The sequence below is a fragment of the Amblyomma maculatum genome, chromosome 1, assembly GCF_055883805.1.
Source record: "Amblyomma maculatum isolate TAMU_Amacu chromosome 1, ASM5588380v1, whole genome shotgun sequence".
In the NCBI taxonomy this organism is placed as follows: domain Eukaryota; kingdom Metazoa; phylum Arthropoda; class Arachnida; order Ixodida; family Ixodidae; genus Amblyomma; species Amblyomma maculatum.
The window spans coordinates 361,713,266-361,836,312 of NC_139344.1; the positions used below are offsets into that span (position 1 = coordinate 361,713,266).

Here is a 123,047-nt window from a genome sequence, read left to right on the forward strand (position 1 = left end):
GCCGGTACCTGTACAGCGCACGACCGGTACACCGAGCGCCACAGAAATGTCAGCCACGACTCTATCCCACGTGCACCATGGACCGCGGTTTTTCGGTAACCGTGCGACGTCTGGCTTCACTCAGACAGCAACTGAAGCAGCATCCGCAACAGATGAGGCTGCTGCTGAAACTAGGGAATTTTCATCGGATAATGAAAAAATTGTGGTATGTATAGCTTTTTCTGGCGGTAGTTAAGAGACGGTACTAATAATTGGCGGTGCAAAGTTTCATTCCCTAGTTGCACATTGGCGCAGGTCGTATAAATTCTATCCGAGAAAAACGCAAATGAGCACCTCTATTGCCTTAATGTCGTCGCTGCAATCTCACAGGATTCGGAAAATTCCAGGCTATCAAGAACGTTCTGAGAGTAAAAGCTTTTACGCGCCGTTTTCCCTGCTTACGTGGTTGAGAATAATGCGTATCCGTGGATGAAGGAAGGGCAGTTACCATGGGAACCGCCCGGAAGATGGTTAGAAAGAGGAAGATAACCGCTGAAGGAATAGGGCATGACGAAAGGTTAGGAATGTGTGACCACAGGGTGACTACCATAAGAACCACCAAGAGGGGTACATTTGGTGCGGAAGAAGCGGCTGCGGCTATGGCGTATTCATGTGCGACTGGAGGCCGGTTACCCCGGTAACCACCTGGAGGTTGGTTACCCTGCAAAGTGGTTATCATGCAAGGTGAGTATGGCGACAGCAGGAAAATGCACTACTGAAGGGAAGTTGCCGTGGAAAAAAAAAATTCAAGGCGGTTACCGTGGAAGGACAGCAATACCAGAGTGAATCAAAATGGCAATTCTTCCATGTAAGATCGCTGCTGTATTTTGCTTCGACTTCGGATCGGAACAATAGAGGTGCTGATGTGCACTTGGAAGAACGAGTTTGGGACGAATGCTGGTAGAAGTATCAGCGTATGCGGAGAAACAAGAAGAATGTTGTAGAGTATATGCATATATTTATGACACTGTCAAAGCATTCACCTTGGTGTATTATAAAATAAAGGTAGCTGCTTAGCTTTAGTTCAATGTCCCGTTGCATAGCGTTAAATATGATGTTTTTGTAATTTAGTGTAAACATGTAAACATGATAACCCTTAGTAAATAAATGGGCAACCTAGAAGAATGGTAGTCGAATGGCTAGAAAATGAAGAAAATGTGGCATTAATAAAACCCTTCGTATATATATAAAAAATGCACTGCCTTTCCAACGCTACCAGATTCGAAAATTCTGCAAGTCGCCCCTTTTAAAAAATTGTAAGCTGAATAAGAGGACTGTTAGGATGAAATTATATATTGGAATAATGACTCGTGTTCCTTGAGGAAACCACAAATGAACAATTTGATAAGTTTAAGGCCAATGACGTCTTCTTTAACTCCCCTATTTATGCATCATTTTGCTTTCTGGATTGCGATATTATTTCCAAGGCAGAAATGTTTCATAGGTACAATTTCAAGTATTACGAAAATGGCATATTTTGTCCTGGCTCTGCAAGGTTCTTTACCGAATTCGAAAATGCAGCAGCAGTTGCAATATTCCAAGTTGCTCGTAAATGTTTTTGCAGCTTGATTCAAGACCTTCCAGGAAAGATTTTTTCTGTTTTTTGTTTTTATGCAGACAACACCTCTTCAGTTTTACAACTGCACGTCGCACTCACTCGCCAGCACTTTCAAACTTTTTTAATGGGTGGAATTTAATCGATCGATATTTATTAGCGTTTTACACAATGGAGAAAATTGATGTATGCACAGCACTAAGCAGTTTATGATGAAACTCAGCCACCCCAAAATCTCTATCAAGTACACAGTGGCAGCATCCCAAAAAATTTCACTGTAAAGTGACATTTAAACATTGCAAGTGGACATTCGAAAATGTATAACAAGATATATGTATAACAAATGCAGGGTGTTCACACTCCAGATGTTCAACTGTCTCTTCACAGCCACAGTTTTCACAGGCAGCGCTGTCGGCTGTTCCAATCGAGAAAACATATTTGTTTTTGAATTTTTGAAAACAACATCGAGCAGTCATCTTCATAGCAATGCTGTTTATCGACACGCTGTCTTACGGGGAAGGTGCAGGCGCAGTCCAGGGTCCAGTGGCCTGAGTCGGCGATTGCAAAACTTCCCCGTGTTTCACACTGAAGCTGTGATCTGCGGTGCCAAAGAGCAAAGCGCGCACGCTGCGTCAACCCTAAATATGGGAATTCTTACTGGAACTCTGTCGCTGTGGGTAGAACGGGCAGTCTCGTCCGGCTGGGTTCCATTGATACCGCAGTGTCCTAGCAGCCACTTAAAAATAATAATGAGACCTTTAGGTATGACACCGTGGTACTCTTGGCAGACATCTCTAACGAGTTGTTCATGTGACCTGCGGTGTAGGGCAGCTTGCAGGCCTTGAGCTGCTGTTTGGAATCTGTGAACAGCCATGTGGATGTTCTTGGCAAATGAATTCAACTGAAGCACGTAGGGCATTTTTAAGACTAGGCGATGACATTCCGGCTTTATGCGTAATTACAGGAAAATGAATTTGTATCCGGTGCTCACATTGACTCCTTACGGGTGAGCATAGTCTTGCGGCAGGGATGAACTGCGAAGGGAGGTGCGATGAGTTGCTACAGCTTTGGCGAATGTCAAAAACTTATAAGCAAAGGAAAACAATTGCCCAAAATTAGATTAAAGGAGAGAGAAAAAGAATTTTTACCGGATATTCACCGTTGTACAACTTGAGGTTCGGTGGCCGTAGCGGGCGCATTATTTTTTTCACAATATGTCGAGGTAATGAATTTGAGAGAATCCTGCATTTATGTGTAACTTTCGTGAGTTTTTTGTCTGGTGTCTTACTAAAATATTATTGCTAGGACGATGCACAAGAACAAACGCTTAACAGCTGTTGCGATGTGACATGAGTATTACTGCCCTCCGAATACCATTTCCTCCTTGTGCGCTATATGTCCTTCAGTGGGCATGAGCCTTCTCCTCCTTTCACAGTTGCAGCCCTCTGGACAGTTTCTTTGGCGGTCATTCTCTGGTTACGCTGACTGGTGCTACGGCCCCCACTAATAATACAGTACAAGTAAACTGAGGCGAAGCCTAATAACGAACATCGAACAGCAGTCACTGCAGAGAATTCCTTTAAAATGCGACGGGAACCGGCGTCAGTGGGCCTTCAATACACGCTGGCAGAACGGTGCACTTCTGAGCGCCTACGCGAGGAACCGAGTGACGTCAGAGCTGCGCAGCTGGTGCACAGCGCCGACCGCGGAGCAGACGCCGCTCCAGAGACGCCAAGATGCAGAGCGCAATAATAATAATAATAATAATAATAATAATAATAATAATAATAATAATAATAATAATAATAATAATAATAATAATAATAATAATAATAATAATAATAATAATAATAATAATAATAATAATAATAATAATAATAATAATAATAATAATAATAATAATAATAATAAAGTGGTTCACAAGAAAATAAAGGTGCAGTATCTGCTAAACTTTCTCTGTGGACACCTGACCCGTGCTGTAAGGGAAGGGGGGAAGGTGGGAGAGAAAGTGGAAGGAGAGAAACAGGAGCCGTAGTGGAGAACTGCGGAGTACTTTCGACCGCCTGTTGATCTTTATCGGGCACTGACAATCCAGAAAGCTGCAGCAGAATCTCCCGAGTGGCTCTCGAGGCTAGAACCTTTGTTGTGTATGCGTGAATTTTAGTCTGTCATATGTAAATAGCGTATGTAAATAGCATTTGACTGATTTTTGTTGATTTTGTTCTCGTGGAAAACAATGCGTCAAGACCAGGCAATAAAGAAAAAAAAAAAGACATCGCGCACCACTCGGACGCCTCTCCGTTTTGCCTCCATCTAAACACACCGTCGGCAGAGTGTAAAAAGCGGCGAATAACAGCAGCAAACAGAGATTGACAGTAAGAAGGCTAAGAGAGCAACGGAGGCGTCGGAACAGAGAGAAGAACGGCTTACTAAACGGTTATACCAGGCGCAACCACTGTTCGTGGACGCCTTTCGGAATTAAGCAACGTATGCTTACTCGCGGCATGCTGAACGTCATCCCTGATTGTCTTGAGATTTAAATACAAGAGGCCGTCAGCACGTTGTTTCTTCGCAGGGACGTAAACAGGATGCGTGCGCCGTGGCGGTACACGTGTACTGCGTGAAGGTGCGCGACGAATTCTACTACCAGCCCTCGATGAACACGTGTGTCATGACGGCCACCGACAGGACTGTCGTGTGCAACCACAGCCGCAACAAGTACCTGTCGCATGAACACTGCAGGAAGAGCTGCGTCGAGGGTGCGGTGCCCTCCGAGAAGTGCTTCCAGACCGCCACGTTCTCCATGTGCACCAGGTGCGATTTCGTCGTTTCATTTGTGCCTTTGGTGCAACTTCATGAGCTCTTGTCAGCGTTCGAGTGCGATAACATTTGTGCAGAAGAGCTGCAAGTGAAACTTGTGGGCGAGGAAAATCCCATGTTCTGGTCTTGCCGCCTTTGGGATTTTATTGTTAAGTTCGTTTTCACCAAGCGCGGTAAGAATGTGCCAACTAATTCTGTAGCATATGCTTTGCTAATGCAGTTTAGATTTCATCGACGACATTTTGGGGATGTAGAAATAATGCATAACTTCATACTGTGCCCATACAGACCTGACTCATGCAAAACGAGACCGGAGAGGATCATCGCCTTCCTTTCTAGTTCCTACATTAAGATATAGTTAATACAAACTAACCTAAATAGCACCCTGAATAAACCAGGTGACATTTTGACATTTTGAAACCGTTTAGCGCTTTCCTCCGTTGATCTAAAAGCTTCAATTCGAGATGCACTTTCTTTTTGAGTGATTCTGTGCGCTTCACGGGATCTGCGGGAAGTCCGAACGGAGGTGTTTACAGTTGCGGGTTCCTTGGTTCAGTAAAAGTGCAGCGCTTCTAGCGAGGATAACGAAATAGAGGAGGAGGCATCAACATTTATTGTGCCCGAAATAATTCGGTGGTGCATGCTTGTACCAAATGGGGTGGTTCCCTAGTTGCGGGACCCATATGTTCCCAGCAGCTCCCGGCCCCTGTCCGTCAGTGCCAGCTGGATGGATAGGGCGGGGCTGGATAACAAGGTTTCCCATCGCTGAAGGGGCTGGGGATTGGGGGTATTGGCGGGAAGGGGAGGAGGGGGGGTCTTGAGGTTTTTGCATTCTGCCAAAATGTGCGGCACAGTGCCTTTTTCTTTTTTGCAAAAAGGACAGAGCATATCGTGTCCCGTAGGGTACATACGGTTCATCAGTACGGAATAAATGCAAGGACGCACGTAAAGACAACATTTTAAATTTTACTGTAGAGCCAAGCTCTAATACTGAGTGTGCAACTTCGTATTTCGCATCTTTGACATCAAATGACCTTAAACTGCTTGGCAAGGTTAAAGCGGCATTTTCATTCATACAGCCGGCGCATCAGTAGGGAAAGAAGTGCAGCAGAGGACTAATTGATGACGACAATAACAGTCAGATGTACGAAGAGAGCGTGTGTTTGCTGCTAGCAAAGCGGTCTCGTTGTGTCCGTTCGCACGGCATACTCGAAATTCTTAGCGAGCAACCGAGGGAATGCGGCAGAAGCGAGCCGAGGATGAGGAATGCCGGCAACGAGAAGTGGAGACAATGCACCAGAAGGAAGGAGGATGGGAAGTATTGTCACAATGGCGGACTTTGGAAATGAAAAACTATGTGGAAAATTTAAGCTCCGCCTTTGAAGGTATGACACAATAGCGAGCTCACATATAAAGCCCCGCTTCAACCAAGCCCAATGAACCTGCCGGCGTGGTCTAGGGGTAACGGGAATGCAACGGCCCATCAGGCTGATTCTGATATCACCCTGCTATACGAAATGAGAGGCTCGAGTTATCAGCTCCTGCTTAACGCAATGTCAGGCAACCTTGCGTCCAGTTAGTGCTCGGCCATATGATCTGCCAGCTACTCCCTGCTGGCGCCGTGTTCATGATTTTTCGCTCACAACGGCAGCCTGGGCAAACGGCCGTCGACGCCGACACCGAATTCCCGGCAAACGGTCCCTTTAACGCTATCGCGACAAAAAATAATAATCGACATGCTTAGTATAACACTAATTGCTCAGAATTCTCTGAAGGGCAGATATTTTGTTAAGAAAACTGTACCCTCGTCTATGGACTGCAATCTGCACTAAGTTTTCGTGCTAGACATGTAAGTTTTATCTGTAGCCTATGGTTCAGACTGGGTGGTCGATGAAACTCTCATTCAAAATATATCCTTCACGTCAGAGGTTATTTTAAAACTTATTCTTTAAGTGGGCTAGTTTCATCGCTGTCAATAAAAAGTTGCAAATGGTAGCTATGTTTATCTCCTGGTCTTTTGTTTTATTGTGCTTTGTTTTCTAATTGAGAAGGCAGTGTGTTGATGAGTACCGGTATTGATTTACTGGTATTTGCCTCCACTATGTGCTTAAGGTTTGGTACGTTCACAACCTGTAGCGTGCTTGCTCCTAGTTCACTACCCTCTGTCACACATATCGCTTAAGTAGGTAAACTACGACCTCGCAGTAATAAGGAACTTATGGGGGCACTTAAGCAACATTAGGAGAGGAATGCGATATATATGGAAGGAATGTTGCTTTCATAAGTGTGCTCCGAATTGTTATGGTCGTTTTTAATGTTTTGATTTTTTCTTGTAACACGCATCGGAGGCTGTGCGTTCAGCCCACTACCATAGCTCTGGGCACCTGCAAACTTCTCCACACGACCTCGTCTCAATCTGCAAAGTCAGTGCCTACTAACCTTCAGATACAGTCAGTATCTAGAAGACATTTGGCAATCCACACTGAACCCTGGCCAATCCCCCTTCATGCGTACGTGCCATTTATCAAAGTAGAAGTGCCTACGGATCTGTTAACGTGAACTTGTTGTTTGACCGTCGATCTCTGGATGAAGTTACATGGATGCGAACACTCTCAACTGTTCGATGACTTATTTAAACCGAACGCAATCAGTCCGGTGCGGCAAGAGCGCTATTGTTCTATGGATATAAAATATCATGCAATCATTTCGTCTGTCGCGGTGCACGTCAAGTGGAGCAATATGTACAACGAAGTTCTCTTAGATTATGGAAAGGGAAGAAGGCAGTTGTAATTGTATCAATGTGAAAGGTTGAATTAATGGAGCTGTAGTGAAAGCAACTTAGAGTTCCAGTTGGGCACTCAAATTTAACCTTGATCTAAGATCTAACGGAGTGTGAATATTTGTAGGCATCTTTGTAGTTTCTACTGCATTATATCTCCACGGCGCCTACTTTCCGCAGGCGCGACGTCCGCCACAAATGGTGGTTCTTCAACGGCTCCCATTGCCAGCCGTGGGACTTCCCTATGGGAGCCTGTCCATCTCATACCGACGCCGATGGTGGTGACGCATTCGAAAGCTACAGCGAGTGCGCCCAGACTTGCGTGCAAGGCCACCAGCCTCGGCTGCGACGCTGCCAGCGGCCTATCAACGAGCCCTGCACCGCACACCAGCTCAGGTTGGTAGCAGAAAAGAAAATTAAACTCTGCGTTAGGATTCTGCGACACAAAAAAAACATACTTCTTAGCCCATTTTTTGATACGTAGTATGAACGCATGAATGATTCTCACAAGCCGATACTGCCAGAAAATTCTTCGGGAGTAGGTGCTTGGGGCACCCGTCAAGCGATAGTTCCTTGCTTTAGAAAAGTTGCTGTCGGTTGTAATGTCCTAAAGAAGGAAGGTCAAAACCAAGTGGATTGGTGAGAGTCAATGTGCGTCGAAAAAAAAAAACGCATAAAAGGGAGAACAGGCCAAAATATGTTGAGGGAGGAAAGGTCTTGTCTAGGTGTGTGAAAAGGAACGGCGAAATGAGAAGGGCGGTGAGAGGGCGAAAGCACTCGGAAGGAGAAGAAGAAGGTGACCAAGAGGAGGTAAATGTAGACGTTTGTAAGGAGCAACGGTTATCTGCAGAATGCAAAATGTGTGTCACCTTGTTCAAACGCTTTAATGAGACAGGGTAATTGAAGAGCAATTTTTCAGTTTTTGATCTCCGTGATTCTGGGTGCTATAGCTTTCAATGACAGCGCCGTTTCGTTTATATGTCAACTGGTGGTAGAGTAATCCTAATGCACCCCTACATCCCCTCCTTCCCTACTGTTTTGAAGAAATGAGAACCCTTTAGGAATTGTCGTGAGCGTATCTCCGGAGACTTCTTGCAGCACTGATTTGACAGTCTCTTCTTTTATATGCTTCCTGCTCCACTGTCGTGTGCCCTGAAGCAATAAACAAATGTATAAAAAAGTCACGATCCCATAGAATGCGCTGCTGACGGTGCACGCTTGGAGTTCTGAGCGAAAGTGACTTTTGGTCAGTTCAAAATATTTGGAACAGATGCTCGGACTTCTTTTACCGACATGTAAGGCGTCGACACGCATTTATTCCTTGTGCTCTGCTTGTCTGAAAGGCCCAAACAGCGAAAGCCAACCTGTTATCTTGAAACGCTTGCCTCCTAAACGATAACTTTACTCTGAGCCATCAACGTGCGCATTCCGGTTAAGGAGCATGTGTCAGATCATAGTTCTAGATCATAGGTTGTTTTTGTTTAGCCCTGTCTGTCTTTTCTCTTTTGTGCACACCTTGGGCAGGTTTCCTTACTTCGCCGTCGGAGTGCCGACGGCAGGCAGCGGGGTATTCCGCTGCGTCAAGGCCTCGGGAGCCGTCCTCGCTCACCACCGCTGCGCGACAGGCGAGAACCGCTTCCATACGCGCGATGCCTGTGCCAGGCGGTGCTACCACGAGGAATGAGATGGTCCTTGTTTTTTCAAGGAAAACGTGTGACATCGGCATTGCTTTTGCTTCTAGTAAAAAAAAAAAAAAAGCGAGAACGCCACTATGAACAATAGCAATAAATATTCAGGCGACACCTGAGTACTGTATGTTCTACTGCATGAGCGAATGCCTTTTAGAGAGATCTCCAAAGAAGTAAAGGGGTATTTTTCAGATAGTGAGAAATGCGCTATGAAAAAAGGGATACCTTTCCAATTACACATCCGAATAATTATATCGGTTGTTATTAGAACAGTTGATAGACCATCCTGTAGACAAGGTTCCACGAGGGTGGAAATTGCGGGCGCACGTGCGGACGCAAGGCAACGTAAGTGATGGTCAGCGAAGGTAGCCAGGACGAGGCAGGAAGCTCTTCGTATTAAACTAGAAAGTTTGCGATTGCATTGCTGGCGCCGCCCTCTCCCCCCCCCCCCCCCCCCCCCCACCCTTCCCGCCGCCCGGCAAACACTACCTCTTGAAATTGCCGGCTCGTGGTCCTGCGTTCCACGCTTTTGCGATTGTGCAGTGTATCAAGTTTTGGATCTCTTGCTTTGGCTCCTCTGGAAACATTTTGGAGAGCGCGTTTTGCTACAAAATGCATAGAACACAAAGTAAAAGGTAACGCACATCTGAACAGAACTGTTGCATTACTCGAGTGCCGAATAACTGCTGTCTTATGGTGCTTTAAAAAAAAAAGGCGGATTTGCTTTCCAGTTTCTGCTTCGCACATTTCTTAGTAGCTCGGAATGAGCACTGAATGCACACCCCCTGCAGGAGATGATAATTTTCGCTTTTGTTTATTGTTTGTTAAATAAAAAGACAAGTAAAATCGACAGCCAGCGGGTTCGAACGGCCTTTTGCCATACTCTGGAGTACAACGCTATATTTCACTGCGGAGAAGAAGCAAAGGAAACATGTGATGTTAATTATTTCTTCCCGGATGTTATAAAAATATTCTCATAAGTCAAAATATCTCTTGCCGGCGAAAATTCTACCCTTTTCTCTATATGGGCGCACTTTGGCTGATGATGATAAAGAAGCATATGATGCTTTTATGGTATTCGTATGTTTATTGCTTTTATTCATGTAAACTCGCACTTAATTGCGCTGCGAACGCTCATATATAAATTTCTTGGCTCAGTGTGGCCGAACATTCTCCTATCCGCTAAAAATCTGCACGCATTCGAGAATTTGCATGTGGAGTAAAATATATCAACCACATATCAGCGCAGAAGTTCGTAGGTGCCTTTTTTTTTTGCTATATCAGGATGAAATTAAAAAATGCCCTGCTAAAGCACAATACGTTACCTCTAATTCTGCTTAATTTCGCAGCAAGCACATAGATCTGTCCAGATGACATCTGATATCGCAAAGTGTACTGAGTGCTGGCTTCACCAGATATCTTCGTACTCAAGCGCTCTGGTCAAACCCGCTGTCAGGTATTTGGCGGCTACCCTGACGACGTAGATATGCTGGACCTGTCCACATGACATCTGATATCGCAAAGTGTACTGAGTGCTGGCTTCACCAGATATCTTCGTACTCAAGCGCTCTGGTCAAACCCGCTGTCAGGTATTTGGCGGCTACCCTGACGACGTAGATATGCTGGACCTGTCCACGTCCTACACTCTAGCCACACTATCTACAACCCTGGTCCTTACCAACCCATCTACTCTGTTCCTATAAACCAATTGGGCTGCCCTTCCTGCTGAACTCCGTAATATACTCTGGCCGCAGTGCGATACCCGTATCGCCCACGTGTCGGACACATAGGCTCCGCCTCATCGACTTCATAGTACGACCCAGAGCAGGGTCAAGAAATAAACTTTGTTGTGAAGAATGGCTGCCTGTACAAAGATGTGTTGCACTGCAATGGTAACACGCGGTAGAATTAATTCGCTACTTAGCTTTTATTTTATGAAGAGAGAGTTACTTGTCTAGAAGTTTTCAGGTGACAGTCGAAAAAAAAAAACTACAGAACTATGTCAAAAATACGACAAAATATCCTGTAGTTCGGTCGTAACCATCAAATTTTTCTGTAGTTCTGTAGTACTTTTCTGTAGTTGTGTAGTTTTTCTGTAGTATATTTCTGATGTCTGTAGTTCTGTAGCACTTTTCTGTTGTAACTACAGAAATTTTTGATGTTACTACAGAATTTTCTGTTGTCACAACAAGTTTCCCGTCAAAAACTGCACAGAAATTCTGTCGTAACATCAGAAATTTTACTGTAGTTTTTTCCTACTGGGACATGTCTATTCACGGGCATCGCACTACGATTGGTGAAGAACCGCCAGTCAAAGTGGAAAAAACATTTACATCTTCGCATCTCTTGAGGTGTCAAGATCGAGGGGAGACCTAAAATTTTGGCGGCCTATTAACTTTTGGTCAAGAACACCTATTTCCTAAACAAAGCTTTTATGAAGCGTGTTTTATAGCGAACTATCCGATATAAAGCATTAAAAAATATATAGTTATTATATTGAAATGAAAAAAAAATGCTAACATGAGCATACGGGTAGTGAGAAAAAGAGCAACGCAGTCGATCGCAATTTACACGTAAAGATAAAAGAGGGTGCTCAATCTTTCAACTCTGCTTAACCGAATGCCGGGCGTTACCTCAAATCATCGGAGTGTAGGAATCATGCGACCATTCATCGGGTTGAAATCATACTGAAAATACAGGCCGTCGCCAACTTGGCCTACGTATGCTAATGGCTTGCCTGAAAAGTTCTGATGGATGTGGACGCTGGTGGTCTTGCTTACGCCGATTTTGCCGATGTTGGCTTCCGAGATTCCATCCGGCTAAACCTAGTTTGTAGAGCATAAGCTCGATTAAGCATTGTCCGACATGGTTTAGCGGGGTTTGACTCTTCCATGGCTATCTGAGAAGAGCAAGGATACCCCATACAGGTATAGAGGACACGAACGCGTCGAAGACGTTTAAAGAGGAAGGTACCAAGAGGCGAGGCAGATGGACAGCGGTGGATGTGGAGGGAAAGGGAATTGGAAGGGTGTGCGGCATGTGTCAGGCAATGCTCTATATTTGCGGAGACATATACCGTTACAAATAAAGTTTTCCAGGTGTGGGAAGAAGCATCAGCAGCAGCAGGTATACGAAGCAGAAGTCAAGCAGAAGAAGTAGAAGTGAGTGCTGCTGACGTCGCGAGCAGCACGTGCGAAGAAGCCAGCGGCGCTGGCTTCTTGCGCCGCACTTTCAGGCATCAGATTACCTTCACTAAGGGAAACAGCACAGCTGACGCTCTGAATAGATTCTGATTATGGGGAGCCGCTCAATATGATGTATATTCACAGACTTAAAGACTGCATTGCAAATTTAGAAAAATTTCTCACGCCACATCGCCTTCCAGTCTCTGGCGCTCAATAGCATGGAGCACCTTACATCATCTGTCCGACTGCAACGCCATGGGATAATGTTTCAATGGACACCTGCCCGCGAGAGCGGATACCGCGTGTCGTCTTACGAACTGTGTGAAGAATGCTACGGCAGCTTACTGGGCCCAGCCATACGCCTGACACATCAATTTAAGAAGACTCGATCGAACACTGGCATTTTATGTTCCGCGTGATATTCCGCGCCAGCATGCATGCTTGCTACATAAACTTCGCTTAAACGTGGATTTTACGCGACGGTATATACATCTAATTGTACAGGCGGACTTCACGGAATGTTCAACATGTGGCATCACAGATACTGGGGACAATATATTGTTGGTGCGCCAAGCGGCTTTCTTGAAGTGTTTGGTCGAGCTGGATTTGCTGCTGGGTGCTTGGCAAGACAAGGGTAAAAGTTTCCAGGCAGTGCGGGCTCTTTGCCGTTTTTTGTGCGACATCAGACTTGACTTGCGCTTGTTACGCATGTTGCCGTGCCTGTATATATTTTTATGTGCCTTCTTCAACATCTTCACCCATAATGATCCTCTTCCTTCACCCCTTTCTGTTCACCAGTGCAGAGCAGCAGGCCAGATTTTAATCATTCCGACCAATATCTCTGCCTTTTTTATCAATAAATCCATGTATCTATCTGACGCTCTGAAACACTTTTTGTGAGAATAGAAAGAAGCGGCTGAACAACTCATTTGTAAGAAAATATTTAAGGAGCACATACAATGCGTATTCGACAACAAAAAACGAGCACAAGCATTAGGTATCCCACGAGCCTTCTCCACAAGGCAAAACAAGGTGGCACAGACATGATTCTGCTCCTTTTTACTTTCAGCTGAGAGACGCCTAAGAGTCCCTTCAAAGTGTCCATTGAGTAGGCTCCCCTGGCAAGCCTCGATGGCAGTAGCATCCACCAAAGCACTGCCATTCGGCTACAAAGGAAAGCTTTATGGGTTCCAAAGAGACTTAGTAATTGAAGAAAAATTAGTTTAGCGCGGGATTTCAAAATGAGCTGCATCTTCGGCCCAGCCGCTGCCCCAACTGAGTAAACTAGGGAGGCTAGTGTATCATATAGCAGGGCGCCAGCGAATTTATCAACCGTGAGATCGTAGTCCGAAGCGTACCGGTCCAATGTTTTAGGGGAGCCTTCGAAGGTAGGTATAAATGTCCTCCATCTTAGGCGGCAGCCCTAAACATTGGACTGACTCCCATCCTGTTGACACTCTCCAGCTTGTCTTAAACAAAAGTAACCTATGTATGAATCGGAAATAGCACCTTCAAAAAGCGCACTTTGTAGCGAAAACATATTTAGCAACAAGACAGTTTTTTAGGTAAATGTATGCTTCCTGTGGAAAATAACGGCTTCAACTAACACTGTCGGATGCCTCGTTGGGGCGCTTAGAATATGAGGATTTGTCGGCCGTCGTGGCCGATATCGCTGAGCGCAGGCTTGCACACTTCGCTGAGGAAGCTTGGCGGCCCGCAGCAAAGCACCATCGTACTGAAGTCCGGCGGGGGCAGTAGCGCTTTCAGGATCTCCTTCTTCAGGCGGCCCTGGATGAAGTTAGATGGAACTCCAGCGTCGGGAAGCTTGCTGAGCACGTGCCAAATGCTGCGCCGCGAAATAATCGAGCGCACTGAGCGTCTGGCAAAGGTTTATGCACATCATTACCGCCATTGTCAATATTATAATCCTTAACAGCATCACACAGTTGCATTAACAGCAAAAGAAAGGCTTCTCCAACTTGTTGCGTATTAGTATTTTTCATTTAATAATGTGCCCACATGACTCTATTCCGCCCTTTATTTATATTAACCTCATATAGGTCCAATTCGTCACCCTACTAGTGAGTCCACGACACCGATTACTGGCCGGGGAGGCCGCCATTCTAATAAGGTGCATGGAGAAATAGCTCTTATTTTGTGTGTTCTAAAGCTTCACAAAATAAAAGACAGCCGGTGACAGTGAGGCGGGGAAAATCAATTCAGAGCCACCCAATACGACGTCTATCAATATCTATATCAGCGTACGGATATTAAACGCACCAATATGATTAGAGCATATACCTTACGGTGCCATAACATGCTATATCATGGCGTACCGTGCCGTACATACTATAGGAAACCATTAATTCCATACAATAATAACCACACTATACCATATTCAACCATGTCATGAAATTTCGTGCACTTCTTGAAATATTTGCTGTTGCTTGCTGGTTACATAGAAAGCAATCCAAGCCCTAATATGCAAGTGGCTATGGATGAATTTCGCAAAATAGCGGCTGACATCAGTGCAATAAGAGAGCAAAACAAAAATACAAATGCCTCTATAGGAGCCATTCATGTTAAACTGGGCTCTTTGGCAAATATCAAGAGCCGAGTAGCAAATGTCGTGGAAAGAACTGAACAAATTGAGAGTAGTATAACTTATCTCCGACGATAGGTTGACGACCTTGAAAACCTCAGCAGACGATCAAGTATTATTATTTATGGTATGAAGGAAGAGGACGGTAAAAATAATCAAACACTTGAACATAAACGCAACAGAGGATATACTTAAAGACAAACTTGGAGTATCGATTTCAGAAATAGAAAGAATGCATCGACTTGGGGCTAAGAAAGGCAATAAATCTTGTCCAATTATATTAAAGCTTCTCGATTGAAGAGATAAAATAATATACTGAAGAACTGCTCGAAGCTTATGGGATAACATATATCAGTAGGTGAAGAACTTGCACTGATAGCACGCAACATTCGAAAGAATCTTTGGGATAGCTGCAACACAAACAGGGATAACAAAGAACAGTTTCGGCTCATATACGACAAGGTAAAAATAGAAGATAAGATGTTCATCTGGGATGATGAAAAAGGTGAAAAAGTTGCCATTCCAAAAACCAACACCCCCGAATACGACAGACAGCGCTATCAAGGAAGCCTAAGCGTTAAGTGATTATTAATGTAAATGGCAGCAGCGTGACGAACACAGTTGCTGAGCTAGAGGGATTAATTTTTTAGCACATTCCTGATGTAATCAAGTTCATAGAAACATGGCATTCTTCTCAGACGAAGAGCGACCATTTCTTTCCATTGGGCTATATGGTCTTCCGTAAAGGGGGGTGTGGGCCTGGCGATGGCGTCGCATATTTGTTAAACATGATATACGGATTGCTCCTTGGCCTGATGTCGTTGGCGTAGAAGAATTATGCTGCAGGTTATCAACTGATAATCCTTCTATTTATGCCGGCATCCTTCTATTTATATTTTTGATAGCGGAGTAGCCGATAGAGCTAGTTCGGAAGAACTATTGGATATGACCCTAACTTTATTTTAAAACGGATCTTAGAACCAACACGCATCACGTATTCAGCACGTAGTACTCTGGACCTGACTTTCATAAGCGACGACATTCCTGTTAGCTGCTCTTCTTTGGAAGTGATAGATGATATATCTGACAACTGGGCTCCATATTGCTCCATATTGCCATTCGAAATGCCACAACCAGGAAAATCAATTACCCCCATGTATAACTTGTCTTGGGAGGATGATGTAAGCATTCTTGAATATTTTGATAGCGTCTTTGAATTCTTCTCTCAACGCTCCCTGATTGGACAGTGTCAATCAATGAACTGGGGTTGTCATTCAAAGCTATTGCCCAGCACTGCCTATCAGCTTTTGTACCTACTCAAGTAAAAGTGGTATGGAAGATAGTTGGGTTAGTTTGTGGGGTTTAACGTCCTAAAGCGACTCAAGCTATGTGTTCCCGCCGTAGTGAAGTACCTGTGGTTCTTTAACGTGCCCTGACATCGCACAGCTCACGGGCGCCTTGCTTTTCGCCCCCATCGAAAAGCGGCCGCGGAGGTCGGGGTTCGACCCAGCATCCTCGGGAACTGTAGTCGAGTGCCGTAACCACAGCGCCACCCCGGCGGGGTTGGTATGGAATAATATTCCTTGAATTTATTATTCACTAGCTAATCAATTAAATCAATTAATAATTTCTAATTACTGCCCGTTGCGTAGCAGAATGCGGCCATCAGGCGTTCGCCTATCACCGCTTTAGTCGCTGAAGTCCCTCGTAATTATTTTGGTTAGCATTCATTTTTGAAAAGTTGTTCTAATGCGATCCGGCGACAATCCGGCTTTAGCATTGTGAGTGAAAACTCACGACCATAGCGCTGGCAAGAGGTTGGTGGCAACTGATGTGGCCGCACACAGATCGAACGCACGGACCTCAACTAGCTGCATCTACGTACCTGAGCCTTCCAAACATCTAGGCCAGCTTACCCAACTTTCTGTCACCTACTGCCACACTTTCTTTACTTGAGAATCACATTTGGTACCCTTAGCAACATCGGATGTCTTCTCCTTGCATCCCGTGTCCTGCCCATGCCTATTTATTGTTCTTGGCGTCGACTTGAACGTCATTAACTCAACTTTGTGCTCTAACGCACTTTGCGCGCTTTATGTCTCTTAACGTTACTTCTATCATTTTTTGTTCCATTATTTGTTCCCCAGCTTTCTGCGTTGTCCTGTATTAAATTAGAAACATATTCGCTGGGTTCACATTTCTGCCCTATAGAAGAACAACGGTACGGAGCCGCAGTTTTATACTTTACTTTTGAAGGATAATGGTAAGCTGCTATTCATGATTTGCGAGTACTTGCGAAACAAGCTCCATCCCAGTCTAAGTTTGCTAGGCATTTTCCTTTGGTGGCCCGGATCTGCCGCTACAGAAAAGTAGCATGCCCCACCGCAGTAGCTGAGTGGCTAGGGTGCTCTACTGCTCAATACAAGATCGCGGGATCGAATACCGACTGCAGCGGCCGCTTTTCGATAAAGATTAAAAGAAAGGGGCCCGTGTGCTCTATGATGTCAGTAGACGTTAAACGACATCAGGTGGACGAAAGTTCCAAAGCTCTCCACTACTGCATCTCACAAAGCCTAAGTCGGTTTGGGAGGTAAACCCACTAAAAGCAACTAACACTGCTGCTTCGCTCTACCATTCATTTGTAAAGCGCCCTTTCTTTCTGAGGCTGTTGAACATTTCTTCAGCCTTCTGGACATTAATCTTATGCTCACCATTTCATTTGCCTGCCTAAAATGGTTTAGATCAATATTAATTCTTCGCGGTCCGTCTTCTTATTTACTTAGCTAGGCAATGTCGTCAGCGAAGTGCAGGTTACGGAAGTATTCTTCATCAGCACTTATCCCTAGCTGTTTTATTCGAGGCCTCTGAACACTCCTTCAAGCAAGAGATGACTAGTACTGGCGAGATAAGAGCCTAATTGCCTAAAACATTACCTCATATGAAATATGTTACTTTCTTTAACACGAACTGTGGTTGCTGTACAGCGACTATAGATGTCTTGAAGTAACTTCACATGTGGCTCCTACGTTTTGTACCTACAACATTGTAATTTTTGTGACAGGCGCCTGACTGCCTTTTTCTTACGTTCCCGTGAGGTTTACGTCGGGCCGAATGAAATCGATGGATTCTTGCACAATACGAACTTAGGGCTAGTTAAAGCAATTGGTAACGACTCCATGGGCCGGATGCTATTAACAACTAATGAGTATAGCTGATCGGGCGAACACCACAGTGCCGCCAAAATGTATCAATGGAGGGCTTGGCTTCCGTGCTCACCTAAATTTCTCGGCGAACCGGCGGGCGTAGTCGTCGAGTTCCTCCCGTGCGATGTATCTTTCTCGCTGGAGTTGACGTTCACCAGCACGATGCGAGTCTGGTCGCGGGCGTCCGCCACCACGTGGCGCAGCAGTTGCAGCATCGGTGTGATGCCGCTGCCTGCCGCTATCATTCCCATCCGAGTGGCAAGCGGGAGGTGGTAACCGTCACGAAACACGAACTGGCCTCGGCCCGCGTAGAAGAATCGTCCCTTGGGACCCTGTACCTGTATGGAAATTCGCAATACTTAAGGTAACGGTGCTCTATGATCGTTTCCGCCAAACCTATGGTCCTTTTCGTCGGATGGTGTTTTACTAAGGGGGGAGCCATTTGAACAGGCGTGCGGCTACCAAAGCGCAATCTTTTGTATCAGCCAGTAGTTACAGGCCATCATAGGAATGTGAAAACCTGACTTGAGTTCTTTACATTCTGCTCGAAAACACTGTGCATTTAGTTCGGTGTCTGCAGAGGCACGTTATAAAATTTTTGGCCCCGATAGTGCCTAGAAGCGCATGCAGAGCCCTCGACAAAAAAAGGACTAATCGGCACCATTCTCACTTTGTGTCATTGATCAATTCGTTCTCGCCCTACCATCTCATCTACTGACTTTCCTGGTTAGCTCATTTGGTCGAGCGACTGCCCCAGACAGGCGGTGGTCCCGCGTTCGGTCCACCAATCAGGACGAATTTTTCTTTAACTAAAAAATTTATGCGAATGCTGCATAGTTTTCTTTTGCAGCCGTTGGCTGCGCTTGGGGGGGATGTCAGTGAGTAAATACTCCCTTTATTATAAAGCAACAAATCTTTACAGTTGCTTGTATAACTTTTGTTACAAGAGGCATGCCGATGGTAATATGACAACTTTACGCTATGAGCACAGTGTGCATCGAACTTGTGCTTAGTGTCAAGAAGTGGCAAGCAGGCTTGAAAAATTTAAGACATGAAAAATTGATTTCGAGTTATGTTACTCGTGCATGCCTAGTTTGAAAGAGTGTGAAGTTCAAACTCCGCTCTAAATTTACCTCACCAGCAAAGACCGCTTTGTATTGCTGTCCCCTTTCTGTAAGTCAGTACTAGTGCCAGCGCTAATTATTAGACTTAGTATACTGTGCCAGTGAGGTGTAAAGAAATTATTCAGTGAATTCCTGCAATCGTGAAAGCAGTGCGCCTATACCTCTGAATATCGTTATACGAACTTTGAAATACAGTCTACTACTGGCCCTAGGATGAAGCCTGTGTACACAACATCGCTATTCACTCTTACGAGCGAAATGATTGCGAAGGAGGCTGTAATTTTCTGATTCGCAAAGCACCGAGATCGTTATTTTTGAAGGTGATACAGTTAATGCGACAACCAATAAGCCTCCTTTTGTATTGTGACAAAATAAATGTGCCTTTCCACGTTTTCAAGGTTTACCTCGACGCTCTGCCATGGGACTAAAGAATGGAGGTACTGCGACATCACTCCGCCGTCGGGGAAAAGTGTGGAGCACCCTGCTCTGTACACCTTGACAACCAGGTCGAAGCACCCGCGCTGGTCGCCGAGACTCACGGGAGTGTAGGGTCGCACCACCAAGCGGTTGTCGATGTAAGCACTTAGCAACACGTGCTGACCAGGCTTGATACCGAGCTTCTGCTCAAGAAAGACGGATGAATATATAGTAAGCCAAAGGGGAAGAGGGTGGACTGCTACCTTGACTAGTTCTGGCAAGGGGTAAAGAAATCTAGCTTTAACCCTTTCAAAGATTCTTACTTTTTTTTTTTCAAAAAGAGGAAAATACATTTAAATGAAGGTGAATTGAATTGTTCTGCAGTCCCGGGAAGCGATGTTGACCTACAGGCATTTTATCTCGGATGCAGGATCTAAGAATGAGAGTAATGTCCGCGATGTACGTGTAAGCGATTAAGGCTTCGTTCCTGTTACAGCGGTTGCAAAAAGCATTTGAGGCGTCTGTAAAATAAATAATTGTTCTGCCATTCTTTCAAATTGTTTTTTCCTTTCTTGGCGGAATCTTGTATATTTTCGTAGTTGTTGAGGTCATTGCTATGATCCTCTCATTTGCTCACGTAGCTTGTTTCTCTGTTCAAGTGATATGCCGGTAAAGGGGCCACCATCCCCTTTTAAGTCGAAAGCCTTTAATGTCACCTACTGTCCGCAAATGGATCCGCGTTTCTGGCGCATGCCTTATATGGGCATTTGCCAATCACCATTGAATCGATACTTAATCAATAGCAATCGGTTGACATCGGAACATGATTTAAGGCAATTTCAAGATAATTTTATGATAATATACGACTAATAATAAAATAGGTAAGCTGATGCTCATAGGAAACCATGCATTTGAGGGTCATTGTAACTGTCACTAAGCATCACTTACTAGGAGTACTCAGAAAGTGCATGTCATGGTTAATTATCACTAACCAATAGTAATAGATGTGTTGAGACGTCTATGGCCGTCACGTGATGATGCCCTGACCGGATGTGACGTCATCGTGACGTCACATCTGGTCATGACGTCATAACTGGGGATGACGTCACCAGTAGATTCACGCATATACGAAGTTGACCCTGCCGGGCGCTCCATCCCGGCGTCCGTGCAGCGCCTTTTATTTGGCGCTTCCTCGAACGCCGCACCAAAGAGCATATATATAAATAGACGTAGTACAGCAGGCATCAGCGCGTTTAAAACTGGTTGACAGCAAAGAAAAGGCGCATTATTTGTCACAATTCTAGTAAGTCACAATCGGTCTCGTATTCAATGCCTAAGCAGCGTGGCGGGGAAGGCTACCGCCTTGAAGCACTTTCGTGGGCCAAAAGTGCCCTTGATTTTCTTTAGAATTAGATGTCCCGAGCAAAATTTTCCGTTCTGATATAGACGATATGATCAACTTTTGCAGAACGATGATTGGGAAATGACGCGCGGGAAAATATAGGAGAAAACGGGTTCACTAGTCCTTTTATATTAACAGGTCGCTGGCGTAGTAAAAAACAAGTATGGTGGCACAAGTCTCAGGATCGCGGCCGGACTCTGGCCTAATAAGACAGACTGAGGTACGTCGCTAAGTGCTTTAGCTCAAACCATATTGTGCAGAAATGAACAGTAGAGAAACTTTTTCTGTATGCCAGAAAGGCAGCAGTATTCAAACTGTCTACTCGGTTGAAATTTGGTTAAAGAGCCTTGGTACAATAATATAATGCAACGCTTGAAGTTTTATTGCTAAACAAAAACAAATACCATCACACACGCACAATAGTGATAACACCCATTCTGTCACCTTTTGCAGAGGAACCCCAACCCTTCTGTACTCCCGGACAACTTTCTGGGGATCTGCGGCAAATGCTGCGAAGAAAACGGAATGAGACGCGCCTTCGTCCGTCTGTCATGAACGTAGGCTGTTCGCTTGAAGGATACGGAGGGGTGATCGGTGAAAGGTTAAGTAGAAAATACATCGCAGAAAGCTATTGCTGTCCGCTCGACATGGCGATGAACGGCCGTCTCGTTCCTTCTCCAGCTCAGCCTTGGCTGCACAGCTGCAGAAAGCTTTTCAAGAGCATAGCAGAACAGAAGTGGTGTGTGAAATAAGGAATCAAATTGTCTATCAAACTATGAGCTGAAAGAAGCACAGTGGGGCAAAGTGAATGTGGCCCGTGGCAAAAGTGTACCTATCGCGTTGTGATACAAATAATTCTTCGTCACAAGAGAAACTTTTTATCATAGGTAGGACGGAATAATAATAAATATAGCTGCCAGCATCATCAAACAGTTTTGCGGTGTAACTCATACATCAAGGACACTTTTTTTTTTGCCTGAACTACGCAGGCTTCCTTGCACTAACTTTCACTTGAAAAAACTGTAACCAGTCCTTTTTCGTATCACTATATGGTCCTATTTTGGACTGGCTGACGGGAAAGTTTTAGATTTGGCTTTCTCAGCAATAAATAGGGGAATCCTACTGGACAAACGTCGGCTAGCTGGAATGAGCTAAGGAACAAATAATTATTCAGAACAGTTACATTGTGTTGCCCGCATTGTTCATTGAGCCAATTCTTTTTTTTTTTTATTGTGTCCAGATTGGTTGTGACAGAAAAAGTGCGTCTGTTGATGCCGCATCCGTAAAATATCGACACAGTACTGGAGGCGAAAAAGCTGCTTATAGGACAACGCTGGAAAATTATTTTTTTTAATTTTATTTAAGAAATACTGCAGGCATATTACATGCCCAAGCAGGAGAGGTCGTTTATATCAGATGTCATGTAGTTCGAAAACAATAAAACAAAGAATTTTACACAGCGATGAACTGATAACACAAAGAATACAATGTACAGTAGAACATATGACACTTCAATTGGGAGGCAATAAAAACGACAAGTCAGTCGGTAGGGCATTTCAGTCTGCGATTGTTCGTGGAAAAAACGAGAATTTGTACATATTAGTTCGAGCAAATATACGTGATAAGACAAGGCAGTGCTTATGGCGAGAGGGTCTGGAGGAATTTTTTTCACGTAGGTTTCAGGTTTAACGCCAAGTGTGGAAAAGTATAACAATTGAAGGAAGGCTAGACGGGCTTTCTTTCTCCTTTCATTAAGTGGATCAAGGCCGGCAAGAAGAATCACAGATGAAGGTGAGTCATGGCGTCTGTATCGATTAAAAATAAAACGGGCTGCTGAGCGTTGAATATTCTCAACTTTTTGGGTGTCATCTGATGTATAAGGGTCCCATGCCACACAGGCATATTCAAGTGTGGGTCTGATATATGCTTTGTATGCCTTGAGTTTTAATTGGCTTGGGCAATCACTCATGCGATGTTTTAAAAAACCCAGCTTTTTACGTGCTGTAGAGCATATACTGTCAATGGGCTTTGTCCATTTTAGTCTGGAAGTAATTGTTTCGCCTAAGTATTTATATTCACTTATCTGCCTGACTAGGTTTCTGTTTATGGTATACTGAAATTAAAGTGTATTAATTTTATTTCCAATGCTATGTGGAACAGGTTTCTCAAAGTTAATGGCCATGCAGTTAATGGTTTGCAAACGGTAGATTGTAATGATATAGGACGGCAATTATTAACGTCTAATCTACAACCCTTTTTAAATACAGGAACGACCCTTGAAACTTTCCAGTCATCGGGTACGGTGGCAGTTTCTATGGATTGTTCATATAGTATTACTAAATATGGTGCTAAAAATTCACCCTACGTCTTGAGAAATGCTGTTGAAATGTCATCCGGTTCTGATGATTTCTGAGGAACAAGACGCATAAGTAAGTTTAAAACACCTTCTCTGGTTACATTGAAATTAACTTTAGTTGGACTACCTTGAGCGGCATTGCTTATCTCATCGTTTTTGGAGAATACGCTTTGGAAATAGCGATTGAAAGCATTTGCTATCTCATTTTTATCAGTGACAGTGCGGTTATCCAGAACTATTTTGTCGAGCTTTGAAATATCTTTACGGGAAAGAAACGGCCAGAACTTTGTTGTATTTTCTGTTAAGAAACTTCTAAGTGTTTCCATAAAGTAACGGTTCCTACTTTCGCGCAGTTTAGTGGCTAGGGTTGACTTACGGTGCACAATAAATGCGCAGCTGTCAGATTTATTTTGACGACACCGTCTAAATTTACGTTTTAAATAGATTATTTCTCTGGAAATCCAAGGATTATTCCTGGCAACCCTCTTTCGCTTGTTAGCGATGAAGTTTCGCATACAGTAATGGCAAATGGACCAGAAATTTCTACAGAGTGTGTTAATGTCAGTGGAGTGAAATGTGTACAAAGGATCTTCTAAGTAATGGGCAATGCTAACATGGTCAGCCAAAGCGAAGGTTTTTACAGTGACGTATTTTTCTGTGGCAGCTTTTGAAAATCTTGGAAGAAGGCAACTGAAAGATACCAGCTTATGGTCCGATATTTCTTCATGTATATCTGTATTATAGTTGTGTATGCTATTGGAAAAAAAAAAAAACTAAATCTAGAATAGACTCCCCAGTTGGAATTACACGTGTAGGTGAATTGACTGTCTGGGTTAGGTCAAACACGAGGAGCATGCCAAACAGAGACTCGGTGCTTTTAACATCACTGGTTCCTGTAGCCATTGCATCCCAGTTAACGTGCGGAAGATTGAAATCTCCGTAGATTACAAAACTACGTTTTTTGAAAGTATTTAGGTGATAATGCAGACAGCGCACAAAATCAGGGTGTGCGCCGGGTTTTCCACATACAGCAGTAACAATGACAGGGTTTCCAAAGAAATCGACCTTACAAATGACACTTTCGTGATCATCACCAATATCAGGCATCACGCGTGAAGAAATGTTACCATCTCTTTATACCAAGGAATACTATCTCTTTTACTAGCCAAAGTACAATTGGCCCCGTTTGAAATTCGCGCACTATGACGTCACGACCATTTCGAACAATTGAATATCGCGTCATTTTCTGTCGACTACTCCTGCTTAAAACAATGAGGAATTAAAGGCTTCCTACTTAAAAGGGGCTATCGCAGTCAACTAGCGACTATCCTTTGCTCTGCATAACAATCTGGTTGCAGTCAAGCTTGAAAATGTTTTAACCAAAATTTTCTGCGCCTACTGGTCACGACTAGTAAGCTTCTTCGAGCGGATATTCATGTCTCGCATGCCTGCTTGTTTACATAGAGTGAGCTGCTCACATGAGTGAATCAAGTCTTCTGTGTTTAGACACGCAAAAACGGCAGAGCGTAATTTATCCAGTCGCACTTACTAAAGTTACTTTCTTTGGGATATGCACCATTATCAGCAGCCAGTGATAAAGCATAATAAGCACACAAACACTGAAGGAAAGTGAGGAGAGGAAGGTGCCGCATACTTGTCTCCTGCTTTTGAGGGCGAATCGCAAGAGGAGGACGTTGTGCGTGAGGGACAGCCTCTGCTGAAGCACCACTTTGTACTGGGCCTTTCGGTCAGAGAGCAGCACGCTGGCCGCCAGCATGAGCTTGAGTCGCCTTTTCAGGAGCACAATCAGGGAAAACGCACTGCACGCTGCTACAACGCTGGCCAGCGCGAACAGGAGAGGACGCCGGGGGACCTGCAACTGTAAGACGTCCATGGTTTAAGGCAAAGAGCTTCTGCTTCGTCTTCTTCTCGCCTCTGTGTATGTGGCATATGCCCACAGTCTGGGTTTGGCCATAGTTAAGTGCATGTGTAAGAATTGAATATATCTTTCCGACTTATACTGTATGATGTATAACTCATTAATAATAGATTAGTGTTGCTAAAGTATTTTGGGAAAAAATCTCGCCTCTGCTTCTTTGTGATCCTTTGCTTCTTTTTTGTGTTGTTTTCATAAATGCACAGCGAATTCTTTCTCAAAACGATGCAGAACTGCCACTTTCATTTATGCCTGTCTGCTTATATCGCACTTTTCTAATCTGTGATGCTCTTTTGAGGTATGAGGCAACTTTTCAGAAAAGAAATTTTGGAGCACAAGCTTCACTCCGCCATATTTTGTCATGATCATCGCGTATGACTATTCGGCCCCAGATGCGGCGCGTTGAGACGGCGTTGTTAGCTGTTTATTCGCATGTGATGCGCGTGAAGCCGGCGGCATTCGCTTCTTTTTCTTCTTCTTATTTAAAACAAAATCAGAAAAAGGCAATACTTACAGGATTTGAACAGATATTTTATCGGCTGAGCGCTCAGGTAAGTACTGTCAGTCCATTGCGCCACTGAAGCAACGACCACGGAAGGCTTTAAACGCGCTCTTATTCATTTTTACAATATTCTGTCGCCAGGTGACGCTACTCAGAAGGCCATCAGATACTCGGAGATACCTATATATAAGAAGCGTTGACTCACAATGGAGGACCAGAACTAGGAAATTAACAAGTAAGTATGCTGGTCGCAAGGACAAAGAAATAAAAAGCGTTAATCAACAGCTGAAAAACAAGGAAGGTAAAAATTGAATATATTCTATGGGAAAGAAACAGAGTGAGGAGTTATACCGAATGTAGAAAAGACATATCAGGAAGGAAGCTTTCTTTGATAACTCAAGAGGTAGTGCCCTACTTTTTGAAGCTAGATCAGGGTATCTTAGAACACGCCACTAAAAAAAGAAATTTAACCATGAAGGTGAGAAATGTGCAGTATGTGGTAAATTCACAGAAACAATTAACCATCTTATACTCGAATATAATGGTATCCACCCGGAAGTCGATGCAGGCGCAGTTACTCTCCCTGAGGCCCTGGGGTTTAGAGATACCAGTGGCCGGGTGAATGAACCTACGGTGGAAGCTAGCAAAAAAAGGATTGGAAGATTGGTGGCTTAAGAGCAGAAGAGTAACATAATGTTAGTCATGCAGGAACAAAAATTCAATAAATAGAATGATGGTATAGTTAACTGATCTAAAACAATAATTAGGATGTAGTAAAAAAAAAACAAACAAGCATAATGCAACTACTACCACCCCGTTTCAAAGGGGACGCTCCTATATTCCATGCACCCATTTCATACATCTATCCAACCGGTGAGAGAACGTAATCACGCTTTCCTGACACACAGCCTACTAGTCTCCTGCCTATCACTTTCCCTCCCCTGCCACAGCTACCCTTTTGGCTCGCTTCCTATGACTTCCTCTTTCAAAAGGCCCTCGACACCTGCCTGTCCTCTTCACCCGGCTGTGGTGTCCTTAAGGTTCGCTGAGAGGCATGGAGGAGTCGCCCGTTGGAACCTGTGCTTTGGCTGCGCTTCCTTGACGTTGTAGACAGGCATGGAGTTTATCAACTGTAAAACATGTCTTACCATACTTTACCGCTCCTCCGATCTGTAAGCCAGATTCAGGTATACGTTGAACACCCTTTTTGGGTTTTAATATGAGGGACCCATTACACGAAAAAAAGGATTTTACCTTCACTGCAGCAAAAATATACCATATATGCATTCTAAGCCAGCAGTTATAATCTCTAAGTGTTATGCGTCCATCTTTGGAGCTTTTTAGATTATTAGCTGTACCGCGTGCATATTGCGAGTTTCGCGCTATTCCACCCCTCGAGGTGAGCAAGATGCATATTCTTAGGTAGTGGCTTGAGTGTCCAATATAAGTTCCTACAATTGGAAGCCGTCTTGATCAGCTAAGACTTGGGTTTTCAAACCAGGGTCATTGAATGGGCTACTCAAGTTGCTATCAGCCTTGAAGTTATAACCACTTAGCACGGCTGTTCTGCATTGTTTTTTCTTTTTTGACGAGATAAATGTATTGCAGTACAAATGAGTTATTTCTGGACCTGGTTTCCTGATGCTATCCACAAGTGGCGCCATGAACTCATTTGTGACATTAGATCGTAGTGCCAGAAGGCAGGTGGTTCAATGTTTTTGAGGCGCGTACTGGTGCGCGTGCAGAACTACGCCCATGTCGCTGATGGAAGGGCTTGCTAAGTACACCCGGGAGATGCAGAAACACTACACGTCAGCAGTCAGGGAAAATATGGCCTATGGTTTCCGGTTTATGGCAAATCAAGCAGTCCACCGACCACGGGACAAAGAGGTTTTTTTCCTCAACCCCGGTTCAGCAGGTAATGTGCCACTGTGCAAAAGGAAGAAGAAACGTATTGCAGACCGCAGTACCGGATGCCAGTGGCCTTGTACAGATCTTTGCAAGACTTGTCATGACGTTTGAAAGAGCATTTTTAATGCAGTCTTGACGAGGCTGCTTACCTTGAACGACAGGTATCAGTGCACACATTGAATGCAAGCGGCAGGATGTCATGCTCCACTAGAAACTCGCGCAATTCGGAGATACGCCAGGTGGATAGCGAGCGTGTCGGCGCTATGTACTCGTTCACAAGACATTTTGAGCGCTATTTCAAATATATATTACCTTCAGACAATTCTTCGATCGCCATCGAGCGACGAGCTCCCCTGGGGCAGCTTGAGCAGAAGCATCCTCTCACGAAGAAAGAACACACCAACTTTTTTTCAATGAATTTTCTCCTCCTCCACCTCCATAGCATACTTTGTCACATACTTCGAAGCGCTCGCCAATATTCAGCGACCATCCGCCTATGCTGGTGCTCTGCGAAACGAGAAAAATACTGCGGCATGTGGCGTTTACATGTGTTTCATAGGTTTGACCTCCAAACTGACACACCCATACGTTTCGCGGTGTTTTAAAAATGCTCCACTTTCGAAATGACGTCTCAAAGTTTCACGATGTGTTCTAGGGTGTTCATGATTGGTCTGTGGCAAAACATGACATCATGGGCGCCCTGTGAAATTAGGAAATTGTCTTGAAAACTTCTTCAGTGCATTTCTAATGGTGTTAAGCCTACTTCTCACCCCCACTGTGCTATAGCGTCGCGAGCGCCCCGTTGTTTGTAAATGCTGTGTTGGTATATATGTTTCAGAAAAAATAGTCTCATATTATTTAATGGAACTAAAGTTGTCAGATTAAAATTAGACTCAGGTTTCAATTGCTTCAGCGCGTGGCGCTGAAGCACGCATCACCATTCCAGTTAAAGAGGAAGATGACTACGCGGAACGACCCGTAGGCAGCGATGCAAGGTCGTTGATATTTGCCAAACCACCTTCAAACGCAAGTAGGCCTAGAATGATACGCTGATCAGCGACCCGCCTATCATGACAGACTACTGGGACCCAAACGCGCTCCTGGACGAGCAACCAACGCAGCGATGCCTAAGAGCAGTTGAAAGCAACATTAAGGAGATGGACGACTATCGTCCTAAGGGTGTGTTCCTCGAACAGGAGGAAAACAGCGCCACCAAATTCCACGCCATCATCTTGGGGCCTTCAAGCACGCCCTACGAGGGCGGCTTCTTCCACTTCTTGATCAAGTGCCCTTCATTCTACCCGTACAATCCCCCTCGCGTACGTTTCATGACCACGGACGCCGGGAGAGTGCGCTTTGGGCCCAACCTGTACGAAAATGGCAAGGTGTGCTTGGGACTCCTGGGTACTTGGACTGGCCCATCCTGGACCACACGTCACAGCATCGGAAGCCTGCTGCTGTCCATAAAGTCGCTCCTCAACGAAAATCCCATTTCGAGCGGACAGGCGTTCGGAGTTCTTCCTACCACAGGAACATGGTTGAACGACAGCATCTGCTACAACACGGTCCTCCAGCACGAGACCATCAGGGTAGCCGTGTGTGACACGGTCGAGGCCTGTCTCCTGGACACATCTCCGTTGCCGCCGGCTTTGAGGGACATCGTGTTGAATCGATACCCTCAGCTATACGAGGAATATGAGAAAATTGTACAGCAACGATTGCATTTATCTGGTGCGGTCATGAACGACGGTTTCGAAGGCGGTGTCGCCAAGTACCAATACCAAACGTTGCTGGATCGACTGAGGGACTTGCGCTGCATGGTCATGATGAGAAACGAAGCCTTCGCTGATTAGCAAATGATCCTAACGCCTTGAGCTTCAAAGGCTTTTAAGGTGTCTGCTTAACTGCTTCCCGGGATCCCCCTTGAATCCGAAGACCGGTCACCGGTAATTCAAACGAGGGTGGTACCTCATATAATAATTATATGCGTGAAAATTCCTGCTGCCGCAAAATGATGGAAGGTAGGTCTTGTCAACAAATAAAAAGGCTAGGGTACTTCTACCTGAGTAGTTTTCCAGTAATAGACCACCACAAAACTCGTACGTACGATCCTACGTAAAAATGCAGTAGAGAATGTTATGCGTTTTGTACATACCTATACTAAAGCGTATGTCTGGTTATATGAGAGACAGTGACTTATAGTTGCACTGCAGGCCCATATATACAGGGGTCGCGATACAAGGTCTCGTTTTACAGCAAGCCAATATTTTATGAAATACGGATACTGTCTTTCGATTCATTACGCTTGCTATAAGCAGCAGCCGCTGTAGGCAACATAGAAACAACCTTCGAATCCCGGCCTCGGCGGTCGCTTTTCGATGGAGGCGAAAAGCAAGGCGCCCGTGTGGTGTGCGATGTCAGTGCACGTTAAAGAACCCCAGGTGGTCGAAATTTCCGGAGTCCTCCACTACGGCGTCTCTCATAGCCTAAGTTGCTTTGGGACGTTAAACCCCACAAACCAACCAACCATCTTACTTTTACTCTGCTTTCGTACATCATCACTGACTACCAGAAATATAAGACTAGGCACCTTGTACTAACCCCACTCATAACCTATAAAAAAAATTATTTTACGCAAGGTAAAGTATGAAATATCTTTTATATTTAATAAAATATGTCGAAAATGTCACTCTAAAGCCGAAAACCTCTGTACTTTCATAATCTAAGATAAGCTTGTCCTATCTGCTATGCATGCGATTTTATCGTAGCATTTTGACGCGTACCGTGCGTTTTGAATATGGTGTATTTGTAAACATAAAAGTGAAGGGGAAATGAGGGGCTCGTTGTAATACACGTGTACATGCGTGGGCAATTTCTGACACAAATACGGAATTTTTGTATTCGCCCAGTTACGTGTGCTATGCGACATCCATCGGTCGACCTGTTGTGGCATCCGAAATAAAGGTGCAGTAAAGCGCGCCTCGGACCTCACCAAGAATTGTTTCACTGCAGGCATCCTTGCGCCTATCCGGATTGGAGAAAGTTGTGTGAGCTATTCATCACTGTCAGCAGGCAGGCTTGGATTACACGAAGAATTGAGGTGATTATGAGGTAAAACATTATGAAAAGAAAGAGAAAAACATTATGAAAGAATGAAAGAAGTAGAAGTAAACGAAACTCCTACTAGTCATACATTAAGTGTTTTCCAGAAATGTTAGTTACATATTGCATTTTAAATGTTAGCGTACTGGGCTTTTTCGACCTAAAGGCTGCCGCCAAGCCACAGAATTGAGGTATCGCTTCAGAAAAGGTACGGGAAAACGGGTCGGAAAAATACACATGCCCATTCGTCTCAGAACTTTGACGCAATAACTGTTGCTTCAGAGTTCAGGCTGGTGTCGTTACACTTCTCTCACCATTTAGCATACATCTGCTACTCAAAGTGGAGGCTACTTTACGTTGGGGAATCGAACCGGGGACATTTGTACCGACATATGCCGCTAATTGCATGTGTAGGCGCCCGCTGAGAAGTGAGATACTCTGCTTTTCTTTCCCTAAGAACTGACTTTAACAAACAAGGTGTAAAATGTAAAACTTTAAGTGCCGCCTAAAGCGTAGGTAGACGCGATAACGTGCCTTTGCAGTCTCTGCTTTTTTAGCCACGACGGACTAGGGCGTAACGACTCACAGTTTTTAGTCTTGTTTTGTTCCCACTTTGTATTTGTAATACTGCTTTGTATTACTTACATTTTAGGTGCGAATATTTATGATTGCGTAATTGCCGATTATTGAAGAATAAAGGTTTTCTTCAGAATTTACAGCTAATTACTCCTCACACTCCCCATCTCGTATCTAGCAACTATCAATATGCTACAGGCCTTCAATTTTTCTGCCAGCTTCTGAACTCTGTCAACAAATCTTGACGATACCCGAGCGAAAACTGAGGTACGACGACGGCTTTTCGACCGCTTCATGCAAAAAAAGCGAGGAATGAATAAGCGGTGTTAAAGAGGCAAAGGCGTGCACTTTTAAGACGAATTTGAGTGCCCAGTTTTGACATTTTTCCATGTTTAGTTCTGTGGTAGGCTGTAGTGTTAGAGCATAGTTCCCCATAGTGGTAGGCATCTGGTAGGAACTGAAGCTTTGTAAACGCTGCTTCATGTTCACGTCATGTTAGCATCTGCATGAAGTAATGTTTGGCACAGGACACAGTCCATAAACAAGCTAAGTAACGAAATGAACAGTATTTGTTAAATATATGGAGATCGCAGGGTTTGCTGCTCTATTTTGTGCAATGACCTATTTCTCCATTTACAATGTTAAAAGCCTGTTGAGAGAAATGGGAAAAAAAATGATCATCACTAGTGAAAACCTGATTATTTACACGACACCTGCAAGGGACTGCTAATAAAATATTGAAGCAAAGCCAGCGGCCGTATATATTCGAGAAGTGGCATCCAATTTATAGATAAGAATTTTGATTTTATCATTATAATACTATCAAACCTTTATGAAAAATATTCAGCGACCGTGGTATGTAATCTATTTAGGTTCTCCACAAATGAAGCCAACCACAAAACCTGCAACAAGGCGACACTGGACATTTTTAGCTTGTTGCTGAACTCTAGTCTTCAATAGAGAAAAGAAGGAAGAATTTTTAGAAGTACATATATAATTACGCTATATCGGAAACTTCGGAATAGAGATGAACTGAGGTGGGCATTCTCAAGAGGTTTCATTCAAACTTCATGCCGTTGCCCATCATTGTTCAGCGAAATACACTTTTGAGGTTGACTTTCATGACATTCAGTATGGCCCTCATCCTGTACTACTTTTTCAAACATTCACAGGTCATGGTTAAAGACACTTGATATGGGCCGAAGTTTCGCTCTACCTCACATGCTCTGCCACCAGTAAGGCTGCGAGAGGATCAGCTGGACGACACCTCTTGCTGTGGTTAAGTGGTTAGTGCGCTCGACTACTAAATCGGAAGAGCAGCGTTCGAACAGCACCATGACGACCGTGTTGCGATGCGGGCTAAACGTGTACCGTGTGATGTCTGTGGTAGCTGTTATTGTGACTGAAGGAAGGAGGAAAAGGAAATGCACTGGCCTGCCAACTACCTATGCTGATCCACAACCGCTCCCTCGTGCGGACAAAGGAGAATTATAAGGAATATGTGAAAGTAATTAAGGAAGGAAGGAAGGAAGGAAGGAAGGAAGGAAGGAAGGAAGGAAGGAAGGAAGGAAGGAAGGAAGGAAGGAAGGAAGGAAGGAAGGAAGGAAGGAAGGAAGGAAGGAAGGAAGGAAGGAAGGAAGGAAGGAAGGAAGGAAGGAAGGAAGGAAGGAAGGAAGGAAGGAAGGAAGGAAGGAAGGAAGGAAGGAAGGAAGGAAGGAAGGAAGGAAGGAAGGAAGGAAGGAAGGAAGGAAGGAAGGAAGGAAGGAAGGAAGGAAGGAAGGAAGGAAGGAAGGAAGGAAGGAAGGAAGGAAGGAAGGAAGGAAGGAAGGAAGGAAGGAAGGAAGGAAGGAAGGAAGGAAGGAAGGAAGGAAGGAAGGAAGGAAGGAAGGAAGGAAGGAAGGAAGGAGGCGCGCCGAATGTGCCGTCGTTCGCCACTAAAGCGGTGTGGAGTGCAGGAGGGAATGCTTAACACAGATACAGGTATATATTAGTGGCAAGGAGCCTCCGCCTGAAAGTACGAAGGCCCCTAGGTTCCGAGCCCCAGCGGGCCTGGAGCAGCCACCCTCCTCTCCCTCAGTTGGTGTCAGTGTGCGCTTAATCACCAAGCGGTTGAAGTTATTCGGAAGCACTTTACAACGGCGCCTCTTTTTTATTTATTTCATTCCAACTCCTCCCAATGCAAGGATATTGTACCCACCGAGAAGTTAGAGTTACTGCCCCTTCAGTCTCTTTAAGAACAGTTGGAAATTTTCAATTTGCATTTGGCATCTGCTCCAAATGACGTTTGCCCTATTCTGCATGCGTGAAAGAACCTTGCAAGACAAGGGGGGGTACGGGTACCGTACAGTACGCCTATGAACAGAGTGCACGACTTTCTTGTTATGAAAGACCACATGTGCCGCCGTATCTCTTACACGGTGTCCTATTGTTTCCATGTTGGAGAAAAGACTGTGTCACCGTCGTCGGTGTAGTTGGCAGTGAGCAAAAAATGGCGATTGGTTGATAGCGTTATAAGGCCAGAGGATTAGGAACTGTCTGAGATATATAGCTGAAAAAAGCAGGAAAGGGGCACGCTGACGAAGAATAAAACGATGCGAACAGGCGCGACTAGCACCCAGGTTTATTAGCGAAAAAAAAAAAACATGAATATGTAAGAACACAGACGAAAAATGCATAAATGCAAAATACAGACAAAAGGAAACAAACAAAAAGCAATCACACAAACAACAGATGAACAAAAAAAAAAACGCGGCAGTTGTCATCTGTCACCCACGTAAAAAGAAAATTATAAGTACAACACAAATCTCTGAAACCTAAGTGACAATGCTAAAATTAAATTTCCTATCAGATAAAAATATGAAAGTTTGAATCCTGCAGTGCCCATTGTTGAGAGCTATATAAAAGGTTTCCATGTGCTTTCGAAGTAATTGGTAACGGAGTATAAAAAGTAAAGGCTAGTTCTCCCAATCAGCGGTGTGCACGTTCTTGTTTTTTCTAACTTGTTCTACAAGTGTGGCAATATTTTGGCTGGTCATTAAGGTAGTCTCCACCTAATAACCCTTAGTACTCTTCTAATCTCTCATTACACACCGTCCGGTCTGGCCTATGTGTAAGACACTACAGGGCAGCAGAAACCTGCAGACAACCCCAACATCACATTAGGAAGCGGAGCGCCTCTTCGTGCTATTCTTCGTCCGCGTGTCCTTTTACGCTTTTTTGAGCCAAGATTAGTTTATGACGTCAGAGCCGCGTGATCTCGCCCGGCAATTTCAAACACTCCAAAACGCTGACGTTCAACGTAACTGCTCGCGAAGAGTAAAATTGGTTATAGAATTATAGAAATGTAATGTAATTCAAATTAAACATTGCCACACATCGCAAATGATTTACCTTTATAAATTCATTTCATTTGGAGAAATATGTTTAGGTTATTGGTAAAATTTGAAACCACGGCCCTCGGCTCGTGAGCCAGGGGCACCACCCCATGACCACCCCATCACCACCCTCAATCATAACTGTCAGTAAACCGAATTTTCTAAAATTTCTGACCACAGTTCTGCAGAAAGGAATCTCAAAATCTGTAATCACCGTTTGGCCGTGAATAATCCCCCAGTTCGTATGTGCCATTTTTTATGAGGCCAATTTTATGAGGCCAAGGTTTAAATTGAGCTCCCTTCGAAGTTCAATAAAAATAAGAAACAGTTCGACTCCACCAAGCGATACAAAGCCATGCGAAAGCGCCTAAATCTTGACCGTTCAAAAGCATTTGAGGATTTTCTCACCTAATTTTTAGTTTTAGTCCCGCAAATTTCAGACGTGGACCAAGCAAATTTTATCCAAGGTATTGAAGGTTTTGAACACAATTTTCAGTTGCCCTGAATCAATATTTCAGGTATAAGTCAGTCAATTTTGGGAGTGGGCAGCGTTCGCTCGTCCAACCGTGTCTTACCTTTAGCGCACCTTAAAAAAGCAACACTATGTTGCTCTTTTTGGACCTATTGCGCACTACTTGGAGTTAAGTACTTGCATAAATATTTATTTTGAAATATAAAGGAGTTATGGAAGACATGGCAGAGGGTAAGGTACTCAGTGCAGAACCCATGTGAGACAGCTGCTCCGCTGTCAGGCTGCGCTGGGTTTGTTAGTCCGAGCTGGATGGAGGCCTCCGATTGGTCCTTTGCTAGCAGATCTTTTAGGTGAATGGGTTGTTACCAGTGCACTCCCATGTAGCATTAAAAGCGGTAGGGCTACTGTCGCACCGTGTATAGGCAGGGTTGTAGCGTTGGAAGTTGAAGACGACGACATACAAAGCCCAGCGCGAGAAAGTGGCAGTCAAACAGGCGGGGTGATCAGCATCTAGGTGCTTATCACGTAACATTCTTGCGTTGAAATGCGCTCCGCTGCGGCGAGCTTAAAAAACATAAAAGGCGTCTAAATCTTTTTCAAATTTAGAACAATGTTTCATTGTAATTCGGGAGCATTCGCATTCTCGGATTTTGCCTTGGTGGCTCTGAAGCCTCCATCAAAAGAAAATTCCCATGAATAGCAGTAGCCCTTTCCCGTGTGAAAGAAATCAAATCAAGGCACCTTCACTGGAGAGAGAAATGGTGGAGGTAGAGAAGATGGTTAGCATAACACGGCCGAGACCATGAAGATTCTGGGCGACACAGGCCCACGCCAGGTTTGCTTCACTGCCCTCTGCGTTAGACTACTGCACTATTTTGGCAGCCGGTTCCTTCACGTGCACTTTCGTGCTGCCGTGCTTTCCTGCACGAAGTGATTGTCTTAATTGCCTTAGTCTTCAGTGGCAGTTTTACTAAAGATATTAGTTAGGCCTCCTTCATTCTAATAAAATGATCATGTTACTTCTGACGGTAAATTCTGAGCATGCCCTTATCATCTGGCATCGTGACAAGTCTTTCTCCTGACAAAAGAGCCATATCGCTTAGGTTGTCATAGCAGCACTCCAGTTTCTGTGAGCCGCATGATATCCACATGATGCGATGTCATAATGCACAATTAATTACAAAGCGTGCTTTAGTTCCACGCCTAGCCAGTGACTTCGTGATAGCTACACGTCTGATGCACTGGCAGTTGTGATGGCGACGTGCGGTGATAGAGGAAGTAGAATTGGTTGAACGATGTAAAAATTACCGAAATGAGATGCTAAAATTGCTTCCGCTTCTATATCCGGGCTTAGCGGAGCTAAATTGACGCTTTTTTTTTTTCTGTACACATATAGAGCCAGCGTGCACTGCTTTTTCTCATGTGCCGTGCTATCGCCATGATGTTGTGTTGGATTGTCGCTGTGGTGTTTTCCCTCTGTGCTGTTTTGTCGCTGTGCTGTTGTGTAGGCCGGTCTTACGCATGCTGGCTTGCCCTGTACTGTTTTTTCTTTATCCCCGTAGGCAACAGCCACGGCGAGAAAGTAGAGGTAGAAGAAGAAGGAAAAGAATACGAGGCGCTCATCGGCGATGTCCTCCTCACGTCTGAATCTTCGGCGGCCACCGATTCTGGCAGCCATTCTCACCGTCACGGTCGGTGTCCTGGCGGCAGTCCTCATAACGCGCAAGTTGCGTAGGCTGCGCGCCCCCGACGTACTGCTAGCTGACCCAGCATGCGCGTACACCGTCGCCCTCAAACGTCGAGAGTCTCTCAACCACAACGTGATACTGCTTCACTTCAGTCTGCACCACGCCCGGCAGGTGAGCTGATACTGCTTTAGGCTATAGAAAGTCGTTGGAGCTAGGTGAGCTAATTTTAAAGAGAAATTTGGCGTATCAGCAGCGCCATTCCTAGCATTTATTAACAAGAGAATTTTTTCATTGAGAAGTTATTCATAAAAATTATTTAGCCCATGCCATATGATTGTCCCATAACAGTAGGTATATACGCAGAACGTCATTAAGGGCACTCCTAATTTTTGGCTCTCCACTTTACCGTTTTGTAGCAATCTGTTGTTTGGCTGTGTTGCAATGGAGTGCGTGTGCAGGACAAACTTTAAAAGGGCGATTTCATTCGACATCGTAAAATTAAGCCATTCCTATGAAAATGTTTTCGACAGTATCTTACTACTTCCATAGTTGTCACACGCTTAAAACTGACGTTCCAACTTCTAGTGGATAACATAGCGCTAGAAGGAGTGAGAAAAATTATCTATAAGGGTAAGGCAAAAGACATAAAGAAATATGATATCAAGAGAATCGATCGGTGCCCTAAAAATGCGGGTAGCCAAAAATGATTGAAATTAAACAGAATTTAGAAAAGTATCCCGTTCATGCACTCAGAGACAAGGACGGCAATGTTGTTACCAATGCTGATATTGTAGTTAAAATTGCCGATAAATTCTACACAAAACCCTGCAGCATCCGCAGTAATCCGGTGGCTAATGAAGAAACGATGTAGCTATACTCTGTTTCACAAGCTGGTTGCAGCACTATAAGATGTAAGAGCGATCTGAGCCCAATTAGGATAGCACGCACTGCATGACTGTGATCCTACGCGCCTATCGCTGACGACGGCACAGAAGATTACGAGCGCAATAATGTAGTGCGCAGCATCCTCATTGGCATCGGTCACTCTTACTTTTCGAGGTGCTGCAAACAGCTTCTGAACCACAGTATAGAGACGTTATGCATACCTCTAGAAGGAAATAAACTCCTCCCAACACCATACCGCTCGCTGCTCCCACACCCAAGACACTTTGCATTGCCTATCTCCAGAAGTGCAGCAAGCGGTCGAGTCTCACCGATGTCGGCATCAACAAACACAGTAGACGCTCTTCCTTTCTCACTCGCGCGCTCTCCGAGAAGCTAAAGTCTGATGTGAACCTGCCTGCGTTTACCCTGCAGAACTGTGCGTTATTGCCAGATCAGGCCTATCGCTTGACCTGTCTTGGCGGATACACCAAGTTTGGCGGATATTCAAAATTGCACCCCACCTTTCATAATCACTGCAGCAGTTGAATGCAAGAACAAATGGGATAGGCTTGGCATGCAATGTTTAGGCTGACACCTTCTCAAGAAAATGGAATGGAAGAGTAGCAAGGAAAGCTAGTGGGAAAGGAGAATGGATGGCATTGGGAATTTCCTAGCTTAAGATGGTCGCAGATACCAAGCGATGGGTTAGTCAGAGGGACAAAGGAGAAGTCGCAGATAGCAAACAATGGATTAATGAGAGGGACAAAGGAAAAGTCTTTTGTCATGCAGTTAATATCGTAATGCGAAAGGGCGGCGTTGCACAAAAATTGCTCGAGCATTAGCCACCTCTGATTCTCACAGCTTTTCCACGTGTTTTGGTGTCGCAGAAACTAGGTGTCCGCGTCGGCGAACACATCCTTGTGCGAACCAAAACTGGCGACAATCTGCTAGAGAGGGCCTACACTCCCGTGACCCGCTGCGACAAGCTCGGTAGTTTTGCCCTTATCGTAAAAGTCTACAAGCAAGGTGCGTCTCTGAAGCATCCCAAAGGAGGCCGCATGTCCCAATTCCTGAACACCCTCCAGCCGGGAGACAAAGTTCAGGTTGGTCTCATTTCATGATTGAGGGCGAAAGAGACCATTTCTAATTGGTTTCATTTTACTTGTTTTGTAGGCTTGCAATACTTTTGTTGCAGGAAGTTCAGCTTGTCAAGTCTCAAAATTATTGCTTTTTTCGGGCCATGCTTAGCACAGGTGTTTGTCTCAACTGTGCACGCTGTGGTGACACAAAATAAACTCTAGCAAAAACAACCTACGCTGTCATTTGGGCCAAAAACAGAGACAGCTTCTTTCTTGCGCGCGAGGGATGAGTGAAAATTTATAATCTGCAGGTGCTGACAAAGCCACACTTTCGCATCATAGAGCTGGATTAGGCATAATCTAAACCCCGGCTATCTTCTTTCTTTTTTGCGTGAAAAAAAGAATAAGAATTACGACATTTTTCTTGCTGCTCTGTGAGCGCAGATTAAGCAAGACTGACAGTTCGGTTAATACAGCAGCCTAAATGACTTTCGCCTTCATCATCATCATCATCATCATCATCATCATCATCATCATCATCATCAGCAGCAGCAGCAGCAGCAGCAGCAGCAGCAGCAGCAGCAGCAGCAGCAGCAGCAGCAGCAGCAGCAGCAGCAGCAGCAGCAGCAGCAGCAGCAGCAGCAGCAGCAGCAGCAGCAGCAGCAGCAGCAGCAGCAGCAGCAGCAGCAGCAGCAGCAGCAGCAGCAGCAGCAGCAGCAGCAGCAGCAGCAGCAGCAGCAGCAGCAGCAGCAGCAGCAGCAGCAGCAGCAGCAGCAGCAGCAGCAGCAGCAGCAGCAGCAGCAGCAGCAGCAGCAGCAGCAGCAGCAGCAGCAGCAGCAGCAGCAGCAGCAGCAGCAGCAGCAGCAGCAGCAGCAGCAGCAGCAGCAGCAGCAGCAGCAGCAGCAGCAGCAGCAGCAGCAGCAGCAGCAGCAGCAGCAGCAGCAGCAGCAGCAGCAGCAGCAGCAGCAGCAGCAGCAGCAGCAGCAGCAGCAGCAGCAGCAGCAGCAGCAGCAGCAGCAGCAGCAGCAGCAGCAGCAGCAGCAGCAGCAGCAGCAGCAGCAGCAGCAGCAGCAGCAGCAGCAGCAGCAGCAGCAGCAGCAGCAGCAGCAGCAGCAGCAGCAGCAGCAGCAGCAGCAGCAGCAGCAGCAGCAGCAGCAGCAGCAGCAGCAGCAGCAGCAGCAGCAGCAGCAGCAGCAGCAGCAGCAGCAGCAGCAGCAGCAGCAGCAGCAGCAGCAGCAGCAGCAGCAGCAGCAGCAGCAGCAGCAGCAGCAGCAGCAGCAGCAGCAGCAGCAGCAGCAGCAGCAGCAGCAGCAGCAGCAGCAGCAGCAGCAGCAGCAGCAGCAGCAGCAGCAGCAGCAGCAGCAGCAGCAGCAGCAGCAGCAGCAGCAGCAGCAGCAGCAGCAGCAGCAGCAGCAGCAGCAGCAGCAGCAGCAGCAGCAGCAGCAGCAGCAGCAGCAGCAGCAGCAGCAGCAGCAGCAGCAGCAGCAGCAGCAGCAGCAGCAGCAGCAGCAGCAGCAGCAGCAGCAGCAGCAGCAGCAGCAGCAGCAGCAGCAGCAGCAGCAGCAGCAGCAGCAGCAGCAGCAGCAGCAGCAGCAGCAGCAGCAGCAGCAGCAGCAGCAGCAGCAGCAGCAGCAGCAGCAGCAGCAGCAGCAGCAGCAGCAGCAGCAGCAGCAGCAGCAGCAGCAGCAGCAGCAGCAGCAGCAGCAGCAGCAGCAGCAGCAGCAGCAGCAGCAGCAGCAGCAGCAGCAGCAGCAGCAGCAGCAGCAGCAGCAGCAGCAGCAGCAGCAGCAGCAGCAGCAGCAGCAGCAGCAGCAGCAGCAGCAGCAGCAGCAGCAGCAGCAGCAGCAGCAGCAGCAGCAGCAGCAGCAGCAGCAGCAGCAGCAGCAGCAGCAGCAGCAGCAGCAGCAGCAGCAGCAGCAGCAGCAGCAGCAGCAGCAGCAGCAGCAGCAGCAGCAGCAGCAGCAGCAGCAGCAGCAGCAGCAGCAGCAGCAGCAGCAGCAGCAGCAGCAGCAGCAGCAGCAGCAGCAGCAGCAGCAGCAGCAGCAGCAGCAGCAGCAGCAGCAGCAGCAGCAGCAGCAGCAGCAGCAGCAGCAGCAGCAGCAGCAGCAGCAGCAGCAGCAGCAGCAGCAGCAGCAGCAGCAGCAGCAGCAGCAGCAGCAGCAGCAGCAGCAGCAGCAGCAGCAGCAGCAGCAGCAGCAGCAGCAGCAGCAGCAGCAGCAGCAGCAGCAGCAGCAGCAGCAGCAGCAGCAGCAGCAGCAGCAGCAGCAGCAGCAGCAGCAGCAGCAGCAGCAGCAGCAGCAGCAGCAGCAGCAGCAGCAGCAGCAGCAGCAGCAGCAGCAGCAGCAGCAGCAGCAGCAGCAGCAGCAGCAGCAGCAGCAGCAGCAGCAGCAGCAGCAGCAGCAGCAGCAGCAGCAGCAGCAGCAGCAGCAGCAGCAGCAGCAGCAGCAGCAGCAGCAGCAGCAGCAGCAGCAGCAGCAGCAGCAGCAGCAGCAGCAGCAGCAGCAGCAGCAGCAGCAGCAGCAGCAGCAGCAGCAGCAGCAGCAGCAGCAGCAGCAGCAGCAGCAGCAGCAGCAGCAGCAGCAGCAGCAGCAGCAGCAGCAGCAGCAGCAGCAGCAGCAGCAGCAGCAGCAGCAGCAGCAGCAGCAGCAGCAGCAGCAGCAGCAGCAGCAGCAGCAGCAGCAGCAGCAGCAGCAGCAGCAGCAGCAGCAGCAGCAGCAGCAGCAGCAGCAGCAGCAGCAGCAGCAGCAGCAGCAGCAGCAGCAGCAGCAGCAGCAGCAGCAGCAGCAGCAGCAGCAGCAGCAGCAGCAGCAGCAGCAGCAGCAGCAGCAGCAGCAGCAGCAGCAGCAGCAGCAGCAGCAGCAGCAGCAGCAGCAGCAGCAGCAGCAGCAGCAGCAGCAGCAGCAGCAGCAGCAGCAGCAGCAGCAGCAGCAGCAGCAGCAGCAGCAGCAGCAGCAGCAGCAGCAGCAGCAGCAGCAGCAGCAGCAGCAGCAGCAGCAGCAGCAGCAGCAGCAGCAGCAGCAGCAGCAGCAGCAGCAGCAGCAGCAGCAGCAGCAGCAGCAGCAGCAGCAGCAGCAGCAGCAGCAGCAGCAGCAGCAGCAGCAGCAGCAGCAGCAGCAGCAGCAGCAGCAGCAGCAGCAGCAGCAGCAGCAGCAGCAGCAGCCTGACTATGCCCACTGCAGGGCGAAGGCCTCTCCCATATTTTTCCAATTAACCCGGTTCTGTGCTAGCTGCATCCACTCGACCCCTGCGAACTTCTTAACCTTATCCGGCCACCTAACTTTCTGCCACCCCCTGGTACGCTTTCCTTCCCTTGGAATCAAGTTTGCTACCCTATGCGACCATCGGTTATCGTCTCTTCGCACTACATGTTCTGTCCATGTCCATTTATTCTTCTTAATTCCCGCTTGAATGTCGGTAACTTGAGTTATTTCTCTGACCCACTCTGCCCGCTTCTTATCTCTTATTAGCCCTACCGTGTTTCGTTCCATAGCCCTCTGGGTTGTCCTGAACTTATTTAAAACCCTATTTGTTAGCCTCCACGTTTCAGCCCCATAGGTGAGTACAGGCAAGATGCAACTGTTGTATACTTTCCTCTTGAGCGATACCGGTAAGCTGCAGCCATAATCTGCGAGTGCTTGCCAAATGCGCTCCATCCCAATTTTATTCTTCTTGTTATTTCCTTTTCATGGTCCGGATTTGCGGTTACTACCTGTCCTAAATAGAAATATTCGCCTACTACTTCCAGTACTTCGCTACCTAACGTAAACTGCTGTTCCCTCCCGAGGTTGTGACGTCAGGAGGCCTTCCCGAGGACTTCAGAAGTGACTAAAAAAAAAGAAAGACTGTACATGTCACCAGTAAATCATATCTACAGTCGCGATAAATGTGAGGGCAAACGTGTCGAAGATTGCCAATTGTGATACTTTGATCGATCATTTACGGGAAGAGAATGCGGCAGCCATTGCACCTGTAAATAAGCCATAGCAGGAATGCAGATGTGTTATCTTTCTAGAGCCCTGCTGCCCAGATTTGCTGCTGCCTATATTTGGGAGTGAAAATAATTCTGTAACCTCTTATCAATTGCATGTCACGCAACCTACACTACAGAGTATGTGTCGAGGCCACAGGGACATTATTGCCTAGAGCGCTGGATCAACGTGCTGAAGAGCAAACAGAATTTTTGAAACCCCGGTTGTAGTGTTTAGTGACATGGCGAACGAAAGTGACATGGCGAACGGGTTTCGAAGTAAAATTTCGAAACGACTTCATTCCTGGATGGGCAGTTTACATTGTTGGCTTTAGGCAGCGTGCTCACAACTGATTAGGCCACTGCAGTTTCCAGCATTTACGGAAAATGTTTTCAGTGTGTGTTTGCTCACACTTGCTCATACGGGCCTCAAAGAATTTCAATTCGTTTTTCTGTACCGCTTTGAATCCTACGCGCATAGATCCGCGTTCGGCTAACGACGGAAGGCAGCGGCAAGAAAAAAACATAAAAGCATTAAAGCCCGATTTTACGAACGTATTTTGTGGACGTTGTTTTCTGTGCTCTTTTAAAATTTTCTAGCTTGTTAATAGGAAAATACAATGTATCAGATAATATTGGGAAGTCTGGCAAAAGTAATAGGGGTATTAGAGGACGGCGACTTGTTCTGTTTATTCATACACAGCTGCGACGTAATACAGATGCGAGCAATCTAACGCTGAAAAACTGCACTTGTCGCGAAATTACCTTTCCTGAGCATACACGTATAACATATAATCAGATTAACATTCATCTTGAGTAATCTTCTTGTTTAATTTGCACCTGTGAATTACGCATGCATTAACTTCATTGAGACAACTGTAGAAGTCGCTCCAGAAATTTAGTAACGTTTTCGACCATAAGTTGATCGTCATTGACAAACAACCTGCCGAAACGCAATGATGTAGTCATGGTTAACTGAAGGTGTGCTGTTCTTCGATACAGATACATGGTCCCCGATACAAATTCGTGTACGTTGGCCACGGCACCTTCGTTACGGCCGACGGCGAACGCCTGCCTCCCGCTTCCAAAGTGGGCTTGATCGCTGCCGGAAGTGGGGTAACGCCTATGCTGCAGCTGCTGCGCAACGTATTCACGGACGACAGCGACGAGACGTGCTTTCACATGATCGACGTCAACCACGGCGAACAGGACATCATCGCCCACCGCGAGCTGGATCAGTACGCTAGGCTGCACTCATCGCGTTTCAGGTCACCGCTTTGATCGTTTCTACGTGCATCTGTACTTGCATGGAGTCGCTTGGTACATTAAAGAAGATAATGGTAGCACGACGTTTCCTCAATAGCGCGGACATATTAACTACCGCGAGAAACACGACTGGCAGGTTCTTCAATGCAAATAACGCATGGCAATAACTGTGTTCTAAGAAGACCTTCCTTGCATGTTCTTTGTTCCTCCCACTTGTTGTCGCGAGGTCATTGAGCTTGTCACCTAATATTCGATGTTTAATTTGCAGCAGTCGGCCAGACATAGACTTCGTCTCCGTGCAAATGTCGCTTAAGATTGATCCTTAAAATTCAATCCTCTGTCAATCCTTAAGATTGACAGATTCCGGCTTTTCAATAAGAAATAACACTTTAAGGCTGCGGAATAGTATTTTTATTTGACGTTATTTCATTTTATATCTACAACACATCTCACACCAACCTACTAGAAGCAAGAACAGAGTCATTTATGGTTTTTTATGACCACATAAACGTAGCGCAACATATGTAAACAGCACACGTACAGCTAGGAGGAAAGGAGTTGTTTGCTGCTTTGATGCATATATATATATATATATATATATATATATATATATATATATATATATATATATATATATATATATATATATATATATATATATATATATACAAGTGAAAAATTGCTTCATACTGTTTCCAAGTTTATTTGTAGTCGACGTTTCGGCAGGAGCCCTGCCTTTCTGGCTCCTGCCGAAACGTCGACTACACATAAACTTGGAAACAGTATGAAGCAATTTTTCACTTGTATGTAACCTCTAGTAACCAAGTACGTCTATTTACTTATGCTATATATATATATATATATATATATACACACACATGCATATATGTATCTTGAATAATATGAATAAGCGGTGTTTTTCAAGGTTTTGCAATATTTCTAGGCAAATAGTACGGGCTCAACCTATTGCATGACTCCACTAAAAGCCCGGTAGGGGAACTGTAAAGGTTCCTTCATAGCTTTATTATGTTTCGTATTGCTTAACTTAGGACGCAACAAAGGAACCATTAAACGACAGGAAAGCTGAAATTCATGTTAAATCAAGTCATTTACTTTGCTAGGAATGCTCACGGCACGGCGGCGCTGTCTGCACTTCGCATGGATAGCAAAGGTCGCGGTGTGGTCAAGTAAAGAAAAACCACTTTTCAGCCACCGAAAAGGACGGGAAGGCTGGGCGACATCTGTTGGCAGTGAACAACACCAAATTCAAAAGCACGTTAGTTCTCTTTCCTTTTCGTAGAGAAGGAGAGGCAGGAGAGGAAGCGAAACGCTGAAGTTCCAAAGCGGCGATTTTTTGGTTGGCAGACGTTAATGTTCTAAAGCGACTTAGACTACCTTAGCAACGCCGTAGTGGAGGGCTTGCGACAATTCCAACCACCCGGGGTTTTTTAACGCAAAGTGACGACCACAGTGAACGGGCGCCTTAATTCTCGCCTCGTTAGTAAAGCGGCCATTGCTATCTGTACTTGTTCCCGTGTCCTTGCGTTTGACATTCGTGTGCCCTTACCACTGATCACCCACGGCAGGCGGCAGTAGCAATGTTTACTACGTTATAAAACGTTTTTCCCTTGTCTTCATTCACAGGATTTGCCACGTGCTAAGTGAATTACCTTCACTGCAACGGTCACCGGGCTTCATTCGAGGTCCACTGAATCGTCACATCATCGCGGCGCACCTTTATGCACCCCGCTCGGACTCTATGGTGCTCTGCTGCGGCCCACCAGCGCTCCTTGAAGAAGTCTGCAGGCCAGCACTCTCCAATATCGGATACAGGCCTAGACAAGTGCTTTTTTACTGAAGACGGCACTGGGATACCTCCATTCATCGACTGATGGCGCAGATCGTACAAAACGACGCCGTGTGCCCCCACGGCGCCTAATTTTACACGCCTCCAGCTCATAATATATGCGACGACTAGTGCTGATCAGAGGTCCTGACATGGACGAATTTAATTCCTTTTTTTTGTTATCTCTATCGGGACATTTTTTGCTTATCATATAGAGCATCAGTTTGCATCTGACGCTGTGGTACGTATTAAATGATATATTGATCGGTACGTAAACTGGGCCGATCACTGTTTCGTTGCTTTTCAAACCAAGACCAAATAAGGCTCCGAAATTTGTTCTTGCCTTGATGACTCCTACATCCGCAGTAGCCCGATGAACTCCGTTTACACACGCTGCAAATATTAATGGCCGCCTTGACCGCACTGTCACATTCTGGCAATGTCAAAATGTTTAGATCATGCTAACCCAATACCTTTCCGGAATCTTAACTCAGGAGTGCTGCATCAACGCCTCTATACAACAACCATGAACCTCCGCTCATACCATGTGTAAAGTGCTTAGGCAATATAAGAACTATGCTCGATTTGTAACACCGGATGCTACTGTCTCGTCAAAATAATAAGGGAAATAAAAATGATGCGTTTTTTATGCCGTCAGAAGCGGAACGTCGCAAAATGTTGCTTTTTTTCCTTCAACCGCAGGAATAGCCGCTAGTTCACTGAAGCTACTAGGGTCAATTACTCATCTGATGAACTTCAAACCTTGCAGAAATTGAATTGCGTCAAACCTTCCAAACTCTGAGTAATAAAGAATAGCTTAAGTTCTCGCCGGCGTGGTGAGGCTTTCTCCTTCAAACGACTCGTTATATATGTTGAAACAAGTGGGCCATATGTTTCTTTCTTTCAAACTAAGCTTTTTCACGCCACAGAGGACTGCGCGTTTTTATAGAATATGCTTGCTTACCGGCTTTCTGCGTGTCTGTCCATTTGGATTCGAGCAGTTTGCTATATGGCGGTGCGTTTTGCTAACTTTGTCACTGGAAGTGCCAATACAATTACAATGAGGCTCTTCAGGGCAGTTACGATGTTCGGTATTTTATGTGCACCAGTTACAAGAGCGCTTCAAGAGTCTGATGTGGAAGATACGACCAATGTAAGACAAAACACAGCATATGATTTGATGCTCATTACAGCCACGTTACTAGAACCGTTCAAAATATAGAAAAAAATGAAGATGCTGCTTTTGATGTAATGCGCACTAATTGTAACATAAATCATGATCCATGCCTTACGCTTGAGACAATGATAATTTATAAGTGTCAAAAGCAGGGCTACTCAACCTATCCTCAAGGATCTAATACCTGCACGCCTGCAGCCTCGACCCCCTCCATTTACAAGCCCACCCACCACCGACTCAATGAGCCAGAACCTTGAGGCTTGAGATGTCAAATTGCCCACCCACCCACCACCTTTATTCAGTGCTCTTCTCTTCTACCTTCATATTTCAGTTGTCATCCACCACTCAACCCAGATACTTTACCTTCAAGAATCCAGAACTACCACCAGCCTGCCGGCACCCTTCAGAACACTTAAATCTGCTACAAGCCTGTGCTCTAGCTGAAAGAAATATCGGTATCGGGTTATATGTTCCAACAGGGTTAGCCAAAGATATTTCGGCATTTGTATAGTTTTGTGAGCTCTTGCATTTGTTTCTTATTCTACTCGCTGGGGCATTTTCAATGACATAGTGTGACCTTCTATTTTTAACCATTTTAATGGCAAGAAACAAATAATTGATTGTGACCAAAGACCTGAATTAGTGCACTGGAATCGTGCACGACATATGCTATCGAACAACTATGGACATGATGATGTAGCTTAAACTTTAATTTTAATGACGAACTATTATATATAATTATTTCAAACCTACAATTAGTTCTGTTCGATCGTAGCTGACATAGTCTGTCCAACGATTTAACGCTTGCGTTTCTGCGGCCTAAGTGAGTTTGCCAGTGATGCTTAGCTGAAGGTCAAACAGATGCAGTCCCCCGGTACTCGACAGTCGAGCTCTCGCTTTAAGCGGCGGAGAAACCGAGTCCAAAGACAAATTGAGAGCAGGAATTGGGCCCTTGGCAGAAGTGGGTCTCCCACCAAATAGCCCGCCTTCTCATAATGCTTGACGCGAGGCACCTATAGCCGTTCTCTCCTCGGCTTCCTTAGATCAGATATGCATTGTGACAACAAAAAAGTTAATAAAGAATTGAAACATTAGTGAACGTGCAGGTAGCAGTAGTATGAAAGGCAACATCATTGCTTGCATATAGAGTAAGGAAACTTAAAACCTGATACTAATAATAAACTGACAGGTAATAAGTTTGAGTGCGAATGTAATTGAAGCAGCTAAGGTATGCAAAAGTCGCTGGAGAAAGATTTGATGCTGGGAAAGGTTGAGGGTCGCCAGAGAAGGGGTAGGCAGCGAACGCGATGGTTAGATGGCATCCTCGAGGCGCTGCAGATGATTATGTGATGTTAGGAAGATAGTGAGAGACCGGAATGCGTGGCGTGACAAGGTCTGTTCCCTTTCATGCTGCCTTTGGCTGGATGTCCTTCGCGGTTTGTTAATGGCAGTGGTAGAAAGCGTGAATGCCACCCTGGCGCCCTTTTTTGATTCAGGCAGGATCACATCACGAACTTGTAGTCATGCAGTGCTTGTAGTTACAGAAAAAATGCTGTCCATCACAGTGCACACAGACACGTTTATGGACGCGTGATTATTGTGCACTCTCCACATTGAAGTTCCGAACGAATAAGTGCATTCTTTGTCCTTTTCCCCTACTTCAGCCTACGGAAGCTCCGAAAAAGATGGGAGAAATTTCTACGATCGATCATGACCTGCAGTTTTGTGTTGGCGTTGGATTCCGAGTGAGTGGTGTGGACTTATGTTCCCTTTTGGGCCTCCTTTTATTTTTCCCGCAACTCTGTACTGAGCACGCCAAGTTTTCATTATCAGACGTGCACAACACCTAATTCTTCAACGACATCTATCAACCATGGATCTAAGTACGAAATTCAAGATTTTTATTCCGCTTGACTTTGTTTTGTGCCAGGACAAACAGAAAGAAAAACAGAATGGATACATTCATGGATAGTTACAAAATAGGTTTATTTCTTGGCCAGTAATAATATAGTACTTATACGTATTGACCTACATCTCCACAACTTCACTTTTGTGAATGTGTTTGTGCGTATACTACGCGTGTATATTATCGTATCATCATCGCCAAAAATAGGCATGCAATAGGATTTATTTCTTAGCCATGGAGTTGAGCACATATAGCTACGCTTAATCTTTGCACCAACGTAAGATAAGGAGAGCACTTGTCGTAGGGTGCTGTAAACCTTTCAAAATATGGCGGAGAAACTAACTGCGACGCAATGCTACTCTTGAAAATACGGCATGCAATATACTGTACCACGGTGCAGAAAGTTAAATGAAAGTAAATTTGACATCATTATGCTTTGACATAGGATATGGTTAGGAGCACCGAGAAGCTGCGTCTGAAGAGCTACGTAATAAGCACCCAGGATGCACAGGGCATTCGCGACTTGTTCGGAACTGAAGGTGAAGACTCCGCTCCTCTACATGAGCAAAATACAATTTTAATTTTAATGACTAGCTCACACAGCTCTTTCTGTTGAAACGCCATGGGCATCAGAGTATAGTTGTAGGAGCTGCCGGCACCGCGTATCGGAACTGATCAGGGGAGGCGTAAAAATCGCATCATAATAAATTGTGCTTCTAGCAATAGATGATTGATTGGCATATAATAGGCGGTAGTGAGATAATAAAATCAATGCAAATAAATGATCAATTAAAAAGTTAAAAAATTCAAAACATTCAAACAGGGGGCTTCAGATGTCAAATTGCTCAGAATAAAAATCCAATGTTTAATGATGTTAAGAATATTCAGACAGTGTAACTAACTGGCCAATATTTTTAAAGAAATAATAAAAAATAAAAATTTCAATAATCTGAAATCAGAAGATGCAAAATGTTCGCAATGAAAACATAATGCTTAATAATACGGATTAAGATATATTAAAATGGGTAATTCATCAATTAGTTGAAATATTCAAAAAATAAAACACTGCAAAAGTAGCGTCCGTGTGCTGTGCGATGTCAGCGCACGTTAAAGATCCCCAGGTGGTCGAAATTACTCCGTAGCCCTCCACTACGACCCCCCTTTCTCTCTATCCACTTTAACTCCCACCTTCATCCCTTCCCGTACGGCGCGGTTCAGGTGTCCACAGAGCAAGTGTGACAGATACTGCGCCTTTCCCTTCCTATGAACCAACCAACCAACCAAAAGTAGGGTACAAAGAGACATGTTCACAATATGGAAATCCAATGTTTAAAGTTAAATTGGTTCACAGGAAGGGAAAGGCGCAGTAACTGTCACACTTGCTTTGTGGACACCCGAACCGCGCCGTAAGGGAAGGGAGGGAGGTGCGAATGAAAGTGGAAAGAGAGAAAGAGGAGCCGTAGTGGAGGGCTACGGAGTAATTTCGACCACCTGGGGATCTTTAACGTGCGCTGACATCGCACAGCACACGGACGCCACTTCGTTTCGCCTCCATCGAAACGCAGCCGCCGAGGCCGGGATTCGATCCCAGGAACTCCGGCACAGTAGTCGGGCGTCTTACCACTGCACCACCCCGGCGGGGTCCAATGTTTGGTGATACTAAGTTTAGGTGTGTAAAAATTGAAATAAAGAAAAATAAAAACCACGGTCCTTTTGAGTGAAACGCTATAGCTTCATGCTCTAAATGGCGCAGTTCCCTAGCGTTGCGACGAGCGCAAACGGCGCGTTACACCGTACACGCACTGGGACGCACCAAGTTTGAGAAGTGGTGTTCAAGCTTACCGGTGACGCCATTGCCCAGCCGGCTATAAGCGGAAAAAAACTGAAATATATAGAAGTGAAAAAATTTGGGGGGTTTAAGCATGGCTTCTTCCCCCATCGATAAGCAGATATCAGTTGTGGCGATTGATAAAATTACATGTTTGGGTCGTTCTCTTAAACATTCGCCGCTGTAGCCTTCGAAGGAAACGACTAACCAGAGTAGCTGATGTGCATAATATGCTTATTTTTGTAGGTGTGCTAACGGATGCATGGAATATCTTTTCAGTGCACATTTCGCAGGTGCTGTCCGCCTTATGCCTGTGAACAGCCCATCTACCGATGTATTGTACCATAGCACTGTGATATGCATGTCGACGTGAGGGTGAGTAGATGAATAAAATGAAGGCTTATACAACGTACCTAACACACATTTAAGAGAGACGCATAGTGGTCATTTCCTCGGCTTGCTTCGTCGGCATGCCACAACTGTGTACAAATATATTTTTAGGGAATATCTTCTTTTCTACTCTGGGATTCATCGCAGGTTATTTCCGGCGTTGAATGTTACGAGCTCGCATATGCAACAATTTAGCTTTGAAAATATCAGTCCATTGAGCATAGTCCAGATTTTTAATCGGTTCAATGTGGAATAAGTATTTCAAAACTTTCGACTGCTTTTATATTACGGACCAAGTGTAAACAAAGGTCTCGCCATTGGCGACTAAGATAATAGCAAACGTGTAGCAATTTATGCCTTGATTACTGTGTAAATTTGGTATAGAGCTTATTCATGTGACGTCATTGCAGTTTTACTGCAAAAAAGACTGATTTATAGGAAGGGAAAGGCGCGGTAACTGTCTCACTTGTTTTCTGCGGGCACCTCAGCCGCGCAATAAGGGAAGGAAGGAAGGTGGGAATGAAAGTGGAAAGGAAGCAAGAGGAGCCGTAGTGGAGGGCTAGGAGTAATTTCGACCACCCGGGGATCTTTAACGTGCGCTGACATCGCACAGCACACGGACGCCTCTTCGTTTCGCCTCCATCGAAAATTTTACTGCAACCATGGCACGCCCAACAGCAACCATGGCACGCCCAGCGCAACAGCAGAGAGGGGGAAAGAAAGAGAGAGAGGAGGAGTAAGGCAGGTCCCTTGCTCCGCCCCTCTGGCATTCTCCGACGAAGCTCGACCACACTTGGCATTTCCTGATTATTATCATTTATTTACAAATTGCGCGCATTTCGTACGTATCACTCGGAGCGCGGCTTCTTCGCACGACACTCCAGTTGGTTGGTTCACAGGAAGGGAAAGGCGCAGTATCTGTCACACTTGCTCTGTGGACACCTGAACCACGCCGTAAGGGAAGGGAGGAAGGTGGGAGTGAAAGTGGAAAGAGAGAAAGGGGAGCCGTAGTGGAGGGCTACGGAGTAATATCGACCACCTGGGAATCTTTAACGTGCGCTGACATCTCACAGCACACGCACGCCACTTCGTTCCGCCTCCATCGAAACGCAGCCGCCGAGGTCGGGTTCGAACCCGGGAACTCCGGCACAGTAGTCGGGCGTCTTACCACTGCGCCACCCCGTGTCTTGGAGTGTCCTTGCGCTGGAGTGTCTTGCCCCGCCGGGCAAGACACTCCAGTTCAGTCTCCTCTGTCGTCTCTTCTCGTCCCTGCGTCCACCGTGCTCGCTCTGACCCCTCTCTCCCTCCAAGAGTCCTCCTCTCCAGGTCCACGGCTGTCTTCGCGTCCCAAGCTCCCAATGCCTCCGAGGTTCGAACGCTTCCCAGAAGCCGGCGACCATCGCAGGCTCCCGCTCCCAGCCGCAGGCAGCGGCCAGCTCGGATGGCACGGGCAGTGCGCCTTGCGGGAGCCCATAAATTTCTCTTCCTTGCCGTCCTCCCGGTGCCTATTCTCCGGTCCCCACCGCCGCGTTGCTTCTTTGCTTTCGGGAATGTGTTTAGTACGCCAACGCTTCGTGGGGCGCACGGCATACACAAACACACAAAAGCCGATCGTTCGTTCTCCCGGTGCTTGGAGGAACACACAGCGTATGTGACAGAAGGCCTACGGCAAATCGTGACACGGTGTCGGTGAAATCCGGGCTCTGGTTGGACAGCGTTGCAAACGGCGTCTCAAATGTCCGACAAATAAACGGCGCGCAGCAGGGAGGACGCGGGTAGACCGGCACCGTTTCGAACCGCCCAACGTTATGGCGTCTCCACAATGCAGGGTTCCCACAACTGGCTCCTGCTAAACCTTATAGTGAATAGGGTGTATAGCGTGTCCACGGCCTCTTTCAGGTCACATCGCTGTTTTGAACACAATTGTAGACCATTGCGTTCAAACGTTATGAACAATCAACTACTGCGAACAACTGAATGAAATTTTCATTCCGACTGCGCACATTAAAGAACCCAGGTGATTGAAATGTCCAAAGTCCTTCACTACAGCGTTTCATAGCCTGTGTTGCTTTGGGACATTAAAGCCCCACGAACCACTCGATCCCTTTGTATAATCGGTTAATAATGATAATTACCCCGCCGGGCTGGCGCAGTAGTTACGGCGCTCTACTACTGTTCCCAAGGACGCGGGATCGAATCCCGGCCTCGGCGGCAGATTTTCGATGGAGGCGAAAAGCAAGGCGCCCGCGTGCTGTGCGATGTCAGTACACGTTAGAGAACCCAGGTGGTCGAAATTTCCGCAGTCCTCCACTACAGCGTCTCTCATAGCCGAAGTTGCTTTGGGACGTTAAACCCCGCAAACCAAACCAAACCAAACCAAACCAAACCAATAATAATAATTATTGGTCCACAGGAAGGGAAAGGCGCACTATTTGTCACAGTTGTTCTGTGGACTAGGCGAAAGGCATCGAGGCACCCTACTGTGGACATCTGAACCGTGCCATACGGGAAGGCAGGAAGGTGAGGGTGAAAGTGAAGAGGAGCCGTAGTGTAGGGCAACGGAGTAATTTCGACCCCGCTGGGTACCTTTCCCTTGCGCTGACATCGCACAGCACATGGACGCCTCTTTGTTTCACCTCCATCGAAACGCTGCCATCGAGGTTGGGATTGAACCTGTGTACTCCGACACAGTAGTCGGGCGCCTTACCACTGCACCACCCAGGCGGGGTACTGCATTTCATTTTCTAGGTGCATCAGCCAGACTACTGTGTTGTTGTGGGTGTGGGAAGCAGGAAAAAATGTTCGGGCTTGCTACTGGCTCTGTTGTCACCTCTGCTGCCTTCATTCATTTACTGATTGGTTGATAGGAAGGGGGAAAGGCGCGGTAACTGTTTCACATGTTTTCTGTGGACACTTCAAACGCGCCGTAAGGGAAGGAAGGAAGGTGGGAGTGAAAGTGGAAAGGGAGAAAGAGGAGCCGTAGTGGAGGGCTGCGGAGTAATTTCGACCACCTGGGGATCTTTAACGTGCGCCGACATCGCACAGCACACGGACGCCTCTTCGTTTCGCCTCCATCGAAACGCAGCCGCCGAGGTCAGGTTCGAACCCGGGTACTCCGACCTTTGCTGCCTTTTGAGGACAGAAGACCGAAAGCAGAGAAGAAAGAAAAAGAAGAGGGAGAGAAAGACGCGCCGCAACAACCATAGTCCACCACCCAAGCGGTGGCAGGTCCAGTGACGGCCTACAACAGCTAACAGTTTGGTAGCAGGCTAGTCCAAGCCGCAAGCGGTGCTGACCTACCAATCCCATCGCCGTAGAGCCAAGAATAGCCACCCTTCACCACCTCCCTGGCTACTGTGCCGGAGTAACCAGGTTCTACTGTGCCAGAGTACCCGGGTGAGATCCCGACCGTCGAAATTACTCCGTAGCCCTCCACTACGGCTCCCATTTCTCTCTTTCCACTTCCACTACCACCTTCAACCCTTCCCTTACGGCGCGGTTCAGGTATCCACAGAGCAAGTGTGACAGATGCAGCGCCTTTCCCTTCCTGTGAATCAGATCCAGACCGCCGGCGGCTGCGTGTTGATGGAGGCAAAACGAAGGCGTCGTCTGCTGCGTTAAAGATCCCTAGCCTGAATTTATCCCAATCCACTTGGGTTTCCGTCCGACACACAGCGCGCTTAACGCTCACTTTCCTACTTAGTTCTACCTCTAGCACGTAGTGGTCGCTACCTAGATCCTGATGCTTGTTCGTCCACTTGACTATGCCAGTTCTATGGCAGAGAGTCAAGTCCGGGTTTGTGTCCGCTGACACACTGTTGCCCACCCTCGTCGGGCATAAATTCAGACAGATCAGAGAACGGGAAGACATTGGAGATATAGAGTGCATTCAAAATTGGGCCGCCCAATTAATTACCCATGTCAACGAGGCCACCGAAGAAATTAAAGGCGAAGCTCTGCCTGAGGCGATGGATAGCAGGCTATTCGGCATGTTCAAAAAGAAAGAAGAGCTAACGAAGAAGCTCAAAAAGCAAAAGTGGAACCGCAATTTCAGGAGAGAGATAGCCAGACACAACGTCGAAATAGAAAAATACGCCCGGAAACTCGAGTCGCAACGTTGGGATAACAAATGCGACGAGATGGAGGGCACCATGAATGGGGTCAAGACGTGGCAACTGCTCAGGTTCCTGATAGACCCGACTAAGTCCAAAACGGTCGCCAATATAGAACAGGTCAAGGCGAGGTATAACTTTTAGGGCACGGACAAACAGCTCATTGACAAGCTCAAGTCCATGTACGTAGCTCCCCCCGCCACAGCGCATTACAGAGATTACAACGGACCGGCGAACAGCGAGCTTGGCGCGTCCATAACAGTGGCAGAAGTCAGAGCGGAGCTGCATGGCCTAGAAAGACGCTCGGCCCCCGGGCCGGACCTCGTTAATAACAAGATGCTCGCAAATCTGGACGACGAATCGATCAATGCCCTAACCAAATATTTAAATCAGGTGTGGGAGAGTGGTCAAGTACCCCAAGAGTGGAAGAGGGCTAAGATCACCCTAATCCACAAGCAGGGAAAACCACCGGGCTTGGAGAATCTCCGCCCAATATCACTAACATCCTGCGTAGGCAAACTACTTGAGAAAGTTATTCAGAGGAGGCTAACCAAATACACCGAAGAGAATGATGCGTGGCCGGCTGAATTGGCCGGATTCAGGCCCGGCCTTTGTACGCAAGATACCATGCTCAGACTACATAACGATGTTGTCAGAGACTTCAGGAAAAAAAAATACGAAAGCTATTCTAGGCTTAGACCTTAAGAAAGCCTTTGACAACGTCAGTCACGACGCCATTCTCGACGGGCTCGCTGAGCTTAGAGTAGGCGAAAGAACCTACAACTATATTAGATCATTCCTGCGAGACAGGACGGCGATCATCAGCTTTCAGGGCTTATGTTCGGAGGAGTTCCCGCTGGGTAACAGAGGCACTCCGCAGGGGGCTGTGCTCTCACCTTTCCTTTTTAACATCGTAATGAGGAAGCTCCCCAGTAAGCTTGGCCATCTCGATGACTTAAAACTAAGCATCTACGCGGACGATGTGACCGTCTGGATGTGCGAAGGGAATGACTCGTACATCACCTCCAGGCTCCAAGAGGCAGCAAATATAATCAGCTATCACGCAGAGGACGTAGGTCTATGCTGTTCGCCAGAAAAATCGGAGCTCCTGGTAATGACCAGCAGTAGTGGGAAGATAACTCCAAATATCAAAATTAAAGTCAACGGAAACGAAGTCCGGAAAGTAGATGAAATTAGAATATTAGGTATGATTATCAACCGCAGGGGTAGCAACAAAAGCCTGATTAAGAAATTAAAAGTTCAGGCTGAGCTCGTAGTCAGAGTATTTAAGAAGACTAGTAGACTCAGACTCGTACAAGCTTTTGTCACGAGCAGAATGTGCTACGCGACTCCATTCCTAAATATCAACAAGAGCGAAGAACACAAATTAAACACCATAATTAGGAGATGCACGAAGTGCGCTCTAGGACTCCCCATAACTACTTCTAACGACATTCTAGAGAAAATGGGGTTGCATAATGAGTGGAAAGAGCTGGCTGCGGCGGTCAGGCTGTCCCAGAGAGAGCGACTCGCAGAAACGGCGGCGGGTAGGCAAATCATCGATTGGGTAAACCTACTAGCGCCCGGGGAAGGCGAAAGTGTCAGATAAAGCATAGATCGAGAAATCAGAAACCATCTATACGTCTCGCCCATACCGAAGAGCATGCACCCCGTACACGACGAGGGGAGGAGAAAAAGCAGAGCTAAGCACCTCGCTAACAAATTGGACAAACTCCCGCCGGGATCGGTCGCCTACACCGATGGAGCGATCGGGAAAGAAGGCGACGTAACCTCGGTCGCCCTATTGGACACTGGGATCGCCATAGGAATAGAAAGAAATCGAGATCTACCGCCGGTAGAGGCGGAGGAGATTGCAATAGCCATTGCCATTACACGACCAGGCGTGAAACACGTCATCAGTGATAGCAAAGCGGCGGTTAGAAATTTTAGCAAGGGTAGAGTCAGCAATCGCGCTGCAAAACTTCTGAACGAGTCGTCTCTCGCCGAAAGCGTGACCATAATCTGGACCCCAGCACACGCCGGTCTTGCCGGCAACGAGGCTGCCCACATGCTCGCCCGCTCCTCGCTACCTCGGGGTGCTGCGGACGCCTCCACAACATCTAAAACCAAGGAATGTATAGGTACCTTTAGGGATGTAACCGACAACTTGAAGAAAGACCGGAGGATATATCCGCCACCGGTTAGATCCCTGAGTAAAAAGGAATCGTACGACTGGAGAAGACTCTAAGCTCGAAATTTCTTTTCGCCCCTGTGGAGGAGTTGGACGGGGGCCAGAGGGCGGAAGAGGGACGGTGCAGAAACCGAAATTTGTAAATTTTGCGGCCACGTGGCAACATTAGATCATATAATATGGAGATGCGTTCGTGCCCCAGGGCGCAACGCGATTAAAACTAGCGATGAATGGGAGACCACGCTAAGAAGCTCCGACGAAAAAACACAGCGATTCGCAGTCCGCCTGGCGGCCGAGGCTGAAGACCTCTTCTCCTAGACGAGGCCGGGTGTCCTCTGGCCGCGGTGTGACAGACTGCCTCCCCGGACGCCTGCGTGCGGACTCGTAGGTGGCTGCTGCACCATATTCGGCGGAAATAAATGTTCTTCCTCCTCCTCCCTAGCCTGGTCGAAATTACTCCGTAGCCCTCCATTCGTCTCCTCTTCCTCACTTTCCACTTTCACTCCCACCTTCCTTCCTTCCCTTACGGCTCGGTCAGGTCTCCATAGTACAACTGTAGCAGAACGGAGGTTTGGGCTAGTTGGTGATCATCCATGTTTAGGCAACAGCGCAAAAGGACAGAGACAAGTGGAAGGAGGTACACAACGACGACGCTGAACTTACAACTGTCTTTATTAGGAAAAACACAGATCAATATATACTCTACTCAATCAGCACACATGCGCAATGTCAAAAACATGCGTCAAACCCAGACGTACTTATCAGGATAAAATCAATTTAAATGAAACATCCACTCAAATCCGTCAAATCCACTTGTCTCTGTCCTTTTGCGCTGTTGCCTAAACATAGTACAAGTTTGGTTTGGTATGGTTCGGTTTGGTATGTAGGGTTTAACGTCCCAAAGCAACTCAGGCTATGACACAAGCCGTAGTGGAGGACTCTGGAAATTTCGACTACCTAAGACACGGTGACCTGGGGTTCTAACGTGCACCAACATCGCACAGCACACGGGCGCCTAGCTTCTCGCAGTACACTGAGGAGAGGTTTATTGCAACTACGAAAACGTTTGCAGAGTATGCACGCACAAAAACGTGAACAATCTAGCATTACCGGGAATCCTCTTCGACCATCAACCTAGTGAGTGTACCATTGCGCCACGCCGGTTTTTTGAAGACGGTCTTTCTAGCCTCATGATTGTGCGCGAGATTTGTGCGCGAGATCTGTCACGTTTCGTGAGATTTCGTGAGATGTCTTCAGCATTCCTACTATCTGCAATCCCACACTCTAACGCTCGCAAAGGGACGCCTCGCTACAAGAGCGATGATGTACCGTCAAACTCGCACTTGCCGTAGAAAGCGTGATATATACCGCACCTTTCCTTTGCTGTAAACCAATCATAATTATATGTAGCACTGCAACGAACGATGATAAGAGACAAGTGATAGGAGAGGAAGGGTAGGCTTTCGATATTCTCCTCTTAAGAGATATCTAAGAGATCCTCTAAATTTTATATTGCCTGGCTCGCCAACGTTGCCGCTGAAAACAAAAAAAAAAGCTTTTACATAATGGTCAGGTGTACAAAAAGATGGGCGTTTTGCCATAAGCACACGAGAATTCTATGACAGACCTACGCACAGCCACTAATAGAGCGGTGTATCCAAAACGGTGAAATCTAATAGAACGGTGAAAACCCAAAAGATATAACTCCTCGCAGACTGTAAACGATATAGATAAGCATAATTGATATGAAGCACATCATCTTACATTCCAAACAGCCCATGATTTGGTCCTTGCCCCATCGCGGTGTGAACACACGCCCTCCTACAAGCGGAGTCCGAAATGAACCGGTTTGACCCGGTCAAGCAGCGATGTTTTCGGAGCTGAGCAGCCGATGAATTTAGGCACTGCACACGTCCGTCGATCGGAGAGATTTCCGCGAAATAGGGAAACCTCAGTACATCGATGGTGCATATTGCCCCTGTCTTCGGTCTTCTGCAGACAGTGTAGCGCCCTCCTCCCCTGTGCCGCCTGGATAACACTTGGGGTCGCACAGAGCAGCGGCGCAGGCATTCGCTACGGCTGACGAAGACGTGGCTGTGGGCTATGTCCGGACAGAGTCCTCCAGGGAAATTCCAGGGCTGGCAGTGTTTGCCGTCGAAAAACCACCAGATGGAGCTCACGTCTTCCCTGCATAGTGCAGAACGCAGATTATACAAAGACGATGCAATCCTACAAAACAGCTTTGAACCCCACCTCGTCATCAGTTATGGCTCTTGCAAACAAATAAGCTGGTACATGATAATGAGGAATTTCGATTTTAGAGCTGTTCTGTTGAAGCAGCAAGTCTTAATTGACAGGGAAAGGTCTCTTCTTGACGAAGAAAGCAGACAAAACGGCAACCTGAGAACGAGCGACTACACCCCTTTACGACTTGCAAACAAAGTGCTTATATTCCGCACATTGAATCAATAAGATAAAGCTGTCTCTAATGTCGCTTGAAACTTTCAGGCAGAGAAAACACACACATTTGTTTATTTGCCCTCATGTCTTGCAGTGTATGTGAAATAAATGAAATGAGACATATATAATCACGGTCGTGATTTTTGTTCGATTTGGTTTATGGGATATAACGTCTCGAAGCGATTCAGGCTTCTAGAGGCGCCGTAGTGGCGGGCTGCGGAGTAATTTAGACCATCTGAGGTTCTTAAACGTGCACTGACATCGCACAGCCCACAGGCGCCTGGCTTTTCTCCTCCGTCGAAAAGCGGCCGTCACGGGCGGTATGAAGACAGTAGTCGAGTGCCCTAACCTCTGCACCACCTGGTCGGAGCAGGCTCGTGAATTGAAACGAGCTATATGAAGAAAATATTTCAACGCCACATCAACAGTATAGGTGATGAATGTCGAGTCTAAAAATGAAATAAAATTCAAGCATGGGCTCTCGGAGAAGTTCTGCTAGATGAGGAGGTGCTGCGCCGAGTTATCGGTATCGGCTAGATTACGTGAGATGTAAATTAGTCGGTATTAAAAAAATGAGGTGGTAAATGTAGTCGTTAAGAATCAACTATGCATAGCAGTATGGCATCAAACAGAAGGAAGGTAGACAGTAATGTTTGATAGGATGTGCGAAAAGCGCTTTCTCACAGCCGAACATCACTGTTTCGACAACGTTTTCAGCGTTGCAGATATGTATATTCTTGCACTGTTAGCTATGTAATTTTATTTTATAAGTGTTGTCACCTATTTAGTCTTGATTACTAAACGCAAATGCAGTTGGTGGTGAGGTTTAACGTCCCAAAGCGACTCCAGCTATGACAGACACCGTAATGAAAGACTCCGGAAATTTTGATCACCTGGGGCAGGTTCTTTAACGTGCACTAACACACTGTGACCTGGGGTTTTTTAACGTGCACTGACATCGCGCAGCACACGGGCGCCTTGCCTTTCGCCTCTATGGAAAAACGGCCGCCGAGACCGGGATTCCATCCCGCATCCTTTGGAACTGTATTCGAGTGCCGTAACCACTGCTCCACCCCGGCGCAGTGTAATCCCACAATACTCGTCGACATATCTGTATTTTTTTATTTGTTTTCCGCTCTGGAATGCAACTAAAGCCGATATGACACGTGTGAAAATTAGACGAGCATTATCACCTAAATAAGTGCGTGAAAAAAAAGTGCAACTGTATTTTTTATTTAATCAGAATTGGGCTTCTATATAACAAAAAGGGGCCTGTAACCGTTTACCTTTAGTTGGAAACTTGTAGGCAAGTCTAGAACATTTCCTAACTCTCGCGAGGGCTCAAGTTCCGAATTTGAAAGAATTAGAATTTCAGGTTTTGAATACCACTATGTTGCCCTACGAAACGTCGGCCCATTAAAGTGTTAAGAACATGTAAGCCCAGACAGATTGTGAATATAAATGTTGGACTAGGCGTTCCAAAACGTATAGCGGAGATTGTGCTGCATCAGCGCCTACGGGCAAAACGATAGTAATGAAAAAGAACACAAGAATATTTTGAAAGAAGGCGCCGGAAATTAGTTGTTTTGTGTTTGTTGGTTGTTTTGTGGGGTTTAACGTCCCAAAGCAACTCAGGCTATGAGAGACGCCGTAGTGGAGGACTCCGGAAATTTCGACCACCTGGGGTTCTTTAACGTGCACTGACATCGCACAGCACACGGGCACCTTGCTTTTCGCCTCCATCGAAAAGCTGCCGCCGAGGCCGGGATTCGATCCCGCGTCCTTGGGAACAGTAGTCGAGCGCCGTAACCACTGCGCCACCCCGGCGGGGTGAAATTAGTGTCCTCTATTATCGCACAACACACGGGCGCCTATCATTTTGCGTCCGCCGCTTTTCTGTACAGGCGAAGAGCTACGCTTCTGAGCGCTATGTCATGTCAGAGGACGTTATAGAAAACCTCGGGTGGTCGAAATTTTCGAGGCCGGCTCGAACTGGGGGGATAAAAGGGGTCGGAGCTGGTTACGAGGCCGACGCCGAAGCAAAACCCAGGAACAGCCGCCAAAGAGCTACGCTCTAAAAAATTACGAGGCACTTTAGCCACTAAAGTAGTGAAAGGCGAAAACCTGAGAAGTCCCACTTTGTCTAGCGTTCCTGCCATCTGCAATCCCACACTTGAACATGCGCCAGGGAACACCACGCGACGGGAGCGATGATTGATTGATTGATTTATAGGAAAGGAAAGGCGCGGTAACTGTCTGTCTCACTTGTTTTCTGTGGACACCTCAACCGTGCCATAAGGGAATGGAGGAAGGTGGGAGTGAAAGTGAAAAGAGAGAAAGACGAGGCATAGTGGAGGGCTACGGAGTAATTTCGACCACCTGGGGATCTTTAACGTGCGCTGACATCGCACAGCACATGGACACCTCTTAGTTTCGCCTCCGTCGAAACGCAGCCGCCGAGGTTGTGTTCGAACCCGGGTACTCCGGCACAGTAGTCGGGCGTCTTACCACTGCACCGTGTGCTGTGCCAACACCACCTATAGACGAACTTCTAGGTGGTGTTGGCTGTGCGATGGTCAGCTGATTTAAAAAAAAAAACTGATTTATTTATAGGAAGGGAAAGGCGCGGTAACTGTCTCACTTGTTTTTCCGTGGACACCGCAACTGCGCCGTAAGGGAAGGGAGGAAGATGGAAGTGAAAGTGGAAAGAGAGAAATAGGAGCCGTAGTGGAGGGCTACGGAGTAATTTCGACCACCTGGGGATCTTTAACGTGCGCTGACATCGCACAGCACACGACGCCTGTTCGTTTCGCCTCCATCGAAACGCAGCCGCCGAGGTCGGGTTCGAACCCGGGTACTCCGGCACAGTAGTCGGGCATCTTACCACTGCACCACCCCGGCGTGGCCGATGGTCAGCTACTTTGGTCATCTGATGAGAAGAGAGGAGTCGCTGGAGAAAGATTTGATGTTGGGAAAGGTTGAGGGTCGCCGGAGAAGGGGTGGGCAGCGAACGCGATGGTTAGATGGCATCCTCGAGGCACTGCAGATGAAGTTATGTGATGTTACGAAGATAGTGAGAGACCGGAAAGCGTGGCGTGACATGGTCCATGGGGTCAGGAAGAGTCAGACATGACTGAATGACTGAACTGATTTATTTATTTTAGAGCTCAGCTCTTTGGCGTCCGTTCCTGGGTTTCGCGTCGGCGTCGTCGTCGGCCTCGTAACCAGCTCCGCCCCCCTTTCATCCCCCCAGCGCTAGCAGCGACCGACTGATACCGCTGGATGCCGCTGACGCCGCTAGAGAGTCAAGGTAACGTGACTGGATAGAACACCATCGCCTCCATGCAGAAAGAGGAGGGGAGGGTCCCCCCCCCCTGTTCCTGTGTGGCGGATAGGGTGCTCTTCAGTTGCCGACGCGCCGGTTATTTCACGTAGGCACCGGCACGTCGACGAATACGTGACCACCTTCCCACGGCTAGACAGTTCTTGGCGCTGCGGAAGCGAGGGTATCATATTGTTTGCGTCGGCATCGGCGGCGTTGTCCCTGAAACCAACTCCGCAGCTGGGGTTGACTCACTATCGGCGTCAGCAGCATCAATCAGTCGCTGCGATCTCTTCCCTCCTCCCTTTATCGCGGCGTTGTCCGCTTGCTGCGCGCGCTTCTGCCCCCATCGTTTGCCGCTGGGTGTACACGCCGCCCCCCTCCCCCCTTTTCCTGCGAGTCTCCGGTTGTCAAAGCGCCGGCTGCCCCGCCGGGGTGGTGCAGTGGTAAGACGCCCGACTACTGTGCCGGAGTTCCCGGGTTCGAACCCGACCACGGCGGCTGCGTTTCGATGGAGGCGAAACGAAGAGGCGTCGTGTGCTGTGCGATGTCAGCGCACGTTAAAGATCCCCAGGTGGTCGAAATTACTCCGTAGCCCTCCACTACGGCTCCTCTTTCTCTCTTTCCACTTTCATTCCCACCTTCCTCCCTTCCCTTACGGCGCGGTTCGGGTGTCCACAGAGCAAGTGTGACAGTTACTGCGCCTTTCCCTTCCTGTGAACCAATTTAACTTTATTTAACTTTAAAGCGCCGGCTCTAACTTAATTCCTTTCTTCGCTCCTCCTCCAATGCAACCACTGTGCGGTGGCAATCAGAGAGCCAGATCGGTGGCGGCGGATCTGTATATGTGCACCGCCCGAGCCGAAATTGCCTTTGCCGCTCGCCACTGCGAAATTATCTGCCAGTTCTTTCTGAGCCATGAGCGAGACGACCGGTGGAAGTCCTCCGGCTGCTGCTGCTGCTGCTGCCGCCGCCGCCGCCGCCGCCGCCGCCGCTGCTGCTGCCGCTGCCGCTGCCGCTGCTGCTGCTGCTGCTGCTGCCGCTGCCGCTGCCGCTGCCGCTGCTGCTGCTGCTGCCGCTGCCGCTGCCGCTGCCGCTGCCGCTGCTGCTGCTGCTGCTGCTGCTACTGCTGCTGCCGCTGCTGCTGCCGCTGCTGCTGCCGCTGCTGCTGCCGCTGCTGCTGCCGCTGCCGCCGCCGCCGCCGCCGCCGCCGCCGCCGCCGCCGCCGCCGCCGCCGCCGCTGCTGCTGCCGCTGCCGCCGCCGCCACCGCCGCCGCCGCCGCCGCCGCCGCCGCCGCCGCCGCCGCCGCCGCCAGAGCAGAGGCCCAGCGCCGTCGCCGCCAGAATCCAGAGCAGTAAGCGAGGCTGAATCAGAAGCTCACCGCCACCGCCGAGAAGGGAGTCTTTGTTAAAGGAATACGTGTGAAAAATAAAAAAAAACTGTTATAGCGCATACATGTGCTGCTCGATTTCTTTGCCTCAATCTATCGAAAAGGTGAAACAGCTTATTTTTTAAATTGGTTCACAGGAAGGGAAAGGCGCAGTAACTGTCACACTTGCTCTGTGGACACCCGTACCGCGCCGTAAGGGAAGGGAAGAAGGTGGGAATGAAAGTGGAAAGAGAGAAAGAGGAGCCGTAGTGGAGGGCTACGGAGTAATTTCGACCACCTGGGGATCTTTAACGTGCGCTGACATCGCACAGCACACGACGCCTCTTCGTTTCGCCTCCATCGAAACGCAGCCGCCGAGGCCGGGATCCGATCCCGGGAACTCCGGCACAGTAGTCGGGCGTCTTACCACTGCACCACCCCGGCGGGGCACAGCTTATTTGCTGCGCTCAAATTTCGCATTAGGAAGTAACGTAATCGTCGGTAATATTTTTATTTATAGGAAGGGAAAGGCGCGGTAACTGTCTCACGTGTTTTCTGTGGACACCGGAACCGCGCCGTAAGGGAAGGGAGGAAGGTGGGAGTGAAAGTGGAAAGAGAGAAATAGGAGCCGTAGTGGAGGGCTACGGAGTAATTTCGACCACCTGGGGATCTTTAACGTGCGCTGACATCGCACAGCACACGGACGCCTCTTCGTTTCGCCTCCATCGAAACTGACTGAACTGAACTGAAGCATGGCTTGAACCTTGTGATAGAGCGAAAGCTGCGAGTCTACCATCCGCTGTTCAATCCGTGCTTTTTTTCATATTGATTTAAATTACCATTTAGGGAAAGGAAAGAGCTTTATATTTTTGATTGGACACCATGGAATTGTGGGCACCTAAACATGACCAGATCAAGGTCATGTTTTCATATTTTTGTTGTAGATTGTACATTGGTTATATTATATGAAAGGAAAGGCACAGTATCTGTCTTTGACCTTCAAGGTTGTTCAAGGTAATATCGCACCACAGAGGGCTGCCTCTCCGTTTAAGTTAGGTTTCAAGGAAAGGAAGGCGCACATTTTGGCGACCATCACGAAATCATGGACGCCCACACTTAATTAGGTCAAGATCATCTGAAAGGAAGATTTAGTGTCACACGAAGTCCTGCTATACTTAGCGCAGTCAAGGATTCGCTTCCATTGTAAGTTGGTTCATAAGAAGAAAAGACGCAGCATCTGTCAAGGTCACTTGAAGGGAAAAACCGTGCATACCCGACGGCTCGATCTACCTGACGTAATGAAGCTTTAGCTACATAAGCAAAAGAATACTCCCGTTCATATTGAAAATCCTCCTTACCTGGTGCATCCGGAAAAGAGTGTCTTCTCGAAGCAAGACTCCGCAGGCAACTCTCCGCGCACGCAGCGCTGCTTGCAGGCCTCGAAGGAAGCGAACCGATTGGGAGAACGGTTACACACTTGTGTGTGGTCCGTGGCGGTTCGCACGCAAGAACGAGTCGTGTGCCGGTAATAGATTTCCTCACGTAAAGCCGAGCAATACGTGTAGTAGGCCATACCGCACCTGTGCTTTGTCTGTACACCAAGAAGGAAAGCGTAAGAAAACATTAGTCGCCTGTTTTCGCAAATGCCGCGCAGGTTAGTAGCTGAAATCATGGTGTAGTAACTGTGGAAGCAGTAGTATTGTCGTGGTTAACTTCAGAATAGCTAGCTTTACCAAGATGACAGCTTCTGGGAAACTAATGGTGAGGCGTAAATTGGAAGTGGGAAACAGTCTATCGTGGTTGCTTTCCTTTGTTTACGCGTTACGTGTTACTATTACATCTTTCGTTCTTTATAAACCGCCAAACCCATAGGCTGCATTACTAACAGTTTGGGTGCTCACGCTGTGGCGAACTGCTCTACTCTGCTTCGAACTATTCATGGGAATTGCTGGATTGTCGAATAAAGAGCTAGTATGGCGGACACCAAGATTGGCATCGACTACAACGCAGAGTGTAAGTGGTACAGCTAAGAGTGCTGTGACACTGGTCTCTCAGTGTTCGGGTACTTACAGGCCTGGGCATCGGTGCTGCCAAGATATTTAGGTGACGCTTAAACACAGCTGTGGACCGGGTTGTTTCCGTGGCAGGACTAAGGCCATCAGGATCCTCCTCTGTGAGTTTCCTTGGCCGCAATGACGTTTTGTGCTTGCGTTTTTTCTTAAGCTTAGGAGATGAAATCGGCAAGGTATCGAGAAGAGGAGCAAATGGCTCTTCCGTGCGTTTGCTGACGTGTGCGACGGCATTACCTGGTGCAAAGTATTTCTTCTTTCTCTTCCGTGAAGCGTGTCTTGCAGTCGTCGTCGTGGTTGTCAATGAGCTCGTCTCTTGCTTTTCGACACTCTTTTCACTAATCGTTGCAGTGACAGGCGCTCTGTCCCTGCTGGTTAGCTGTCCTCGATGGCTTGTGGCTTGGGGCTCCCACTTTGTGTCGATCATTACAGCAATGACGCTGGCGAGCGCCAAAAGAACAAGAAAAGCAGTCAGGGTGCACTTAGTACGCGGCTCATCGTAGCGCCGCCTATTTAGAGACACCGAATTCATAGTTTGCGGTTGTGAAGTATGGTCAATCGCGTCTTCGTAAGAGGAACGTGGCACCTCTCGACTTACAGGTCGCCGGCTAAAGAGGTGCTCCTGGGAACTAAAGGAGTTCCGTTCTTCCACGCGAGCTTCACCAAGGCGGCCTCGATTCTCCGCCCGTGGCACTGGGTAAAACCGGCGTGCGTCCTCCTTGTCATATTCCGGGATCTGTACCATGCGTTGTGATAAGAGCTGTCCCCTTGTATCCAGTGCGATTCGGCTTGGCAGGGACGGCTGCGCATCAAGCGGGTAGCTTTGATTCGACCTGCACAGAAAGTCTGTGGTGTGCACCAGGCGAGGAAAGTCTTCTTGTTGCTGGATGTCCTCTGAAGAGATTTCTCTGCTGGTCCTCACGCCATAGTACGATAACGGCGCCGATTCTATGTCTTCGGAAGGTTCAGATTCCATGGCCGTTGGCGGAGCCGAACACTCGTGGAAGACACGCCCTTCACGCACTCCCAGCACGATCGAATGTCTTCGTCTTCGTTCAGCAACATGAGTAAAAATTGATTCTCGTGTAGAGGACGAAATTACAAAGCGAAGCTAAATGAACAGGAATATAGATTGTAGTATTATTCGCCAAATGTGTTTATATTGCGGGAAATAAAAAAGCAGGCGAACACTGCAAACACCTAGAATGTACACCTAACGTAAAACAGAGATTGAGCACCATACTGAACTAGTCAGCCCTTTATTTACCTAGGTGGTAATACTTTTTACCTATTAATAAAAGGAAACTGAAGCCTAGACATGGTATGCCGGTAAGAGTAATTTAAAAAAAAATAGGCATCATTTATTATGCAAAAATCGCCTTGAATTAGTGTCTTTGCTTCAGTACACGGTTGTTGTGCCTGTAGGAAGAAGGAAACGAAAAGCATGGGCCTGCTACTGGCTCTAGCTTATTTTAAATCTTATGATTTTGTTTAGTGGACAATTACTTTACAAAAACATAATATTTAAAATAAGCTACAGCCAGTAGCAATTAATTTGACAATTACTTTAAGGCTTACTCCAAGACCTTCTCTGCGGGCACGGCGCAGGAGAGCCGGCAAAGAGACCCTCCCTCTGGCTGAGCCCCTGCTCAGAGGTCCATGTTGGTGTAAATAAAGTCTTCTCACTCACTCCCAATTAATTTAATGAACTAATTCAGTATGTGTTGGACATTTGGCAGTCCACACTGAACCCTGGCCAACCCACCTTCGTGGGTATGTGCCATATATCAAGGCAGAAGAAGAAGAAGGAGCTGAGCCACTTCCGCTGCCTCGGGCGGACAGAAGAGAGAACAGAGAAGAAAGAAAAAAGAAGAAGGAGAGAAAGACACACGCCGCAGCAATAGCCGTCGTCCACCACCGAAGCAGTGGCGGGTGCAATGAGGGCCTACAAGAGATAAAATTCGATGGCTGGCTGTTATTCGGCTTCTATTTTTTTTTTTTGTGACACAAGTGACCCATTTTCTGTACAACCTGTCAATTAATGCTGGGTCATGCGTTACCGGACTAGGTTGTCAGAACTTAACACATGCAATCGAGAATTTTACTGCGACAGCAATACTACTCGCACTTTCAAGCCTTCGCTTGACGCGGCAGCAGTTACGTCTTAACCACGTGACACTGTGACGTCACATCCCTACGTGACACATGGGCTGGCAGGAGCTGCCAACTTGGGTCTCTCGTTTCACTTGGGACGGTTATGCCAGAATCAGCCTGCTAGGACCCTGGCATTCACGTTACCCCTATAGGCCACTAAAGCACGTTTATATGGGTTGGTTCAAGCGGGGCTTTATATGTGGGCTGAGGAAGAAGAAAAAGACAAGAAGAACACTCGGTCACCCGCAGCTAATGCTTTCGTTCAATATTTGGTTCAGCAGCGTTGAACCCTTGTAACTTTTTATATACTTCAGTGAAGTGGTCAAAAGTGTCAGAGTTCTACTTGCGCGTTTAACGCAGCAGTACCTATCTGCTGTAAAACTTAAAAAAAAAAAAACTCTATTGGGATGTATGTGATGTTGTTCTACCTGAAGCTATGTATTAGTACTTATGTACCGTAGAGGCAAGGGCAGTGATAAGTTAAAACGGGTAAACCAAATGCAGGTACCAGCAACTGCGAAAATTTCTTTTTTTAAGTTACAGACTGTATTTTTGGCCTTGAGAGCCTTTCTGGAAAGAGAAGGACTGTTCCTCGCTTGGGGTCAAAACTGTCTAATTCGAAAGCAGTTAAAAGCAATTGATCAGGCAGTCTTGCATGGTCGGGAAGGTGCGTACTTCTGGGACGTGTTTCAAAGAAAAATTAATAAAGAACTTCCCTGGAGCGGTATAGAATACGATTTCTCTCTCTAGAAAATGGCGAGAGACTACCTTATGATACCTTATGATACAATAATGCTTATTGGCCTCCATAGTGTTTGGCTTCTGAGAATTGCTGGATACCTATATATGCATATTTAACAACTAGCCTAACCGAATGTTCGTTAACGGCTCGATACCACTGTGAACTAGATGTAAGGCCAGCCCGAATCTACTTCCGCGAAAACATGCACTGGTTTGTGGAAATACAGAAAAGAGCTGATCAAGTTCCTGAAGGGCTTTTGAGAATAGAACCTCTGTTGTTCCTGAGGGAACTTAATATGACGAAGTAAGATGTGCCTGCTTGATTATAAAATACCCGCATGCAAGGGGATTATTGTAAATGTTATCTTATATTGTGGGTATTGTGTCGAAGGCAAGCAATAAAGAAAACAATTCTGTGTCGTAATGGATTAACGCGGCGTTTTGGAACGCCAAAACAGCGGTTTGAATCCACTTCGCGCGACCTTTCTTCTCTGTACACTTCCTTCTATAACTTAGCAGAATAATTGTAATTACTAGCACATTTCATTAGGGTGTGTTTCATTTTAGGATGCATCATGTGATGTTTTCAATGACAATTTGCTTTAAGACCAGCCGTGTAAGTTCATGAAGCAACATGAGATGCTACCATATGACAATGCCCGCGCTCTTTAATTGCGTAATTATTCGGTAATTTGTTTCGGCTGTTACCTTAAAGTTGCAATTAGAGACACTACTGTGCTGGATTCATCGTTATATATGCTTACACAACCGATAACGAGAAATGAGAATTTTAGGGACTCTACCCTTGAGAGATCGGAATTACGCAACCGCCGAACGGGCACATGAGAACTCCGCTCTAAAAGAGCAAGGAATATTGTGAGAAAAAGCCTTATATATCCTCCTATTAGTAGAACAGCTAGCGGCTGCGGTGTCCGTGAGCAGGGATCACGAAAGATAAGCATGACGGCATTGCGACACTCCCGAGATTGCTGAAGTCTATTAGTTAAATCATGAAGACGTTATATTTTATTCGATAAGGGTTGAATATGGGAATTACGTTGGAATAAGTTTGAATTATGTTGAATTAAGATGAGTTAAGTTGCACTGCGGTCAATTGCGGAGCAGAATTATGGTTGGCTGTGGTTAAGAGTAAATTGAATAGGATCCGGTCGTATCACGGCCTATTAAAGGTAGACTACGAATGATGCAACGAATGATGAGAGGTGTTTCCACCTCCAGGTGTCGCCGTGCTCAGTTTTCACGACGAGGAAGAGGAGACAAGCTCTAACGGCGAGACCCGTGAGGAGGCGTGGGATGGCGGCGTGGCGAGTGCGAGCGGGATACACGGTCATCAGTTTGCATCGGCGATGAAGAGTGTGGAAGATATTCACGGTCATTGGTTCGCATCGGAGATCACGTGCGTCAAAAATACTCCTGGATATCTCGGGGTTGTTCACAGTAACGCGGTAGCCGGTCGCTCCGCCTGAATCCTCGCAGGCCGAGACCTCGCTACGGGAAGCGGCTGTACATGTGGTCAGGACATGTGGTCAGGGTCCGCGCGAACACTTAGGCGCAGCACGTCTTCTACAAAGATTCAACACTTTCGGCAGGGCCCTCAATTTGAGCTTGGAGAAAATCTTCGGCATGCTGTCGCCGCTGCTAGTTTGCAAACGCGCGCACAAATTCTTTCTTACAGAGTTCCCAAGAGGTCAACAAGGCTTCGTAGTTCTCTAACGAGTACCGTGCCGTTGCCTCCAGAGATAAGTAGATATCGTGAAGACACTGGTAGGGGGCCTAGCCGTTGTGGCGCGCAACACGTTCGTAATATTGAACCCAGTCTTCTATATCATCCAGACCATCGCCACGAAACGGCGTGACAGCCCTTGGGGTCACCGGCACGTAGATGATCCGCGCAGCAGCAGCCGCACTGTCGGTTTGCTGCGGCTGGAAGGCCATGGTGACCTTAGCCCTAGCGGTCTTCCCCTCGGGCAAGAGTTCGAATTCCGGAGCTTGGCCTTGTTGACGTCGACTAACGCAGCTTTCAGGTGCTGTAGCAGACTCTAAGCAAATTCGGCGCCTTGGACTGAAGAGCGGTCTCGAATTACTTGTAGGGCTACAGTGCATGGGATTCGCACCCAGCACCTTTACCAAATGTCACGTCCTAGCCAAAGGACATGACGATAACAGCGACCGCAGGTCAGCAGGGCAGCAGCAGGAACCAGCGCGACGGCAGGGATCCTCAAACACCGAAATTATCACCCGCACTGGTATCTTCTTTCTTCACAGAACACTCGCACTTTCTGTTATTCGGTTACAATATATCGCCAATCACTTTTTATTCACCTGTGCTCGGATGACATGGAGACCCCTCCTCAGTTTAGCGAGGCTTTCAGCCATTGCGGTTACGGCAGGTTTTAAACAGAACACAGCGCTTATACTGTCGCTTCAAAGTGGAATGCAGACAATATTGCACTAACATATCACTCAGCAATATGACGAAAGCCTTGGGGTTTATATTATTTTATTTGCTTCTTAACTATGTCCGATGGTAACTGGCGTCCGGTAAAAATGATCAATTCCTCTACGTCTTCTCATCTTTGAAGACTCTATAGTGACAAGTCATCATGCAGCCCTTCAAAAGCTCTACATCTTCTGGCCCTTTCTGCATAGATAAAAAATAAGGACATTCATTAGACCACAGGTACCGGAGATTATGAACGGAGAACCTCCTGATTATCTCATTAGCGACTCCAGTTTCAACAATGTTTACGCGGAGCATTCATTTTCACGAAGTTTTTGAAATATTACTCGAGTTTCTCTCTCTTCTTTCATAAAGCAATTGTCTTCAAAAGTAATTAAATTTATTTAACGTTTTTTCACCTCTACATTGATATGATTTATTAAAATGTTAGTGCATTATGATACAAAACACATACTGCCTAAATAAATGCAGCTTAAGGAGACCGCTACTTGGCAGCGACAGTTTGCATCACAGTAAACAATAACAAAGTTTGAATGGATGCAGTAATACCTTTAGTATACTTGTGTAAATACGGTATTGCCCATATGATTACATTTCAGAAATATTGCAACCAAGATCTCTACAAGAAAGAGCATGATATCGAAGGGACCGTTAGTCTGATCAACAAGAAAGCGAGCACGCATCTCTGCTGTGTTCAGCATTATACTGTTTACTTAGGTTAATGTGAATGGGCATCTTCAAGTTTATTATTATCTGTAATACAGAGGAGATTAGTGGATGTAGCTTTGTATCGCATATGAGGTTTACAGTTTGCTAATACTCCGGAATTTAGACTGGTGCCCTGATGGAACAAACTATACATCTAACGTATTATAACCGGTTCTCGTTTACGTTAGAGAAGTGCAAAAAGAAGATAAATGAGACATGTAGCACTTGCGATAAGCTAAATATTTGTTTTCTTCCGCTTAGTAATACGGACTGCGTGGAATGCATGTTCTAATTGTTTTTCTGCTCACTTCAGAGTATAATTATTTAGGATGTGGCGTCTCTGATAGCCTGAGTCGCTTTGGGACGTTAAACCCCAAACCTGAACCTATTTAGGATGTAATTCCAAAAACAGTCTTTAATATATACAATAAAATAGTTTCGGAAAGATGCTTCGTTTACATGTTCATACTGAACTAATCATTTGCAAAAGTTTGCACATCGTGGCATAGAGTTCTCCAACTTGCAGGTGTTGGCGGAGAGTTCTCCAACTTGCACATAATTAATGCCACCTGTGTCTCAACAACATGGTTTATTCAGATTCTTGAAATAAACATCATATCCGATCGCAAAGTTAATCCATTCTTGCAGCTAATCAGATCTTAGCGTTTCTTACCGGAGTATAATAAAATAGGATTACTAAAGGCTGGTATTCCATATTTGTTCTTAAAATCTTCCTTCGAGTACAAATATTCGTTCCCTCTTATGGTATGACAGTTTTAATACAAACATTTTATTAGCACCTAAAAGAAGGCCCTGATATTTGAATTTTGAAGCTGAGACCATGTAAGTACATGTGGCTTGTAATATGCTTGAAGCGAAAGTTTCACAATGCTAGTTGGAGCCAGTCTTCGCGTGGCCTTCATTTTGACCTTCCCTTCACCTTCAAGGAGCAGAAAGACGAGCTCTCTTATGCGCCTCAGGTGTCCATAAAACTGCTACAAATAGTGCGCCTTCCCTGTAAGCCTACACACAATACAGCGTGCGCTAGCCATTGACCTTCAATGAGCCACAGGACAAAATGTAGCTACAAATATACCCTGACTTCCTCCTCCAAAACATCCGACCGCTTATACTACGTCTCACAAGGTGTTTGCAGCACAGCGAAAGGCAGACGCAGCCTGGTTGGTCAAACCAGGATCACGCGCACTACCATAGGCAGTTTTGTTCAAACGCCCCTTTCGCCCCCCGAATCGGCGGGGGTGACAGTAGGAGCACAATGCTCTATTATAGTGTGCAGGGGCGAGAGGCACTTATGAGCACAGTTTCAAGGGCTCCTGTGTCTTTCGCAGGGCTACAGATACCATAGGCAATTGTGTTCCAACGCCCCTTTCGCCCCCCCCCCCCCCCCGAATTGGCGGGGATGACAGTAGGAGCACAATGCTCTATTCTCTCAGGGGCGAGATGCACTTAGGAGCACAATTGCAAAGGCTCCTATGCCTTTCGCAGGGCTGTAGGTATCTTGTGAGACGAAGTATAGTGTGACCTTGTGGACCACCTTTGTGTCGCATCACAAGGTTATGACCTCTTGACCCTTTGAACTTTGGGTGACCTATGCCTTTCAAACATAAAGCTGATGAAAGAGTGGAAGGGGTGAACCACGTGATAATGTCAATCACTGGGTATAGCAACAAGGCGCAACCGCGCCTCGACTCAGAGCCAGCTATGGACGCAAGTGGAGTCGACGCAGCGCTTAGCAAGTCCTACCAAAGCCAGTTAAATCAGGCTATAAAACAGTTCTACCAAGCTCAACTATGCTTTGAACCTTTCGCTGAATACCTATATTGACTATGCTGAACCTCCGCTAATTTTTCACTTCTGGGGAAGCAGGAATTGCGTGAAATGTCTGTGTATTACTGAGTAAGCAAGGGGAAGCATTATCCTGACTAAATAAATAGGTTATTGGCGAAGTCGCCATTTCTTTACACATCGATTACACCTTGCAGGTTTTTATCAGATATGACATTCATAATTTTTTCTTCACAGCCAGTGGAAGCAGCGTCGCCTGTCAGATGTTCTTCAATAATCTAAAGCTGACCAACTATTCAAGTCAATATCGTATCCGTCAGGTTGGTTTGGTTTGTGGGGTTTAACGTCCCAAAGCGACTCAGGCTATGAGAGAAGCTGTAGTGGAGGACTCAGGACATTTCGACCTCTTGGGGTTCTTTAACGTGCGCTGACATGGCACAGCACAGGGGCGCCTTTCTTTTCGCCTCCATCGGAAAGCGGCCACCGAGGCCGGGATTCGACCCCGCATCTTTGGGAACAGTAGTCGAGCGCCGTGACCACTGCGCCATCCCGGCGGGGCGGCTTTTAATTTCTACAGGTCCTTACCGCAGTATGTAATTATAGGAATGGAACGGAGGAAGTGTGGTTTCTGTAACGTTGTACGAATAAACTAGCCAGCAGCCAGTTGTCATTTCAAGAAATATATTTTCTCACAAGGGTGCTCATGTTTCTGAAAAGATTAACGGCCGATGCTCTCTTTTTTTTTAGACCAAGTATCTGAACGGTTTTGTTTAATATATACTAGATGTTAGGAAACACGCCAACGATTCTAGACCTAACTAAACTGTCAAAATCGCAATCTGTTTTAAATGCAGCTACTTTTACACGTAGGCTCTTGCGGAACTCCTAATTTGTATGTGCGCATTGCTAAAAAAGCCTTAATGAGGAAGCCTACCGGGACGTATGACATTTTTTTTTACTGTCAGCTGATCGTCGACCATTACCGGCATGAAGCTTGGGGTTAACGTGATGCGTTACTAGCACGGCTCACTTAAGCGTGACTTCATCGTATAGAAGTAATTATTCGAATCTACTCTAGATAGCGTTCAAGAGAGTCCTTATGTATATTTGTGTGTCGCAAAAAAAGTCAAAGGACGACGCCGGAAGAACTCTTTGATGACAAATTCCAATGCCATTTTCTTGCTCAACATTGGTGTTTGCTCTTTAAAAGTTCTTGGCACCCGAGAATTCGGTTTTCATTGCCTCGGAATAAACCGAATATATTTGATCAAGTAGAATTCCAGAACGTAACGGATATTAAGCAATACAGCTCCGAATATATGCAAGATCCCAGTCGGAAAAAACTACAGAAAATGTTTTGATGTTACGACAGAATTTCTGTGTGGCATTTAACGGGAAACTTGTTGTGACAACAGAACATTCTGTCGTAACATCAGAAATTTCTGTAGTTACATCAGAAAAGTGCTACAGAACTACAGACAACACAAATTTACTACAGAAAAACTTGCAAATACAGATAATTACAAAAGAACTACAGAAAAATCTGATGGTTACGACAGAGCTTCATGATATTTTGTCGCATTATTGACACAGTCCTGCAGTTTTTTTCAACTGGGATATATATGTGTGTATATATATATAATGCTTTTTTTTTTTCTTTTCAATTTGAGCACTATGATTACGGCAAAAGCTGATGGAAAGCACTGTCTGTTTTTTTGTTCTTTTTGTGCCAGAGTTGTATATCTGTTTTTTGAAGCGGTTATTCTTCAGAGTAGGTGTTTTTTTAGGCTTAAGAGAAGAGAGTAGTCAGAAGTAAAGCGTGCATTAATCATAACCTGCTGAACAGACTTAGTTGCGTGAAACACTGTGCATAGAAAAGCCTCGCTGCGCTCGCCTAAGCTTCACAAGTGTAAATGACATTTTTCTATTACATTCTTCGTATTTTTTTCCCTCTGAATTTCCCACAGCCCAGCCTTAGAGGTTAACTCTCTCGAGTGTTTTACACAATAGTCTGATCACTGAATTAGCTCACTGTCGAATTTGCTTTTGACGATCGAATTTCTGTTCTGTGCTCTGGATACGGACATCGAATTTATTGCTGATTGTCGTTGAGATGGAGAAACATTGTATTCTAATCTTGACCGTGCAGGAGTATCAAAAAGCGTTTGCGAAAAGAAAACACTGTGTGCCCAAAAAAATATATATTCGCCGAAAGAAATGCTAGAATGGTGTTCTAAACTAAACACCACAAACAATCCCCCGAATTCAAAAACAAAGAGAGAAATGGTGACACTCCTGCTGCAGCATAAAATACAATCAATGTTCACTATGCAGTTGAACTTTTTGTTATGCAATTCCAAGCGCAGCACTGACCTCACTGATTTTACAATTCTTATTTTTTACTGAGGCCATCCTTGAAAATATAACGTTTTCGGTAATACGGCCTCATTTTGTGAGCTTCAGTTATTAATGCTTTTTCGTTCTTTATTCTGGTACTCGCGTGTTTGGAAAGGCTGCGTGCAAACAAAACATGAGCCACTTAAAATTTAGAGAGGTACAGGTGCCAATAAACCTTCAACTTCAGTTTGAAACGAGAAACAAAACTTGATTCAGTGTTTTAATTTTTATGTAATGGCTAAACTAGACGACGAAGAAAAGTAAAAGCGCTTACCGCGTTTACTTCCACAAAGTCTTGAAACTGCAATTTCGAGACGAAGTAGAACAAAGTTGAATTAGTGCGCAATCTCACTAAATGTCAGAGCTTAATTAGTAAAATCTAGAACAGTCAAGTAAAGCTCCTGCTTGGGTTAGCTGGTGCATGATGAAATTCACAAAGAATACCGAGTGACACACGTGGATAAAGAAGGGAAGTGAAGCACAACTCTATCGTAGAAAGGAAAGGTGGGGATAGGGAAGGTGGTCATAACTGGCCTCCACAACCATGAAGATCCCGGTTGACACAGGTCCATACCACTCTCAATATTGGATGCCCGCATCCTCTCTGGCCTTTATTTCATTTTACGCGTCAAGGGAGGGAGCAGTCATGAGTTCCCTGGGAGGTAGATGGGCCTAACTATCTCAAATAAATGATTTAATGATGCTAGTTACCCATAAAGTGACAAGCTGGGCTACTTGCTGAAATAACGAATTTTGAAACAATGTATGAGTCAGAGAAGATATCGGTTTGACGTTTTTTCCGCACCACCTTTGCTGTGTGAGTAGTGAGCTGTGCGGTGGTGGGTATGTTCTTTCGAGTCTTTTGAGTGCGGCGTAATCGTGTTATGAGGTGTGGGGCTCTCCAAAAGACTCCATGTCCAAGGCGATGTCAACAACGCGGTCAGCGTTTACTCGAGCCTATGTGTGGATGGCCTCTTTCCCTGTTTTTTCCGCCTGGGCTGATAATTTTATCAGTTCAATTTATCTTATTTGTTCAATTGAGTTAAGGTTAAGGCATACGTCCCGAGGAGTGCTAGGGATTCTTAATTTCGCATAATTGAGTACGGTGTGTTTACAATCGCTCACAGTGGTGGTGGCTCGAGTGTAGCCAATATCGGTTGGGATGGCTGCTTCTTGCGTGGGAAGGGGTTAGCAGGTTGTGAATATTTCCAACATCATTAGTGTTGCCGGTCTTTCCACCTTGGGTTGTGTTACCCAGCAAATAGTAAACCTGTGCAGGTCGTCTGATTTGCAGGTAGAGCCTACATGTAGAACCTTTTCTAGTTTTTGCAACATGCAAGTATATGGCTCGTTCTTCCTGCCGTCATTGTGTTTGTGGAGTCATGACCTTTTGGTAGTGGCTTGATCATGACCCGCTTTCGTACATTTGCTGATACTGGCCCTGGAAGACCATCGCCGATTCCCCTTTGGTGGTCAGCCTATGTAGTATAACTCTTCCTGTAGACGTAGAGCATGTCCTATGAATTTGCATTCTCCGTTCTGTTTGTTTAAGCTTTTCAGATGAGTTGTATAGTGCGAGCGCTAGTACCTGCCCGTTGGATGTGTAATGAGGGCATCCTAAGACTGTTTGTAAACTGATCTGATAACAGCGTCGACCTTTCTGACCTCGAACTTAAGTAAGGAATTGCGTACGTTATTCTACTTAGTACAAACGCGTTATTAATTTGAAAGTGACCGTGATCTTTCATTCCTCTCTTTCAATTAGCGATGCGCCTAATCATTCTTTCTGTCTGGTGGACAGATCCTTTGATTGCTTCGAGCATGGTTGCGTCACTCGACATATTAGGTATTCTTAGTCCAAGAGTTGATTTCCATTAATTCACCGACTTCATTACCTTGGAGTTCTACCGTAATAGGTATTCTGTCTTCTAGCTTGCATCTTCGAATAACCAACAGCTCTGACTTTCTCGGCGATCACTCGAGTCCTGCTTTTGTTGCCTCTTCCGTAAATGGCCCGGCAGCATATTTCAGCTCTTCTTGTATCTGTCCATGTGAGCCTATGTCCCTCCAGTAGTTCATCCGCGTATAAACTGTGGTGTACGGTGTTGTTTGCGGCCACTTTGGTAGCTTAAAAAGTGCAAGATTGAACATTAAATAGGATAGGACCGCTCCCTGTGGCATTCCCTTGTTCCCAAGTGTTCCCACAAACAGGCGCTGGTTCGCGTTTGTGTGCCGGTTTACTCTTGTCTGTGGCGATGCAATCTTATCTAACTAGAGCAATCCAATGCCGTAAATAATTGTATCTTTGCCAAACTCTAATTTCAAAAAAAGGCCTTGATTTCGTTATTGCCGCGTGTATAATTTTCAAGGCAACCATGAGGTACGCACCATCTCTGCGAATATTTAGATAGCTGGGTTGTAACCAAATCGCTAAGGATTAATTAAAACAAAACGATGGGTAGGTGTGTGGAAACCTCCACCCCCATGCCATTAATCAGCGATTGTGTACACACGTGAACACCAAATTATGCACACTGTAAACTCCTGTAACTTAGCTCACTTTATTGTGACATTGCTTGATGCTAGCTTAAGCTAAAACTTTGTGGAATTCAGTCTCAGTCTCAAACGAGAAAACTGAATTGGCTTGTGAACTTATTCCAACGTTTTATTTTGCTTGAGTACATCACTGTGCATTACAAGAAATTGAATTATTAGCATTGCGTGCAATCAAAATGTTTGTAAGAATTTTATACATGTTTCTTTATTTAGTATAATATACAATTTCTGGTGCATATATTAGTATAATAGAGTTGCACTGCAGAACATGTGAAGTGTCGTAGGGCGGCTTTTTTTTTTGTTGTTGTTGCCAGTGAAACAAGATAAAAATCGTTATTCGAAGTCACAGAAAAGTTTATGTGACCTTATTGGCCAACCGATGTCTGATTTTGTATGAGCGGAGGGAAACGTAGCCACTGTGAAAACTCCGTGTCTATATATGACATTTTCTGCTCACTTATAGCCTATATCAGCAACATCCATTACGTTCGGCGCCGTTTAATTCTATTCCGTTCAAAGTGAGCAACATGACAGATGTTGTGAAAGCCTGACTAAAGCAATGCGAGCACAGCCATTCAAAATGGAGAATTAAAGGTGCACAAATATTATTTCCGCAACTATTAACATAAAAATGTGATTTGAGATTAACAATCTCTGGACGACAACGCTTATTTCATCCTTAGTTTAGCAAGTGTAGTCGTGTACTTGAACCCACAGGTTTTATCTGGGCTTACAATTCATTTGATTTGCCTTAAAACCTTGAATGAAATTTCTAGACTTCATAGGTAAAAACTAGTTCTTGAAGAAATGCTAAATAATTCTACATATGTTCTGCTTCTGACTCAATAATAGAAATCAGCGCGTTAAGGCGTTTGTGTTCTATATTCGCTAAGAAAAGCAGCGAAGTCAGAGTGCCCTTTGAAAGTTCTCAGAATCTATTACCTAGTACGATTACCATTACCATGGCTGCTGAAGAATCCATCGACGCTTTGCACATGAGCTGCACAGCTTCAACAAACGTCATGCCGGCGAACAGTTCAAACACTTCCTGCACCTTTTCTGAGAACTGAACAGAACACAAGTGATTTTAATAAACAAAGCGAAGTTGGTCAAACTTTCAAACCGTACGTCGAGAATACGCTAGGGGACGCCGTTATGAGACTGTTGTTATTTGACTGTTGCCCATTTACGAAAACTATCGCTCACGGCTACCACGGGACGGTTACAACGAGCTGATATATTTGGGCACCCGAAACTGCTTAATTATGTTTGCTTTTTTATTGTTCAGTGTAAGGACACTATAATAAAGTGCCAAGAGCAAACCAAGTTCTTAGGTATACTGTTTACATCGCTGCAGAGATTGCATCGAGTACCACACGCAATAGAGTAAGCTTAGCACGTTGAACACAAAATACATTTATTTAACGCCAACTGAAAGGTACTCCGCGCTGGCTGTCGATAAAATCTTCTGGAAACGTTTTCCGACAATTTGAGTTCGCTTGTTTATAAGGCATCACCCGTGGAAAGCACCTAAATTCTTCGGTTCCTTGGTTCTTCAGCCGAATTGTCAGCAGTATAATTTGTTGCAGGAAATGCCTCAATACGTGTGCAATATAGGAATTCGGCTGGGACTTAAGAAATCCTCTATTATAAAGCCCAATTTGTTTTAGAGGCTTTTGTTGTAGATGCGCTCCCGTGTGTGTAGCTGCTGATTTTCCCCGAAAAGCATTTACTTCAAATAAACAGATAAGAGTGCCTTGTGGCCAAACACTTGTGCCGTGTTATAGTGAAATGTAGTATCATCCTCTGAAACAAACAATGAAGGTTGCTCAATCTTAAAATGGACTTGCACTGCACTCTGCCCAAAAAGTTACAATACTGCTTTCCCAATGGTTAATGAGACCTCAGTTGGAATGTTAATCTACCATGTAATCCCACGTCGCAAAAGGTTGATAAGTTTCCTTGAATTAACCCACAAGTATTACATTTGAATAATTCGCGATACCTGTATCTACCTGCTCGTATAGTTAGATGAAGCCTCCAGAGCCTTCGTTCAGAATTCTCTCTCTGCAGCACACAAGACATAATGAGTTCCGCAAAAAGCTTTCTACCTGTCGATATAGCGGCATGCACGAAAGCAAAAATACGAAATAGTTGTACATACTTTCGGTGGAAATGTCTCTATGAGGCAGTTGATGAATTCTCCGAGAGGCTTCTCTTCGGCATCTGCAAACAGACATTAAAATTAGGCATTGGTTCTTTCCGTTGTTACAAGTATAACACCTAAAAGACGACCATTATCACTGATATGGTCCAGATATGGACCAGAAAATAATAGTACAAAAAACCTAAAATATTATTAGATAAAAGTGAAATGCTCACAACAGTAAGTCACGATCGCGTCTTCGAACGTGATGGCTTTTGCTATAGAGCTGAGTAGCAAAACTTTCAAAGTCAGCATTTCTATGCCCTGGAAGATCGCGATCAAGATTTTATTCGCGTGGCAATAAGAATCACCAGATGCTGGCATGTTTGCTCAGTTGGCTTTGTTTTGTGGAGAAAACGACGAAAGCAGAACCGGAGGACGCTATGGCCTCGAGATCAGAAAATATTATTTGATAATTGGACTCTGTAAGGCTGGCGTGTGCATTCTGTACTTTCGAAACAAAACGAACGATTTAATTTTCACTACTTTTCCATATGGACTGAGCAAACATGTTTTAATCAACGCTGCTTTTGAGATCGCGGGCGTTTCATATGTGGATTGCTTACATGGACAACCCAGCGAACGAGTACAGAAGTCCCCGCCTGTCTCTATTGCGGTCATTCAGTCCCGCTGAGCAAGCAAGTGTATAGAACAAAAGAACGAAAGCGGACCAGCCTATTCTCATTTCGAATGAGTAGTTCGTGCTGTGCCGCTCAAGCCATAAAATTTAAACACCAACTTTCAATCACAGCGTTTCACTTCCTCAATAACTGACAGCGAGGTGATCGATTACTTAGCAAGCATAACGCTTCCTAATTTGTGTTCTCAGTTGGCTAGTGCGACAAATTAGGTATTGGTTAAATTGTGACTCCCCGTTGTACAAATGTTATCATGCTAACCTACCTACCAACCCGCGCCGGAAGTTTTGTTCTCATGGGTGTTCTTATTGTAGACAGCGAATGCATTTTTTTTTCACGCAAAAAACACAGGACAAGGAAATGAGACATGAGACCGAATGAGTGCTCAGCGTTTGCCCTGCGTTTGTCACCTTCACCCTTCCTTCGCATTTTCAGTTTAAAAATGAATTCTAGTTGCCAAGACCAACTAGCCCGTATTTCCACTTTCACTAATCTGCTTTCACCTACGAAGCGTCCTATGCATCAGCGTTCAATCTGCGTCTATCTCCTTCTGTTTTTTTGTGTATTCTGGGTAGGCAAAATGCATTCCACGTGCCAAGACAAACCAGCTCGTCTTTGTACACTAAGAGACGGCCACATGAATCAGGTTGGTCCGCTGCACTGGTTTACTGGTAGGCTCAAAAAAACGCGGGCTTCACCCTGCAGCTTTAGCAAACGTATTTTGCTGGAGGCGAATTGCCCAAGACGCATGTATCGTGTGGATATCAGCGCACGTTCAAGAACCCCAGGTGGTCGAAAAAAAACGAAACCCTCCTCTACGGCGTCCCTCGCATCCTGAGTCGCGTTAAGCGCCGTAAGTCAAACCATTCAAACCGAATTAGTTCTGGATGCAGCTACGTGACACGCTATAAATCATAAGACGTGAACTAGAAGGCTTAAAATCAACGCCGCACGATTATGGAGTGTGTTAGTGTCCTTTCCGTTTGAAAAAGCCCTCATGTAAATCGGTATTTGGCAGATAGTTAACATTAGCATTAGGTTCATAATAACCCACTACTTTTCTTAAAGCTCTTTGATATCTAGAGAGCCAAATTATTAAATCGCTCTACTTTCTGATCGCTTGGCTGACATGGTTATAGATGACATTTTGATTTGACGTTATGCAGAAATATTTCTGAAACTGGTTGTTTCATTTCAAAGAAGCCGGGACCAAGACAGAAGCGGTACAGTTCTAGGTACTGGCTAAGAATAAATTACGTTTTCGTGCCATTTTTGCAGCGTTTTGCTCGCACTGGAATATACCACTTGATTTATCCCAGAATTGCCTGTTCAGGACATTAACGAAACTAATCTTAGCAGAATTCCTTCGCGACGCTCAAAGCCATAAGTCTTTTTGATATAGATATTGTATTCGTGAACACGGATTAACATCACAGTCTCGAAATTCACGTAAACTTTAGAATGCAATATAAGCGCTTAAAGTTTTGAATATGCCCTTGCCCAACTTGAGCGTGGATCTGTAAAACGCAAATAGCAAAAACAATCTCACCGTTGAAAAATTATGGAGGAGACCTAAACTCTGTCTTTAAGGCTGGAAACTATAACGTTTCCATAAGGGGATCTACATGGTAACTAACCAGCTCAATAGTTTTAAACGCTGGCAAGGCGCAATTACCCATAAGTGCTTTGAACGAATAAATAAATCGATTTTTGCGCTTAATAATTCTCGGCGCGAAGGTACGATTCTTGTTTTGTCCCCTACTTTCAAGCCCTGGCCATTGCCATGGCATCCTCGAGGTACGCAATCGTTTGAGCAAAGTCATTTCTCAGTAAATTACTAAGGATGGAGTCACTAAACGGCCTCACGACAGGTATGAGAGAGAGATGAATTACACTATCAAGATAACGGCCTGGTTGGCATGAAAAAGCATAGTTGTTCCTTCTCTACATTTCTATCTGGCTTGTACCACGTTATTAGCATAATGTTTATTCATTTTATCTTTCCCAAATCCTTAAACGTCTTAGAAATGGCTTAGCAGAGACGTAGCTATCATGGCCACTAGGGTGGAATCAGAATATCTTAGCTTGAACGACAAGGAAAGCCTACGCAAAAGCTCTTCCATTCACAGCTATTTCCACAATAAATTACATATGCGAAAGCAACAACAAGTCTTAATCACGAGTTATCCTTCAACGAAAAAAAAGAAAAATAGGAACTTAGACAATTATTTAGTAACATCAGCTGAATGTCAAACTTGAGAGACTGAACAAAAACACGACAAAATGTATCTCGGTCACTCACGAGTGTCAAAAAGACGTACGCAGTCAAGGACTTAAGTATCCGATGAATGCCAGAGTGCTAATGTTTGAGAGAACTCCACCTGCACGGATTAGTCGACAGTTCTGTTACTGTCGTGCACCTCTGGAGACTATATTCGAAAGCACGCGTTCGACATGTGCCAAAAATGAAATCAAGCTTTATTTTTTTTTTTTCACTTTGATTTGCCCAGCCATATTTATTCAGACGGGAACACAGCGCACGTCCCCTTATGTCTCCACGTGTTCTTATCTGCTAGAGGTACCTCTGAACTGAATTCTAAGAAAGAAACAATGCACCACCAACTAGACCCACAAAGCTCTGTGTTAATCAAATGCTCTTGCCTCATTTGGTCGTTGAATAATGTGCTCTCTTCTGTCAAACAGCCAGCCGTGGCACTTAGTGTCTGCACACCTCAGAAAAGTATTGTGGTATAAAATGCCGATTACGATGACCTCATATCGATGGAGGAGAAATGCGAATAATTTGTGTGCTATGTGTTCATATAGGTTAACTGAAGTATTTTAAATTTCTAAGCCATCAAATGTAATGGTGCACGCGTTAGCACCTGCGGCACCGTAATTCGGTACCTTTTCGCGCCTGCATTCATACTATTCTTTACGGCATGTTCGACGTGTCTATGTGTTTCGGAAGTTACTGCTACCGCTCGTAAGAAAAATCCTTTTAGTTTAAATTTTGATCCGACAAGGTTATAGGTTCCGTACCGCAGAAGAGTCGGCGTAGGCATCGTCATAGTAGATGACCATGCCTGATAAATTCCGATTTGCAGTACTTCGCACAGAAATTTGTGCCTTCCTGCGCAAGAACGTGATTTTGTTCGAGGCAGAAAGGGCCAGTTCGACACTGTCGGACATGTATATCGAGCGTTTTTTAGATTCTGATGACATGACCAGTCGGTTTGCATTTTGGCGTAAACTCATTATCACTGCTATCACTACCCGATAGTTGGAATGCTGGTGTAAAGTGATTTAGCAATGCTGTCATGATATTCATGCAGCCAGATGGCATATGCGTAGAACGTATTTACCTAAGGTAAATATTGGAGCGGCGGAGCTGGAGCTACAAGCAGACAAATGTAAGGCATCGTCGTGTCCCCGGGTATTCTAAGACATCGTCAGCTGTCGAGTGGGCCGCAAGAGCTTTCGGACGGAAGCAGCCATGTAGGCAACGCATAGTCGCAGTTGACTTGAAGGCTGGGGACGAGCTGAAGTTTAGGGCACGGTGCAATAGCAGAGATGGTGGTGGTGGTGAAAAACGTTTATTCATTTAAAAGGGGTGGATGTACGCATGGGCCGGATCTTTGACTATCAGCCCTTACAGATACTGGGTGGGGTCCCTAGTACGGGACCCCAGTAGGGTCGCCTCCCAGTCCTCCCGAGTGGGGTTGGGGTGAGCAGGAATAGCTGGGTTGGATGGGCAGGCCCACACCTTGTGGTAGATGTCCGAAGACTTCTCCGCACAGTGCGGACAACTGCCCGTGATGGAGGGATTAAAATGTTTTAGTGCTGCCGGGCACAGCAGAGTATTGGTATACAGACGGAGTAGAAGCCGCTCCTCCGTCTTAGACCTTTACTCGGGCGAGGGTAAAGGCTATGACAAGATTGATAGTAAAGAACAATGTCCTTAAAAGAATACGCGGATTCGAATTCGATATCCTGATCTAGGGGGTCGAGATGGGAAGCCCGGAAAGAGAGCGCGCGGGCGGCGGCGTCGGCTGCCTCATTCCCTTCGAGACCCATATGAGCAGGAGCCCATACTATTTTCCGGTAAGCGGGGTCCTCGGTATAGGTACAATTTTGAAGTAGTCGGTAGGCTAAGCATGGGGCCCAGCCTTGCTCGACGTTCCGACAGGCCCCTCGCGAGTCGGAGATAATTGTTTTAGAATCAGTGTGAATCAGGTCGCCAGCGCAATGGCGACCTCCTCCGCGTGGGTTATGTCACGGGCGCGAAATGTAAGCCCGTTAACAGTTTTGGACTGGTGGACCACTGCGGCCGTGTACCATCCCCCATGGTGAGGGCCGGAGGCGTCCACGTAGTAAATGCCGGGTTTCGACCCATAATGGCGGCCAAGGGCTTCCGCCCCGCGCCAGGCGCCGGCCATTGTGGTCTTCACGTGTCATGTTTTTAGGAAGAGGGCGTACGTGGAGGGCGCATCTCCACTCGAAAGGGAGGCGTACACGATCTTCCATAAGAGTGGTATGTTGGATGTGTAGCCGGGCAAGGAGGCGGCGACCCGACAGTGTTTTAGAAAGACGTGTGTATTGGTTGGTTAAGTGAGCCTCTCGGATCTCCCGGAACGTATTCACCATGCCCAGGCCAAGTAGACGCTGGTTGGAGGTGTTCACGGGGAGATCGAGGGCTCTCTTAAAAATTTTGCGCGGGACGACTTCGAGTGCATCCTCGTCTTGTTTCCGAAGGTGGAGGTAAAGAGTCGAATACAAGATTCGACTGGTCACAAATGCATGCGCCAGCCGCAAGGCGTCTTTGCATCGCAACCCCCCACATTTGTTAGAAACCCGGCGGACCATGCGGCCCACCTGGTCCCCCACCTTACGGAGTTTCGCCAAGGTAGTGTCCGACCGTCTATGTTGATGAATGAAGAGCCCCAGTACCCGGACTTCTGTTCGTTCAGGAATTGATCCTGTCTCTAAAAAAAAGCTCAATTTTGGCCGTACACTTTGGTGAGGGGCGTATGTGTACAAATTCAGATTTTTGAGGGGAGCATTGAAGGCCGCAGCGGCGAGCATAACGTTCCACTATGGTTGCCGCTTGCTGCAGGTTGGCCTCAATATCTTCAAGAGAACCTTGCGTGGCCCACAGGGTGATGTCATCGGCATACAGCGCATGCTGCACACCAGCGACAGCACCCAACTGGGCCGGCAGGTGCATCATAGCCAGATTGATCCGCGTGAGTCATCATTCCCCAAAGAGCGTTCCAAGCGCTGTTTTGTACCAGTGTACAGGGACGCGCTCACTGAGCTGACATCGGGAAAAAGACACGCGCACACATGCGCTGCGCTCTTTGCTTTGGTGGTGCGGGCGTGGCGGCCTCTCGGAAAAACGTTGGGCGCTGGCAATATTAGAAGTGGTAGTTCCATCTCCTAGTAACCAATTCCCTTGATGGTCGCTTGTGATTGGTTTTGATTTCGAAATGAGCCGAACCTAAAGGCTTTGAAACCAAACCCGGGAGTCTGGTCCAGCGTTTGGGCCTGCGGTCAGATGCCAGGTATTTTAGGATATACGCCGAGTAAAATGTCTCTCCTTTTTGTAGCCGGTTCCAATTTTACGTTTTTTTTTCTTTCGTCTATTTCGCTAACTGCCAAAACGTATATTTGTGTGAATTATTTATAACCAAATATTTAAGTAGTAGTCCCCCAGTACCACTGCCATAATGTCGCAAAGCCGTCTCTGACCGGGCATATCTCTGGTGCGGAAGCCTTCGAAAAGTGTTTGAAAAAATTACCGACGATTACGTTACTTCCTAATGCGAAATTTGAGCGCAGCAAATAAGCTGTTTCACCTTTTCGATAGTTGAGGCAAAGAAATCGAGCAACACATGTATGCGCTATCACAGAATTTTTTTTTAATTTTTCACACGTATTCCTTTAACAAAGACTCCACTAACAGTTCTGACAGTAATGAAGGAAGCTTTGTGGTCGGAGAAATAAACTGATATATGTTCGACTTGGTACACCAATGCTTGATTCTCAAAGACGAGGTCTATACAAGTGCCTCGCGAGGTTGTCACAGCCGTGGGACGCGTTACGAGCGAGAGGAACGGGATGTTCTCCCGCATAAGTGTGAAGAAATTCCTGTTTGTCTTTACGTCAACATTAAAGTCCCCCACTGCTAACATCGGTGTGGATCGATGGACGGTTAATGCGAGTTGCAGGAAGTGCACGACGTTTTCGCAGTGGCGAACGGCAGCGGCAATTTCGGCTCGGGCGGTGCACGTATACAGATCCGCCGCCACCGATCTGGCTCTCTGATTGCCACCGCACAGGGGTTGCATTGGAGGAGGAGCGAAGAAAGGAATTAAGTTCGAGCCGGCGCTTTGACAACCGGAGACTCGCAGGAAGAGGGGGGAGGGGGGCGGCGTGTACACCCAGCGGCAAACGATGGGGGCAGAAGCGCGCGCAGCAAGCGGACAACGCGATAAAGGAGGAGGGAAGAGATAGCAGCGACTGACTGATGCTGCTGACGCCGATAGTGAGTCAACCCCAGCTGCGGAGTTGGTTTCAGGGACAACGCCGCCGATGCCGACGCAAACAATATAATACCCTCGCTTCCGCATCGCCAAGAACCAGGTCTAGCCGTGGGAAGGTGGTCACATATTCGTCGACGTGCCGGGGCCTACGTGAAATAACCGGCGCGTTGGCAACTGAAGAGCACCCTATCCGCCACACAGGAACAGGGGGGGGGGGGGGGGGACCCTCCCCTCCTCTTTCTGCATAGCGGCGACGGTGTTCTATGCAGTCACGTTATCTTGACTCTCTAGCGGCGTCAGCGGCATCCAGCGGTATCAGTCGGACGCTGCTACCGCGGGGGGATGAAAGGGGGGCGGAGCTGGTTACGAGGCCGACGACGACGCCGACGCCGACGCGAAACCCAGGAACGGACGCCAAAGAGCTGCGCTCTAAAAAAAAAACGGACGCCCATTCGGAAACCTTTGTTACGACAACGAAGTTCAATGCACAGCGCAAGAATTTTTTGGAGTTAAAGCCCAATGAAGACTACAAGGCATATTGCATAGCGCGAGAGTGTGCTGCAGTTCTACAGGCGGCTTATCGACTGCGGTGATATCATATTGCTCTCGTGCCTGAGCACCATGGTGAAAACGACGATGTTTGCTGCACAGCGCGAGATGAAACGACATCACTGACTGACTAAAAACATTATTGAGATATAAAGGGAGGGGGGGGGGGGGTGCGAGTGGGGTTCCTCGTCCCGGAACTCAATGGCTGCTGCTATCCGTGCGGATGTCAAGATGGCCCCAGCCGTCGCTGTGCGCCTACATTTGTGTCTAGCTGTTAGTTCTCGACACCCACGTCAATTTTGCTGTAGATATGCCCTGTAAACAGTCTACGAAGACGCCTTTGCAGTAGATCTCATCGACGCTGACTCGGTTTCATCGGTACCGCCAAAAGAGCTGGCAGCTCTCGATGAAGAAACGGGGAACGTGAGCTACGGGCCATGCTCACTATACGGCACAACACTGTTTCATTACAGGGTCCGAAATGCGCAGTTAATGAGAGTGCTGTCATTCTCTCGATGCCTGCCGTAGCAGCTAGCCTGATATATGAACGCAGTACTCACAGGAACTTCTGAAAACCGCAAGTGACCAGTGCGTGCCGTTAGGAAGTTGAGCACTGCAATCCCACACTTGAACGCGCGCCAAGGAACGCCACGCGACAGGAGCGATGATTGATTTATTGATTGATTTATAGGAAGGGAAATGCGCGGTAACTGTCTCACTTGTTTTCTGTGGACACCTCAACCACGCCGTAAGGGAAGGAAGGAAGGTGGGAGTGAAGGTGGAAAGAGAGAAAGAGGAGTCTTAGTGGAGGGCTGCGGAGTAATTTCGACCATCTGGGGATCCTAACGAGTGCTGGCATCGCACAGTACACCGACGCCTCTTCGTTTCGCCTCCATCGAAACGCAGCCGACCTCGGCGGCTGCGTTGCGATGGAGACGAAATGAAGAGGCGTCCGTGTGCTGTGCGATGGTGTACCGTCCAAACTCACACTGGCCAGAGAAAGTTTGATAGATACTGCGCCTTTTTTCCTGTAAACAAATTATAATTAAATGCAGCACTGCAACGAACGCCGATAACAGAAGTATCATCTTGTCTAGCGTTCCTGCCATCTACAATCCCACACTTGAGCGCGCGCCAAGGAACGCCACGTGACAGGAGTGATGGTGTACCGTCCAAACGCACACGTGTCGCAGAGTGTGACAGATACTGCGCCTTTTCTTTTCTGTAAACCAATTATAATTATATATAGCACTGCAACGAAATGCCGATAAGAAGCAAACGATGAATGATAGGATAGGATGGGTAGGATTTCGTCTTTCTCCTGTTAGGAGACATATAAGAGACCCTCTAATTGTTTGCCGTACTAATCCGTTTAGATTTTACGAGCTGTGTAGGTGATTGACTACTAAATATGTTGAAAGCTTTTGGAGAACTTGTACGGTTAAATGCTTCGTCGATTGGTATCGTCTAGAGAAAAGTGGTCATGTGAGCTGCATGTCATCGCCTATGATGCAGCATCTTTGATAGTTGCGTGCTCACGTTTGCCAATGATGGGTATGTAGTTTGAGGAAGAAGGCGCTTTTTATTATCCGGGCCTTTTGGACTGAAGATAACAAAAACTTGCTTCCTTGAAGGAGTGCACAATGAGCTAGTTTGATCGTTCATGACAATGTTGCAAGCAAACTTGCTGGAATTTATTTTTGGATGAAAGGCTAGAGTGACAAAAGTAGGTCAGCTAAAAAAAAATTAAAGCTAAACTGAACGTGTTGCACAAAATGGTTGGTTCGTTTGTGGGGTTCAACGTCCCAAAGCGACTCAGGCTTTCAGAGACGCCGTAGTGAAGGAGGAAATTTCGATCACCTGGGGTTTTTTAGCGTGCACTGACATCGCACAATACACGGACACCTTGCTTTTCACTTCTATCGAAAAGCGGCTGCCGATGCCAGGATTAGATCTAGCGCCCTTGGGAACAGTAGTCGAGCGCCGTAACCATTGTGCCACCCCGTTTTTTTTCTTTATTGCCGGTCATCACCAACACAAAACAAAACCAACAAAAACTCGCTACAAACAGAATGCTCACAGCAGAGCGGTTACCACAAGCATGACACTGTTAATACAGAAGCCGGCAGGCTCATACGAGTTGCCTTTGTCAAGTTAAAATTCCTTCAGCTCGCATAGTGGTTCGACTCTTGAAATCCAGTCTGGCACAGTGGTCTTCAATTTGTGCATTTCAACCAATGCGGGTATACTCTCTCGAAAGTAGAGCCTTGCAGGGCAGGCGTCAGGGTCACAGGGAAAACCCGCCATTCTGGACCGCCATAGACTGTGCAGGCCTATTAGCATAACCGTATCAAGTGGAATCCCATCATTATTTTCAGTTGGCAGAAATCTAATCCCGTATGAGTCTAATGGTAATTCTTTTTTAAAAGTTCGTTGCAGCACATCCCAAAAATAGACGCCCTCCCAAGAGTACAGAAATACATGGTCTATTGTCTCTGGCTGTTTACATATTAAGCAAAGTGAACCCCGTGGCAGATAAAAGCCCTTGCTTTCAAAAAATGTTTGTACAGATAATGTTCCTGTATGTAACCTAAAGAAAAACGTCTTTACCCCAGGAGAAACTGGCATTCTTTTGACACGCTTCAGTACGTCTTGACCTAGACGGCCGCTATACACAGGAACAGAGAAGAATTCGTCAAAAACAGTTTTATACAGGTTCTTCTTTTTCACTGAACTTAAGTATACTGTCGAGAAGCGAGCTGACAGAAGAATAAGAGCTGGGGCGACCCTTACCCAGTTGGTAACATGTCGATGGGAATCTCAAGAAGACATCGGACCCACCAGATGCTCGAAGTGTTCTACAGTAGCTGCAGAAGTGGATGTTCGCCACCTGCTTTGGACCTGTGCACGGACAAGGGCATCAAGCACACAGATTCTGCGGGAAGTGGGACTAACCGCAACAAGGGAAGAGGACCTCTTCAAATTGCTCACCGACAGCAATAGGAACGGGAGCCTTCTGCGGTTCCTTACGGAAAATAATTTACTTACGTTTTTATAATATTGTTACGCTAATGACGACGATGAAGGATGGTGATGGTGGGACAGAAGAGGTAGACGAAGCGTTGGTGCCTAGGGCTAGTAGGCTTCACCTTATCCCACTGCCATATCACTGTAAATAAACACCCCTCTGCTATTTCATCGTAACAACTTGGGGGAAGGTGCTCCGTTCGATCCCCAAGTACGGCGCAGCAAGAACAACTCGAGTTTCGACGTAGTCGCCGCCTTGCTGGACTGCCACCGCTTCCTAACATCATGGACCACACCGATTCTAACCGTGCCAGCCGCGACGCTTCAAGCCAGGCTGGTGACAGGCCTGCTCCCTCCAGCTCTATTCCCTGCCAGCCTTACCGGGAACCACGACCGTTTGCAGGAGAGGAAGGTGAGGACGTCGAGAAGTGGCTACTTCATTATGAACGAGTTAGTCGGTACAACCGGTGGGACCCTATCACCATGCTCACAAATGTCGTCTTCTTTCTAACTCACACGGCGATGACATGGTTCGAGAATAACGAGGACAATTTGACAACTTGGGAACGGTTTGCCACCGAGATCAAACAGCGTTTTGGTGACTCTGTACCGAGCAAAAAGCGGGTTGAGCAGACCCTTGCCCAAAGAGCTCAATTGCAGGATGAAACTTGTACAACTTATACAGAAGAGATCCTCAGATTGTGCAGATGTGTCAATTCCAACATGCCCGAAGAAAACAGAGTCGGCCACATTTTGAAGAGTATCGCGGCTGATGTGTACAACTTTTTAATCGCCAAAGACAGCCTTGAAACCGTCTCCGATGTCATTAAACACATCCGCGCTTTTCAAGCTCTGAAAACGCGTCGTATTGTGCCAAAATTTGGGCGGCTGGCCAACGTGCCTACTATGGCCAGCCTTGATGACCACGCCCAACTAGATCTTCCGTCGACGATCCGGCAAATCGTGCGGGAAGAACTAGTGCGGCTCAACCCACTTCCCCTGCACGAATCTGCTGAGGTCTCTGTCCAAAGGGTATCTAGACGGCCGGCTTCACCACCACAAGCGATTACCGTTCAGCCTTTCCCACAAGCTCCTGAAGTTGCAGCTTCCATTGACTACCCTCTTATGCATTTCGCCAACCGGAATGCGTCGGTGCCTGACGCCCCAAGGTATGACGTCGCCTCAAGTGCACATAGATCTTCCATTCGATCTACCAGGATTCCTGAGCAGTATGAGCATTCAGCCAGACCTACGACGCAACCAGCTGTTCCCTGCTCTTATTCGCAACAGCATTTTCTACCTTCCCCGCCGATATGCTACCGCTGCGGCGTCGAAGGTCACATCGCCAGATACTGCCGCAGTAGGTTCCCACCTCGCTATAACCGTCCGGCGCTTCCAACAGTACCCAACAATCGGCAATACAATCCCGTTTTTCAACAATCAAATACTCAGCGTGGGTATTACCGCAACATCCATAACCAGAATATCCGCGACCACTCCCCTGCATCTGATAGAAGTGTTACTCCACCACCCGCCTTCCTTGCGTGTCGTTCTCCATCACCACGACGGCGCCCCATGTCGCCTCAGCATCCTCAGCAGGAAAACTAACCAGCGCGACCAATGGGGGTGAGGCTGCTGCAAATGTGCTGTGTGCCAACATCCCTCCAACTGTAATGCTCAAAAACAAAATTCGTGTGTTTATTGATGGTGTGTATACATTAGCTTTGGTGGATACGGGTGCGACTGTGTCTGTGATGAGTAATCAGTTTAGGCGCTTGTTGGGACGCAAAGTGATGTTTGAATATGACCGTGCTTCAACGTTTTGTGGTGTGAGTGGAGAGGCGTTGCGGCCACTGGGTGTGTGTAGTGCGCAAGTGTCTGTGGGTGGTGCAATTTTTCAAGCCGAATTCGTAGTCTTACCCCACTCTACGCATGACATCATTTTAGGAATGGACTTCTTGAAGTTTTGTGGCTCTACCGTAGACTGCCGAAGTCAAGAGGTTCATTTTGACGGCTCGCATCTGCAGACTCTTTTTGAAAGTGGCCGTGATGAAGAAACAGTTTTTAGTATTACCGAAGACACAATAGTTCCACCCTTGTCTGCCATGTTCATCCCCGTGTCCGTTCCACTTCTTGAGAAGGTTTCATTCCAGGCCATGGTGCACCCAGTTCACTCAGCATGCCTGAAGAAAAATGTAATTATCCCTCACTGTATGATATCCGTGCATCATGGTAGTGCCTCGTTATGGACCATCAATCCATCGTCCGAGCCCGCAGTTTTACCAACGGGATTGAAGCTTGCCTCCTGTGGACCCGACGCGCCCCACGTCGTTGCTTTGGTCACAGATGCTACGAGTGCCACCGTACCTCTGCCTGCTGATGAAACTTCGATCTTCCGCATGATCAGCGCCGATCTCAGCTCACCTCAACGCCGTACTCTTGTGGATATTCTTATACCTTTTTCGCCTATGTTTGACTTTTCTCAAACAGATGGACCAACCTCTCGCCCTGCACATCGGACCTATCATAGCATCGACACTGGTTCGGCTCGTCCCATTCGTCAAAAGCCATATCGCGTGTCCCCATCTGAGCGCAAAGTCATTCATGAGCAAGTGGAGGACATGCTACAGAAGAAGGTGATACAGGAGTCATCTAGCCCCTGGGCTGCCCCTGTTATTCTTGTACGCAAGAAAGACGGTTCGTGGCGATTCTGCGTCGATTTTCGGCGTCTAAATTCTGTTACGAAAAAGGACGTCTATCCTCTTCCTCGCATAGACGATGCCCTCGACTGCCTCTCTGGTGCGTCCTATTTTTCTTGTCTTGATCTCAGATCTGGCTACTGGCAAATTCCAATGGACCCTGCGGATAAGAAAAAAACAGCCTTCGTAACGCGATGGCCTTTATGAGTTTAATGTTATGCCATTCGGGCTGTGTAATGCACCAGCTACATTTGAACGCTTTATGGACACAGTTTTGCGCGGCTTAAAATGGGACATTTGTCTTTGCTATCTGGACGATGTCGTCATATTTGGGAAATCCTTCCAAGAACACAATGACCGTCTAGTACGTGTCTTGAATTGTCTGCAAAACGCCGCCCTAATTCTGAAATCCAAAAAGTGCCGCTTTGGAGAGCGCCAAGCGCTGGTGCTAGGACACCTTGTTAATGGTGATGGTGTAATGCCGGATCCCCAGAAAACTGCCGCTGTTGAGTCTTTTAAACCCCCGCAGACAGTGAAGGAGTTGCGCAGTTTTCTAGGGTTGTGCTCGTATTTTAGACGCTTTATACATCGCTTTGCTGACGTTGCTTACCCACTGACGTGCCTTCTCCACAAAAACTCTACTTTTAACTGGACACCAGACTGCGACGCGTCATTCCGTCAACTGAAGTTTCTTTTAATATCGAAACCCATCCTACGTCACTTCGATCCTACTGCAATGACAGAAGTACACACGGACGCTAGTGGAATTGGTCTCGGTGCAGTCCTTGTCCAACGGCACGATGAACGAGAGCATGTTATCGCGTACGCAAGTCGTACCCTGAGCAAGCCGGAGCGAAACTACACAGTCACCGAACAGGAATGCCTAGCTGTAGTTTTCGCTGTGCAGCGTTTCCGTTCATATTTGTACGGACGTTCGTTTACTATCGTAACTGACCATCATTCACTCTGTTGGTTGCGGAATCTTCGAGACCCATGTGGTCGCCTCGCACGCTGGGCCCTCCGGTTACAGGAATATGACTTTGCCGTGGTTTACAAAAGCGGGAGGCATCATGCAGACGCAGATTGTCTTTCTAGGATGCCAATGGCCACGACTGGACCTGAAAGCGACGATTTTGACAATTATATATCGAACCCTCGAGCCAGCGTTCCCCGGCACGAATGTTTTCAAAACAGAACAGCAAAATGATACCAGTCTGCAGCCTCTCTTTGCCCAAGCCAACGTATCTACAAGCCGTTTTTGTGTGCATGATGGCCTCTTATGGAAAAAGAGTTATTCGCCTGTCGGCCAGCGATACCTACTCGTAGTTCCCAAGACGTTGTGCACGGACGTATTGCGTGTTATGCATGATGATCCAACTTCTCGGCATTTGGGATCGGTTCGAACACTCCACCGTGCTCAAGAAAGATTTTACTGGCCCAGAATGCGCTCGACGGTTGAACAATACGTTGCCAGTTGCAAGCAATGTCAACGCCACTAACGTCCAACTGCAACTCCGTCTGGCTTGCTGCACCCTGTGAAGACCCCGACAGCACCGTTTGATCAAGTAGGAATTGACCTCGCAGGTCCGTTTCCGAAGTCCGTGGATGGAAATCGCTGGATTGTAATCTGCGTGGACTATCTCACACGTTACTGTGAAACCGCCGCTCTTCCATCTGCTACGGCGCATCAGGTGTCGCTTTTCTTGCTGCACTCAGTCATCTTACGACACGGGCCGCCACGAATTGTCATCACTGACCGGGGCCGACAATTCACTGCTGATGTTGTTGAAGAGCTCATGCGTTTATGCGCCGTAACTTTCCGCCACTCGACGCCATACCATCCCCAGACAAATGGCTTGACTGAGCGCGTCAACAGAACGCTTATCAACATGCTAGCCATGTATGTGGACGCAGGGCATAAGAACTGGGACACCATACTGCCCTTCATCACGTATGCGTTTAATACCGCCGCGCATGAGACGACTGGGTACAGTCCATTTTTTCTGCTCTATGCCAGACCGCCACGCTACTCTCTGGATACTATCCTGCCCTTCACAAGCCGTGAAGACCCCTGCCTGGCTGAGACCCTCTGTCTCGCCGAAGAAGCTCGGAGAATCGCCCGATTACGGTCTGGTGCTTCACAAGTGCGTTCTAAAGTGCGATATGATGCCAGTCACCGACGGGTAACGTACTCTGTAGGGGATTTAGTCTGGCTATGGCGTCCAATTCGGCGCCGTGGCCTACATCAAAAACTATTGGCCCATTATGACGGCCCATATGTGGTTATCAAACGCCTTAGTGATTTAACTTATGGAATAGCCCGCCTGACAGCATCGGGTCGCCGGTCTGCCAAATCCGAACTGTGTCATGTTGCCCGCTTGAAGCCGTGTCAGCCTCGCACGACTCACGAACACGCCCAGAGGGCGTCGTCTGAGTAGGGGGGAAATGTTACGCTAATGACGACGATGAAGGATGGTGATGGTGGGACAGAAGAGGAAGAAGAAGCGTTGGTGCCTAGGGCTAGTAGGCTTCACCTTATCCCACTGCCATATCACTGTAAATGAACACCCCTCTGCTATTTCATCGTAACAATATGCCTTATGGCAAGCTTGCGCACTAAAAAAAATTTGCTTGAAAAGAATACTAGATTCCACTCCTATGCCGTACCTCAACGAATGTGTATTATAGAGCAAAGAATATCCAGGTTATAAGTTAACCGGGGAATAGGCAAGGAAATGTTTGATGTAAGTGATTACGTGCATGATATAAGTGACTGCTCAAACTTTCCTTGTCACGTATCTATTATGGCGCGGGTTTCACTCCAATTGTTTGTAATTCTTTACTTTCTCAGCGACAAGCAAGACTGGATGGTCCATATATAGTCCCCTGCCTCATTAGTTCCTCCTCTGGAGTGTTATGTTGCGTTCTTTGTAGTGATTACGAGACGTTTGCAGACTTTTCTATAATTGGGTGGTAACACTTTACATCACTTGCGTAAGGTATTGAAATTATACGCTGTGGTTTAATTGTTCGTTTCTAAACTTTTATCCTTACACAGTTGCTGTGGCCCTCACAAAAATGGGCTTGTTAGTGCGAAAATTAAAAATACACTTGTATTCTTGTATTCATTCTTGCCCTATAAGTATTTTTGTCACATACACTCTTAATCGGGTTCCACATAAGTTCCGACTATAAGTGGAACTTTTTAAAAATTTCCACTTATAAGCGGAACTTTTTTAAAAGGACCACTTATAATTGGTACCTATGTGGAACAAGATTAAGAGTTTATAGGCAAGTTTTAAGGCCTCCGTCCCGCATCCACAGACGAGAATATGTCCGCTGTGTGGACCATGACCCGGTTGATACGGGGATTAGAGTGGCAGAAGATATAAGCAGTATGTTTATATACTCGGTTGCAACTTCTCCCCCTTTAAGAAAATCGTGGCTAATCTAACCTGAAAAAAGGTCTGCGAACTCACCATTCATGCATTCCACTGGCACTGAACAAGAGTGCTTATATACCAAACGAAAACAAAAAGAAGGGTTTAATTTCTTCATCAGTTAAACAAAAATGGGGATGTTTTAATCATGGCTTGAACCTATTATTATGAGCTAAAACTTTTTTAAGCATTTTTTCGGATGATTTAACAAGGTTTTACACGGTTTAAAGGTTTGAATTAGGTGAAGGCTCACACTGCGCCCCTAGACTAGACGAGATACCGCCTTTAGCACCGTCTTTCCATTGCAAGATTATTAAAAATATAATTTAAAGGTGATTTTTAGAAAAAGGGAGGCGGAATATCTGTCTCAAGTTTCCGTCAACACCTGCATTTAATTAGGTCAAGGTTGCATTTTGTTTATCTTGGGCTTTGGCGAAATGAAAAGGCAGTACAGTCAAATCTCGATATAACGAATCCCGCGGGACCGCGAAAAATCATTCGTTATTTTGAAATACGTTGTAATGAAAAATCTGCGACTATAAGCCAGTGGTCAAACCTAGGTATGAAAATGACGTACCTTGGCAGTAGGCACGTGTGTAGACAAGCAAAACCTCAAGTGAAAAGGTTGCACTAGCTCCAAAGCTTATTTATTTCAAGAAATCCATTATTTTCTTCTGCCGCATGCAGCAAACACGACCGCGCACTACATTACACCACTACAGCACATACACCTTCCGCTTTCCGGAACACCTCATCGCGTGCGTGATTGCACCGAGCGATGAAAGTACGGACTTTGTCCATGTGCAAAAAAAAAAAAAAACAAACAAACAAACATCGAAATTTTTTATGACCCCATCTTCAATGCTCCCTGCAGTCGATGGGGCAATGCTAGCTGTCTGTAGAGGCCGAATCGCTTTTTCCCTGCGTCGATTTCTTGCAGTGAAAGCAGCTGCATTCATATCTTCTTGGCACTTCGCTGGCTAATATCATCGCCAATCTCGCACAAACTTCGCAATAATATAATCAGTGGCAAAAAAAAAATAAATACCGTCCCGCACGTGCGAACGCACAAACTACCGAGTCGCGTACGGCTTACAACACAAGAAGGAAAAAAAACGCAGGCAGCTAGGCCTGCTGGCTACTGCGTAATAAACCATAGCTTCACGGTGGCGCTAGGAGCTGGTCCTAGATGTCCTGATGATGATAGCTACAGCCCACGGACCATACACACAGAAACGGCGGTTTCTGTTTCGCTTCACGCGAGAGTTGCAAGCTGCGGTGCTGTTATTTTAGCCAAATTCGTAATACTGAGGTTCCAAAATTATAGAACAAGAAATAAAATATGTTCGTTATTCTGAAATATACGCTATTTTGAAATTCGTAATTCTGAAATAGTTTTACATTGAAAACATAGGTGGTGTTCGTAGTAACGAGAGTTCACTGTATCTGTCTTAGTTTTCTGTTGGCATGTATACTTATTTAGGTGAATGTCGTTCGAAGCCAGCAAAGCGAGATGAAGTTCATTTGGGCCAAATGAGTCGAAATCCGGAGCTGCATCCCGAATAGTAGCTCTTGCGCTCTGAAATTATAGTTCTTCTAAAGCAGTTATGGAAGTCGCCGTGACGTTTAAGCAAGTAGTGCTGTCATTGCGATAGGAGTTACGGTGTGCACCTAACGCTTATTCTCCTGTGTAACATACCATATATTCTTGAAGTTTGTTCCGGAGACTTTCTAATTGGGCATGATACCGCATTTAGTGCTCAATGAGCCGTTGCAAACCGAGGTAGCATGGAAGAAGGCAACGCACCTTTTGTATTGCGGTGCCTTGATCACGATGTAATAGGAAGTATGCGAGCAAGACAGCAGCGCCATGCATGATGTCTTGATCTAGTGTACATGTTAAGAAAAGACAAAATAAAGAGAGCGCTTCGAAAATGAATCATGAACTATGAAATGTTTGCTTGATTAAGTACTCTATAGAACATACATGTTAACGCGACACGCGTACTTAAGGCGAGGGTCCCACTCCAGTAGCGCTAATGTTCTATTTTAGGCTATGTTTGCGCGAGAATTCTGCGCGTTGTTCTTATTCGAACATCACAATGTAGACATCATTCGGAAGCTTAATATGTGGTATATAAAATGATGCACGCTTCTTTAATGTGACAACTTTATGAACTGCTCAAGAGGTGGTAATGCAGATGACAAATTCGGTAACGTCGTTGATATACCTATACTTCGGATCTATTATCAGAAGAAACTACTCCACTTACGACAGTTACCTTTAGCCTACATGTAGAATGGACATTTATATTGGGCTTAGTGTGGCATAATTGTTTGAACTTGATCTGCATTTGATCGGCTGTTTTTAAACATAGCGAAATTTGGCTATTTTAGGCATGGATATCTGCTCTTTTTCTAGGTGCACAGCAGTAATATTTTTACTACTTTGGGCGCACATTATACTAGTTCAGTGTAGAAGAGGCATCGAAATTTATTCACTAGGTCGTTTTGTATTGCCTTTTCAATTTGAAGATTTCCGTAATACTGCATCACATCGAATAGCTCGACCGGAAAAACCGCTCATTCTACAACATAGGACTTATGCATGGTAAAACTAGGATAGTAGTTCTTGTGCCATGTGCACGTAAATTGAACTTTATGCAATTAGCACAATTATACTGAGCCTTCAAATTCAATATATTTTTCCACATGACATTCATTCGAGACGGCCGCCGTTCGCAACAACGTGAGGCTTGTTTGAGTCGAATTCCCTTTGATATGGTATTAATGTAGAATAAATTTCAAATGATAGGCACCAACCATGGTGATAATATTTGCATCTATTGTACTGTGATAGAACTTCAGCCATCGACATGCACCAATGCGTTGTGCGACGAAGACAAAGAAGAAGTGCGCTGGGCTCGCCGTTGCAAGGTCCTCTCCTCACAGCTCTCCATCTGAGCGTCAATAAACGCCCTATTACAATTGGCGGAGGTGCCGGAAACGATCCCATACAAACTGGAATTGCGAAGCCGTACACTGCCCTCTACGACCGCCATGCAAGACGAGTCCACTTTGACGCTGCCAGCCATTCCACCCACGATCATGTGTTCTGGCGTCGTGCGCCAGCGTGACCCTTGCCTCTTCAGTGGCACGGCCGATCAAGATGTCGACGACTGGCTGTCATCATATGAAAGGGTAAGCAGCTACAACAAGTGGGATGACTCATACAAGCTCAGTAACGTCATATTCTATCTGACGGACGTGGCGAACCTCTGGTTTCGCAACCATGAGGCTGACCTGTCATCTTGGTCGACATTTAAAAAGAATTTCGCGGAAGTGTTCGGCCGCCCGGCAGTGCGTAAGCTACGTGCCGAACAACGTTTACACAATCGTGTTCAGCGCGCTGATGAGACCTTTACCAGCTACATAGAAGACATCGTTGATCTCTGCAAACGAGTCGACCCGGCCATGCCGGAAGCGAACAAAATCAGCTACATCCTCGAGGGCATTACTGAGGACGCCTTCCAGATGCTGGTAGCGAAAGATCCCACCAGCGTTAGTGAAATCGTCAAGCTTTGCCACAGCAACGACGAGCTCCGCAAGCGGCGCGGTTCTAGGCGCCGCTCCAGTGTGTGCGACGAAGGCGTATCCGCATTAGCCCTGGGTGGTTCGCCAACTTCTGAAGGGAGCACGCTGAATCAACAGATAAAAGATTTTATTCGTGAAGAGGTCGCACGTCAACTCTCACTCCTTCCCCATTTTCAAGACTCGGGCCGCCTCGTTCCTGAACTGGCTCCATCTTTGGCACCTACTATACGCCGTGCCGTGCAAGAACACGTCGCTGATGTCTTGCCGTCCAACCCCGTGCTGCCGCCTGTGACGGCACCTCTCACATATGCCCAAGTAACGGCCAGGCCCCCACCTTCGCCCACGTCTGGCTCCTATGTGCAGGTCCCTGCCTACCGTTCACCGCCGCATGCTGAGGCTTCGTTCCAAGCCCCACCCTCAAGGTTCCGCCCACATCCTATGAAACCTTGGCGTACTACGGACAACCTTCCGATTTGCTATGCCTGCGGTCGGCCGTGCCATGTTGCACGCCTTTGTCGCCAACGCCTCCAACCTTCACAGCCTGACATTCGACTTTACCCGTACGAGACCGACTCACGCTCGCAAATGATTCCTCCCGGTTCTCAATTTGTCTCACAAGATCACCAAACCTATGCCACTCGTCGATCACATTCTTCTCGGCGCCGATCGCTTTCTCCAATGCTGCGACGTCCTACCAGCACCGTTGAGGGAAACTAACAGTCGCAGTTCCGGGGGCAAGAACTGCGCTTGTTTCGAATTCCTCAAGTCCTCCGCGTCGTCCCGCTAATGTTATCAAAGTTTCTGTAGAAGGCGCCACAGTTCTCGCTCTCGTCGATACCGGTGCAGCCGTCTCCGTCATCAGTGAAGCGCTCTGCCGTCGAATTCGCAAAGTGACCACTCCGATTTCCGACTTTTCGCTCCGCACCGCCTCATCACAGCACATTCACCCCACCGCATCTTGCACAGCCCGTGTGCTCATTCAAGACGTCTTGTACCCAATCGAGTTTATTGTTCTGCCGAACTGCTCGCATGATATCATCCTCGGATACGATTTTCTATCGACTCGTCAGGCCGTTATTGACTGTGCTCGTGCGCAAATTGCCTTGGCCCCCCTCTGTGATTCCCCCTTCTGTGATACCCCTCCCCGCACTGCAAAACTTCTCGTCGCCCATGACACTGACATTCCTCCGTTTTCTGCTGCCCTCGTACCACTGTCTTGTGAGTGGGTAACTCCTTTGACTGCGATTTTTACACCTTCCGAAGCCGCCTCCCGTCATCCCTGCCTCCTTTTTCCGTTCGCAGTTCTCGAAATTCAAGACGGCAAGAGTGCACTTTACGCCTCGAACCCATTTTCTTGCCCAGCAGTCCTGCTCCGTGGCGAATGCATTGGACGTCTTGAAGAGCTTGATCCCGGTCATATCACCACTCTTGCTGACTCAACCCCCTCCTTCGACGTTAGTCTGTGCTCTTACGATGTTGCGACCGCTTCGACGCCCTCCGACGTTTTCCAACATGCTATTGATGCTGATCTTCCACTTGCGCAACGTGATCAACTTGTCGCCCTCTTGCAGAACTTCGCTTCTTCATTCGACCTTCCTCAAACTCACTTGGGCCGCACGTCTGTCGTAGAACACACCATCGACACCGGTAAAACCGCACCTTTGCGCCAGCGCCCCTATCGCGTGTCGGCTTCGGAGCGTCAAGTAATTGCTGATCATGTAGACGACATGCTCCGCCGTGGTGTCATTCGGCCATCCCACAGTCCCTGGGCGTCTCCAGTTGTGTTGGTACCTAAGAAAGATGGCTCCTTCCGGTTTTGTGTCGACTACCGCCGGCTCAACAAGATCACGCGCAAGGACGTCTATCCTCTGCCACGCATCGATGACGCACTGGACTGCTTGCAGGGCGCCGAGTTTTTCTCCTCGTTGGATTTACGATCTGGCTACTGGCAGGTGCCAATGGATGACGCTGACCGCTCTAAAACTGCCTTCATCACACCAGATGGATTATATGAATTCAACGTCATGCCCTTTGGGCTTTGCAACGCCCCGGCCACATTTGAACGCCTCATGGACACTGTGCTTCGTGGATTCAAGTGGCGAACCTGTCTTTGCTATCTCGATGATATCGTAGTCTTTTCTACCGATTTTCAATCCCATCTGCTCCGACTGAAGGACGTTCTCACTTGTCTCGCTACCGCCGGCCTCCAACTGAATCTGAAGAAGTGCCGCTTTGCTGTTCGCCGACTAACTATTCTAGGTCATGTCGTTTCTAAGGATGGCATTCTTCCCGATCCCACCAAACTTCGTGCAGTTGCCGAATTCCCACGCCCAAAATCATTGAAGCAGCTACGAAGTTTCATCGGCCTGTGCTCCTACTTTCGCCGCTTCATCTTAAATTTCGCCTCTATTATTGCTCCTCTCATCCAGCTCCTCTCCGGTAGCTCCGACCTCTCCGCATGGACGCCTGCTTGTGATGAAGCCTTCAACACTTTACGCCGTCTTTTGGTTTCGCCTCCCATCCTCCGCCACTTCGACCCGAATGCGCCAACTGAGATTCACACTGACGCTAGCGGTATTGGGATAGGCGCCGTTCTCACCCAACGCAAACCTGGTATCCGAGACTATGTGGTGGCGTACGCAAGCCGCACCTTGACCAAGGCAGAGTCCAATTATTCTGTTACGGAAAGAGAATGCTTGGCCATTATTTGGGCCATCGGAAAATTCCGTCCGTATGTCTATGGCCGACCATTCTATGTGGTCACTGACCATCACGCTCTGTGCTGGCTGGCGTCCCACAAGGACCCGTCCGGCCGCCTTGCTCGCTGGGCTCTTCGCCTCCAAGAGTATGACATTCGTGTCATATATCGCTCAGGCCTCAAGCATACTGACGCGGACGCTCTTTCGCGCTCACCGCTGCCTCCCTCTTCGTTGTCTGATGAGATCTGCGCCTACGATTTGTCTTCGCTTGCCACTATCGACATGGCCACGGAACAGCGGCGCGACCCATGGATATCTACACTTCTGGACTTTCTTTCAAGTCACTCTCCAGGTGGTTTGTCTAGGGCGCTTGCCCGCCAAGCTCACCATTTTTCAATTCGTGACGGGCTGCTCTATCGCCGAAATTATCTTCACGACGGAAGGAAGTGGCTTTTAGTCATCCCCCGTCACCTCCGCGCCGAAATTTGTGCTGCTTTCCATACTGATCCCCAGTGCGCCCACGGCGGAGTGTTGAAAACCTACACGCGCTTGCGTCTACGCTTCTTCTGGCGTGGAATGTACCGCTTTATCCGCCATTTCGTGCGCTCTTGCCAGTCTTGCCAACGCCGAAAAACCCCTCTCAAGTCTCCTGCTTCGTTGCAGCCGTTGCCCTGTCCTGCCCGTCCGTTTGATCGTGTCGGCATAGATCTATACGGTCCCCTTCCTACAACTTCAGCTGGCAACCGCTGGATTATCGTGGCAGTGGATCATCTGACCCGCTACACTGAGACATCATCATTGCCCTCTGCTTCCGCACGCGACGTGGCTGCCTTTATTCTGAAAAACCTGGTTCTTCGCCATGGTGCCCCTCGCGAACTGCTCAGTGACCGCGGACGCGTTTTCTTATCAGACGCTCTTGAGGCTCTCCTGAAAGAATGCCGCATCATACACCGCACCGCTACCTCGTACCACCCTCAGACGAATGGACTGACAGAACGTTTCAACCGCACTCTCGGTGACATGCTGGCTATGTACGTGAACACCGACCATTCCAATTGGGACCAAGTTCTACCGTTTGTTACTTACGCATATAACACCGCGACACAGGCCACTACTGGATTCTCTCCATTCTTTCTCCTTTACGGGCGCGAGCCACCCTGTACTATGGACACACTTTTTCCCTACCGCCCTGACGTTTCCGAATCTTCCCCGCTATCCGATGCCGTCACGTACGCAGAAGAATGCCGTCAGCTCGCCCGCTCTCTCAACAGAAAATCAGTGGCAACAAAAATACCTCCGTGATACCGGCGAAGCTTCGTCATATCTCCCGAACTCTCTGGTGTGGCTCTGGGTGCCCTCCACAACCCCCGGCCTTTCAAAGAAGTTTCTTGCTCGCTACCACGGGCCATATAGGGTCCTCCAGCAAACATCTGCAGTCAACTACGTAGTTGAGCCCGTCACGCCCTCTGCGGACTTGCGTCGCCGTGGTCGTGAAACAGTTCACGTGAACCGATTGAAGCCATTCTATGACCCCGCTGTGCTTTCCGCGCCATAAGTCGCCAGGGTGGCTCCTTTTTTTTACCCGGGGGGAAAATGTACTGTGATAGAACTTCAGCCATCGACATGCACCAATGCGTTGTGCGACGAAGACAAAGAAGAAGTGCGCTGGGCTCGCCGTTGCAAGGTCCTCTCCTCACAGCTCTCCATCTGAGCGTCAATAAACGCCCTATTACACTATCATCGCTCATTAAAGTTTTTTTGTGACCCCGCCGGGGTGGCGCAGTGGTTACGGCGCTCGACTACTGTTCCCAAGGACGCGGGATCGAATCCCGGCCTCGGCGGCAGCTTTTCGATGGAGGCGAAAAGCAAGGCGCCCGTGTGCTGTGCGATGTCAGTGCACGTTAAAGAACCCCAGGTGGTCGAAATTTCCGGAGTCCTCCACTACGGCGTCTCTCATAGCCTGAGTTGCTTTGGGACGTTAAACCCCACTAAACTAACTAAAGTTTTTTTACGTCTAGCACCGAGTAGGTAAAAGCAGCGAAACTTTAGTTGCCAGTAGAGGCGCGCGTGGCTACACTCCTTCGAATTATTGAAGCCAGTCATCTCTCCTCACTGAGGTTACCTCGCAATGCAAGGAGTACTTAAGTTCAGGGCTGATCTCGCCTAGCCTGTGCAGAGACGCGTGGGTAATCTGGGGACACAACTTGACCGACCCCGTCCCCGGCCTCCTAACGTGGCCCTGCCTTTACGCTACAGTTCTCAGAAACGGTTTGCAACAGTGCGAAAGGCAGGGGCAACTTGGTCCTGTCAAGGTCATGCACTCTACAGTAGGTGTAATTGTGCTCATACGCGCCTCTCGCCCACTCGCTTTCCCTACCAAATAGGGGGGGGGGGGGGGGACAGTTGGAGCGCAATTACAGTGCGCATGGGCGAGAAGCACTTAGAAGCACAATTATCTAATATTATAGTGAGCATGATCCTGAATGGGTCAGGGCTCCTGTGTATTTCGCAGTGCTACAAATACCTTGTGAGACGAAGTGTAGAAGAGGTGGGACAATACCAACATAGCAGCTTGAGGGGCCTGTGTGTGCCTGTGTTGTGTTTCTTCTCATGGGATTGTGTTTGTTGCGCCACATTTCTGGGTACTATGGGGACAATACAATGCGTGCATTTCCGAGGGCCAAGAAGATGCTAGCACTTCACGGAATAATTTTGCAGCAGTTCATGGCGTCAATAAAGCTAGAGACGTCGTTTCGTGGAAAAGCACATGCAGCGAACTCCTCCTCCCAATTGCGCCTGGCATCCCGGCGAACATAGCGGCCGAGGAAGCTTAGCAAATTTACAATGGCTTTACTAGAAAAAGCTCCTTTTGAGTATGTACTGTTTATACTCACGTGTCGTAAATTTCTAAAACCGAAATGGTTTCCTGCGTTTCTTTCACTCGTGTCCCAATTTTTAGGCTCCTCAGAGAGCAGAAAAACGCAGTCAGCATGCTTACAAGCGTGCTGTGTTTTCATGTTATTTCTAAACTCCGCCTGGTCAAAATAAATCACGCGCTTTTCCTAGTGCAGTTATTGCTACGTGCTCTCTTCTTTCGTACGGCACTGAGGTCGTGAAACGAGCTTTTTATTTGTATGTGCGTGTGCGGGGGGGGGGGGGGGGGGAGGGGGGGTTATGTAAGAATCTAGCGCTATAGCTGTAGTGTACAAGATAATTGCACAGCAAACTACGTTGTGAATACAGCATTTCGGACTGCAGTTACAAGAATTTGGCTCACTTCGATTCTTTTTGTGAAAAAGCTGCTGTCATATTGACAATTTTCTAGCTATGGCATGCGTATGCTCGAGGACATTTCGGCTGCCATTCTTGCTCATCATTCCAGCAAAAATAGAGCATTTTACAAATGACGTTTCCTTGATCATCACGGTGACAAACTGCTATATAATAATTAAGTGCAATGAAAGCACATTCCAGGCCTTCGGAAATGCACATGTGGTCTACTTCTAAAGCCAGAAGACGTGGTAAGGCTCGCCTGTGCCCTTTTGTCCTAGAAAACCATACAGCGCGAAAGTGGGCCAAGGATGGTCCGCAGATATCTCACGCGCCTGTGCGCACTCGAAATGCTGGATGGCAGGTTTTCGTGCCTCTGCAGCTGAACGTAGGCAGGCGAAGGGAGACATGATTTTGTCACACTACCAAGGGATGTATTGTTCGGTGTAGGGGTGCTGTTAGGTGACAGGGGGAATTGAATGAGGAGAACAAGTAAACAAAGACAAGGACGAAGAGAAGAGACGTACGCCATGATGACTGAGGTAGCCCATTCTCCACAGGACAGTGACCGCAGCCAATGATCTTCGCCCTTCTTCTTAGCCTTAGGTGTAGAGCCACATAATGCTGTTCGGGAATATAGGCGACACTAGCCCAGCAGATTCCCATCGCCCCTTTGTAAAAGAATTTCCGCCCAGGATATGCAGGGAGCTTCGACAATACAGCCCGGCAAGCGTACCCTGTAGCGTGCTTCATTGACTAGTTTATGCACCTCAAGAAGAAAGTGATGCGCCGAAGCATAAGCTTCCCGAGGCAGGATAAGCAGATCAACAAAATTAGTCATCATCATCTTGACTATGCACACTATACAGTAAAAGTCTGGTTATGCATTGAATTAAAAAAAGTAGCATTCTAGACCCTAATCCAAATAACTTATCTTAATCGCGTCTGCAGCGCGAAGGTTTAATAGTCATTCAATAACCGGGTCCTGTGCTACCTGCAACCGCTTCACTCCCGCGACCTACTGAACCTCATCCGCCCATCTGACTTTCTGCCGCCCTCTGCTACGCTTTTCTGTCCCTGGAACCTAATCTGTTACCCTTTTTGATCATCGGTTATCCTCACTTCGCACTAAACGCACTGCCCATGCCCATTTTTTTTCCTTTTGATTTCCACTGCAATGTCATTACATCGAGTTATTTCTCTGAATTACTGTGCACACTTCTTATCTCTTTGGAGGTAGAAAACACGCACAAGGCTACTTCCAAAAGGGCATACTGCTCACCACTTTGGAAAGCAAAAAGCCAGAAATAAGCAAAATAAACTAAGAAGCATTCTTCACAGGCTATTAAGTAGCATATGAGGAGAGCATGCTGCCCTGGTAGTTGGCGAATCATGAAGTCAAGAAGTTAGCGCAAAAATAAAGAACAATTGACGAATCGTCTTTTGTGTCCTCCTTCGTCTATTGTTCTTTATTTTTTCTGTTTTCTTGTTTTTCTTTATTGTTCTTTATTTCACTCTAAATACGGTAACCTTTGTAAAGCTGCATATTTTCACATTGGTGTGCACCTATATTTTGAAAGCTATAAAAGTTGCCCTATAAACCTTTGTAAAAGCTACAAATCATAAATGTTACTTCTATTTTATGCATAGGTTAAATGTATTTGAAGCGGTGTAACACTTGTAAAAATATAGAGCATTCAAAATGGCATAGATGACTTTCTGCAACACGTGTGCTATTAGTAGGCTGTAATGGTTGGCATAAAAAATGCATTTATCAAGCATGTCATTTGAGCGTGCTAAATGTTTTCAAACCCAATCTGCTAGGTATCGATTTCAACTGTAGAAACATTGATTAACCAAGTTTATGGTGTAGAAAGAAAACCAACGAGAAAGATCAGTGGGATGGCCAAAATATTCATTGACTGAAGGGTTTAGACATAAATATAAAAATATCTTCTTGGGTGTTGGCTACACTAATAAAACCTAAATAATTATTGTAGTATAATGCTTGTTTAATAATGAACAGGTATCACCGCAAGAATATAAAAAACAGGCACGCAACAATTTGAAATACGAGCCCATATTGTAGTACTGTTTGCAAGCCAGAAAAAACCATGTCAAACATGCAATAAAATAATTCAAGTTCACATTTCTTCTATTGCGATATGAAGAAAAAAATAGGCACTATAATTAGGTTCATTAAATCTAAATAAATAAAATTACAGCAATGTGAAACAAAGTCAGCTTGAGGATTATACAAGGAACACAGCAAATCCAAAATATAAGCAGTATAAATTAATAGAACAAAATATTGTGAACATAGATTTTATAACACCTTCAGAATAACAGCTCAAAAGAGCGGATACAATAGGCAGTAAAGATAACGCAGGTGTCTTCAAGACATGGTGCAATGCAAAACTAAAGATAGAGGACCATCATTCTAAGCATATTTTTATACGGCGTGCTTATGATGCACGTATGACTAGAAACTTTCACACCGTACAAACTCAGAAAATACAGCACAAACTTTGTTGACTATATCAACATATGTTCCTCATTAAAAATTCCATTGTAATACAATGGCGCCTGCAAATTTTTGAGCAAAGATACATAATGCGATGAACAAAAACTTGACATTCAAACAGAACTGTAAAGTTGCTTATATTCCCAGTCATACTTCAAGCAAATGTGCGGCCATTCGCAAAAAAAGAATGTCACTGAAGTTACCTCAGGGAAAGATACCTCAGCATCCTAGAAAGCGAACTGTTTAAGCAAAACATTTCCTCTTACAAATTTGTACAAATTTGTCTTTTTCAAGAGAACGACCAAGCGTTTCTGGCGATTCTTGGAAAGTCTCCGAGGCACTGTCGTTCCTCGCAGAGCAATCCTTTGCAAAATGTAGGACGAGCATCGGTGGAAACGCAGGTAGATATTTTATTTCTTTATATAATATGTCAGCAGGCAGAAACTGAAGGCACGCTGTAGACTTCCATTGATGATCCAGGTCATTCATCGTGTAATTCTGGCATAAACAAAACTGCGTGCGCTAGAGCTATATCTATGAAGCTCCGTCCCTTGCCGGTTATTGAATCTGTTGAATGTCACATTAGAGTAATAAGCAACCTTTCATATACAATGCATAGGTAATATTCTCACCAGAGGGAAATTTGATTCAACGGTAGCACATGCGCTATTATAGTTTAAATTGAAAATGAAAGTTTACCTAATTTACCTAATGAACTTATTGACCTACTTGCTTTCTCTGAGAATACATTAGGTCGCCCTTTATCGACTGACACCACTCATTAACCTCTACCACTTTTTAATTACTCACAACTGCTGCGGACACCATTTCGCGTGTTTTGCCTGTAATTAAATACCTAATTAACTTATTGGCTAATTATTGTTCGGACACAACATTACGTCACCCTCTATCAATGGACAACACTCATTAACCTCTACCACTTCTAAATTACTTACAACTGCTGTGGACACGATTTTGCTTACGCGGTCTGCGGACACGGCCACAAAATCACCAAGCAAGTATTGATATAAGTGAGATATAACGTTCACTCGAAACGTGCTATGAAGTAGCAGGTGGTTACATTGATAGCAAGTCGTCACACTGTATTTGTAAATATATGAAGGACCGTGAATGCCTATGGCTGACTTATTATTTTCTATGAAACTTCTCCCGGCGTACAGATGTCGTGTGCAGGAGCATTAGCATTGTTTTTAGCCGAAGGATACTACGCTGTGGACACCCAAGTGTGGATGGTTTCGTCTACTCCAGAACACTACATCGACATCATTTTCATCTTTGTATTTTGCGTTGTCATTGTAAGTGAACTCTAGCAGGTATCGATTTTACCATACTGTGCAATGTCTTATTTCTTTTCCCTCTCATTTGGTTCTTTTACATTAACCGTTGTTGCCATTGGCATAGGCAGTAACGGCGCATGCCATGTTGCTCGTAGCAACAACAAGCTGATGATGCCATTTACTGGCATAATACGCCGAACACCCCTACCATGCTTGAGCACCGGCACCTACACTGACGAATGAAGGAGCCCGATCAGTTTCCACCAAATTGACGACCGTCATCGCTGTTGAGCCCTTCTTGGAAAAAAAAAAAAGCCATGCAGCGCCTGCGTAATCAATGAGGGGAGCATTGCCTCCTTTAGAACTACAGGACTGTATTTAATTTGGCTAGCTGCCCTCAGTGCTACAAAAGATAAGGGTGACCCGGGCCTGTTAGGATGGCGCCGACTACATGAGCCTGTTCCTGCATGCCTGTCGACCACGGTGCAAGAATACGGCACAAACACTGCTACGAAGTTCGAGCCATCCACTTTTTGCCAGGCTACGATTGCTCATGGTGATGCAGCGCACTGCTTATAAAACGGAATACACATAGAGGGACAGTAGAGTACGTCGCTCGTTCTGGTGCCGCGTACAGACTGGCCCAGGCCATGATTGGTCATTCGCATCCTGTGCTCCTGTTGCTTTCAGCACGAGGGTCATTGCAAATGAAAGGAATGAAAACAACTGAATGAATACGAAGCCAACGTTCAGTATATGATATAATCTAGAAATAGTTAAAATAAAATAAAATAAAAAATATCTGTTATCCAAAATATGCATAATAAAATTTTGAAATCTGAGCTCAGCGTTTATTTAGGCCGCCTTTATTACGTTGAAGATGTACATAGCGGGAAGATGTACATAGCGTGAAGATGTACATGTACACGAATTATCCAATGCAGTTTACTGAATTGTCGATAAAAGAAATTTAAAAGCTTAACTCAGCTTCTATTTTGACGGCTTTCCTTTTCGTATATAATGCAGACCCTTGAAAGCAAAAATAAAAAGGGAAATAAATATTTTTAACGAATTGCCTAATTACGGAGTTTTATCACGTACATAATGTCCGCTGTGCTGTAAAATCCACCTGCGCATCTCACCGACGTATCTCTCACGGGGTTCAATAGGATGATCTGTAAACAGTTAGAAAGGAAACCCGCTATATAAGCGATTGTACACAAAAACGAGGCATTAAATAAAATATACAAAAAGATTAGGGCCCTTGAAATGCAGATTATTGGTTTGGCCAGAAGCTAATTTGCATATCCGTTGATTTCAAAATGTGCCTCAGAGCTTAGGAGCGTATTACGGCTCTTACATGCACTTAGTTTTGTGGGACTGCCTGCTGTTTTCAATTGTATTCTAAGTTCATAAAAAACCCACGCCATTATATAAGGTTGCCTGTAACAATTAAATCTCATTCCTAGGCAGTGTCGTTGTGTTTTATGGCTGCTTAAAGCTTATTCTGCTTCCTATTAAGGAATGGCACCTGAATATTGATTGCGGATGCAAAAAAAAAAACAGTCTTGTGCTCATGTACATCATTACCATCATCGTCGTGCAGTATAATCATGCGGCTATGCAGGCCAAATAAATTTAAAATTACCATACTGCGAAAAGTTTAGCAGAAGGGTGATCTGTTTTGGCCAGTGACCGCACCTAACACAGGTGGTTCTTCGTAACCAGGTTCTGCACTGCGCATGAGCTTGCCACCGCTGAGGGCTAACCGATAGCAGCAGCAAAGCATCGATCTGCTTGCATCGCATGCTCCTGGTATAAACGTGGATTCTACCTGGAACGCCGGTGAACTTTCATGCGTCCAACGGAACGCTGTTTGTGTCCAATGCAACGCTCGGTAGCGCGCACCGCCCGAGCCGAAACGCATAGCCGCCGCCGTTCGCCATCTTGAAATTTCCTGCGTATAGTATAATTAGTTTATTCTCTGCTAGTTCTTTTTAAGCCAGGAGCGAGGCAACCAGTGGAAGCCTTTCGTCCGCCGCCGCTTGCTCGCTTACTCCGCTCAGTTTCACCGTTACTTCTCCTGTTGTAGCTCAGGCCACATATGCATTTATATCAAGAACTGTTAGTGAAGTGCTTCCTGAAGAAGGAATATATGTGAAAAATAAAACGTTTTCTGTAATTTTACATACATGTCTTAATCGAATTCTTTGTCTCAGTCTTTTGAAGACCTAACAAAGTGCTCAAATTGAACACTAAAAAGTAAAGTAATCGTCGGCAACTTTTTTGGATTCCACTCGGCGATGCCTCTTCTATGCCGTAGTACTTGATGCCAGACCATAAAGTTTATTTTTTGTGTGTGAATATGAAATGCTTCACCTATTTCTCTTTTCAGCTTATTCTTGTGTTTGTAGAGTTGTAGTTTCGTTAAAGAGGGGAACACGATTTTTTGAATAATTATGTTGGTTGTTACGCGGACAGTTCCCATAATGCAGAGCAAGATATGAGCACTGAGCCTCTTTCAAAGAAGTGTTGTGGTCACGTAGGCTGGTATGCAAGCACCTTCCCGTTTGACCTATGCAGATTTTCTCGCATATGAAAGGCACTTCATAAATCCTTCCCGAGCACAATGAGCACAAGGGTCAAACCTCAAGTTATGCTTTGTCTGGTACCCTTTTTCCCTTTTTCTTCGTTTCTTGTTGTTTCCCTTTGCTTTCTTTATCAACCGTGGTGCGCATTTCATCCACCTTATTAGGTACAAAAAAAAAAGCATCTACGTCATATCTCTTAACTACTTGCTTCAAGCACTGGCGCATCTGGTGAAAGTACGGCAGGACCGCAAATATTGTTTTCTTGTTTTGGATCGCTCTGGTGACTCGTGTCTACCGCAAGATTTGAACCTTTTGAGTATTTACTGCATGCAAGAACTATGACATCATCTAGAAACCCCGCTGTTCTTAGCCTGGGAACCTGTTGATTAATAGTTTCACTGACATCACGCACGCATGACTTGGATATGATGGCACCGAGGCAACTAACTGCTATTCCACATTTAACAATTTTCAAATGCGCTATGTAAAAACTGTGCAAAGGGTTTTCGAATCACAGTAGAAAGGACAAACATCTGTTTCCGGCTTCATTTTCAGTTTAATTTAAAAGATTGCAGCGCATTCCTGTGAGACTTTTCAAAGGTGAATGTAAGGCCGCGTCCACTGTCTTAAAAATATTTAACACGTCAAACACCTGCCTATTGAAATCCTCAGAATCCGCAAAAAGCAAGATCATCATCTACATATGGTTCTGTACTGACGTCCAAGTTACTTATAATAGATTTATCTACTTAACTAAGAAAGATATTAAGAAGTTAATAAAAATGTTAGGCTCCTGGCCCTGCTAAGCATCCCTGAACCTACTCGTGCTACATTCAATATCATGAAATTTAATATACGAAGAACGCAGGCAAATTACTTTTCTCGTTGTCTTTCTGCTTAGAGTTCACAAACACTACTCCCTGATGCAGCATCACAATGCCATAAGTTGTGATAGCATGCACAGGCACGTTCGAAAACGGCACCAGATGCAAAACCCAATTTTTAGCACGAGGTACCGCTGCCTTCGTGCACTCTTGTGTGCTTTCATTTCAATTTCATTTGTTCCCTTGCAAGAACTCTATTGCATTCATATCTTCCATAATTCTAAAGCAAAGAGTGAAAACATAAGTAAGCAACAAGCAAACTTACCCTTAAAAGTAATCCCAGAGCCCATTACCCCGTAGCCGGCGGTAAACAAAGTAAGGTGCACGCATCTCAGAACTATGCTCCGAAACGTGAGAAAAAAGGGGGACGGCGTCTTCACAGTGCTCAGTGAAATTGTTTTTGCCCACTTGTGTTTAAGTTATAGTCTCAACTCATCGGATCGTAATGGAACGTAAATGCCACTTGTAATTTTAAGGCGAAAGCGTTTATTGCCTCATCGTTGTCGTCAGCAAAAGTATCACGCTTTTGTGGCGGCTCTGATTGGTCGACACGGGATGACGTCATGGAGGTCTCGACCAATCTCAGAGCATCACCACAGTATGCGCGAATGCGTGCCTTATATGGGCATATGGCAATCAATGATCAGTTAGTGATTACTGAATAATAATAACTTATCACTGATTACCAATTAGTCATTATTCACTAATTACTGCCAGTTGCGTAATAAATATTGAACTACTGATTACTAATTACCGACTACATAATAATAATTAATCATTAGTGGCAGTTACAGAATTAACCACTAATTATGTCGCGCACCCGGTGAAATCAACCACGCAAAATTAAACGTAGAACAACAGCGAAGACACAAAGAATGCGACCTCGTCGCTGTTAAGCAGAATTCACTGAATAAATGTACTCGCAGAATGTGAAAGAGTTGTCGCTCGCTTTACTCGTAGCAAAATTCATCGCTACATGCGCAACAGTCGCGTAGCAGAATGCAGCACTCAGGCTGTCGTCGTCGAATTTTTCGAGGACAGTGTCCTCGAATATTTTGAGCTGCTCCCAGAAATGTATCGTATTTTGAAAATTAATTGCTTTCTTAAAGCTGGCTATGAATGCCTGTGCGGATAATTTAAGCAGAAGGTGTTGTAATACGAGAGTACTCACCTTGGAGCTTACTTTTTCCTACAATTCGAAATAGCCTGTACAGCATCTTAATCGTTATTTGGAGGAATTCTTGGTGCCCTCTGTGCCTCTGTGCTTAGATCTTTGGCTTTATTGGCTTCCTGATATTAGGTTTATGGAACTGGCACGCAGTGGAAAGCAGCTTTTGTCTTTAGGGGGCCGCCTTTGAGCCATCCATATCTTTTGAAAACACACGTGACCAAACTTTCTGTCGTTTATGTATGGTTACATCCTCGAAAAACTATTTTTGGTATAGATATGGGACTTCATATTTGAAAACAACGAATATAATAGGCGACACCTCGAAGATCGATGACTTCTCAAAGCTTTTCCACGCGACAGCGCTAGCAAGGCTCTATGCCCTTTCGTTTGACGAAGAAGGCAGGACGCGCTGCTGGTACTGTCCAACCACCAGTTTACAAACATAGTGGGCACCGGCGGTCGTTGATGACTTGCTGGCGATATTACCGCCACAATAATTAATTTGTGGATGTTGGCAGGGCTTTTGCCACTGTCTGTAGTTTTTATAGCCCTATATGCCCTACTAGGTTCTAAGAATGTCTTACCAATGTTATTAAATAATGGCCTTCGTTAACTGCAGTTCATTTACGACAGCATTGAGAGCTTAAAAAGAAATTAATGAGCCAAGAAAACGGACTCACTGGCAATCATTCAATGTCCAACCAAGATAATTTTTCTTCCTATTGCAGCCACAAATGCCTAGTTGAATCACTCAATTTTCTAGTTTTTGATCATCTCTGCAGTGATCATCTGAACGCAATGCTAAGATGCGCGATAATACTAACATTCTGAGAACTTTCGTGAGGCAAAAAACGTGCGACATAAGAAAAAAATACGTATCGGTTCAAGATCTTTTCATACCTCTCTGTTCAAAAACAGCGCGACAAGAAATGTAAGAGAGAACTAGCAGAATCTTGACTTATTGTGGAAACATTTATTATAGAAAAGAAAGAGGAAGGACAAAAAAATAAATGTTGCAAGAAAATGTAACCCTATCTGCTTTCGCTGCTCTGTGCCGTGTAACACTTCAGCGAATCTAGTAGTCCGTACAGTTTCGCAATTCAAGGAATACAAAGTGTTCACGAAAGGGAAACAATCATTGTTTAGCAGTGGTGTGTAATTAGTGGCTCGTCGATACTCATTTGTTTTGTGTTGGTTCTACAGATTAGTGATTAGTTCTGTGAAGTTATGATGCTAAAAAAAAAAGAAACTGCACAAGGTCGCTCCTCCGTGAGTAAGTTGTTACCTGGTCATACTGGTGTTTCCACGCCACGAGTGTTCTCTCAATGTCGTTGTCGCAAACCTGTGCTAACATTTGTGCACGCCGGTGTACGGGCAATGAAAACACCACATATAAAAAGAAGTGCACTTCTCGGAACATGCGCACTGCATTCAGAGTTTAATACAAATATGAAAGTTGGGGTACATTGTTATTGAAGAGTCGAGACTTCTAATAAATTGTTTTGCAAGTGGCGGATTTTCGCAAAATGGAGCAAACAAATATCGATGTGAAAATCCACTATGTGATACAATCGAGAGAAACAAATCATCTTGCAGAACTCTGCACATAATATACGCTCTCAGTCATACCCTAGAGAGTAGCCTATCCAGGAACACAAATTAAAATTTCGCCTTTCGACAGCAGCCATACATGACAGCTGTGCTTTCGTTCTGCCCATCTTATAAACACTAGTCAGTGTTTAAACACTAAATAGTTATTTGCGAAGCATGTTTGGCCCACAATTGGGCGCGATTGTAGAAAAACACTTACTCTATAAACAAAACCTGCAAATGGCACCTAGTGGCCTGCGAAGTTTAAAAATGGCAAATATTTGAACAGCCTATCCCACCTATAGAGCATGTCCAACTAATTGTTGCCTTGAAGGTGGAGTCGCTTACTGAATGACAAATAAAAAAACAGCCCAGCGACGCTACATACGCACACATCAATTTAAAAACATTCATAATAGGAAACAAACTAATGTGTTTGTTGTAACACTGCAATGTCCTTAGCTGCGAAACGTTTTTGAGCATATAATATTCCAACAGACCGACATTCTGAAGTTAACATTGTTCCTTTTGCACAGCTCGTTTGTTTGATGGTTCAAAGCGGTATCCACAAGAGTATGAGCTGACTGCACACTTTTCGCCTAAAGTGAGTCAAAATTGCATGAAACGCCTGGGTTCATGTGACTATTCTCAGCGCAGTGAAAACTTTCGTGGAACGGCTTGAACAGACTCAATGGAAAGTTGCACCACGACTCTTCGGTGAATAGGTTCGTTCTGTCTGTATCATAGCGAGCGCACATGTTGAAGCACAGCGATATAAAAAACAACTGCAAAGGTGTGTAGTGCTGGAAACCAGTGCTCCACTCTGGAAAACCAGGGCTTTGTTGAAGGCCATCGAGAAGAGGAGACAGGCTGTTCCATGCAACGTACAAGGCAGACTTCTCCGCTGTCGTCACTGCAGAGCCGTTGTATTGACGTTTGAATGCTCTCACCAGACACTCTATTTCCGCATCTTGTTTAGCTTCTTCCTCGGCTGAGAGCCAATGGATTTCAGTCCCGTTGCTATCAACCTTTCGTCCTGTCAGGTCGTGCGCTGTGGAGATCTCCCGGGCTACCAAAGATCCTATAGTGGCATAGTAGATGCTCTCGTACGCATTGTCTGGAAATACCCGCTTCAGCATATAAACGTCAGGAATGGTCAATTTATTAAACTCGGCAGTGACGTTTGTCTGATGCCAGGGATTGATCCAAGCGTCCGCTTTAGTATTTGACTTCGAACGTCGGCGAAAACGGGCCCAGTAGTCATACGGTAAGTTCTGCACATTTTTTACAAATGAATTGGTCATGTTTAGAAGCTCGGCGTGCTTTGTAACCGCTTCTCTTTCTTTCCCATCGAAAATAATCTCAGCATTGGCAATTTTCTTCGTGACCACATACTTGGACTTAGCTCCCAGCCATGCTGAGCTTCGCAGTCGCATTTTTGATGACTCTGTGATGACTTTAGCTACCTGAGTTGCCTTTAGTATTCGGTGCTCTTCAAACAGGTAAGTAGGTAGCGGATTGCTCAACGCTCCTGGGAGGGCGAATTCGGTCATGCGGTAGCACACTAGGGCGTGACCCTTCTCGGCTCCGTGTCTTTCACTTGAATACAGAAGGGCCGCCACTTGAGAGCTTATGAACCGCCCGACAACTTGGACGGCAGTCAGACCAATAAACAAAAGAGATTCTTCTTTAGATTTCCGCGCTAGAATTGTTATTAGGGCTTTCAAGTATCCAGGATCACTGATATCGACTGGTGTGCTGCTGCGAACGGGCTCTCCTCGCGGAGTGTGCCTTAATAGAATGCGAACCCACTTATGTCCATCAATGGTTGGCGTCATGTTAGACGCGAACTCGTAAACACTTGAATAAGTAGCCCACGTACCATCGCTGCCCGCCTCCAGCTGGGTTATTAACGTTGACTGCTGCTGTGCCATTCTTTCGCACGGCCTGGCGGTGCCAGAAGACTGATTCTCATGTTCCACGAGGTGCATTTCAGTGCTCAGTGAATCGTAGAGTTCGCAAACGAGGCCAATGTTGTCTCGCCGGGAGTGGTGTTCTTCAAGAAATGCATCCAAGGTTGCACCCATGAACGAGTCGAGCAGCTGGAGTCCCTTACCACCGCGTGCTAGTGGACCCATGTAGGCATATAAAAACACTGGACACTGCCATTGAAAAGACAACCGTAAAATAACGTCCAATGGATCCCTCCTTTTGTCGATAGCCGGCCAAGGAATTCCACTTGCCCGTAGAAAGTTCACCAAGTAACTAACGCCGTTGTCTGTACTGGTGATGCAGCTCCGGTAGAACATTATCGCTTTCTGGAACCTGGCTTGGCCCACTGTGGGCGATTTTATACTCGACGCTTGCTCCAAGACAGAATTTTCGAAAGACAGCTTGGCGTCTTCTAAAAACGACCGCCCTCCGGAATCTGAAACAGATGCATTCCCATATTATTTATATGATATGCTATGAGAGACGCATATTTGTTTTGTTTTTTCAACGGAGGTACACCTTCGTTAGCACCGTAGCAGCTTTCGACTATTGTTGCTGTGATACACGCTGTACGCAGAAAAAATCTTTCCCCGTGCCCCAGTGTAAGGCAATACAAAGCAAAAGCTAACAGCAAACCATGGGCTATCAATTGTGAACGCTGATGACAAATTTATAAATCCACTTTTGTAAATGTTGCGTTGTGTTTTATGGCTCATAAGCGACTAAGGCTATCATCCGCCAACCCCGCCACTTTTGTAAAAGCTACTAGAAATAAAAACTATCATATGCTTTTATTGGTGCTCTATTTTGATTCCCCGGTGCTTATACAAGCTATGTTGGAGCAACAACTGCCATAAGATAAACATAGCAAATGCTTCTAACATGATGAAGTCGGGACCTTCACTCAAGTATCTCTCGCGAAGCTTTACAGCAACGGGATCATGTGGCGCTGCGAAATTGCTTGTTGAAGGAGCATAATCTTCCCGTATCCTTACCAGGTGTCCAGCGAGAACAGACGAAAGCATAGAAGTCCTCGCACGGATCCAGCCTATTGTCCAAAGAAGCGTTTAGAGATCGGATATAGAGTTGGCAAGACGGGGACGAGCAGAGCCCCTGGACGATGCGAGCTGTGCGTGGTTTGGAAATCAGCAGCGCCAGAACCGCGAGGAGGATGCCCACCAAGGCGACGATGGACAAAATGGCACGCCTGATCCTTCGCCTTCGATGCCGAGCCAGGGCAGTCGTAGTGCCGACCTGTAGAATACGCAAGCGGTACGGATAAGACACTAGGAAGATTGTTTGTTTAGCGAGGGGAGGAAATCTAAGAGGTCTGATCGAATGGAGCGCTCTCAATAGCTGCACTATGCGAGCGAAATAAGGCGCAATATGCGAATCAGAGGCGGCAACTAACATGTAAAATTGGAGGTCGCTTAGCTCATCCATACCTTGCTAGGCAGGGGTCAGAGGCGGCAACTAACATATAAAACTATGCCTTGCTAGACAGCGGTGGTGAGAGCGGTGCAACCACGGTGGAAATTGGTGCCACGGCGAAATCGCACAAAACAACAGCAAGGACCACGATAGCTTTCATTTCTTTCATCATTTTCTGCCTCCTGAAACGCAATACAGCCAGGAAAGAGTACTGTTGTCACGAGAGAACGTTACTTGTGCTTCGTCGTGGAAGAAGTGCGTTAGGAGCTCTTTGAATGGATTCATATCCAAACTAAAATTCGGAAAGAACGAGAGCAACTTCTCACACTTTTCGACCATGCGTTTGATTTTGCTGTAATGTCGGGAGCCTGTGCGTCTAAACGCGGTGGCTCATTCTCCTCGTCTTCGAATGCTGCAAAATTAGGTAGCAAGGATGCATTACGCCCGTGGGTTAGAAAAGGGGGTGCATCATAAAAGCACAGGAAAACGTGGGAAAGAGAGGTGACTGTAGGGACAGTCACTTCTTATTCCATGGCGGTGAGTTCGAGATTGGGTGCCTTGCTCATGATGAAAAAACGCACACAAAAGACCGAAAGGAAAACTCAGACAAGCTCTAACTCACAGCTGGGTTTTAATGCTGAAACACGTATTTTATACAAGTCCCATTTGAAAAGCACATAAAAGAAGCAGCCTCCCCTCGGAAGTTTAGGTCAAAGAGAGAAAATATTTGTTAGCAACACGTGGCACGCATTGCTAGGGAAGAAAGAAAAGAGGACCAGGAACCTTTGTCGATAAGAACATCACTGTAATGTAGAGGCTGAAAATCAATTTCACAATCTTCCATTTAACAGAGGGCTCGTTGACACAAATTTTCATATTTACATATATGGTATGCCTCCATTTCTGGCCTGGAATGATTTTAATGCGCGGAGGCACAAAAAGGTGAGTTTTGCTGACGATTGCATCAGAGCATTACATCACTGCCGCAGCCGAACATCTTGCGTGTATTCATAGAAGGACAGTAGAGGTGTTATTATTGCTCTCTTACAAGAGCGGGGTTTCAATAGATTTGAAAAAAAAAAAAAAAAAGCAGACCTGACGTGCATACCATGATGCTAGCACTAAACAAATGCTACAACCGCTACCGAACATTGCTAGTACCGAAAACTCAACTCAACCAAGGTATATTTCAAAGGAAGGTTGCTGCTACAAAGGGGACAAATATTTGCACGCTGCTTCAAGAGAGGCGTCAACAAGGCACCACTTGTTTTGTTGGAAGCCATACCTGCAATCTAGAGGGCGATACCTTAACGAGTAGTTAAGACTGCACCAGAATGATGCTCTGGCTTGCAAACACCCATGAACCTGCTAGCACATCTTTCTCAGTGTAGCAAGAACATATTAGAGACTGATGCCCATTAAATGCCTTGCAAGACCAGGTTTGAAGAAATAACCA

The 123,047-nt window shown here is 46.2% G+C and overlaps 2 protein-coding genes and 2 pseudogenes across 2 annotated transcripts; 2 read left to right on the forward strand and 2 right to left on the reverse strand.

Moving 5' to 3' along the window:
• Positions 1-13,698: 13,698 nt before the first annotated feature.
• Positions 13,699-25,064, reverse strand: LOC146207943 (NADH-cytochrome b5 reductase 2-like; annotated as a pseudogene).
• A 2,299-nt stretch (positions 25,065-27,363) lies between these two features.
• Positions 27,364-29,372, forward strand: LOC146207944 (ubiquitin-conjugating enzyme E2 Z pseudogene; annotated as a pseudogene).
• A 7,299-nt stretch (positions 29,373-36,671) lies between these two features.
• LOC146207945 (NADH-cytochrome b5 reductase 1-like) lies at positions 36,672-45,786 on the forward strand. Its single transcript, XM_084577837.1, has 4 exons — positions 36,672-36,902; positions 38,504-38,719; positions 43,665-43,930; positions 45,573-45,786. The coding sequence occupies exons 1-4, from the start codon at positions 36,672-36,674 to the stop codon at positions 45,784-45,786; spliced, it is 927 nt and encodes a 308-aa protein (XP_084433963.1).
• A 13,352-nt stretch (positions 45,787-59,138) lies between these two features.
• On the reverse strand, positions 59,139-120,306 carry LOC146207946 (uncharacterized). The gene is made up of 4 exons (XM_084577842.1): positions 120,051-120,306; positions 119,119-119,285; positions 65,889-66,121; positions 59,139-59,565 (listed from the first exon to the last, which is right to left on the reverse strand). Exons 1-4 carry the CDS (start codon positions 120,304-120,306, stop codon positions 59,139-59,141), a joined length of 1,083 nt encoding a protein of 360 aa, XP_084433968.1.
• Positions 120,307-123,047: the final 2,741 nt, after the last annotated feature.

Excerpts from the sequence above, each read along its gene's own strand:
- LOC146207945 (XM_084577837.1), top strand. The coding sequence starts at position 36,672 with ATGTCCTCCTCACGTCTGAATCTTCGGCGGCCACCGATTCTGGCAGCC. Across the intron at positions 36,903-38,503 it reads GTCTGCACCACGCCCGGCAG|AAACTAGGTGTCCGCGTCGG; the intron begins GTGAGCTGATAC and ends TTGGTGTCGCAG. Across the intron at positions 38,720-43,664 it reads AGCCGGGAGACAAAGTTCAG|ATACATGGTCCCCGATACAA; the intron begins GTTGGTCTCATT and ends TCTTCGATACAG.
- LOC146207946 (XM_084577842.1), bottom strand. The coding sequence starts at position 120,306 with ATGGGTCCACTAGCACGCGGTGGTAAGGGACTCCAGCTGCTCGACTCG. Across the intron at positions 66,122-119,118 it reads ATGCGGAAATAGAGTGTCTG|ACAAAGCACAGGTGCGGTAT; the intron begins GTGAGAGCATTC and ends CTTGGTGTACAG. Across the intron at positions 59,566-65,888 it reads CTCTTTTCCGGATGCACCAG|GGAAGACGTGAGCTCCATCT; the intron begins GTAAGGAGGATT and ends TGCACTATGCAG.